Source organism: Anopheles coustani, chromosome 3 (genome assembly GCF_943734705.1).
Source record: "Anopheles coustani chromosome 3, idAnoCousDA_361_x.2, whole genome shotgun sequence".
Lineage (NCBI taxonomy): Eukaryota > Metazoa > Arthropoda > Insecta > Diptera > Culicidae > Anopheles > Anopheles coustani.
In genome coordinates this window covers 62,881,482-63,025,660 of record NC_071288.1, presented here as the reverse complement: position 1 = coordinate 63,025,660, position 144,179 = coordinate 62,881,482, and the positions used below count along the sequence as shown (strand labels likewise).

The following is a 144,179-nucleotide window of genomic DNA, read 5'->3' as shown; positions in this document are numbered from 1 at the left end:
TCCGACCTTACAATCCATTATTTGCAGATGATTCTACACTTTTAATGTTTCAGTCAGTAAGGTTCGTAACAAGCAGATCAGATGTAATATGTTGGATTCATGCACTTAAGGATTGCCCATCAGAATTCTGAAATAGATGTTTCATGTTTCAATATGATAAATATAATACCTTTAGCCATACTAACCTTATACAATTTCAGCAATTTCGGGCGGCCATTCATTTGCGGTCACCAATCCATACAAATTCTTACTTTCCGTTCGCTTGATACGTATGCGTAAACGTACGCGATTGATTACATACTTAACGCTTTTGTAGCACGTACAAAAACTAGAAAACTTTTTCACTGCCTACTGTACAAAACAAAAAAATTCACTGCCTACTGTACAAAAAAATAACTTTTTCACTGCCTACTGTACAAAAAAAAAATCGCCGAAACGAAGACGCTAGATTACGGTCAAACTGAATACCAAACCGTTTACGTGGCGAACTTCACGTGTTGCAACATTTTCCACATCACATTAGCACTTTTATCATTCTTTTTATATTAAATTAAGCCGGACAACTGTGTTGTTGTCTGTACCGAACAACGCTGCGCAATGATGTCCCGCCTTTCGTGTATGGAATGAGAAATGCCGGCTGGCGAACGTGATTTAGATGTGTTTCCACAAGACACAGTGTCACAATGACAAGTGGCAAGGTTAATATAGATATGGTGTGTGCAGCATTCAGTCGATTATCATTCGAAAAAAACTTTTCACTCTAAACCTATGCTTTGTTCTGCTCACCTTATACATTCAAACTGAGTCCAGGATTTTACGATGGTAACAGCACGCAAAAAAGCAATAAGATTTCTTCACTTTTGTTGGAACCGCTGTAACGTTTCGGTCCAATGAAGCTGGCCGAACAGAAAAGTCGCCGCAACGGCGATGTGTTTAGATAAGGGAGCGCGCTGTGAACAGCCAATCAAACCAGACAAACACGACACTGTTCGAAAGGTGCGCTCTTCCAATGTCGTGAAGAACTGTCAACCTGTGGTCACAGCTTTCCGCAACCGCATGCGGTTGCGTTTTTGATCTGTCAAACGAGCACAGCTTTTTGCCAAAAATAATACTTTAATGTTTGAATATACCACTTATATGAGCATACAAGCTCATTAAAGTCTACTAGGAACAATATTTACTGTTGACATATAAAAACGCAAGAGTCTGCGGCAAAAATCAAACTCGTTTGATTTTTTAGTACAGAAAGCGCAAGGTCTTGCGTCTGCGGTGACTGTTTTAAGTCTTGTTGACGAGCTTTATTATCAACCGTTCGGTATGACACCTGGAGTGGAACTGATGAGTGACGCTGTCTTTTCCCTAGCTGCTACCTAATTGCACTAGTATTAGTGACAACTTATTCTTACACGCTTTCTTCTTAAAAGTTCTTTTTTTTTTTTTTTTTTAATTATTGCTTATAACGTATAGGTATATTGATAGGACGACCACTACGTGTAATCCTTGACCTACTGTCTGGTGGTGCGACCACTTCTTGTTCTGACGGACAATTTGACTCTTCAGTTTGCATTTCTTCTTTCGTTTGCGAGGAATGACTACCTTCAACAGCTTCAGTAGAAGGTTGCTTTTCAATTTTCTTGTCTCTGCCTGGGTACAGCGGACCAATGTTTTGGTCTTGTTTATTTTTAGCTCCTGGTAATTCTTGATTTCTAAAATCATCATACTCTACGCCATCTTCCAGTTCATCTTCTTCAGTATCAGCATTAGAGTTTACAGTTCGTTTTATAAATCTTCTATTTCGTCGGAAGTAGTTACCAAAGTTATCACGAATCACATACGATCGTTTGTTAACATCTCTAACTATTACACCATATTCCCATTCTTTTGAATTCTTTTTAAATTGAACTTTGTCATTTACATCAAGACCAGGTAATTGTTTCGCGTGTTGATCGTAATAATCCTTCTGGATTTTCCGCTTTTTTAATATCTTTTGTTCTATGTCTTTTTCCTGTAACATATTTCTCCTTAATAAGGATGCTTCAATGGGCAACCGTGTTTTAACACTCCTACCAAAAAACAACTGGCTTGGCGATAGATTCATGCTAGCTATGGGTGTTGTGTTATATTCCAAAATTCGATACTGGAACTGATCTACTTCTCTCATTTCATAACACCTCTTCAGGATGTTTTTTGCAATTGCTACTCCTTTCTCTGCTAATCCATTACTTTGAGGGTATCGAGGACTGGAAAATTCAAACATAATGTTGTTTAAGTTCGCATAACGCTCGCATTCCCGAGAATTAAACGGCACGTTATCGCAACGAATTGTAGTAGGGTATCCATAAAAATTAAAATATCTGTCAAAAAGCTTACAAACACTGCGCAATGTCTTGTCCTCCAAACGATCAGAGCAGATGAACCCCGAATACGCATCAATCAGGACCAACCAGTAAGATCCTGCATACTCGTAAATATCTGTCGATACTTTGTGGAATGGATATTCGGGTGGTGAGTCTTGCACGAGTGGCTCTTTCTGATTATTACGCCGAAATTTTTCACATATGGCACATTTGCTAGTTATTTCTTTTATGTCGTTTGTCATGCCAGGCCAGTAAAATTGTGTACGACCCCTAGCTAATGTTTTTTCAATACCCAGATGTGGTGCATGTAACCATTTGCAAATTTTTGGTTGAAGTTCTGCAGGTATAACCAGTCTATGATCTTTGAAAAGAAGTCCATTCTCAAAATGGAGTTGATCACGGTGGTTGTAAAATAACTGGCTTAAGTGATCAAGCTTATTATATGGCGGCCATTTGTTTTCTACATACTCCACTATACGCATGTACTGTTCGTCGTTCTTTAATATGTTAATATAGGATTCATAATTGTCCTTCGACAAACATACTTTTTTAACCAGTGCATGGACTACTTGTTCAAGTTCTTCTTGTATCTCCCCAGTTTCAGACAGAGGCGCTCTCGAAAGACAGTCCGCCACAAGCATGCTTTTTCCTGGTGTGTATTGTAGGCAGAGCCCCGGATACTTTAGAAGCATTAGAAACATCCTTTGGAGTCTAGGTGTTACGTCATCGATGTTTCTTTTAATTAAAGACTCCAAAGGTTTATGGTCGGATTGAACCGAAAACTCTCGTCCATAGATAAAATAATGAAATTTTTGGCACGCGAAAACTACTGCTAGTAATTCTTTTTCTATTTGAGCCCATCTTTGCTCACTTTTAGTTAATGTCCTAGATGCATAGGCCACAGGACCATGATCCTGAAACAACACACAGCCTAAACCATCTTTCGAGCTGTCTGTTTGAATTGTACACAGTTTGCTTGGGTCAAAAATTGCTAGTCCAGGTGGACTAGAAATCGTCTCCAATAAACTCTTCATTTCCTTGTCGTGCAATTCCCCCCATTCCCATGGTACATTGTTATGCGTTAACTTTCGAAGGTTTGCTGTACGCTTGGATAGATTCGGAATGAATTTAGCAAGATATTTGCATAATCCCAAAAACCTTGATACATCGTGTAAATTTTTTGGTTTTTTCATTTCTGTAATGGCTTGTACATCTTTTTGCAATGGAAGCACTTCTCCATCACATATTATATTACCCATGAATTTAACGCGATTTGTCCGGAATTGTAACTTATCCCTGTTAAATTTGACATTATTCTTTCTAGCTCGCTCCATAACCTGCAACAATATGAGGTCATGTTCACTTTCATTAACCCCAGCAATAGCCATATCGTCAAAGTATATTTCTACACCCATAATATCTCCGAATATCTGAACCATTTTCCGCTGGAACATCTCGGGTGCGTTGTTTAGTCCGAAAGGGACACGGTTCCAGCGGAAACGTCCGAATGGGGTCATGAAGGTTGTTAAATCTGAGCTGCTTCGATCTAATTCCATTTGCCAAAATCCACTACTTAAATCCAAGACGGTGAAAACACGTTTTCCGGATAATCTACTAAATAAGTCCTGTTGTGTTGGTATAAGGTAGTGCTCACGTTTAATGCATTGATTCAACGCTTTAGGATCAAGACAGATACGCAATGCTCCGTTAGCCTTTTCAACTACTTGCATGTTGCTTACCCAATCCGTAGGATACTCCACATATTCAATAATACCCTCCTCTTCCATGCGCTTAAGCTCGTTTTTAATTCGATCATGCAAAGCCAGTGGGATACGCTTTCTGTAGAGGAGCGTCGGCATTGAATTTTCTTTGAGCACAATCGAGCACTTGCCTGGAAATTTTCCTAACCCTTCAAAGGTATCACTATATTGTGTTATAAATTCTGCTTTATGATTAGGTATTTCATTTGATGTTGCAATTCTATTGAGACGAGTTATTAAACCAAAATCAACACACGACTTCAATCCTAATATCGGTTCAAAGGTTGAATCGACTACCATAAACTCAGCGTTATGAACCTTTTCTTTTGATTGGTCAATACAGCTCAAATTAACCTTTCCATGAACGTTTACTTTGTTTGAGCTATAATCAATGATCCCGGCATTGGTTTCTCTCACAATCGGCACTCCCATTTCCTGCACTACATCCAACGGAATACAATTTACATCGGCTCCTGTGTCTAGTTTAAACCATATTTTGGTGTTACCTACATTATACATTTTCCGCCATGCATCCACACTGTATTCACCGTTTTCCGTCGTATTCACTCTGTACAATGTAAACTCTTCATTAGAATCATTCTCATACACATTGCTAACCTGCTCTACACTTAATTTCTTACCTGCGTCACTCCAGTTAATCATAGCTACCGTTTTTGAAGTTTTCTCCGTTTTCGCGTTTTTATTACTAGTCGACTCCCTCTGTTGTCTCTGGTTGTTGTAGTTTTCGGCATTATTCTTACGACGGCAACATTTGCTAAAGTGGCCGACACTACCACATCTGTAACAGGCCACGTTCGTTGCTGGACAGCTGCTACGGTGATTTTGGTTGAATGCTCCACCACACTTGAAGCACAGCCTTTTGTTAATAGCTGCTATTTGCCGCTCTCCCTCTGGCTGTTGTACTCCTTTCACCTCCAGTAGATTGGACTTCTGTTCCAGAATTTGCTTATTATCAGAGGTTGCTTCGAACGTTTTGCAGGTTTCAATAACTCTTTCCAGCGACCCCTCTTGTCGTTCGAGCAGTTTGTGCTGGAGCCGCTTGTTCAATACTCCGATAACGATCCGATCCCGTAGCATGCGATCAGTATATGGGGCATCACATTTGAGACACTGAAATTCGCAATACTGCGCTTGTGTTCGTAGCTCTGTCTCGAACTCAGCAAACGTTTGCCTCTCCTTCTGCGATACGTTGTGGAACTTGAATGCCTCCAAAGTTGCATTTCTTTTCGGGATGGAGTATTCGTCGAAGGCCGCTATTACGCCTATCAGCGTGTTAGTCCTTTCCTCAGTCACTGCATCACTAGCATCAGCGAACTCTTCGTCTGTCTCACTCACGCCAAAAAGATTTTGGGCATCGGATGCAGTAGGAAACAACGTATTATAAATTTCCACTCCACGTGGTCCTATGGTATAAAGGAAAGTGGCGATCTTATTCTCCTCGCTTTCCTTGATTTTTCCGGTTGCTCGAAGGTAGATGGCAAATGCCTGCTTCCATCTGGGCCATTCTTTGGCCAAGTTGGCACAGTCCAGTGGCTGCGGCAATCGATGATCGATCCCAGATGCCATGCTACTACTGTTGGTGCAATTTGTTCCCTTTTATCTTTCTTTTTGTTTCTTTTTTTTTTTTTTTTCAGAAGACCACTTCTGACACCATGTTTTAAGTCTTGTTGACGAGCTTTATTATCAACCGTTCGGTATGACACCTGGAGTGGAACTGATGAGTGACGCTGTCTTTTCCCTAGCTGCTACCTAATTGCACTAGTATTAGTGACAACTTATTCTTACAGTGACAGCCCATGACAGCTCCTATCTCTCCCATGGGAAAAAACGCAACCGCATGCGGTTGCGCAAAGCTGTGAACAGGGGTTCACACGCTTTCCAGACTGCACCGTCGCGTAACGCGACGTCGCCTGACAGGCGCAGAACTCCATGCAAAAAATACCTAGCGCGATTCACGCGAAATCGCGCAAGGTTTTTTTTATATGGATTTCAGCTCCTGTCAGGCGACGTCGCGCTGTAGTGTGGACCCCAAGTCAGGCAGCGCTCTGTGAACAGTCCAACAAACACGACAAACACGACATTGTTCGAAGGGTGCTCTGCGACTTGTCGTGAAGAACTGTCACTCTCCCAGCAGCAAGGTAGCAGAATAAACAAGGTATATACTGTTTCTCCGTGAGATACAGCCCTGCACGACAAAATCAAACAGTTTTGTTAAAAAGTTTTTATGCATTCACCTTCCCGGATGTCGCAAAATATTAATCGGACAGAGATAAACGATAGAAGATCAGTAATGAAAGAGTGTGCTAGCAATACCCGCACTTTTCGCTCCCAGATTATGACTGTGCGTTGGCGATCCCGTTCTGGCCCACTTGAACAGATAGCGCGCTGGTCTCCTTTAGCAGCTCTCCCGGGAGAGCGCTGTGTGACATTGAGAGATCGCATGTTGTGTTCTCTCGCAGCAGTGCTGTAGAACGAGATCACTTCTTCAGTACTCATAGCAAATGTTAAAACAGAATGCAGTCCTACTCTTACTCCTTGATGATTAGTACTCGGACATCGCGATCCTGTTCACAGCAAAGCAAAACGAGTTGCGCCAGATCCTGCAGTAACAGGCAGTGGATTTCTATTCGTTCCTTAAGTACACTCTGACTCAACTAACTTAATGACAATTTTCATATAAAAGAATAAATCCTGTTTTCTCTGTTCATGTAATACGTAAAAGTATAAAATAAATTAAATGAAAAAATAAATTTTCAAAACAAAAGTTTTTCCCTAAACGTACTAAAAAATAAAAAATAATGTAAGTTAAATGACATATGTATTTATGTATCAGTTTTTTGTTTTTGTCATTATTCGCATAGCATCGTAGATGGCGATCGAACTGAGAGCAATCTCGATGCAATGCGAATAACGATAATCACGAAAAACTGATACATAAATACATATGTCATTTAACTTACATTGTTTTTTATTTTTTAGTACGTTTAGGGAAAAACTTTTGTTTTGAAAATTTATTTTTTCATTTATTTTATTCTGTGTCGTGTTTGTCTGACATGTTCGATACAGGTTGACAGAGCACCTCCATATGATTGCATGGATTTGATCGTTTTTTTTTGTCGTGTTTGTCGTGTTTGTCTTGTTCGATAGCTCACAGAGCGCAGCCTCACTCTACCAAGCAGCAAGGTAGCAGAATAAGCAAGGTATATATAGTTTCACCGTGGGACACAGACATCAATTAAACGAAAAAACGACAAAATCAAACAGGTTTGTTCTATGACGTGTTTGTCTGGCATGTTCTATGCAGGGTGACAGAGCACCTCCATATGATTGCATGGGTGGTAAAAGAGTAAATGAGGCCCCGGCCGCCATGTTTTCGATCGCGGCTACATCTCCTTTTACGTTTAAACTGAATGTATGCAATTGGTGATACACTTATTCGTTAAATTCAACCTACGAGTATTGGAACGAGGTTGATTTTGTCGTTTTTTCGTTTAATTGATGTCTGTGTCCCACCGTGAAACTCTATATACCTTGTTCATTCTGCTACCTTGCTGCTTGGTAGAGTGACAGTTCTTCACGACACCCAACTAACAATTGACAAGCATCTTTGGAACATTCTGTCTGATCTTTAGAACGTTTTTCCACCTTCCAATAAACCGCTACATTAGGAACTGTAACCCAGCCGTTTGAGTTTTGACAACTCATGGAGGCGGCCATTTTTACCGACGGTCAAACCCGGTGAAAAAGTATAGCGATATGAAATAAAAAAAAACGGTGAATTTAAAATTGTTTGTAGTTCCACTTGACGATCTTGCATCTCCCACTCTTTGGGATCAGCCGCTGTATTTCCACCGGTCTCGCTTGTCATTTAGTTGCAACTACCCGCTAGGCAATTTCGAGCAAATCGTCCTCAAAAACGTCCTCCATGACACAAACATCGAGCAGTTTTGTATGGTGAGGAGGACAAGGAGGACGATTGCTCGAAAAACGTCCTCCTTTTGTTTCATCCCCATACAAAAATGGAGGACGTTTGTTCGCGCGGAGGACGTTTTGAGAACGATATTTCGAGCTGCCTAGCGGGTATTATTGTCCAACCTATTAGAGGGGAATATGGATCATTTGGTTCAAATCTTTTTATAACTAGTATTGCTACTTACTTGTGTTGGTGTTTGCTGCTTCTGAGGCTCGAACTGCTTGGGACAAGAAGAGGTATGTTGTTGTCGGCTCACCAAATCACATGAGCCACGCTCCGCTTCGACGATTGGTAGCTTAGTTGCCAATATCTATCAACAAACATTTTCAACAGGTGATGACCACAGTTATTCCTTGGCACAACGAAAAGCACCAGTCTGTAAAAGTAGCCGCAATATATCTGTATGTATCTGTATGCTGATGCACTGCTTTTGCTTTGGTTCACTATATACTGCCACCAAACGATTAAATCTTTCTTTTTGATCTTGGTTTTGCAGGTGCGTCTTGTGGATCATAATTTGGTTGCTTGCTTTGGGTAATTCCGTGGAGATGAATGTCGGCGCATCACTTGGTGGAGCATCATTTTCATTGTGTGTTTCATTGATTTGGCTACTTTTCCAACCGAACGGTGCTTTTCATAATTCCATGGAATGATTGTGAATTGAAAACTGAAAAGTGATTTGCTATTGGGTTTTTTTAACTACACTATTGTGTACACTACACTATTTCCATTTTGTTTATTGGTTTCTCTAGTGTTTATGTATACTAATTAACGATGTTTCTTTTATGTGTAGAATTATTTTAAAGTCAAACTCTAATTAAAATGAATCGATGTCGTTATGGAACGAAAAACCAATATTTTTTATTTATTGTGTATGTTGGATGCCCATATATGTTACATGTTTATATTATTCTTTCGATTGATTAGTCGTTTCTTAACTTACTCCACTAATGAATGAGATAAACGTATAAATAGATGTTGACCCTCCTCATCTACTTGAATGGCCGCAAGCTTGTATTTTATTTCCCTGGCATTGGTTCCACTCAGTGAGGTAAACAAACCTAGGCAAACATTTAGGCCAGTAGGTTCACATAGATTAACAAACGCACTTATATTCGCCTTCGGTAGTACACTTTAAACAACCATGTTTCTCATTGAAGTTTGTCACACCTGAAAACGGACGTAACAAAGATGAAAAAAGTAACAATTAGAGAGAAAGAAAGTCTTACCTTTAATAAATGCTTGTGCCGCTGCATCAGCTATAATTGCACGAACTTTTATCTCATGTTGCACTTCGTTGGTGATGGCTCCGTAATCAAAGTCGTTAAGCTCCTGCAGACATGTCTTAGGAACTCTTCGACCCTTAGCGGCTTTGACGAGCCGCTGAAGATTGCCACCGAGCCACTTCTGGTAGCTCATGGATGTTCATAAGAATCGACCAAAACGTGTTCAGGCCACGTCTGTGTAGTGGCAACCCATCGATACATAAATTTAGAGATATCGACATTTCACATTGCTAGAAATAAATAATAATTCAACATCACGATACGTGTTAGCGCATTCGACTAGTATTTCAATCATCTTACCTGAATCGTTTGGACAAACTACATAGGATGGCTTTGTGCCAATATCGACCACCATTCACTGCAATAATGTTCGCGACGGTCTTATTAGATTTCAAAAGAGTACAATCGTTCTTCGGCAGCTGATTCTCTCGTAAAATATCTAACATCTTGTTCACAATCGAATTAAACAAATTTTGAACAACTGCCAAAAACCTTATACATTCCTCCATCGTCGTGTTGTACTACTATCTAAGCTATCTACACTGCTCATGTTATCCGGTAAACCATCGATTCTTGAGATTTCGTCTTGACCGTGATCGTCTCCAGAACGCGTTTCTTCTTCCGAGGCCTTCTTCGACAACTAGATCGAAGACGATCAAAGAATCATCATTAATCTCTAGCTGACCCACACTGGTACTTGGAGCTTCTAAAATAAATAATCATTTATTTAAATTTCGCATTCAAATATTGAGCAGCACAAGCACAAACACTTACGATCCATTCCACAAGAATGTTGGCTCTCCTGATCAAATCTTTTCCCATTCACTTTGTACAAATTACCTGAACGCTTAAGCTGCCCTAGAAAGTTGTTTTTGTATGCCATTTTCACTAGTTATGGACACCACTTTTGATAAAATCAAAATTTCCGAAGTGCTGGAAGCTTGCAACGTTGCTTCCGACTTTGTTTACAAATTTGTGTGATGCGGTGGAAAGGGAGAGGCACAGTGGAATTGCTTCCTTAGTCGTGCGCTCTCGCTCTCGCACATGGTATAAACATTGAATGTTCCAAAGATGACAGCTCGTGGTTACCTGGGCATATTGGAGGAGCACCTTTCGAACAGTGTCGTGTTTGTCTGGTTTGATTGGCTGTTCACAGCGCGCTCCCTTATCTAAACACATCGCCGTTGCGGCGACTTTTCTGTTCGGCCAGCTTCATTGGACCGAAACGTTACAGCGGTTCCAACAAAAGTGAAGAAATCTTATTGCTTTTTTGCGTGCTGTTACCATCGTAAAATCCTGGACTCAGTTTGAATGTATAAGGTGAGCAGAACAAAGCATAGGTTTAGAGTGAAAAGTTCTTTTCGAATGAGAATCGACTAAATGCTGCACACACCATATCTATATTAACCTTGCCACTTGTCATTGTGACACTGTGTCTTGTGGAAACACATCTAAATCACGTTCGCCAGCCGGCATTTCTCATTCCATACACGAAAGGCGGGACATCATTGCGCAGCGTTGTTCGGTACAGACAACAACACAGTTGTCCGGCTTAATTTAATATAAAAAGAATGATAAAAGTGCTAATGTGATGCGGAAAATGTTGCAACACGTGAAGTTCGCCACGTAAACGGTTTGGTATTCAGTTTGACCGTAATCTAGCGTCTTCGTTTCGGCGATTTTTTTTTTGTACAGTAGGCAGTGAAAAAGTTATTTTTTTGTACAGTAGGCAGTGAATTTTTTTGTTTTGTACAGTAGGCAGTGAAAAAGTTTTCTAGTTTTTGTACGTGCTACAAAAGCGTTAAGTATGTAATCAATCGCGTACGTTTACGCATACACTGTGCCAATCGGTAAGTGGGACGGTCAAAAAAAGAACACTTGTCTGACTTCGCGATCAATTTTAGGGTACTTAGAATTGATAACAATGAATTTCGCTTATCACATCTTCTTTGTCTATCTTTCTACGAAGCATGTGCAAAAAAAGAGAGTAAAAATCGGTCACCAAGCGGCGCAATGATCGAAAAAGTGCAAAAAGTCATAATTTTGCTAGCCAAACGTAAAGTTGGACACTTGCTTTTCAGGTTTAATACGTGGTTTGTTGAACTATTTCCAGAAGTTTTTGGTATTTAATGTTATTTCTGTTATAGTCTATGACTGTTTGTTGATGCTTGACAACAGTTTTTTCTAACTTTATTGGGCATTTCTGCTTAAATTTCTTATCAATTGCTGTTTTGTTACCAATTTATACTATACAGTGTTTGTAACATAGTATACTGTACAATTTTACTCAAATTGGCTATTGGATTTCATGCTGAAGACTCAGAAAGATTCTTATGAACTTTGAGGCTGATTTAGAGTAGTAACTTTTTTGTTATTCGTAGCTTATAGTGAGTATAGTTAACCTGGCGGAACTCTTAATCTTGGAATAGTCAAACGTGGAATAGATAATTTTCTTCATCATATGAACGTTGTGATGTGTACCTATCGTACTTTTTTTACAACATTTTTTTTAAAACGCGTCAGCTCCGTTTTGCGTTCGAAAACTGCCTGCCTTTCTAACCAAAAGTGTATATGTTTGCTTCATATGTAAGTCATACATAGTTACTGTGACGACAATTACCACATTAAATTAATGCATTTGAACGAGATAGGAAGAGTACCTTTCAACATAATCTAAAATCGTCGTCTATATAAGGGTTTGAAAAGTAAAGGCGTTGTTTGCGGGTTTTGCGGGTAGGTTCTGGAAATAGTTTGGAACCTTCTAAATGCTTTCATTGTTTTATTAAATTCTTAAACATCTATAATAGAGGAAAAGTCTTCAATTCAGTTGGTTTTTTGATGAATCTCACATCATCGTTCTTTAAGTTTATTGTAAGATGACCCATTTCAAGTTATATTTTTGTCAATATGGGCTTTTTTATCGATTGTTAGTGTATCGCAAATCAGGAACTTGGGTAAAATTGATAAAACTCGATAACTTTTGCGATAACTCGAAGCATTTTTAATCGATTTATATGATAAAAAAGATAATATTTCATTCCTTTCAGTGGTGTAACATATTTCAACCACAAAGTGTAAATAATTTATCAAAACTCATTTTTTGTGTACATATAACAATGGTTAAGTATATCATAGATCATTAGAAAATGATTTTACGTACCTAAACTAGCTTGCACAACACTTAAGCAGCAGAAATTCTTGGTAATCCCAAGTGTCCAACTTTACGTTTGGCTGGCAAAATTATGACTTTTTGCACTTTTTCGATCATTGCGCCGCTTGGTGGCCGATTTTTACTCTCTCTTTTTGCACATGCTTTGTTGAAAGATAGACAAAGAAGATGTGATAAGCGAAATTCATTGTTATCAATTCTAAGTACCCTAAATTTGATCGCAAAGCCAGACAAGTGTTCTTTATTCGACCGTCCCACTTACCGATTGGCCGACTGTACGTATCAAGCGAACGGAAAGTAAGAATTTGTATGGATTGGTGACCGCAAATGAATGGCCGCCCGAAATTGCTGAAATTGTATAAGGTTAGTATGGCTAAAGGTATTATATTTATCATATTGAAACATGAAACATCTATTTCAGAATTCTGATGGGCAATCCTTAAGTGCATGAATCCAACATATTACATCTGATCTGCTTGTTACGAACCTTACTGACTGAAACATTAAAAGTGTAGAATCATCTGCAAATAATGGATTGTAAGGTCGGATTGTCTCATCGTGAGTTGTGTGTGATTTACCTGATATTTTCATGCGCAATCGCTGCTACACCATAAAAGTATTCAACGGAACATTAAGCGTCACAATTGGTGAGTGTATGGAATGACCTGTTAGCATGGATCAATTAACTTATAGGATGTATTCATTTCAGCTGGAATGTCATGTTAGCAAACCCATTTTAGACAAACTTTAAATTGCAAGAGCAGCTAGTACCCCGGTGGTAGAATCATCATGATTTCTCATTCTGTCTAATTGACAATTGTTACCAACAGAACGTAAAAGCGTGATGATTTTGCCGCCAGGGTAGTAACGGATCGAATTTAAATCGCCTTTTTGTTTGAGCTACAATGAATTGAATAAGTGACCAATTATCTTAATTATGAATCCTGATATTTGTTAAGGTTAGTATGATTGAATAGTTAATCCTCTCAATCTCCTATCTGTCCTCAATCTGTCATTTTCTAATTTTGAATCTTTTCTTGCAGTTTAAGATTTTGTCGCGGAATGTGCAGCTATAGTGTAACGCAAATATGACCGTACAATTTAGGGATATGAAGTAAGGTAAATTACTGTTGCTAACAACTGTCATGTGTTCAGAGGACTGATGTAAGTCTATATTATTTTTACAGTGTTACAGCGTGTATTACATAGGGTTTTCCCGTAAGAAATTGTCCGTTCGTATTCAAACGATAGAGATCTTTAATACTGATCAGAACGGATGTCTTCGAGTGCTGCGCGGTAAGCTAATATTTTACATTAATCATCTATCGTGATAGTAATGCATTATTTTTAAACGGGCAATGCTGTTTGGTTTTACTTCGATGAAATTTGTTACATTCGATGTTCGATCAAATTCGATGTAATTCTTAGTTACAATTTGCGTTTTGACTTCTAATCTATTATTTCACTCTCCGAGTACAACGACTTTCCTGTTACGGGTTTTCGCCGTATGCGCTTGTGTGGAATATTACATTCAACTTTTCTGTTACTCTGCTCTGTTACTTTTAGTTCAGTGTCCGCTCCCATCAGTCACTTGGAATGAGTTGAACAGTGCTTCATTTCCACAAACTTAACCGCGGGACTACATTACAGCGTACTCTACAAAAAAAAAAAAAAACACAGGTCAGGTCAGGTTTCAAAAACAGATGTTGGTATGGCACGCTGCATCCCAGAAGTGCTGGATTGCATTTGGTATGGTACGCTGTCACTGACCGTACCAGTTGTTTTTTGGTATGGTTCACTGTAATGTAAATCCGTATCGGTTTTCATCCGATCACATCATTTTGGGGTGCTGTCGATGCTGTTGCTTAGTTTACACGAGGCACAAAAGACTGAAAATACACGCGCGAATATCAGTTTTGCTGTCACTTTCATTCGCTTCGTGTAGAGGTTCCTAATCGTGAGCCGTTGCAAATGAACTCACATTCAGTGTTGATTTGAGTGTTTAACTGTAAAAAACAGCAGAGTGTTCACCTAAATTTTATCAACAACTGTACATCATCACAAACAACTATTTGTGATTCTATTTTATTATTGCAAATCCAGTGGCGATCAAGCTCTTTTGAGGCCCTGAGCGGAATTGTGGTAGAGGCTCTTCAAATAATACATATATGGGTCCACATACCCACTTCATCGATAACGATAGCAAATGAAGGATTAAGTTTTACGATAAGCATTTAATTTGTTAAGAAAACGTGTAAATTTATTTAATTCATGTTCTATTTTGCATTTAATGCATATAATGTGATCAATGACATTTTTTTTATAAATTTCAGTGAAAATGTTTAAAATTTTCTATCATCAGGGGACATATTCCAGCCATAATATTTTAAAAGGTTTTAAAACTGAATCGTACTCCTTAGCCCTTTGCAAAGTTAGATATTTTACATTATCACAAATAACATAGAATGTATTAACTACGAATACTTCTTTGATTGAAAATTTGTGTTAACTGTTTCTTCTGAAATAACTGAACTAAAAGATAACTCGTTAGCTGTTATTTCTACATTTGCAAAATCTGCGCGAAAACTCTCGATGAATGCTACTAACGATTGCAACAACACTGATCCTTGCAATAGTTCACATTCAACTGTTTGAAGCGACTTACGTGTAGCATTTATTTTCTGATGCAGCGTGTTCCAAATTACGGTCATTAAAACAATTTCATATTTACTCATTTGTCTGAGAAGCGCCGTTTGTTACATCTATTATTATAGCTATTTCATCTTTATCGTTATAAATGTCTTGCAATGTATTTTTGATTTCTCCAAACCAGGTATCTCAAGCTAAGACCGCGTCGACTCTAGCTGACCAACGAGTCAGAGAGCACCTTTTTTAAAAAATGTTATTGAATGATTGTTTTCCGATGGGTTGAAGAGAAAAAAATGCGTTTCTTAGCTGAAAAAATTGCATGCTGCCTTCCAATTTTTAGCTGTAAAATTAACAATTGCATTTTATGAGTCATTTGCACATGGGATCTCCCATTTACATAGCACCTGCACTATTCCTCTTAATTAATGCTTGCGTGTAGACTCAAGTATTTACCATACATATTTGATGCAACGTCAAATGATTGTCCTCTACAGTTTGAAATATCCATAACAATTGTTATTTTTATATAACACTTCTTGTTTTAAGTAAGACGAATTATGTTTATCGATCGGAATAAATCTAAATAAAATAACTTAATAATTTAATAGTGCTTAATAACATATTTGCTTTAGCACTTCTCTCCAATAATTGTGTTCCTTTTCCCTTATAAGATGATGAGATGATGATGATGAGTCCCACCTCTTACCCCAACACAGGTTTGAGAATGGCGGAGTTATCATAAGATATTTGTTTCAAACTTCAAAGCAAATCACGAAGTGGTGGGATCAAAGTGACCCTTCACGAAAAAGACCAATCAGCTCTATTTTACTTGCGTACAGCGATTAGCACAACTTACAAAAGATAGAAATTGTGGAACCTCTCTGCGGAGTGCGCGGCCAAAAAATGCTCTCTCCTATTCCTACAGCCGGTATCTCCCTTGTCCATATGGAGGGGAGTTACAACTTTCCAGGATTGGCAAATTAAGCAAACCTTATCCGTGAGACAATTGGTAGCGTCGAAAAAATCATCGATGGATGAATTTGAGACGCCTGTCACGTGATTGCACAAGAGCGACTGATGCAGTTCCTACAGAAAGATCAACTTCAAATTTGCACTTTTACGCGCGCGTGTCTCAAAGATATGTTGTTCCATTTTTGAAATTTACATTTGAATTTGCAAAACAAAAATCTCATCATCATCATCTGTGAGATCGTGATGGCAAGTGCGATGCTTACAAACATTAAATTTCACAAAATACAACTTTGAGACATTTCACATGCTACTGGGTTCTACTTTACAACCTGCTTAACGTACACGGCACACAAGCGCTCGAACTCGCGAACGTTTGCAGCCTCGGCAATCTCTCTTGGCATGCTGTTGTACCATTGTATACCTTTACAAAATAGTGAATTCCTGGCAAAATCTGAAGAAAAGTTCGACGTCCTGGAATCATGAGCCCTACGAGTGTTGTACCGGTGAACGTCAGAACCCCTAACTACTATTTTTCCAAGGTACCCCGGTAGCAAGCCCCTCAGGAGTTTGAATATTAGTATCATAGTCTGGTACACTATCCGCTGCTCTACCGACATCCATTACAGGACATCCAGCATAACAGCAGACGGCGTATACCGACTGCAACACAACACTAGCCTCATTACCCTATTTTGCACTGTTTGGAACCTTTTGAGCTGTGTCCGATTGCCGAGGAACAATATAGATGGACAAAAATCAAAATGCGGTGGGATAATTGATTTGTAGAGGTGAACTTTCCCAAAAATGTTTAGGTTGTTCCCCAGTCTACTTATCACACCACACTTCTTTGCCCCCATAGCGATGACCCCATCAATGTGTGCACTAAATGTAAGTCGTCCAGAGTGACTCCCAGATATTTAACCTGGGAGACTCGGTCAATTGGTTCCGTGTTGATGGCAATTGAAAGCCGGCCGACCCACTCCCTCCTCGACATTACCAAATAGTGTGTTTTACTAACGTTTAATGCTAGTTTCTTGTATTTCAACCAGCCATCCAGAGCCACCAAGTCTTCATTCAAAAGGGACTCTGCCTGTTTCATGTCCTTTCGCGATATAAATATTACTGTATCATCAGCAAAACGATTTATCTCGCAGGAACGTAAGACCTGCTTCATGTCATTTATATACATGATAAACAAAATTGGTCCAAGAACACTTCCTTGTGGAACCCCAAGGGTGTTTTCAATAGGATCTGAAACAGATTTTTTGAAAATTGTCCTCTGGGTTCTACCTGTCAGATAATCGCTGAACCAACTGAGTTCCCTCCCCTCAATACCGAATCGTCTAAGTGTTGTGAGCAACAAGGGTCTCGATATTGTTTCAAATGCCCGTTTTAGATCCAAGAAAACGGCAAGTACCGGTTGCCCACTGTCCATCAACCCCTTCCACTTCGCAAGCACCAGGTTCAGTGCAGTTTCACAGGAATGTCCTTCCCGATATCCCGACTGCTCCCGGGCAAGCAGGCCGTTCTGGTCCAGGTATTGCACCAATTGGTCTTTGATCACAACCTCCAGGACCTTCTCGACAGTGTGAAGCATGTTGATGGGGCGGAACTCTTCCGCCTTGATAGCTCCAGTCATCTTTGGAATAGGTACAACCAATGACTCCTTCCATGTATCCGGAAAAACACCCCTTTCCATCGATTGGTTAATCAAGTCCAGGAGCGTCTCCCCAGCCACATGAAAGCAATCCTGCAATGTTTTTGCATTTACATTTCCTATTCCTGCCGTTTTGGTCAGGTCAAAACATATCTGCCTAAGCTTGCTCATGTCTATTGGTTGAAAAGAAAATCTATGCCTGGGAGTATCAACTTGCCTCAGCTCGACTGGTTCGTCCACCGTCGGAATGTTGCTGTTAACAAGTGTGACACTATTCACAAAAAAGTTGTTGAACCTTGCTGCGACGACCGCCTCATCGGACTCGAAACAGTTATCGAATTTCACGCATGAAGCGGTATTCTCGACGGGCTTCAACATGCTTTTAAGAAGTTTCCAAAGTTCTCTATATATTACCCTGATGCTTGCTAATTTCTCTACTGAAGTATTCCTCACGAGTAGTTTTTAAAGACCTACTGTATTCGTTTCGTAGCTTAGTGTACTGACACCAATGTGAAGCCAGATTAGTCCGAACAAATTTTTTATACACTTTGTCTCTTTTACGCTTTAGACGTTCCAGAGCCAACGTATACCATCTGCCAGAGTATCTAGTCTCCACGGTCCTTTCATAAACTAAACTATTCATAGCACTCTCTAGTGTATCCTTCAACAGATCTGCAGCTTCATGGAAATTGGTAGTTTCCCTCTGTAGACCCAATGTGATCGCCTGACAAAGACCCTCTTTAGAGTACCTATTCCATCATTTAACTTGTTTTTGAACTGTCCTGAAACGTTCATCATTCAAGTTTAAAAGCAAAGTTTCATGATCAGATATTTTTGCACAAGCATCTGTTACCATGCTAATTGAGTCTGTGTTGCAGTACACATGGTCAATCAATGTCCTGCTATTATTCGTAATACGAGTAGCTGCACTAACCTTCTGCTTCAGGCACACCGAGTCCATAAGTTTCTTCAATTTTTCGGACCTCACATCATTGAACCAATCAATGTTGAAGTCCCCAACCAAGACATTACGCCTGCCAAAATCTAGAAATCTGTCTAACCAGTCCTCCAGAATTTCGACAAAGCGTGAGTCACTTGAACTAGGTGAGTGATACAGAACACCATAGTTTGCAGCCGCCATGCCTCGAGTCACAGTAAACCCCAAAAACCAGTTGCCCTCCAGTGACTCGTTTAGAATCACCTTCAAGGCAACCGAGTTCCCAGCATAAACCGCAACCCCTCCTGTGTGTCGTGAGTGGGACAAACAGGACACGGCCCTGTACCCCGGTATACTAAACTGATCAAATGCTTCGTACTCCGTTATATGCGTCTCAGATAGAAGGACCAACGCGGGTTGCATCCTTTCTACCGAGTCGCGTAACAGAACATAGCTTGACGATAGGCCAGCGACATTGCAATACATGATTTCATATCGCTGCCCTATCCCCAGCAATCTCTGCTATTGAGAATGCTTAGCAATCTTTGATGCCTGTTTCTTGTATACGGGACACTCGCTACTAAAAGCAGCATGTTCCGTGCTCCCCCTTGAACCCGCCAACACGCAGTTCACACATTTTAAGGCCGCCGACATACATTCCGACGTCCTGTGTGCACCACTGCACCTAGAGCAGGCTTCCTCCTTATTGCACTCGGTGCTCTTGTGCCTAAACTGCCCGCACCGGAAACACCGCAATACATGAACAGAAGTGCTTATCGCACAACTGTCAAAACCTATTTTGACCTTTTTGAGGTCCTCTAGACATTGTGCCGATTCCCTGTCCACATCGATCACGACATTGTACTTCTGGTACTTGTAGAACCTACTTTCGTACATTCCAACAAGCTCCAGTGTCGTGAACGGGATCCCTGCATTCTGTTCTTTCAGAAGTGCAATCACGTCCTCGTCAGAGTACTTCTCCGTCATCCCCACTATCCTTACTCTGGACAACGGCAAACGAACGGAATAAGCATCCCGGAGTTTGGACTGCACTTCCTTCCTAACCTTATCTAACGCGACTGCAGGACACTGCACAAAAATCAGACCTTTCCTACCATTGCGGAAGTCCGACACCTGCTGCCTCCTCGGATCCAACCGGGCGCGAAGATCGACTCTTGTCGATATTATTACAAATATTATTAGTCGCAATTTATAAAAATCTTTCCATTCTCCGGCTTTTCGTTAGGGAACGTTAAAGTTGTCTTTTCTTTAAACTTGCCATGAATAAAGACGAACAAAATATCTGATTACATCGTCAAGAATGGCTCAGCCGATTTTGAATTTTAGCTTTAAAAACAAACCAACACTCATTTTTTTTTCAAGTTTCAAGTTTCAAGTTTTTGGGAAAAAAACATTTTTCGAGTTTTCTGGGTTTCTGGCTTTTCCTAAGGATTTTCTAACTTGCATTGTTTTTATTAGGCCAAAAGAAACAAATCATCAGAAGACTTCGTTGGGATAAGTCCTACCGTTTTTGTTAAAGAAGATAATTTTTTTTATGGAAAAAAGCCGTTTTTACCGAATTTTCCCATTTTCCGTCTTTTCCTTGGGAATTTTCAAATTCTCTTTTTTCCTAAACCTTGCTTGAGTAAAAAGGAACAAATATAGAGATATTCGAACTTTCGATATTACCATAATCGGCAGGCTTTTTTCATTACGTGGTCAATGAAAACATCGGAAAGCAGCTTCGAAATCAAAATTTTAAGTTGAAACAATTATTTCGGTTTCTTGTTGGCTTTCAGGCATGTATTTGCGCATTCTGGTCATAGCAATCTCAGAGTGCAGGCGCAAGTGCATTGAGCAGCAAGTGTTATTGTTATTGAATCCGGAAAAAAGAGAATTCTTCACCAACGATCAGTTTAATCGATTAGTTCAAAATCGTTGTAGTTTAATCGATTAGTTCAAATCATTACAGCTTCTAACGGAAATTCAACGGTTCAAATATCCTAAATGAATTAATGTGCCTCCTATTGCATAATTTTCAAGCGCAAACGTGGAAAAACGGCTACGATGTGGTGAATAGGGGGTCTAATTTCATAGTGCAGCCCGTGTATCCGGGAAAATAAGTAAAAACACACGAACAAACCCATGCAATCATATGGAGGTGCTCTGTCACCCTGCATAGAACATGCCAGACAAACACGACATAGAACAAAACAGTTTGATTTTGTCGTTTTTTCGTTTAATTGATGTCTGTGTCCCACCGTGAAACTCTATATACCTTGTTCATTCTGCTACCTTGCTGCTTGGTAGAGTGACAGTTCTTCACGACATATTGGAGGAGCACCTTTCGAACAGTGTCGTGTTTGTCTGGTTTGATTGGCTGTTCACAGCGCGCTCCCTTATCTAAACACATCGCCGTTGCGGCGACTTTTCTGTTCGGCCAGCTTCATTGGACCGAAACGTTACAGCGGTTCCAACAAAAGTGAAGAAATCTTATTGCTTTTTTGCGTGCTGTTACCATCGTAAAATCCTGGACTCAGTTTGAATGTATAAGGTGAGCAGAACAAAGCATAGGTTTAGAGTGAAAAGTTTTTTTCGAATGAGAATCGACTGAATGCTGCACACACCATATCTATATTAACCTTGCAACTTGTCATTGTGACACTGTGTCATGTGGAAACACATCTAAATCACGTTCGCCAGCCGGCATTTCTCATTCCATACACGAAAGGCGGGACATCATTGCGCAGCGTTGTTCGGTACAGACAACAACACAGTTGTCCGGCTTAATTTAATATAAAAAGAATGATAAAAGTGCTAATGTGATGTGGAAAATGTTGCAACACGTGAAGTTCGCCACGTAAACGGTTTGGTATTCAGTTTGACCGTAATCTAGCGTCTTCGTTTCGGCGATTTTTTTTTTGTACAGTAGGCAGTGAAAAAGTTTTTTTTTGTACAGTAGGCAGTGAAATTTTTTTTTTGTAGAGTAGGCAGTGAAAAAGTTTTCTAGGTTTTGTACGTGCTAGAAAAGCGTTAAGTATGTAATCAATCGCGTACGTTTACGCATACGTATCAAGCGAACGGAAAGTAAGAATTTGTATGGATTGGTGACCGCAAATGAATGGCCACCCGAAATTGCTGAAATTGTATAAGGTTAGTATGGCTAAAGGTATTATATTTATCATATTGAAACATGAAACATCTATTTCAGAATTCTGATGGGCGATCCTTAAGTGCATGAATCCAACATATTACATCTGATCTGCTTGTTACGAACCTTACTGACTGAAGCATTAAAAGTGTAAAATCATCTGCACATAATGGATTGTAAGGTCGGATTGTCTCATCGTGAGTTGTGTGTGATTTACCTGATATTTTCATGCGCAATCATGCCGTAGACATAACAGTGGTAATGAATATCGCTGCTACACCATTAAAGTACACAACGGAACAATAAGCGTCACAATTGGTGAGTGTATGGAATGACCTGTTAGCATGGATCAAGGAGCTTATAAGATGTATTCATTTCAGCTGGAATGTCATGTTAGCAAACCCATTTAGACAAACTATAAATTGCAAGAGCAGCTAGTACCCCGGTGGTAGAATCATCATGATTTCTCATTCTGTCTAATTGACAATTGTTACCAACAGAACGTAAAAGCGTGATGATTTTGCCGCCAGGGTAGTAACGGATCGAATTTAAATCACCTTTTTGTTTGAGTTACAATGAATTAAATAAGTGACCAATTATCTTAATTATGAATCCTGATATTTGTTAAGGTTAGTATGATTGAATAGTTAATCCTCTGTCATTTTCTAATTTTGAATCTTTTCTTGCAGTTTAAGATTTTGTCGCGGAATGTGCAGCTATAGTGTAACGCAAATATGACCGTACAATTTAGGGATATGAAGTAAGGTAAATTACTGTTGCTAACAAATGTCATGTGTTCAGAGGACTGATGTAAGTCTATATTATTTTTACAGTGTTACAGCGTGTATTACATAGGGTTTTCCCGAAAGAAATTGTCCGTTCGTATTCAAACGATAGAGATCTTTAATACTGATCAGAACGGATGTCTTCGAGTGCTGCGCGGTAAGCTAATATTTTACATTAATCATCTATCGTGATAGTAATGCATTATTTTCAAACGGGCAATGCTGTTTGGTTTTACTTCGATGAAATTTGTTACATTCGATGTTCGATCAAATTCGATGTAAACTTTGTTGAAGATTAACTTAGTTACAATTTGCGTTTTGACTTCTAATCTATTATTTCACTCTCCGAGTACAACGACTTTCCTGTTACGGGTTTTCACCGTATGCGCTTGTGTGGAATATTACATTCAACTTTTCTGTTACTCTGCTCTGTTACTTTTAGTTCAGTGTCCGCTCCCATCAGTCACTTGGAATGAGTTGAACAGTGCTTCATTTCCACAAACTTAACCGCGGGACTACATTACAGCGTACTCTACAAAAAAAAAAAAACAGGTCAGGTCAGGTTTCAAAAACAGATGTTGGTATGGCACGCTGCATCCCAGAAGCGCTGGATTGCATTTGGTATGGTACGCTGTCACTGACCGTACCAGTTTTTTTTGATATGGTTCACTGTAATGTAAATCCGTATCGGTTTTCATCCGATCACATCATTTTGGGGTGCTGTCGATGCTGTTGCTTAGTTTACACGAGGCAAAAAAGACTGAAAATACACGCGCGAATATCAGTTTTGCTGTCACTTTCATTCGCTTCGTGTAGAGGTTCCTAATCGTGAGCCGTTGCAAATGAACTCACATTCAGTGTTGATTTGAGTGTTTAACTGTAAAAACAGCAGAGTGTTCACCTAAATTTTATCAACAACTGTACATCATCACAAACAACTATTTGTGATTCTATTTTATTATTGCAAATCCAGTGGCGATCAAGCTCTTTTGAGGCCCTGAGCGGAATTGTAGCAGAGGCTCTTCAAATAATACATATATGGGTCCACATACCCACTTCATCGATAACGATAGCAAATGAAGGATTAAGTTTTACGATAAGCATTTAATTTGTTAAGAAAACGTATAAATTTATTTAATTCATGTTCTATTTTGCATTTAATGCATATAATGTGATCAATGACATTTTTTTTATAAAGTTCAGTGAAAAGTTTTAGAATTTTTTATCATCAGGGGACATATTCCAGCCATAATATTTTAAAAGGTTTTAAAATTGACTCGTACTTCATAGCCCTTTGGAAAGTTAGATATTTTACATTATATATATACATAGAATGTATTAACTACGAATTCTTCTTTGATTGAAAATTTGTGTTAACTGTTTCGTGTCGCTTACGCACACGATTTTCTTCTGAAATAACTGAACTAAAAGATAACTCGTTAGCTGTTATTTCTACATTTGCAAAATCTGTGCGAAAACTCTCGATGAATGCTACTAACGATTGCAACAACACTGATCCTTGCAATAGTTCACATTCAACTGTTTGAAGCGACTTGCGTGTAGCATTTATTTTCTGATGCAGCGTGTTCCAAATTACGGTCATTAAATCAATTTCATATTTACTCATTTGTCGGAGAAGCGCCGTTTGCTAAATCTGTTATTATAGCTATTTCATCTTTATCGTTATAAATGTCTTGCAATGTATTTTTGATTTCTCCAAACCAGGTATTTAAAGCTAAGACCGCGTCGACTCTAGCTGACCAACGAGTCAGAGAGCACCTTTTTTAAAAACTGTTGTTGAATGATTGTTTTCCGATGGGTTGAAGCGAAAAAAATGCGTTTCTTAGCTGAAAAAATTGCATGCTGTCTTCCAATTTTTAGCTGTAAAATTAACAATTGCATTTTATGAGTAATTTGCACATGGGATCTTCCACTTACATAGCACCTGCACTATTCCGCTTAATTAATGCTTGCGTGTAGACTCAAGTATTTACTATACATATTTGATGCAACGTCAAATTATTGTCCTCTACAGTTTGCAATATCCATAACAATTGTTATTTTTATAAAACACTTCTTGTTTTAAGTAAGACGAATTATGTTTATCGATCGGAATAAATCTCCAAATAACTTAATTTAATAGTGCTTAATAACATATTTGCTTTAGCACTTCTCTCCAATAAGCCTCTTACCCCAACACAGGTTCGAGAATGGCGGAGTTATCATAAGATATTTGTTTCAAACTTCAGAGCAAATCACGAAGTGGTGGGATCAAAGTGACCCTTCACGAAAAAGACCAATCAGCTCTCTTTTCCTTGCGTACAGCGATTAGCACAACTTACAAAAGATAGAAATTGTGGAACCTCTCTCCCGAGTGCGCGGCCAAAAAATGCTCTCTCCTATTCGTATAGCCGGTATCTCCCTTGTCCAACATATGGAGGGGAGTTACCACTTTCTAGGATTGGCAAATTAAGCAAACCTTATCCGTGAGACAATTGGTAGCGTCGAAAAAATCATCAATGGATGAATTCGAGACGCCTGTCACGTGATTGCACAAGAGCGACTGATGCAGTTCCTACAGAAAGATCAACTTCAAATTTGCACTTTTACGCGCGCGTGTCTCAAAGATATGTTGTTCCATTTTTGAAATTTACATTTGAATTTGCAAAACAAAAATCTCATCATCATCATCTGTGAGATCGTGATGGCAAGTGCGATGCTTACAAACATTAAATTTCACAAAATACAACTTTGAGACATTTCACATGCTACTGGGTTCTACTTTACAACCTGCTTAACGTACACGGCACACAAGCGGTCGAACTCGCGAACGTTTGCAGCCTCGGCAATCTCTCTTGGCATGCTGTTGTACCATTGTATACCTTTACAAAATAGTGAATTCCTGGCAAAATCTGAAGAAAAGTTCGACGTAATGGAATCATGAGCCCTACGAGTGTTGTACCGGTGAACGTCAGAACCCCTAACTACTATTTTTCCAAGGTACCCCGGTAGCAAGCCCCTCAGGAGTTTGAATATTAGTATCATAGTCTGGTACACTATCCGCTGCTCTACCGACATCCATTGCAGGACATCCAGCATAACAGCAGACGGCGTATACCGACTGCAACACAACACTAGCCTCATTACCCTATTTTGCACTGTTTGGAACCTTTTGAGCTGTGTCCGATTGCCGAGGAACAATATAGATGGACAAAAATCAAAATGCGGTGAGATAATTGATTTGTAGAGGTGAACTTTCCCAAAAATGTTTAGGTTGTTCCCCATTCTACTTATCACACCACACTTCTTTGCCCCCATAGCGATGACCCCATCAATGTGTGCACTAAATGTAAGTCGTCCAGAGTGACTCCCAGATATTTAACCTGGGAGACTCGGTCAATTGGTTCCGTGTTGATGGCAATTGAAAGCCGGCCGACCCACTCCCTCCTCGACATTACCATATAGTGTGTTTTACTAACGTTTAATGCTAGTTTCTTGTATTTCAACCAGCCATCCAGAGCCACCAAGTCTTCATTCAAAAGGGACTCTGCCTGTTTCATGTCCTTTCGCGATATAAATATTACTGTATCATCAGCAAAACGATTTATCTCGCAGGAACGTAAGACCTGCTTCATGTCATTTATATACATGATAAACAAAATTGGTCCAAGAACACTTCCTTGTGGAACCCCAAGGGTGTTTTCAATAGGATCTGAAACAGATTTTTTGAAAATTGTCCTCTGGGTTCTACCTGTCAGATAATCGCTGAACCAACTGAGTTCCCTCCCCTCAATACCGAATCGTCTAAGTGTTGTGAGCAACAAGGGTCTCGATATTGTTTCAAATGCCCGTTTTAGATCCAAGAAAACGGCAAGTACCGGTTGCCCACTGTCCATCAACCCCTTCCACTTCGCAAGCACCAGGTTCAGTGCAGTTTCACAGGAATGTCCTTCCCGATATCCCGACTGCTCCCGGGCAAGCAGGCCGTTCTGGTCCAGGTATTGCACCAATTGGTCTTTGATCACAACCTCCAGGACCTTCTCGACAGTGTGAAGCATGTTGATGGGGCGGAACTCTTCCGCCTTGATAGCTCCAGTCATCTTTGGAATAGGTACAACCAATGACTCCTTCCATGTATCCGGAAAAACACCCCTTTCCATCGATTGGTTAATCAAGTCCAGGAGCGTCTCCCCAGCCACATGAAAGCAATCCTGCAATGTTTTTGCATTTACATTTCCTATTCCTGCCGTTTTGGTCAGGTCAAAACATATCTGCCTAAGCTTGCTCATGTCTATTGGTTGAAAAGAAAATCTATGCCTGGGAGTATCAACTTGCCTCAGCTCGACTGGTTCGTCCACCGTCGGAATGTTGCTGTTAACAAGTGTGACACTATTCACATAAAAGTTGTTGAACCTTGCTGCGACGACCGCCTCATCGGACTCGAAACAGTTATCGAATTTCACGCATGAAGCGGTATTCTCGTCGGGCTTCAACATGCTTTTAAGAAGTTTCCAAAGTTCCCTACTATTACCCTGATGCTTGCTAATTTCTCTACTGAAGTATTCCTCACGAGTAGTTTTTAAAGACCTACTGTATTCGTTTCGTAGCTTAGTGTACTGACACCAATGTGAAGCCAGATTAGTCCGAACAAATTTTTTATACACTTTGTCTCTTTTACGCTTTAGACGTTCCAGAGCCAACGTATACCATCTGCCAGAGTATCTAGTCTCCACGGTCCTTTCATAAACTAAACTATTCATAGCACTCTCTAGTGTATCCTTCAACAGATCTGCAGCTTCATGGAAATTGGTAGTTTCCCTCTGTAGACCCAATGTGATCGCCTGACAAAGACCCTCTTTAGAGTACCTATTCCATCATTTAACTTGTTTTTGAACTGTCCTGAAACGTTCATCATTCAAGTTTAAAAGCAAAGTTTCATGATCAGATATTTTTGCACAAGCATCTGTTACCACGCTAATTGAGTCTGTGTTGCAGTACACATGGTCAATCAATGTCCTGCTATTATTCGTAATACGAGTAGCTGCACTAACCTTCAGCTTCAGGCACACCGAGTCCATAAGTTTCTTCAATTTTTCGGAACCAATCAATGTTGAAGTCCCCAACCAAGACATTACGCCTGCCAAAATCTAGAAATCTGTCTAACCAGTCCTCCAGAATTTCGACAAAGCGTGAGTCACTTGAACTAGGTGAGTGATACAGAACACCATAGTTTGCAGCCGCCGTGCCTCGAGTCACAGTAAACCCCAAAAACCAGTTGCCCTCCAGTGACTCGTTTAGAATCACATTCAAGGCAACCGAGTTCCCAGCATAAACCGCAACCCCTCCTGTGTGTCGTGAGTGGTACAAACAGGACACGGCCCTGTACCCCGGTATACTAAACTGATCAAATGCTTCGCACTCCGTTATATGCGTCTCAGATAGAAGGACCAACGCGGGTTGCATCCTTTCTACCGAGTCGCGTAACAGAACATAGCTTGACGATAGGCCAGCGACATTGCAATACATGATTTCATATCGCTGCCCTATCCCCAGCAATCTCTGCTATTGAGAATGCTTAGCAATCGTTGATGCCTGTTTCTTGTATACGAGACACTCGCTACTAAAAGCAGCATGTTCCGTGCTCCCCCTTGAACCCGCCAACACGCAGTTCACACATTTTAAGGCCGCCGACTTACATTCCGACGTCCTGTGTGCACCACTGCACCTAGAGCAGGCTTCCTCCTTATTGCACTCGGTGCTCTTGTGCCCAAACTGCCCGCACCGGAAACACCGCAATACATGAACAGAAGTGCTTATCGCACAACTGTCAAAACCTATTTTGACCTTTTTGAGGTCCTCTAGACATTGTGCCGATTCCCTGTCCACATCGATCACGACATTGTACTTCTGGTACTTGTAGAACCTACTTTCGTACATTCCAACAAGCTCCAGTGTCGTGAACGGGATCCATGCATTCTGTTCTTTCAGAAGTGCAATCACGTCCTCGTCAGAGTACTTCTCCGTCATCCCCACTATCCTTACTCTGGACAACGGCAAACGAACGGAATAAGCATCCCCGAGTTTGGACTGCACTTCCTTCCTAACCTTATCTAACGCGACTGCAGGACACTGCACAAAAATCAGACCTTTCCTACCATTGCGGAAGTCCGACACCTGCTGCCTCCTCGGATCCAACCGGGCGCGAAGATCGACTCTTGTCGATATTATTACAAATATTATTAGTCGCAATTTATAAAAATCTTTCTATTCTCCGGCTTTTCGTTAGGGAACGTTAAAGTTGTCTTTTCTTTAAACTTGCCATGAATAAAGACGAACAAAATATCTGACTACATCGTCAAGAATGGCTCAGCCGATTTTGAATTTTAGCTTTAAAAACAAACCAACACTCATTTTTTTTTCAAGTTTCAAGTTTCAAGTTTTTGGGAAAAAAACATTTTTCGAGTTTTCTGGGTTTCTGGCTTTTCCTAAGGATTTTCTAACTTGCATTGTTTTTATTAGGCCAAAAGAAACAAATCATCAGAAGACTTCGTTGGGATAAGTCCTACCGTTTTTGTTAAAGAAGGTAATTTTTTTTTATGGAAAAAAGCCGTTTTTACCGAATTTTCCCATTTTCCGGCTTTTCCTTGGGAATTTTCAAATTCTCTTTTTTCTTAAACCTTGCTTGAGTAAATAGGAACAAATATAGAGATATTCGAACTTTCGATATTACCATAATCGGCAGGCTTTTTTCATTACGTGGTCAATGAAAACATCGGAAAGCAGCTTCGAAATCAAAATTTTAAGTTGAAACAATTATTTCGGTTTCTTGTTGGCTTTCAGGCATGTATTTGCGCATTCTGGTCATAGCAATCTCAGAGTGCAGGCGCAAGTGCATTGAGCAGCAAGTGTTATTGTTATTGAATCCGGAAAAAAGAGAATTCTTCACCAACGATCAGTTTAATCGATTAGTTCAAAATCGTTGTAGTTTAATCGATTAGTTCAAATCATTACAGCTTCTAACGGAAATTCAACGGTTCAAATATCCAAAATGAATTAATGTGCCTCCTATTGCATAATTTTCAAGCGCAAACGTGGAAAAACGGCTACGATGTGGTGAATAGGGGGTCTAATTTCATAGTGCAGCCCGTGTATCCGGGAAAATAAGTAAAAACACACGAACAAACCCATGCAATCATATGGAGGTGCTCTGTCACCCTGCATAGAACATGCCAGACAAACACGACATAGAACAAAACAGTTTGATTTTGTCGTTTTTTCGTTTAATTGATGTCTGTGTCCCACCGTGAAACTCTATATACCTTGTTCATTCTGCTACCTTGCTGCTTGGTAGAGTGACAGTTCTTCACGACATATTGGAGGAGCACCTTTCGAACAGTGTCGTGTTTGTCTGGTTTGATTGGCTGTTCACAGCGCGCTCCCTTATCTAAACACATCGCCGTTGCGGCGACTTTTCTGTTCGGCCAGCTTCATTGGACCGAAACGTTACAGCGGTTCCAACAAAAGTGAAGAAATCTTATTGCTTTTTTGCGTGCTGTTACCATCGTAAAATCCTGGACTCAGTTTGAATGTATAAGGTGAGCAGAACAAAGCATAGGTTTAGAGTGAAAAGTTTTTTTCGAATGAGAATCGACTGAATGCTGCACACACCATATCTATATTAACCTTGCAACTTGTCATTGTGACACTGTGTCATGTGGAAACACATCTAAATCACGTTCGCCAGCCGGCATTTCTCATTCCATACACGAAAGGCGGGACATCATTGCGCAGCGTTGTTCGGTACAGACAACAACACAGTTGTCCGGCTTAATTTAATATAAAAAGAATGATAAAAGTGCTAATGTGATGTGGAAAATGTTGCAACACGTGAAGTTCGCCACGTAAACGGTTTGGTATTCAGTTTGACCGTAATCTAGCGTCTTCGTTTCGGCGATTTTTTTTTTGTACAGTAGGCAGTGAAAAAGTTTTTTTTTGTACAGTAGGCAGTGAAATTTTTTTTTTGTAGAGTAGGCAGTGAAAAAGTTTTCTAGGTTTTGTACGTGCTAGAAAAGCGTTAAGTATGTAATCAATCGCGTACGTTTACGCATACGTATCAAGCGAACGGAAAGTAAGAATTTGTATGGATTGGTGACCGCAAATGAATGGCCACCCGAAATTGCTGAAATTGTATAAGGTTAGTATGGCTAAAGGTATTATATTTATCATATTGAAACATGAAACATCTATTTCAGAATTCTGATGGGCGATCCTTAAGTGCATGAATCCAACATATTACATCTGATCTGCTTGTTACGAACCTTACTGACTGAAGCATTAAAAGTGTAAAATCATCTGCACATAATGGATTGTAAGGTCGGATTGTCTCATCGTGAGTTGTGTGTGATTTACCTGATATTTTCATGCGCAATCATGCCGTAGACATAACAGTGGTAATGAATATCGCTGCTACACCATTAAAGTACACAACGGAACAATAAGCGTCACAATTGGTGAGTGTATGGAATGACCTGTTAGCATGGATCAAGGAGCTTATAAGATGTATTCATTTCAGCTGGAATGTCATGTTAGCAAACCCATTTAGACAAACTATAAATTGCAAGAGCAGCTAGTACCTCGGTGGTAGAATCATCATGATTTCTCATTCTGTCTAATTGACAATTGTTACCAACAGAACGTAAAAGCGTGATGATTTTGCCGCCAGGGTAGTAACGGATCGAATTTAAATCACCTTTTTGTTTGAGTTACAATGAATTAAATAAGTGACCAATTATCTTAATTATGAATCCTGATATTTGTTAAGGTTAGTATGATTGAATAGTTAATCCTCTGTCATTTTCTAATTTTGAATCTTTTCTTGCAGTTTAAGATTTTGTCGCGGAATGTGCAGCTATAGTGTAACGCAAATATGACCGTACAATTTAGGGATATGAAGTAAGGTAAATTACTGTTGCTAACAATTGTCATGTGTTCAGAGGACTGATGTAAGTCTATATTATTTTTACAGTGTTACAGCGTGTATTACATAGGGTTTTCCCGAAAGAAATTGTCCGTTCGTATTCAAACGATAGAGATCTTTAATACTGATCAGAACGGATGTCTTCGAGTGCTGCGCGGTAAGCTAATATTTTACATTAATCATCTATCGTGATAGTAATGCATTATTTTCAAACGGGCAATGCTGTTTGGTTTTACTTCGATGAAATTTGTTACATTCGATGTTCGATCAAATTCGATGTAAACTTTGTTGAAGATTAACTTAGTTACAATTTGCGTTTTGACTTCTAATCTATTATTTCACTCTCCGAGTACAACGACTTTCCTGTTACGGGTTTTCACCGTATGCGCTTGTGTGGAATATTACATTCAACTTTTCTGTTACTCTGCTCTGTTACTTTTAGTTCAGTGTCCGCTCCCATCAGTCACTTGGAATGAGTTGAACAGTGCTTCATTTCCACAAACTTAACCGCGGGACTACATTACAGCGTACTCTACAAAAAAAAAAAAACAGGTCAGGTCAGGTTTCAAAAACAGATGTTGGTATGGCACGCTGCATCCCAGAAGCGCTGGATTGCATTTGGTATGGTACGCTGTCACTGACCGTACCAGTTTTTTTTGATATGGTTCACTGTAATGTAAATCCGTATCGGTTTTCATCCGATCACATCATTTTGGGGTGCTGTCGATGCTGTTGCTTAGTTTACACGAGGCAAAAAAGACTGAAAATACACGCGCGAATATCAGTTTTGCTGTCACTTTCATTCGCTTCGTGTAGAGGTTCCTAATCGTGAGCCGTTGCAAATGAACTCACATTCAGTGTTGATTTGAGTGTTTAACTGTAAAAACAGCAGAGTGTTCACCTAAATTTTATCAACAACTGTACATCATCACAAACAACTATTTGTGATTCTATTTTATTATTGCAAATCCAGTGGCGATCAAGCTCTTTTGAGGCCCTGAGCGGAATTGTAGCAGAGGCTCTTCAAATAATACATATATGGGTCCACATACCCACTTCATCGATAACGATAGCAAATGAAGGATTAAGTTTTACGATAAGCATTTAATTTGTTAAGAAAACGTATAAATTTATTTAATTCATGTTCTATTTTGCATTTAATGCATATAATGTGATCAATGACATTTTTTTTATAAAGTTCAGTGAAAAGTTTTAGAATTTTTTATCATCAGGGGACATATTCCAGCCATAATATTTTAAAAGGTTTTAAAATTGACTCGTACTTCATAGCCCTTTGGAAAGTTAGATATTTTACATTATATATATACATAGAATGTATTAACTACGAATTCTTCTTTGATTGAAAATTTGTGTTAACTGTTTCGTGTCGCTTACGCACACGATTTTCTTCTGAAATAACTGAACTAAAAGATAACTCGTTAGCTGTTATTTCTACATTTGCAAAATCTGTGCGAAAACTCTCGATGAATGCTACTAACGATTGCAACAACGCTGATCCTTGCAATAGTTCACATTCAACTGTTTGAAGCGACTTGCGTGTAGCATTTATTTTCTGATGCAGCGTGTTCCAAATTACGGTCATTAAATCAATTTCATATTTACTCATTTGTCGGAGAAGCGCCGTTTGCTAAATCTGTTATTATAGCTATTTCATCTTTATCGTTATAAATGTCTTGCAATGTATTTTTGATTTCTCCAAACCAGGTATTTAAAGCTAAGACCGCGTCGACTCTAGCTGACCAACGAGTCAGAGAGCACCTTTTTTAAAAACTGTTGTTGAATGATTGTTTTCCGATGGGTTGAAGCGAAAAAAATGCGTTTCTTAGCTGAAAAAATTGCATGCTGTCTTCCAATTTTTAGCTGTAAAATTAACAATTGCATTTTATGAGTAATTTGCACATGGGATCTTCCACTTACATAGCACCTGCACTATTCCGCTTAATTAATGCTTGCGTGTAGACTCAAGTATTTACTATACATATTTGATGCAACGTCAAATTATTGTCCTCTACAGTTTGCAATATCCATAACAATTGTTATTTTTATAAAACACTTCTTGTTTTAAGTAAGACGAATTATGTTTATCGATCGGAATAAATCTCCAAATAACTTAATTTAATAGTGCTTAATAACATATTTGCTTTAGCACTTCTCTCCAATAAGCCTCTTACCCCAACACAGGTTCGAGAATGGCGGAGTTATCATAAGATATTTGTTTCAAACTTCAGAGCAAATCACGAAGTGGTGGGATCAAAGTGACCCTTCACGAAAAAGACCAATCAGCTCTCTTTTCCTTGCGTACAGCGATTAGCACAACTTACAAAAGATAGAAATTGTGGAACCTCTCTCCCGAGTGCGCGGCCAAAAAATGCTCTCTCCTATTCGTATAGCCGGTATCTCCCTTGTCCAACATATGGAGGGGAGTTACCACTTTCTAGGATTGGCAAATTAAGCAAACCTTATCCGTGAGACAATTGGTAGCGTCGAAAAAATCATCAATGGATGAATTCGAGACGCCTGTCACGTGATTGCACAAGAGCGACTGATGCAGTTCCTACAGAAAGATCAACTTCAAATTTGCACTTTTACGCGCGCGTGTCTCAAAGATATGTTGTTCCATTTTTGAAATTTACATTTGAATTTGCAAAACAAAAATCTCATCATCATCATCTGTGAGATCGTGATGGCAAGTGCGATGCTTACAAACATTAAATTTCACAAAATACAACTTTGAGACATTTCACATGCTACTGGGTTCTACTTTACAACCTGCTTAACGTACACGGCACACAAGCGGTCGAACTCGCGAACGTTTGCAGCCTCGGCAATCTCTCTTGGCATGCTGTTGTACCATTGTATACCTTTACAAAATAGTGAATTCCTGGCAAAATCTGAAGAAAAGTTCGACGTCCTGGAATCATGAGCCCTACGAGTGTTGTACCGGTGAACGTCAGAACCCCTAACTACTATTTTTCCAAGGTACCCCGGTAGCAAGCCCCTCAGGAGTTTGAATATTAGTATCATAGTCTGGTACACTATCCGCTGCTCTACCGACATCCATTGCAGGACATCCAGCATAACAGCAGACGGCGTATACCGACTGCAACACAACACTAGCCTCATTACCCTATTTTGCACTGTTTGGAACCTTTTGAGCTGTGTCCGATTGCCGAGGAACAATATAGATGGACAAAAATCAAAATGCGGTGAGATAATTGATTTGTAGAGGTGAACTTTCCCAAAAATGTTTAGGTTGTTCCCCATTCTACTTATCACACCACACTTCTTTGCCCCCATAGCGATGACCCCATCAATGTGTGCACTAAATGTAAGTCGTCCAGAGTGACTCCCAGATATTTAACCTGGGAGACTCGGTCAATTGGTTCCGTGTTGATGGCAATTGAAAGCCGGCCGACCCACTCCCTCCTCGACATTACCATATAGTGTGTTTTACTAACGTTTAATGCTAGTTTCTTGTATTTCAACCAGCCATCCAGAGCCACCAAGTCTTCATTCAAAAGGGACTCTGCCTGTTTCATGTCCTTTCGCGATATAAATATTACTGTATCATCAGCAAAACGATTTATCTCGCAGGAACGTAAGACCTGCTTCATGTCATTTATATACATGATAAACAAAATTGGTCCAAGAACACTTCCTTGTGGAACCCCAAGGGTGTTTTCAATAGGATCTGAAACAGATTTTTTGAAAATTGTCCTCTGGGTTCTACCTGTCAGATAATCGCTGAACCAACTGAGTTCCCTCCCCTCAATACCGAATCGTCTAAGTGTTGTGAGCAACAAGGGTCTCGATATTGTTTCAAATGCCCGTTTTAGATCCAAGAAAACGGCAAGTACCGGTTGCCCACTGTCCATCAACCCCTTCCACTTCGCAAGCACCAGGTTCAGTGCAGTTTCACAGGAATGTCCTTCCCGATATCCCGACTGCTCCCGGGCAAGCAGGCCGTTCTGGTCCAGGTATTGCACCAATTGGTCTTTGATCACAACCTCCAGGACCTTCTCGACAGTGTGAAGCATGTTGATGGGGCGGAACTCTTCCGCCTTGATAGCTCCAGTCATCTTTGGAATAGGTACAACCAATGACTCCTTCCATGTATCCGGAAAAACACCCCTTTCCATCGATTGGTTAATCAAGTCCAGGAGCGTCTCCCCAGCCACATGAAAGCAATCCTGCAATGTTTTTGCATTTACATTTCCTATTCCTGCCGTTTTGGTCAGGTCAAAACATATCTGCCTAAGCTTGCTCATGTCTATTGGTTGAAAAGAAAATCTATGCCTGGGAGTATCAACTTGCCTCAGCTCGACTGGTTCGTCCACCGTCGGAATGTTGCTGTTAACAAGTGTGACACTATTCACATAAAAGTTGTTGAACCTTGCTGCGACGACCGCCTCATCGGACTCGAAACAGTTATCGAATTTCACGCATGAAGCGGTATTCTCGTCGGGCTTCAACATGCTTTTAAGAAGTTTCCAAAGTTCCCTACTATTACCCTGATGCTTGCTAATTTCTCTACTGAAGTATTCCTCACGAGTAGTTTTTAAAGACCTACTGTATTCGTTTCGTAGCTTAGTGTACTGACACCAATGTGAAGCCAGATTAGTCCGAACAAATTTTTTATACACTTTGTCTCTTTTACGCTTTAGACGTTCCAGAGCCAACGTATACCATCTGCCAGAGTATCTAGTCTCCACGGTCCTTTCATAAACTAAACTATTCATAGCACTCTCTAGTGTATCCTTCAACAGATCTGCAGCTTCATGGAAATTGGTAGTTTCCCTCTGTAGACCCAATGTGATCGCCTGACAAAGACCCTCTTTAGAGTACCTATTCCATCATTTAACTTGTTTTTGAACTGTCCTGAAACGTTCATCATTCAAGTTTAAAAGCAAAGTTTCATGATCAGATATTTTTGCACAAGCATCTGTTACCACGCTAATTGAGTCTGTGTTGCAGTACACATGGTCAATCAATGTCCTGCTATTATTCGTAATACGAGTAGCTGCACTAACCTTCAGCTTCAGGCACACCGAGTCCATAAGTTTCTTCAATTTTTCGGAACCAATCAATGTTGAAGTCCCCAACCAAGACATTACGCCTGCCAAAATCTAGAAATCTGTCTAACCAGTCCTCCAGAATTTCGACAAAGCGTGAGTCACTTGAACTAGGTGAGTGATACAGAACACCATAGTTTGCAGCCGCCATGCCTCGAGTCACAGTAAACCCCAAAAACCAGTTGCCCTCCAGTGACTCGTTTAGAATCACATTCAAGGCAACCGAGTTCCCAGCATAAACCGCAACCCCTCCTGTGTGTCGTGAGTGGTACAAACAGGACACGGCCCTGTACCCCGGTATACTAAACTGATCAAATGCTTCGCACTCCGTTATATGCGTCTCAGATAGAAGGACCAACGCGGGTTGCATCCTTTCTACCGAGTCGCGTAACAGAACATAGCTTGACGATAGGCCAGCGACATTGCAATACATGATTTCATATCGCTGCCCTATCCCCAGCAATCTCTGCTATTGAGAATGCTTAGCAATCGTTGATGCCTGTTTCTTGTATACGGGACACTCGCTACTAAAAGCAGCATGTTCCGTGCTCCCCCTTGAACCCGCCAACACGCAGTTCACACATTTTAAGGCCGCCGACTTACATTCCGACGTCCTGTGTGCACCACTGCACCTAGAGCAGGCTTCCTCCTTATTGCACTCGGTGCTCTTGTGCCCAAACTGCCCGCACCGGAAACACCGCAATACATGAACAGAAGTGCTTATCGCACAACTGTCAAAACCTATTTTGACCTTTTTGAGGTCCTCTAGACATTGTGCCGATTCCCTGTCCACATCGATCACGACATTGTACTTCTGGTACTTGTAGAACCTACTTTCGTACATTCCAACAAGCTCCAGTGTCGTGAACGGGATCCATGCATTCTGTTCTTTCAGAAGTGCAATCACGTCCTCGTCAGAGTACTTCTCCGTCATCCCCACTATCCTTACTCTGGACAACGGCAAACGAACGGAATAAGCATCCCCGAGTTTGGACTGCACTTCCTTCCTAACCTTATCTAACGCGACTGCAGGACACTGCACAAAAATCAGACCTTTCCTACCATTGCGGAAGTCCGACACCTGCTGCCTCCTCGGATCCAACCGGGCGCGAAGATCGACTCTTGTCGATATTATTACAAATATTATTAGTCGCAATTTATAAAAATCTTTCTATTCTCCGGCTTTTCGTTAGGGAACGTTAAAGTTGTCTTTTCTTTAAACTTGCCATGAATAAAGACGAACAAAATATCTGACTACATCGTCAAGAATGGCTCAGCCGATTTTGAATTTTAGCTTTAAAAACAAACCAACACTCATTTTTTTTTTCAAGTTTCAAGTTTCAAGTTTTTGGGAAAAAAACATTTTTCGAGTTTTCTGGGTTTCTGGCTTTTCCTAAGGATTTTCTAACTTGCATTGTTTTTATTAGGCCAAAAGAAACAAATCATCAGAAGACTTCGTTGGGATAAGTCCTACCGTTTTTGTTAAAGAAGGTAATTTTTTTTTATGGAAAAAAGCCGTTTTTACCGAATTTTCCCATTTTCCGGCTTTTCCTTGGGAATTTTCAAATTCTCTTTTTTCTTAAACCTTGCTTGAGTAAATAGGAACAAATATAGAGATATTCGAACTTTCGATATTACCATAATCGGCAGGCTTTTTTCATTACGTGGTCAATGAAAACATCGGAAAGCAGCTTCGAAATCAAAATTTTAAGTTGAAACAATTATTTCGGTTTCTTGTTGGCTTTCAGGCATGTATTTGCGCATTCTGGTCATAGCAATCTCAGAGTGCAGGCGCAAGTGCATTGAGCAGCAAGTGTTATTGTTATTGAATCCGGAAAAAAGAGAATTCTTCACCAACGATCAGTTTAATCGATTAGTTCAAAATCGTTGTAGTTTAATCGATTAGTTCAAATCATTACAGCTTCTAACGGAAATTCAACGGTTCAAATATCCAAAATGAATTAATGTGCCTCCTATTGCATAATTTTCAAGCGCAAACGTGGAAAAACGGCTACGATGTGGTGAATAGGGGGTCTAATTTCATAGTGCAGCCCGTGTATCCGGGAAAATAAGTAAAAACACACGAACAAACCCATGCAATCATATGGAGGTGCTCTGTCACCCTGCATAGAACATGCCAGACAAACACGACATAGAACAAAACAGTTTGATTTTGTCGTTTTTTCGTTTAATTGATGTCTGTGTCCCACCGTGAAACTCTATATACCTTGTTCATTCTGCTACCTTGCTGCTTGGTAGAGTGACAGTTCTTCACGACATATTGGAGGAGCACCTTTCGAACAGTGTCGTGTTTGTCTGGTTTGATTGGCTGTTCACAGCGCGCTCCCTTATCTAAACACATCGCCGTTGCGGCGACGTTTCTGTTCGGCCAGCTTCATTGGACCGAAACGTTACAGCGGTTCCAACAAAAGTGAAGAAATCTTATTGCTTTTTTGCGTGCTGTTACCATCGTAAAATCCTGGACTCAGTTTGAATGTATAAGGTGAGCAGAACAAAGCATAGGTTTAGAGTGAAAAGTTTTTTTCGAATGAGAATCGACTGAATGCTGCACACACCATATCTATATTAACCTTGCAACTTGTCATTGTGACACTGTGTCATGTGGAAACACATCTAAATCACGTTCGCCAGCCGGCATTTCTCATTCCATACACGAAAGGCGGGACATCATTGCGCAGCGTTGTTCGGTACAGACAACAACACAGTTGTCCGGCTTAATTTAATATAAAAAGAATGATAAAAGTGCTAATGTGATGTGGAAAATGTTGCAACACGTGAAGTTCGCCACGTAAACGGTTTGGTATTCAGTTTGACCGTAATCTAGCGTCTTCGTTTCGGCGATTTTTTTTTTGTACAGTAGGCAGTGAAAAAGTTATTTTTTTGTACAGTAGGCAGTGAATTTTTTTTTTTGTAGAGTAGGCAGTGAAAAAGTTTTCTAGGTTTTGTACGTGCTAGAAAAGCGTTAAGTATGTAATCAATCGCGTACGTTTACGCATACGTATCAAGCGAACGGAAAGTAAGAATTTGTATGGATTGGTGACCGCAAATGAATGGCCGCCCGAAATTGCTGAAATTGTATAAGGTTAGTATGGCTAAAGGTATTATATTTATCATATTGCAACATGAAACATCTATTTCAGAATTCTGATGGGCGATCCTTAAGTGCATGAATCCAACATATTACATCTGATCTGCTTGTTACGAACCTTACTGACTGAAACATTAAAAGTGTAGAATCATCTGCACATAATGGATTGTAAGGTCGGATTGTCTCATCGTGAGTGTGTGATTTACCTGATATTTTCATGCGCAATCATGCCGTAGACATAACAGTGGTAATGAATATCGCTGCTACACCATAAAAGTACACAACGGAACAATAAGCGTCACAATTGGTGAGTGTATGGAATGACCTGTTAGCATGGATCAAGGAGCTTATAATATGTATTCATTTCAGCTGGAATGTCATGTTAGCAAACCCATTTAGACAAACTATAAATTGCAAGAGCAGCTAGTACCCCGGTGGTAGAATCATCATGATTTCTCATTCTGTCTAATTGACAATTGTTACCAACAGAACGTAAAAGCGTGATGATTTTGCCGCCAGGGTAGTAACGGATCGAATTTAAATCACCTTTTTGTTTGAGTTACAATGAATTGAATAAGTGACCAATTATCTTAATTATGAATCCTGATATTTGTTAAGGTTAGTATGATTGAATAGTTAATCCTCTGTCATTTTCTAATTTTGAATCTTTTCTTGCAGTTTAAGATTTTGTCGCGGAATGTGCAGCTATAGTGTAACGCAAATATGACCGTACAATTTAGGGATATGAAGTAAGGTAAATTACTGTTGCTAACAACTGTCATGTGTTCAGAGGACTGATGTAAGTCTATATTATTTTTACAGTGTTACAGCGTGTATTACATGCGTGCTGCGCGGTAAGCTAATGTTTTACATTAATAATCTTTCGTGATAGTGATGCATTATTTTTAAACGGGCAATGCTGTTTGGTTTTACTTCGATGAAATTTGTTACGTTCGATGTTCGATCAAATTCGACGTAAACTTTGTTGAAGATTAACTTAGTTACAATTTGCGTTTTGACTTCTAATCTATTATTTCACTCTCCGAGTACAACGACTTTCCTGTTACGGGTTTTCACCGTATGTGCTTGTGTGGAATATTACATCCAACTTTTCTGTTACTCTGCTCTGTTACTTTTAGTTCAGTGTCCGCTCCCATCAGTCACTTGGAATGAGTTGAACAGTGCTTCATTTCCACAAACTTAACCGCGGGACTACATTACAGCGTACTCTACAAAAAAAAAAAAAACAGGTCAGGTCAGGTTTCAAAAACAGATGTTGGTATGGCACGCTGCATCCCAGAAGTGCTGGATTGCATTTGGTATGGTACGCTGTCACTGACCGTACCAGTTTTTTTTGGTATGGTTCACTGTAATGTAAATCCGTATCGGTTTTCATCCGATCACATCATTTTGGGGTGCTGTCGATGCTGTTGCTTAGTTTACACGAGGCACAAAAGACTGAAAATACACGCGCGAATATCAGTTTTGCTGTCACTTTCATTCGCTTCGTGTAGAGGTTCCTAATCGTGAGCCGTTGCAAATGAACTCACATTCAGTGTTGATTTGAGTGTTTAACTGTAAAAAACAGCAGAGTGTTCACCTAAATTTTATCAACAACTGTACATCATCACAAACAACTATTTGTGATTCTATTTTATTATTGCAAATCCAGTGGCGATCAAGCTCTTTTGAGGCCCTGAGCGGAATTGTAGTAGAGGCTCTTCAAATAATACATATATGGGTCCACATACCCACTTCATCGATAACGATAGCAAATGAAGGATTAAGTTTTACGATAAGCATTTAATTTGTTAAGAAAACGTATAAATTTATTTAATTCATGTTCTATTTTGCACTTAATGCATATAATGTGATCAATGACATTTTCAGTTCAGTGAAAAGTTTTAGAATTTTTTATCATCAGGGGACATATTGCAGCCATAATATTTTAAAAGGTTTTAAAATTGACTCGTACTCCATAGCCCTTTGGAAAGTTAGATATTTTACATTATCACGAATAACATAGAATGTATTAACTACGAATTCTTCTTTGATTGAAAATTTGTGTTAACTGTTTCGTGTCGCTTACGCACACGATTTTCTTCTGAAATAACTGAACTAAAAGATAACTCGTTAGCTGTTATTTCTACATTTGCAAAATCTGTGCGAAAACTCTCGATGAATGCTACTAACGATTGCAACAACACTGATCCTTGCAATAGTTCACATTCAACTGTTTGAAGCGACTTGCGTGTAGCATTTATTTTCTGATGCAGCGTGTTCCAAATTACGGTCATTAAATCAATTTCATATTTACTCATTTGTCGGAGAAGCGCCGTTTGCTAAATCTGTTATTATAGCTATTTCATCTTTATCGTTATAAATGTCTTGCAATGTATTTTTGATTTCTCCAAACCAGGTATTTAAAGCTAAGACCGCGTCGACTCTAGCTGACCAACGAGTCAGAGAGCACCCTTTTTAAAAACTGTTATTGAATGATTGTTTTACGATGGGTTGAAGTGAAAAAAATGCGTTTCTTAGCTGAAAAAATTGCATGCTGTCTTCCAATTTTTAGCTGTAAAATTAACAATTGCATTTTATGAGTAATTTGCACATGGGATCTTCCACTTACATAGCACCTGCACTATTCCGCTTAATTAATGCTTGCGTGTAGACTCAAGTATTTACTATACATATTTGATGCAACGTCAAATTATTGTCCTCTACAGTTTGCAATATCCATAACAATTGTTATTTTTATAAAACACTTCTTGTTTTAAGTAAGACGAATTATGTTTATCGATCGGAATAAATCTCCAAATAACTTAATAATTTAATAGTGCTTAATAACATATTTGCTTTAGCACTTCTCTCCAATAAGCCTCTTACCCCAACACAGGTTCGAGAATGGCGGAGTTATCATAAGATATTTGTTTCAAACTTCAGAGCAAATCACGAAGTGGTGGGATCAAAGTGACCCTTCACGAAAAAGACCAATCAGCTCTCTTTTCCTTGCGTACAGCGATTAGCACAACTTACAAAAGATAGAAATTGTGGAACCTCTCTGCGGAGTGCGCGGCCAAAAAAAAGCTCTCTCCTATTCGTATAGCCGGTATCTCCCTTGTCCAACATATGGAGGGGAGTTACAACTTTCCAGGATTGGCAAATTAAGCAAACCTTATCCGTGAGACAATTGGTCGCGTCGAAAAAATCATCAATGGATGAATTTGAGACGCCTGTCACGTGATTGCACAAGAGCGACTGATGCAGTTCCTACAGAAAGATCAAAGATATGTTGTTCCATTTTTGAAATTTACATTTGAATTTGCAAAACAAAAATCTCATCATCATCATCTGTGAGATCGTGATGGCAAGTGCGATGCTTACAAACATTAAATTTCACAAAATACAACTTTGAGACATTTCACATGCTACTGGGTTCTACTTTACAACCTGCTTAACGTACACGGCACACAAGCGCTCGAACTCGCGAACGTTTGCAGCCTCGGCAATCTCTCTTGGCATGCTGTTGTACCATTGTATACCTTTACAAAATAGTGAATTCCTGGCAAAATCTGAAGAAAAGTTCGACGTCCTGGAATCATGAGCCCTACGAGTGTTGTACCGGTGAACGTCAGAACCCCTAACTACTATTTTTCCAAGGTACCCCGGTAGCAAGCCCCTCAGGAGTTTGAATATTAGTATCATAGTCTGGTACACTATCCGCTGCTCTACCGACATCCATTGCAGGACATCCAGCATAACAGCAGACGGCGTATACCGACTGTAACACAACACTAGCCTCATTACCCTATTTCGCACTTTTTGCAACCTTTTGAGCTGTGTCCGATTGCCGAGGAACAATATAGATGGACAAAAATCAAAATGCGGTGAGATAATTGATTTGTAGAGGTGAACTTTCCCAAAAAAGTTTAGGTTGTTCCCCAGTCTACTTATCATACCACACTTCTTTGCCCCCTTAGCGATGACCCTATCAATGTGTGCACTAAATGTAAGCCCGTCGTCCAGAGTGACTCCCAGATATTTAACCTGGGAGACTCGGTCAATTGGTTCCGTGTTGATGGCAATTGAAAGCCGGCCGACCCACTCCCTCCTCGACATTACCATATAGTGTGTTTTACTAACGTTTAATGCTAGTTTCTTGTATTTCAACCAGCCATCCAGAGCTACCAAGTCTTCATTCAAAAGGGACTCTGCCTGTTTCATGTCCTTTCGCGATATAAATATTACTGTATCATCAGCAAAACGATTTATCTCGCAGGAACGTAAGACCTGCTTCATGTCATTTATATACATGATAAACAAAATTGGTCCAAGAACACTTCCTTGTGGAACCCCAAGGGTGTTTTCAATAGGATCTGAAACAGATTTTTTGAAAATTGTCCTCTGGGTTCTACCTGTCAGATAATCGCTGAACCAACTGAGTTCCCTCCCCTCAATACCGAATCGTCTAAGTGTTGTGAGCAACAAGGGTCTCGATATTGTTTCAAATGCCCGTTTTAGATCCAAGAAAACGGCAAGTATCGGTTGCCTACTGTCCATCAACCCCTTCCACTTCGCAAGCACCAGGTTCAGTGCAGTTTCACAGGAATGTCCTTCCCGATATCCCGACTGCTCCCGGGCAAGCAGGCCGTTCTGGTCCAGGTATTGCACCAATTGGTCTTTGATCACAACCTCCAGGACCTTCTCGACAGTGTGAAGCATGTTGATGGGGCGGAACTCTTCCGCCTTGATAGCTCCAGTCATCTTTGGAATAGGTACAACCAATGACTCCTTCCATGTATCCGGAAAAACACCCCTTTCCATCGATTGGTTAATCAAGTCCAGGAGCGTCTCCCCAGCCACATGAAAGCAATCCTGTAATGTTTTTGCATTTACATTTCCTATTCCTGCCGTTTTGGTCAAGTCAAAACATATCTGCCTAAGCTTGCTCATGTCTATTGGTTGAAAAGAAAATCTATGCCTGGGAGTATCAACTTGCCTCAGCTCGACTGGTTCGTCCACCGTCGGAATGTTGCTGTTAACAAGTGTGACACTATTCACAAAAAAGTTGTTGAACCTTGCTGCGACGACCGCCTCATCGGACTCGAAACAGTTATCGAATTTCACGCATGAAGCGGTATTCTCGACGGGCTTCAACATGCTTTTAAGAAGTTTCCAAAGTTCTCTATATATTACCCTGATGCTTGCTAATTTCTCTACTGAAGTATTCCTCACGAGTAGTTTTTAAAGACCTACTGTATTCGTTTCGTAGCTTAGTGTACTGACACCAATGTGAAGCCAGATTAGTCCGAACAAATTTTTTATACACTTTGTCTCTTTTACGCTTTAGACGTTCCAGAGCCAACGTATACCATCTGCCAGAGTATCTAGTCTCCACGGTCCTTTCATAAACTAAACTATTCATAGCACCCTCTAGTGTATCCTTCAACAGATCTGCAGCTTCATGGAAATTTGTAGTTTCCCTCTGTAGACCCAATGTGATCGCCTGACAAAGACCCTCTTTAGAGTACCTATTCCATCATTTAACTTGTTTTTGAACTGTCCTGAAACGTTCATCATTCAAGTTTAAAAGCAAAGTTTCATGATCAGATATTTTTGCACAAGCATCTGTTACCACGCTAATTGAGTCTGTGTTGCAGTACACATGGTCAATCAATGTCCTGCTATTATTCGTAATACGAGTAGCTGCACTAACCTTCTGCTTCAGGCACACCGAGTCCATAAGTTTCTTCAATTTTTCGGATCTCACATCATTGAACCAATCAATGTTGAAGTCCCCAACCAAGACATTACGCCTGCCAAAATCTAGAAATCTGTCTAACCAGTCCTCCAGAATTTCGACAAAGCGTGAGTCACTTGAACTAGGTGAGTGATACAGAACACCATAGTTTGCAGCCGCCATGCTTCGAGTCACAGTAAACCCCAAAAACCAGTTGCCCTCCAGTGACTCGTTTAGAATCACCTTCAAGGCAACCGAGTTCCCAGCATAAACCGCAACCCCTCCTGTGTGTCGTGAGTGGGACAAACAGGACACGGCCCTGTACCCCGGTATACTAAACTGATCAAATGCTTCGCACTCCGTTATATGCGTCTCAGATAGAAGGACCAACGCGGGTTGCATCCTTTCTACCGAGTCGCGTAACAGAACATAGCTTGACGATAGGCCAGCGACATTGCAATACATGATTTCATATCGCTGCCCTATCCCCAGCAATCTCTGCTATTGAGAATGCTTAGCAATCTTTGATGCCTGTTTCTTGTATACGGGACACTCGCTACTAAAAGCAGCATGTTCCGTGCTCCCCCTTGAACCCGCCAACACGCAGTTCACACATTTTAAGGCCGCCGACATACATTCCGACGTCCTGTGTGCACCACTGCACCTAGAGCAGGCTTCCTCCTTATTGCACTCGGTGCTCTTGTGCCTAAACTGCCCGCACCGGAAACACCGCAATACATGAACAGAAGTGCTTATCGCACAACTGTCAAAACCTATTTTGACCTTTTTGAGGTCCTCTAGACATTGTGCCGATTCCCTGTCCACATCGATCACGACATTGTACTTCTGGTACTTGTAGAACCTACTTTCGTACATTCCAACAAGCTCCAGTGTCGTGAACGGGATCCCTGCATTCTGTTCTTTCAGAAGTGCAATCACGTCCTCGTCAGAGTACTTCTCCGTCATCCCCACTATCCTTACTCTGGACAACGGCAAACGAACGGAATAAGCATCCCCGAGTTTGGACTGCACTTCCTTCCTAACCTCATCTAACGCGACTGCAGGACACTGCACAAAAATCTGACCTTTCCTACCATTGCGGAAGTCCGACACCTGCTGCCTCCTCGGATCCAACCGGGCGCGAAGATCGACTCTTGTCGATATTATTACAAATATTATTAGTCGCAATTTATAAAAATCTTTCCATTCTCCGGCTTTTCGTTAGGGAACGTTAAAGTTGTCTTTTCTTTAAACTTGCCATGAATAAAGACGAACAAAATATCTGATTACATCGTCAAGAATGGCTCAGCCGATTTTGAATTTTAGCTTTAAAAACAAACCAACACTCTTTTTTTCAAGTTTCAAGTTTCAAGTTTTTGGGAAAAAAACATTTTTCGAGTTTTCTGGGTTTCTGGCTTTTCCTAAGGATTTTCTAACTTGCATTGTTTTTATTAGGCCAAAAGAAACAAATCATCAGAAGACTTCGTTGGGATAAGTCCTACCGTTTTTGTTAAAGAAGATAATTTTTTTTTATGGAAAAAAGCCGTTTTTACCGAATTTTCCCATTTTCCGTCTTTTCCTTGGGAATTTTCAAATTCTCTTTTTTCCTAAACCTTGCTTGAGTAAAAAGGAACAAATATAGAGATATTCGAACTTTCGATATTACCATAATCGGCAGGCTTTTTTCATTACGTGGTCAATGAAAACATCGGAAAGCAGCTACGAAATCAAAACTTTAAGTTGAAACAATTATTTCGGTTTCTTGTTGGTTTTCAGGCATGTATTTGCGCATTCTGGTCATAGCAATCTCAGAGTGCAGGCGCAAGTGCATTGAGCAGCAAGTGTTATTGTTATTGAATCCGGAAAAAAGAGAATTCTTCACCAACGATCAGTTTAATCGATTAGTTCAAAATCGTTGTAGTTTAATCGATTAGTTCAAATCATTACAGCTTCTAACGGAAATTCAACGGTTCAAATATCCAAAATGAATTAATGTGCCTCCTATTGCATAATTTTCAAGCGCAAACGTGGAAAAACGGCTACGATGTGGTGAATAGGGGGTCTAATTTCATAGTGCAGCCCGTGTATCCGGGAAAATAAGTAAAAACACACGAACAAACCCATGCAATCATATGGAGGTGCTCTGTCACCCTGCATAGAACATGCCAGACAAACACGACATAGAACAAAAGAGTTTGATTTTGTCGTTTTTTCGTTTAATTGATGTCTGTGTCCCACCGTGAAACTCTATATACCTTGTTCATTCTGCTACCTTGCTGCTTGGTAGAGTGACAGTTCTTCACGACATATTGGAGGAGCACCTTTCGAACAGTGTCGTGTTTGTCTGGTTTGATTGGCTGTTCACAGCGCGCTCCCTTATCTAAACACATCGCCGTTGCGGCGACGTTTCTGTTCGGCCAGCTTCATTGGACCGAAACGTTACAGCGGTTCCAACAAAAGTGAAGAAATCTTATTGCTTTTTTGCGTGCTGTTACCATCGTAAAATCCTGGACTCAGTTTGAATGTATAAGGTGAGCAGAACAAAGCATAGGTTTAGAGTGAAAAGTTTTTTTCGAATGAGAGTCGACTGAATGGTGCACACACCATATCTATATTATCCTTGCCACTTGTCATTGTGACACTGTGTCTTGTGGAAACACATCTAAATCACGTTCGCCAGCCGCCATTTCTCATTCCATACACGAAAGGCGGGACATCATTGCGCAGCGTTGTTCGGTACAGACAACATTACAGTTCTCCGGCTTAATTTAATATAAAAAGATTGATAAAAGTGCTAATGTGATGTGGAAAATGTTGCAACACGTGAAGTTCGCCACGTAAACGGTTTGGTATTCAGTTTGACCGTAATCTAGCGTCTTCGTTTCGGCGATTTTTTTTTTTGTACAGTAGGCAGTGAAAAAGTTATTTTTTTGTACAGTAGGCAGTGAATTTTTTTGTTTTGTACAGTAGGCAGTGAAAAAGTTTTCTAGGTTTTGTACGTGCTAGAAAAGCGTTAAGTATGTAATCAATCGCGTACGTTTACGCATACGTATCAAGCGAACGGAAAGTAAGAATTTGTATGGATTGGTGACCGCAAATGAATGGCCGCCCGAAATTGCTGAAATTGTATAAGGTTAGTATGGCTAAAGGTATTATATTTATCATATTGAAACATGAAACATCTATTTCAGAATTCTGATGGGCGATCCTTAAGTGCATGAATCCAACATATTACATCTGATCTGCTTGTTACGAACCTTACTGACTGAAACATTAAAAGTGTAAAATCATCTGCACATAATGGATTGTAAGGTCGGATTGTCTCATCGTGAGTTGTGTGTGATTTACCTGATATTTTCATGCGCAATCATGCCGTAGACATAACAGTGGTAATGAATATCGCTGCTACACCATAAAAGTACACAACGGAACAATAAGCGTCACAATTGGTGAGTGTATGGAATGACCTGTTAGCATGGATCAAGGAGCTTATAAGATGTATTCATTTCAGCTGGAATGTCATGTTAGCAAACCCATTTAGACAAACTATAAATTGCAAGAGCAGCTAGTACCCCGGTGGTAGAATCATCATGATTTCTCATTCTGTCTAATTGACAATTGTTACCAACAGAACGTAAAAGCGTGATGATTTTGCCGCCAGGGTAGTAACGGATCGAATTTAAATCACCTTTTTGTTTGAGTTACAATGAATTGAATAAGTGACCAATTATCTTAATTATGAATCCTGATATTTGTTAAGGTTAGTATGATTGAATAGTTAATCCTCTGTCATTTTCTAATTTTGAATCTTTTCTTGCAGTTTAAGATTTTGTCGCGGAATGTGCAGCTATAGTGTAACGCAAATATGACCGTACAATTTAGGGATATGAAGTAAGGTAAATTACTGTTGCTAACAACTGTCATGTGTTCAGAGGACTGATGTAAGTCTATATTATTTTTACAGTGTTACAGCGTGTATTACATGCGTGCTGCGCGGTAAGCTAATGTTTTACATTAATAATCTTTCGTGATAGTGATGCATAATTTTTAAACGGGCAATGCTGTTTGGTTTTACTTCGATGAAATTTGTTACGTTCGATGTTCGATCAAATTCGACGTAAACTTTGTTGAAGATTAACTTAGTTACAATTTGCGTTTTGACTTCTAATCTATTATTTCACTCTCCGAGTACAACGACTTTCCTGTTACGGGTTTTCACCGTATGTGCTTGTGTGGAATATTACATCCAACTTTTCTGTTACTCTGCTCTGTTACTTTTAGTTCAGTGTCCGCTCCCATCAGTCACTTGGAATGAGTTGAACAGTGCTTCATTTCCACAAACTTAACCGCGGGACTACATTACAGCGTACTCTACAAAAAAAAAAAAACAGGTCAGGTCAGGTTTCAAAAACAGATGTTGGTATGGCACGCTGCATCCCAGAAGTGCTGGATTGCATTTGGTATGGTACGCTGTCACTGACCGTACCAGTTTTTTTTGGTATGGTTCACTGTAATGTAAATCCGTATCGGTTTTCATCCGATCACATCATTTTGGGGTGCTGTCGATGCTGTTTTTTAGTTTACACGAGGCACAAAAGACTGAAAATACACGCGCGAATATCAGTTTTGCTGTCACTTTCATTCGCTTCGTGTAGAGGTTCCTAATCGTGAGCCGTTGCAAATGAACTCACATTCAGTGTTGATTTGAGTGTTTAACTGTAAAAAGCAGCAGAGTGTTCACCTAAATTTTATCAACAACTGTACATCATCACAAACAACTATTTGTGATTCTATTTTATTATTGCAAATCCAGTGGCGATCAAGCTCTTTTGAGGCCCTGAGCGGAATTGTAGTAGAGGCTCTTCAAATAATACATATATGGGTCCACATACCCACTTCATCGATAACGATAGCAAATGAAGGATTAAGTTTTACGATAAGCATTTAATTTGTTAAGAAAACGTATAAATTTATTTAATTCATGTTCTATTTTGCACTTAATGCATATAATGTGATCAATGACATTTTTTTTATAAAGTTCAGTGAAAAGTTTTAGAATTTTTTATCATCAGGGGACATATTGCAGCCATAATATTTTAAAAGGTTTTAAAATTGACTCGTACTTCATAGCCCTTTGGAAAGTTAGATATTTTACATTATCACGAATAACATAGAATGTATTAACTACGAATTCTTCTTTGATTGAAAATTTGTGTTAACTGTTTCGTGTCGCTTACGCACACGATTTTCTTCTGAAATAACTGAACTAAAAGATAACTCGTTAGCTGTTATTTCTACATTTGCAAAATCTGTGCGAAAACTCTCGATGAATGCTACTAACGATTGCAACAACACTGATCCTTGCAATAGTTCACATTCAACTGTTTGAAGCGACTTGCGTGTAGCATTTATTTTCTGATGCAGCGTGTTCCAAATTACGGTCATTAAATCAATTTCATATTTACTCATTTGTCGGAGAAGCGCCGTTTGCTAAATCTGTTATTATAGCTGTTTCATCTTTATCGTTATAAATGTCTTGCAATTAGTGTTGTGTCAAGTAGCTCTTTTCAGTGAGCAGAGCAGAGCCTGCTCGCTCAATAAGATGAGCAGAGTGAGCCACCTAGCTCAGCAAAGTGTTGCTACTGAGCATGCTCACCTACTGAGGTGGCTCACCTAATGAGGAGGCTCAGCAAACTCAGGTAGCTTTGCTGGTAGCTCATTAAACTCAGTAATGCTGGTGGCTCAGTAAACTCAGTTGTACTGGTGGCTCAGCAAACAATCTAAACTCATGTTACTCAACTATCGGTTCATGGAGATAAAACATACTGAGTTCACTGAGCCACCAATACAACTGAGTTTGATGAGCCACCTCAGTAGGAGAGCAAGTTCAGTAGGTGAGCCACCTCAGGTTTTGTTTCAGGGAGGTAGCTCTCTGCTCAGTGAGGTGAGCAGAGTGGATCAGATAGCTCATCTGCTCACTACACAACACTACTTGCAATGTATTTTTGATTTCTCCAAACCAGGTATTTAAAGCTAAGACCGCGTCGACTCTAGCTGACCAACGAGTCAGAGAGCACCCTTTTTAAAAACTGTTATTGAATGATTGTTTTACGATGGGTTGAAGTGAAAAAAATGCGTTTCTTAGCTGAAAAAATTGCATGCTGTCTTCCAATTTTTAGCTGTAAAATTAACAATTGCATTTTATGAGTAATTTGCACATGGGATCTTCCACTTACATAGCACCTGCACTATTCCGCTTAATTAATGCTTGCGTGTAGACTCAAGTATTTACTATACATATTTGATGCAACGTCAAATTATTGTCCTCTACAGTTTGCAATATCCATAACAATTGTTATTTTTATAAAACACTTCTTGTTTTAAGTAAGACGAATTATGTTTATCGATCGGAATAAATCTCCAAATAACTTAATAATTTAATAGTGCTTAATAACATATTTGCTTTAGCACTTCTCTCCAATAAGCCTCTTACCCCAACACAGGTTCGAGAATGGCGGAGTTATCATAAGATATTTGTTTCAAACTTCAGAGCAAATCACGAAGTGGTGGGATCAAAGTGACGCTTCACGAAAAAGACCAATCAGCTCTCTTTTCCTTGCGTACAGCGATTAGCACAACTTACAAAAGATAGAAATTGTGGAACCTCTCTGCGGAGTGCGCGGCCAAAAAATGCTCTCTCCTATTCGTATAGCCGGTATCTCCCTTGTCCAACATATGGAGGGGAGTTACAACTTTCCAGGATTGGCAAATTAAGCAAACCTTATCCGTGAGACAATTGGTCGCGTCGAAAAAATCATCAATGGATGAATTTGAGACGCCTGTCACGTGATTGCACAAGAGCGACTGATGCAGTTCCTACAGAAAGATCAAAGATATGTTGTTCCATTTTTGAAATTTACATTTGAATTTGCAAAACAAAAATCTCATCATCATCATCTGTGAGATCGTGATGGCAAGTGCGATGCTTACAAACATTAAATTTCACAAAATACAACTTTGAGACATTTCACATGCTACTGGGTTCTACTTTACAACCTGCTTAACGTACACGGCACACAAGCGCTCGAACTCGCGAACGTTTGCAGCCTCGGCAATCTCTCTTGGCATGCTGTTGTACCATTGTATACCTTTACAAAATAGTGAATTCCTGGCAAAATCTGAAGAAAAGTTCGACGTCCTGGAATCATGAGCCCTACGAGTGTTGTACCGGTGAACGTCAGAACCCCTAACTACTATTTTTCCAAGGTACCCCGGTAGCAAGCCCCTCAGGAGTTTGAATATTAGTATCATAGTCTGGTACACTATCCGCTGCTCTACCGACATCCATTGCAGGACATCCAGCATAACAGCAGACGGCGTATACCGACTGTAACACAACACTAGCCTCATTACCCTATTTCGCACTTTTTGCAACCTTTTGAGCTGTGTCCGATTGCCGAGGAACAATATAGATGGACAAAAATCAAAATGCGGTGAGATAATTGATTTGTAGAGGTGAACTTTCCCAAAAAAGTTTAGGTTGTTCCCCAGTCTACTTATCATACCACACTTCTTTGCCCCCTTAGCGATGACCCTATCAATGTGTGCACTAAATGTAAGCCCGTCGTCCAGAGTGACTCCCAGATATTTAACCTGGGAGACTCGGTCAATTGGTTCCGTGTTGATGGCAATTGAAAGCCGGCCGACCCACTACCTCCTCGACATTACCATATAGTGTGTTTTACTAACGTTTAATGCTAGTTTCTTGTATTTCAACCAGCCATCCAGAGCTCAGTCTTCATTCAAGTCTTCATTCAAAAGGGACTCTGCCTGTTTCATGTCCTTTCGCGATATAAATATTACTGTATCATCAGCAAAACGATTTATCTCGCAGGAACGTAAGACCTGCTTCATGTCATTTATATACATGATAAACAAAATTGGTCCAAGAACACTTCCTTGTGGAACCCCAAAGGTGTTTTCAATAGGATCTGAAACAGATTTTTTGAAAATTGTCCTCTGGGTTCTACCTGTCAGATAATCGCTGAACCAACTGAGTTCCCTCCCCTCAATACCGAATCGTCTAAGTGTTGTGAGCAACAAGGGTCTCGATATTGTTTCAAATGCCCGTTTTAGATCCAAGAAAACGGCAAGTATCGGTTGCCCACTGTCCATCAACCCCTTCCACTTCGCAAGCACCAGGTTCAGTGCAGTTTCACAGGAATGTCCTTCCCGATATCCCGACTGCTCCCGGGCAAGCAGGCCGTTCTGGTCCAGGTATTGCACCAATTGGTCTTTGATCACAACCTCCAGGACCTTCTCGACAGTGTGAAGCATGTTGATGGGGCGGAACTCTTCCGCCTTGATAGCTCCAGTCATCTTTGGAATAGGTACAACCAATGACTCCTTCCATGTATCCGGAAAAACACCCCTCTCCATCGATTGGTTAATCAAGTCCAGGAGCGTCTCCCCAGCCACATGAAAGCAATCCTGCAATGTTTTTGCATTTACATTTCCTATTCCTGCCGTTTTGGTCAGGTCAAAACATATCTGCCTAAGCTTGCTCATGTCTATTGGTTGAAAAGAAAATCTATGCCTGGGAGTATCAACTTGCCTCAGCTCGACTGGTTCGTCCACCGTCGGAATGTTGCTGTTAACATGTGTGACACTACAAAAAAGTTGTTGAACCTTGCTGCGACGACCGCCTCATCGGACTCGAAACAGTTATCGAATTTCACGCATGAAGCGGTATTCTCGACGGGCTTCAACATGCTTTTAAGAAGTTTCCAAAGTTCTCTACTATTACCCTGATGCTTGCTAATTTCTCTACTGAAGTATTCCTCACGAGTAGTTTTTAAAGACCTACTGTATTCGTTTCGTAGCTTAGTGTACTGACACCAATGTGAAGCCAGATTAGTCCGAACAAATTTTTTATACACTTTGTCTCTTTTACGCTTTAGACGTTCCAGAGCCAACGTATACTATCTGCCAGAGTATCTAGTCTCCACGGTCCTTTCATAAACTAAACTATTCATAGCACTCTCTAGTGTATCCTTCAACAGATCTGCAGCTTCATGGAAATTTGTAGTTTCCCTCTGTAGACCCAATGTGATCGCCTGACAAAGACCCTCTTTAGAGTACCTATTCCATCATTTAACTTGTTTTTGAACTGTCCTGAAACGTTCATCATTCAAGTTTAAAAGCAAAGTTTCATGATCAGATATTTTTGCACAAGCATCTGTTACCACGCTAATTGAGTCTGTGTTGCAGTACACATGGTCAATCAATGTCCTGCTATTATTCGTAATACGAGTAGCTGCACTAACCTTCTGCTTCAGGCACACCGAGTCCATAAGTTTCTTCAATTTTTCGGACCTCACATCATTGAACCAATCAATGTTGAAGTCCCCAACCAAGACATTACGCCTGCCAAAATCTAGAAATCTGTCTAACCAGTCCTCCAGAATTTCGACAAAGCGTGAGTCACTTGAACTAGGTGAGTGATACAGAACACCATAGTTTGCAGCCGCCATGCCTCGAGTCACAGTAAACCCCAAAAACCGGTTGCCCTCCAGTGACTCGTTTAGAATCACCTTCAAGGCAACCGAGTTCCCAGCATAAACCGCAACCCCTCCTGTGTGTCGTGAGTGGGACAAACAGGACACGGCCCTGTACCCCGGTATACTAAACTGATCAAATGCTTCGCACTCCGTTATATGCGTCTCAGATAGAAGGACCAACGCGGGTTGCATCCTTTCTACCGAGTCGCGTAACAGAACATAGCTTGACGATAGGCCAGCGACATTGCAATACATGATTTCATATCGCTGCCCTATCCCCAGCAATCTCTGCTATTGAGAATGCTTAGCAATCTTTGATGCCTGTTTCTTGTATACGGGACACTCGCTACTAAAAGCAGCATGTTCCGTGCTCCCCCTTGAACCCGCCAACACGCAGTTCACACATTTTAAGGCCGCCGACATACATTCCGACGTCCTGTGTGCACCACTGCACCTAGAGCAGGCTTCCTCCTTATTGCACTCGGTGCTCTTGTGCCTAAACTGCCCGCACCGGAAACACCGCAATACATGAACAGAAGTGCTTATCGCACAACTGTCAAAACCTATTTTGACCTTTTTGAGGTCCTCTAGACATTGTGCCGATTCCCTGTCCACATCGATCTCGACATTGTACTTCTGGTACTTGTAGAACCTACTTTCGTACATTCCAACAAGCTCCAGTGTCGTGAACGGGATCCCTGCATTCTGTTCTTTCAGAAGTGCAATCACGTCCTCGTCAGAGTACTTCTCCGTCATCCCCACTATCCTTACTCTGGACAACGGCAAACGAACGGAATAAGCATCCCCGAGTTTGGACTGCACTTCCTTCCTAACCTCATCTAACGCGACTGCAGGACACTGCACAAAAATCTGACCTTTCCTACCATTGCGGAAGTCCGACACCTGCTGCCTCCTCGGATCCAACCGGGCGCGAAGATCGACTCTTGTCGATATTATTACAAATATTATTAGTCGCAATTTATAAAAATCTTTCCATTCTCCGGCTTTTCGTTAGGGAACGTTAAAGTTGTCTTTTCTTTAAACTTGCCATGAATAAAGACGAACAAAATATCTGATTACATCGTCAAGAATGGCTCAGCCGATTTTGAATTTTAGCTTTAAAAACAAACCAACACTCATTTTTTTTTCAAGTTTCAAGTTTCAAGTTTTTGGGAAAATAACATTTTTCGAGTTTTCTGGGTTTCTGGCTTTTCCTAAGGATTTTCTAACTTGCATTGTTTTTATTAGGCCAAAAGAAACAAATCATCAGAAGACTTCGTTGGGATAAGTCCTACCGTTTTTGTTAAAGAAGGTAATTTTTTTTTATGGAAAAAAGCCGTTTTTACCGAATTTTCCCATTTTCCGTCTTTTCCTTGGGAATTTTCAAATTCTCTTTTTTCCTAAACCTTGCTTGAGTAAAAAGGAACAAATATAGAGATATTCGAACTTTCGATATTACCATAATCGGCAGGCTTTTTTCATTACGTGGTCAATGAAAACATCGGAAAGCAGCTTCGAAATCAAAATTTTAAGTTGAAACAATTATTTCGGTTTCTTGTTGGCTTTCAGGCATGTATTTGCGCATTCTGGTCATAGCAATCTCAGAGTGCAGGCGCAAGTGCATTGAGCAGCAAGTGTTATTGTTATTGAATCCGGAAAAAAGAGAATTCTTCACCAACGATCAGTTTAATCGATTAGTTCAAAATCGTTGTAGTTTAATCGATTAGTTCAAATCATTACAGCTTCTAACGGAAATTCAACGGTTCAAATATCCAAAATGAATTAATGTGCCTCCTATTGCATAATTTTCAAGCGCAAACGTGGAAAAACGCCCAGCGAACGGCGGTACACTGAAAATCGAGCAGTTTTTTGCCTTTTTCTTTCGGACCCCCCGATTTCCGCTTAACGGGGGGTCGGATGACACGCACACAACGTTGAGTCAGAGGTGGCACTCACACATCGTTAAGTGTAGGAGATGTCACGCACACCAACGCAAATGGCGTGAAAGCAAAAAAAAACATTGTATTAAGTTGACGTTCAACCTGTAGGTTATGTTGACGCGTTTTTGCTCAAGCCGAGGCTTCGCTTCAACACATCTTGCGGCATCCCTTTTTCACTAGTGTTAGTCTTTTAGATATCTGTGGAAGAGGAGAAGAACTTTTTATTTAGTGTGATTAGTTATATTTACCAGGTTTGAACTCATTTCTTTGAATTCGAAGATCCATCACCATACCACGCCGCTACGCCACTGCAGTGATTTGTGCAGTTTATTAGTGGGGTAAAAATCCGTCATAGTTACGATCCATGAACATAATATGTTCGATGCTAAAAATAGCATATACCGGATCGTATATATCATGGTGATGTTATTCATTGATTATTATATTATATTGCAGGATAATGGAAGAAAAACCAGCAAAAGCGACACCTTCATCTTTAAACCGTACCATTTTGTACTTCCCACCACTTCCTTCATCCAGCAATTCAAAACCATTCATCAACACAATCCACTACGTTCCACCGATACCGGCACGACCATCTCATTGTACCAGCCCCCATCCGCCACCCATTCCACCGAGAGCTAATGTATCTCCCAATCATCTCCATCCGCCACCCATTCCACCGAGAGCTAATGTATTTCCCAATGATCTCCATCCTCGTCCAATACCACAAAGATCAAATCCCAATCCCAATCAACTAAAGCCTCCAGCAATCCCACCTAGATCTCCAGCAACATCCATTGTCCATCAGATTCTACCCACACCTCCACCTACTCCTACTCCTCCTCCTTCTACTCCTACTCTTCTTCCTCCAACTCCTCCTCCGCCAACTCCTCCTCCTCCCCCGAAGGAAAAAGACGTTCAATTAGATCGATTGGAAAGGAATGTAGGAATTTTATCTAAACTAGTACGTAATATGGCTAGCGAAGTGAACATAATTTTAAATAACATTGGCTGCAATAAGGCAAACACGAATAACAGAAATATCAATGTGCAAAAATTGTGTAACATCGAGGAGCTGAAAATATTCAACCATAAGCTAGGCGACAGTATTTACATGGCAGATGTAATATGCCGCCTATTGCATTTATTAGGTTCAACCAATGATGTAGATGCAAGGTTGAGTATTTTATTAGATTTATTGTTTGATAGAGACTTTTTGTCTCTATGTAGTTGGACAGGCAGGGGCTTTCCCGACCCAAAAATTCCATTTGAGGAATACACTTACGTGTTAGCTTTATTTAAATTTGTTGGAGGAAACAGTTTTGTTGAATTATCCGATGAATATATAAAAAAATTCTTTCTCAATAAATTTTACCACAGCACAGGTCGCAGTATGGCACAAGGCTTGCGTACGACAGAGAAACGGAAACGGACGGAATAGCTTTTATCGTTAGAAGTATTTAAATCGTTTTATTATTAGAATTAGAATTATATTATATTAGAAAGGTAGCATTAGAATTTTTATGAACTAACTTAAAGTATGCAGCAGCGGTGTGAAATAAAATGTTGAGCCCTGGTCCACTGTAACAGCAGCGAGTTTACATTTTACATCTCCTAATAGAACTGTTGTAGTGCTAGTAGATAAGCTTCCTATATCAGCCTTAAAATTATAAAGAATCTCGCCAGAATCGCAAGGGGTCGAAAATGAAGATTGTTTTTCTAACATAACATTACCAACAATATATAAAGTTTTAGAGAGCTCAGTTGTACAACTAAACTTAATGATGGTATGATCTTTGGTTAAAAACCAACAATCTTTACTACATTGGTTTAATGTACAGCTTGATGTGATGTGCAATATCTCGTTGTTGTTTGTTTTTTCAACACAGGGATAATCTTTAACTTTACTGTTACTTGCAACATCTATTTCTCTCAGCTCAACTAACCTACAAACTACTTGCTCTAAATGCCGACTCCCTCCTCTAACTAATCTTTTCATTAACTGCAATTTATTCTCAAAAGGGTACGTAGAGAATGTTGAAAGCGGGCCAAATCGTTCTACTTCTGAAGCAATGTGTACAAGATTGTGCACATTGCTCGTTAAGTGTGATCGATCATAAATATGACTGAACTGTTCAACAAAAATATTCAGTAGCTCTCCTGCATATTTCCAATGTGCTTTGTATGCGTTTGAAGATAATATCGTCACTGCTGTGTAATATAGTTTAAAATGTTCGAAAGCCTCGTCACTTATTCTTTTTTCTAATACAGCTATGCTTACATAATGTAGAAAAGAACTCAACTCTGTACCTTTCCAAAAGGGCAAATATTTTAAGGATCTTAATCTACGGGTTATTTCCGAGGGTAATTGGGTGGTCCTAACTAAATGGGAAATTTCTTCCTGGGTATAAGACAGCCATTTAGGAAATGGTTGTAATGTTCCCAAAGAATACCCTTTCAGCAATTTTCGTGTAATTCCTAAATCTAAAGCGTGCAGCGGGTCGCCTACAGGTATGTCTAATACTAAATCTATATTATTTACATCTGATAAAGGCGATTCCCGTTTCTGGTGCGTATTAACGTATAAACCACCTCGGAATTCAGCATCGGTGCGGTCTTCCCCAACTCCCTCGAAAACTACCTTTCTTGCGCTGCGTACATGTGTAGCCATAATCTTACACTTCTTGCAGCCATGAATAGCATTGTGGTAAGCGACGCCTAAAAACATTCAGTAATGATTAAGTACGCATAGGTAGCTAACTGCGATTATCACTTACCCTTGATAAATGCTCGTGCTGGAGAATCTGCGATGAAGGCCCTTATTTTTATTTCAATCTGTTTCCCGTTTATTTGGACTCCTTGCTCCTGCACGTAGTTTAACTCCGTAGCTAAACTACGCAGATAACCTTCTGCGTTGGCAGGTTTTGAAGGACCACAATACACAGCCACCACCAAAACTGGTCGTTCAGCAATATTATCAAGCTGCATGAGAATTGGCCACAGCTGTGTTGGTCCACTATTGTGCAATGGAATGCCATCCATTGAAATGTTGATGTGGAAAATATTCACTGTTGGTGTCACATCCCTAATAAACAAAAACATGTATATTAATTGCAAATAAAATCATAAATAGCATGAATACAGCATTGCTACCGGACTAGTTTATAACTTACCGATAGTAGTATTGAAGGGATTTTTGTATACCCTGATACCACAATTTCCCTCCAGCTACACTTTCCAGCTCTTTTCCAACATCCACTGGAGTCTTAAGCAATGATCTTGAGTCTCTAGGAAGGATGAAATCCGTTGTGTCCAACACCAACTCTAACAGGTCATTAACGGCATGATGCGAGATTTTGTGATTTAGGGCCCAGTTTCGGAGTCCTTCTTTAAACAGCAGATTTTTGTTAAATCTTTCAGTCTCATAATCATTTTCGTCGTCAGAGTCGTCCTCATCGTCCTCCAGGATGTATTCGAACGGAAGATTCTCTAAAATCTCGTCTTCGCCATCATCAGCATCACGGTCTGCATCAGGAGTAGTTTCTAGAAACAGGAATAGTGTGAAGGTTACGTTAATCAATTCAGATAAACATTTTGAACGCTACATCACGTTCACTTCTTCACTTTTCCATCAAACATACCTTCTCCCATCCTTTTGCTCGGTCCAGGCTGGTTTTCCTCCTCCCATTCCTTTTCACACGCATCCCACAGTCTTTTGCCAAGTTTACTGGCTAAGGAACTTTTCTTCATTTGCTTCACTTTATACATGGTGCAAAGAAACACTGAACAACACTGTGAAAACCGTGAAAATTAACAAAATCTGGCTGTTACGAATTGAACTCAATGGCGCTTTGAACTGAAATAAGAATTTGTATACAGGTAAAGTGCCGGTAAACAAACCAGATGCCTTCAGCTTCACGCACACCATCAACCGATTTTTACCCCGCGTTAATCGTAAATGCATAACCCAATGAGCAAGAAAGAGTCAGGGCATAGCATCAATAGCAGCTATCTTGTTCTTGCCAATGGTAGAGGGTCGTGGAGATGGAATTCTCCCTACCCCTCGCCTGTAAAATGGACTGATTCGAGCAAAACCGTTCGCTGGGCGGCTACGATGTGGTGAATAGGGGGTCTAATTTCATAGTGCAGCCCGTGTATCCGGGAAAATAAGTAAAAACACACGAACAAACCCATGCAATCATATGGAGGTGCTCTGTCACCCTGCATAGAACATGCCAGACAAACACGACATAGAACAAAAGAGTTTGATTTTGTCGTTTTTTCGTTTAATTGATGTCTGTGTCCCACCGTGAAACTCTATATACCTTGTTCATTCTGCTACCTTGCTGCTTGGTAGAGTGACAGTTCTTCACGACATATTGGAGGAGCACCTTTCGAACAGTGTCGTGTTTGTCTGGTTTGATTGGCTGTTCACAGCGCGCTCCCTTATCTAAACACATCGCCGTTGCGGCGACGTTTCTGTTCGGCCAGCTTCATTGGACCGAAACGTTACAGCGGTTCCAACAAAAGTGAAGAAATCTTATTGCTTTTTTGCGTGCTGTTACCATCGTAAAATCCTGGACTCAGTTTGAATGTATAAGGTGAGCAGAACAAAGCATAGGTTTAGAGTGAAAAGTTTTTTTCGAATGAGAGTCGACTGAATGCTGCACACACCATATCTATATTAACCTTGCCACTTGTCATTGTGACACTGTGTCTTGTGGAAACACATCTAAATCACGTTCGCCAGCCGCCATTTCTCATTCCATACACGAAAGGCGGGACATCATTGCGCAGCGTTGTTCGGTACAGACAACATTACAGTTGTCCGGCTTAATTTAATATAAAAAGAATGATAAAAGTGCTAATGTGATGTGGAAAATGTTGCAACACGTGAAGTTCGCCACGTAAACGGTTTGGTATTCAGTTTGACCGTAATCTAGCGTCTTCGTTTCGGCGATTTTTTTTTTGTACAGTAGGCAGTGAAAAAGTTTTCTAGGTTTTGTACGTGCTAGAAAAGCGTTAAGTATGTAATCAATCGCGTACGTTTACGCATACGTATCAAGCGAACGGAAAGTAAGAATTTGTATGGATTGGTGACCGCAAATGAATGGCCGCCCGAAATTGCTGAAATTGTATAAGGTTAGTATGGCTAAAGGTATTATATTTATCATATTGAAACATGAAACATCTATTTCAGAATTCTGATGGGCGATCCTTAAGTGCATGAATCCAACATATTACATCTGATCTGCTTGTTACGAACCTTACTGACTGAAACATTAAAAGTGTAAAATCATCTGCACATAATGGATTGTAAGGTCGGATTGTCTCATCGTGAGTTGTGTGTGATTTACCTGATATTTTCATGCGCAATCATGCCGTAGACATAACAGTGGTAATGAATATCGCTGCTACACCATAAAAGTACACAACGGAACAATAAGCGTCACAATTGGTGAGTGTATGGAATGACCTGTTAGCATGGATCAAGGAGCTTATAAGATGTATTCATTTCAGCTGGAATGTCATGTTAGCAAACCCATTTAGACAAACTATAAATTGCAAGAGTAGCTAGTACCCCGGTGGTAGAATCATCATGATTTCTCATTCTGTCTAATTGACAATTGTTACCAACAGAACGTAAAAGCGTGATGATTTTGCCGCCAGGGTAGTAACGGATCGAATTTAAATCACCTTTTTGTTTGAGTTACAATGAATTGAATAAGTGACCAATTATCTTAATTATGAATCCTGATATTTGTTAAGGTTAGTATGATTGAATAGTTAATCCTCTGTCATTTTCTAATTTTGAATCTTTTCTTGCAGTTTAAGATTTTGTCGCGGAATGTGCAGCTATAGTGTAACGCAAATATGACCGTACAATTTAGGGATATGAAGTAAGGTAAATTACTGTTGTTAACAACTGTCATGTGTTCAGAGGACTGATGTAAGTCTATACTATTTTTACAGTGTTACAGCGTGTATTACATGCGTGCTGCGCGGTAAGCTAATGTTTTACATGAATAATCTTTCGTGATAGTGATGCATTATTTTTAAACGGGCAATGCTGTTTGGTTTTTTTTTTAAGTGGCACGACATCCCCTAGTGGGACAAGGCCTCTCTCCGAAGAGAGTTTGTGTGACCGAAAGACGGTATATTATAGATCGGTGGTCAGCCGTTCGTAATACCGGAGGGTGCCAGACTCGAGATTCGATCCCACACCTGTACTGTGGTGTTTCCTCGCGCTACCGCTGCGCCATGGGCACCCCCAAGCTGTTTGGTTTTACTTCGATGAAATTTGTTACGTTCGATGTTCGATCAAATTCGACGTAAACTTTGTTGAAGATTAACTTAGTTACAATTTGCGTTTTGACTTCTAATCTATTATTTCACTCTCCGAGTACAACGACTTTCCTGTTACGGGTTTTCACCGTATGCGCTTGTGTGGAATATTACATCCAACTTTTCTGTTACTCTGCTCTGTTACTTTTAGTTCAGTGTCCGCTCCCATCAGTCACTTGGAATGAGTTGAACAGTGCTTCATTTCCACAAACTTAACCGCGGGACTACATTACAGCGTACTCTACAAAAAAAAAAAATCAGGTCAGGTCAGGTTTCAAAAACAGATGTTGGTATGGCACGCTGCATCCCAGAAGTGCTGGATTGCATTTGGTATGGTACGCTGTCACTGACCGTACCAGTTTTTTTTGGTATGGTTCACTGTAATGTAAATCCGTATCGGTTTTCATCCGATCACATCATTTTGGGGTGCTGTCGATGCTGTTGCTTAGTTTACACAAGGCACAAAAGATTGAAAATACACGCGCGAATATCAGTTTTGCTGTCACTTTCATTCGCTTCGTGTAGAGGTTCCTAATCGTGAGCCGTTGCAAATGAACTCACATTCAGTGTTGATTTGAGTGTTTAACTGTAAAAAACAGCAGAGTGTTCACCTAAATTTTATCAACAACTGTACATCATCACAAACAACTATTTGTGATTCTATTTTATTATTGCAAATCCAGTGGCGATCAAGCTCTTTTGAGGCCCTGAGCGGAATTGTAGTAGAGGCTCTTCAAATAATACATATATGGGTCCACATACCCACTTCATCGATAACGATAGCAAATGAAGGATTAAGTTTTACGATAAGCATTTAATTTGTTAAGAAAACGTATAAATTTATTTAATTCATGTTCTATTTTGCATTTAATGCATATAATGTGATCAATGACATTTTTTTTATAAAGTTCAGTGAAAAGTTTTAGAATTTTTTATCATCAGGGGACATATTGCAGCCATAATATTTTAAAAGGTTTTAAAATTGACTCGTACTCCATAGCCCTTTGGAAAGTTAGATATTTTACATTATCACGAATAACATAGAATGTATTAACTACGAATTCTTCTTTGATTGAAAATTTGTGTTAACTGTTTCGTGTCGCTTACGCACACGATTTTCTTCTGAAATAACTGAACTAAAAGATAACTCGTTAGCTGTTATTTCTACATTTGCAAAATCTGCGCGAAAACTCTCGATGAATGCTACTAACGATTGCAACAACACTGATCCTTGCAATAGTTCACATTCAACTGTTTGAAGCGACTTGCGTGTAGCATTTATTTTCTGATGCAGCGTGTTCCAAATTATGGTCATTAAATCAATTTCATATTTACTCATTTGTCGGAGAAGCGCCGTTGGTTAAATCTGTTATTATAGCTATTTCATCTTTATCGTTATAAATGTCTTGCAATGTATTTTTGATTTCTCCAAACCAGGTATTTAAAGCTAAGACCGCGTTGACTCTAGCTGACCAACGAGTCAGAGAGCACCTTTTTTAAAAACTGTTATTGAATGATTGTTTTCCGATGGGTTGAAGTGAAAAAAAAAGCGTTTCTTAGCTGAAAAAATTGCATGCTGTCTTCCAATTTTTAGCTGTAAAATTAACAATTGCATTTTATGAGTAATTTGCACATGGGATCTTCCACTTACATAGCACCTGCACTATTCCGCTTAATTAATGCTTGCGTGTAGACTCAAGTATTTACTATACATATTTGATGCAACGTCAAATTATCGTCCTCTACAGTTTGCAATATCCATAACAATTGTTATTTTTATATAACACTTCTTGTTTTAAGTAAGACGAATTATGTTTATCGATCGGAATAAATCTAAATAAAATAACTTAATTATTTAATAGTGCTTAATAACATATTTGCTTTAGCACTTCTCTCCAATAAGCCTCTTACCCCAACACAGGTTCGAGAATGGCGGAGTTATCATAAGATATTTGTTTCAAACTTCAGAGCAAATCACGAAGTGGTGGGATCAAAGTGACCCTTCACGAAAAAGACCAATCAGCTCTTTTTTCCTTGTGTACAGCGATTAGCACAACTTACAAAAGATAGAAATTGTGGAACCTCTCTCCCGAGTGCGCGGCCAAAAAATGCTCTCTCCTATTCGTATAGCCGGTATCTCCCTTGTCCAACATATAGAGGGGAGTTACCACTTTCTAGGATTGGCAAATTAAGCAAACCTTATCCGTGAGACAATTGGTAGCGTCGAAAAAATCATCAATGGATGAATTCGAGACGCCTGTCACGTGATTGCACAAGAGCGACTGATGCAGTTCCTACAGAAAGATCAACTTCAAATTTGCACTTTTACGCGCGCGTGTCTCAAAGATATGTTGTTCCATTTTTGAAATTTACATTTGAATTTGCAAAACAAAAATCTCATCGCGAACGTTTGCAGCCTCGGCAATCTCTCTTGGCATGCTGTTGTACCATTGTATACCTTTACAAAATAGTGAATTCCTGGCAAAATCTGAAGAAAAGTTCGACGTCCTGGAATCATGAGCCCTACGAGTGTTGTACCGGTAAACGTCAGAACCCCTAACTACTCTTTCTCCAAGGTACCCCGGTAGCAAGCCCCTCAGGAGTTTGAATATTAGTATCATAGTCTGGTACACTATCCGCTGCTCTACCGACATCCATTGCAGGACATCCAGCATAACAGCAGACGGCGTATACCGACTACAACACAACACTAGCCTCATTACCCTATTTTGCACTGTTTGGAACCTTTTGAGCTGTGTCCGATTGCCGAGGAACAATATAGATGGACAAAAATCAAAATGCGGTGAGATAATTGATTTGTAGAGGTGAACTTTCCCAAAAAAGTTTAGGTTGTTCCCCAGTCTACTTATCACACCACACTTCTTTGCCACCTTAGCGATGACCCCATCAATGTGTGCACTAAATGTAAGCCCGTCGTCCAGAGTGACTCTCAGATATTTAACCTGGGAGACTCGGTCAATTGGTTCCGTGTTGATGGCAATTGAAAGCCGGCCGACCCACTCCCTCCTCGACATTACCATATAGTGTGTTTTACTAACGTTTAATGCTAGTTTCTTGTATTTCAACCAGCCATCCAGAGCCACCAAGTCTTCATTCAAAAGGGACTCTGCCTGTTTCATGTCCTTTCGCGATATAAATATTACTGTATCATCAGCAAAACGATTTATCTCGCAGGAACGTAAGACCTGCTTCATGTCATTTATATACATGATAAATTGGTCCAAGAACACTTCCTTGTGGAACCCCAAGGGTGTTTTCAATAGGATCTGAAACAGATTTTTTGAAAATTGTCCTCTGGGTTCTACCTGTCAGATAATCGCTGAACCAACTGAGTTCCCTCCCCTCAATACCGAATCGTCTAAGTGTTGTGAGCAACAAGGGTCTCGATATTGTTTCAAATACCCGTTTTAGATCCAAGAAAACGGCAAGTATCGGTTGCCCACTGTCCATCAACCCCTTCCACTTCGCAAGCACCAGGTTCAGTGCAGTTTCACAGGAATGTCCTTCCCGATATCCCGACTGCTCCCGGGCAAGCAGGCCGTTCTGGTCCAGGTATTGCACCAATTGGTCTTTGATCACAACCTCCAGGACCTTCTCGAAAGTGTGAAGCATGTTGATGGGGCGGAACTCTTCCGCCTTGATAGCTCCAGTCAGCTTTGGAATAGGTACAACAAATGATCCGGGAAAAGACCCCTCTCCATCGATTGGTTAATCAAGTACAGAAGCGTGTCCCCAGCCACACGAAAGCAATCCCGCAATGTTTTTGCATTTACATTTCCTATTCCTGCAGTTTTGGTCAGGTCAAAACATATCTGCCTAAGCTTGCTCATGTCTATTGGTTGAAAAGAAAAACTATGCCTGGGAGTATCAACTTGTCTCAGCTCGACTGGTTCGTTTACCGTCGGAATGTTGCTGTTAACATGTGTGACGCTACTCACAAAAAAGTTGTTGAACCTTGCTGCGATCACCGCCTCACCGCCTCGGAACAGTCATCGAATTTCACGCATGAAGCGGTATTCTCGTCGGGTTTCAACATGCTTTCCCCTTTCGTTTATCAACTTTGTGTCTTTGACAGACCCCTTTGACAGACCCCTTTGACCGACGAGGCCCCTGGCGGCCGTCAACTTCGCCAATAGGTTAATCCGCCACTGTGCTGTTCGGAATCCTTGCAGTTGAAATGACAATTGTTTACCTAAGAAGACTCGAAAATATGCTTGATCGAAGATCGAAGATCGTGGATTACTACACAACTGAAAATCCTCCACATCAAGCACCGACTTGTCGTATTCCGCGAATAATCTGGATAGCTTCGCAAAAAACATTTTTTGAAGTTTAACTTGTTGTAGAATCCCCTTTTTGTGATAAAAGTTTTGAAACATACGATTTGCATATTTGCCTTCGTTGTCACACCACAGCCTTCTGATTTTCATTGGAGATAAGCATTGGATTTTCATTGGAGATAAGCAAGTAACTTAGTGCCATCAGCACAAGTTTACAAGTGAACTAGACTTTCTCGTGACCAGATGTCTTTATTGCCACTGTTTAAATTTGTTTTTTTTTCTGTCACATACGAAAGTACATCAGTACGGCACGACCGCGTGGTGACGCCGAGCTGGAGCTCAGGTCAGACAAATCCTAGCTGCCGCACATCTCGTGCTGTTTGAGTCAATCAAGCGGACCACGAGTTTTTGTGTCATGACAACGGAAGGAATTATCCTTCCCGTGGACGGCGGGTGGCCATATGGCTATTATAGCCGGCCCTAAAGGACGAGCCCCTTCATAGGAGTTCGGACAGAGTCGGTACGCCTCTGATTACGAGTAAGGGAACAAATTGTTCGACTTAGCGTAGGAAGATATACCCCGACTCGCATACCTAAAGAAGAAGAAGAAAGTTTTACTATTTTGAATGAGTTTGGAAGTTGTTATTTTCATTAGTTCTCGATAGTTTTCGTGCCTAGGAAATGGAGTATGATCATCATCGGTAGCACTGGCGGTATTCTGGATGTTCGAAATAATACTACCTCCGTCAAACGGCAAAATCATTGCGGACCCTTTCAAGGTATATACAACACCCAGCTAATGTTGACAATATGGATGAATAGGTCTTTCAAATAGTAGGTGCATAGCTGTTTGATGGAGTCTTATTGGGTTGGTCATTGAGCCATTCATTCACCGGGTGCTTCGTTGCGGGAGGTTAATTGGGGAATGTTATTACGGTGCTGCCAATGGCCTTTCCACTAGCAAGTCGCTTCAATGCTGTGCCAGCATCGCTTGGCGAAAATACCAAGCACGAGAAGAAAAATAAAGATTCCCACGTTGTTGAATGTGTACATCAAGTTTGGTTGGAGCTGTCTCACCTGAAAGGGGAATGATGTGAGGATGACGCTATCGTCTACTTACGAGGCCATTGTCGCTAGAGTGCGGTGGCCTAGGTCTGGCCCATCCCAGCGAACCTGACCGCCGCACACCCACGCCACCGCCTTCCGCCATCCCGCGTATCCGGCAAGGAACAAGCGCTCAACCAGAGGCGGATTAAGGGTTCTGGAGGCCCCAAGCAGCTAATAGTTGCAGGCCCTTATACAAAATATTAGAAAAAAAACATAAACATGCTTCAAAGTTTAAATTCGTTTATATACAAATCAAAGCTTGATTAAACATTAACACTATACTTATATAAGGCAATAACTAAATAAGTTTAACTCCATAATTCATTCTCATTGTACCCTAATATTATTGTACTATAAATGTTTTTTACGTGCCTTATTACTAGCAAAACTATCAATAATTTTTGAAGTGCTTATCGAATCTATCATGTCATTTTCTATATACAAAATTGATAAATGGTTTAATTTTTTCTCTCCCATTGTAGTCCTTAAATAATTTTTTACGCGCTTTAAAACTGAAAAGGATCTTTCTCCTGTAGCGTTAGAAATGGGGATCGTCAATAAAATGTTAAGCATTATTTCAATATTTGGGAATGTGCAGCTTATATCTTTCGATAATTCATAAATGTCAGACATTTTAAAATTAGTCTTCAAATTTTCTTCTTTTATAAATTCTAAAAAATGATTAACTTCTTCATCTAAAGCGCACACATCGATGTCATTCGCGTACATCTCTTTAAAATACCTAACTGCTTCATTTTTCTTATCTTTTTCTATATTTACATAAAAAAAAATTCGAAAAGGTTCTAAAACTAACTCATATTTTTTGGCACGCTGTTGTAGTTGCATGATTATATTATCGCATATGACATAAAATGTTTCAATCTTAAAACTATCTCTTAAAGAATAATTATTTTAACTATTCCTTCTCGGTTTGATACTATTATGTTCCTCAAAACATGATTTGGATAACTCTGTTGCCTCATTCTCTACCTTATCAAATTCAGTTCTATAATTGTTTATGAAACTTATCAATGATTTCAACAGTGCGGAACCCTTCATCATTTCACATTCTACCGTTTGCAGATATTTGCTTGTTGCATTAATTCTTTGCAGGATTGTATTCCATATAATAGTCATGAGCGCTGTTTCATGTTTTTGCATTTTCTTCAATAAAGAAGATGCCTCCAATCTTGTAAGTTTTGCTTCTCTATCTGCTTTAGATAAATCGATTAAAGGATTTTTTATGTTCATGTAGCCAATTTTTAATGCTAATACAGCATCAGCTCTAGCCGACCACCTTGTCTCTGATTGCTTCTTTAGTGTCAAGGTTGGGATGGTTTTGTTAGATTTTAAATTATCTAATAAAAGTTTCCAACGTCGCGTCGATCCAGAAAAAAGGTGAATAATTTTTGTAAAAACATAAAATATTTAACAGCATTAGTGCAATGTTCTACGGCGAAGTTTCCTACCAGGTTAAGAGAATGATTTGCGCAAGGCACGAATACTGCGCTCAAACTGTGTTCTTGAATGCGCGCTTGCAGACCTGAATATTTTCCTGCCATATTTGATGCATTATCGTATGCCTGTCCATGACAATTCTTTATGTCTAAACCTATTTGCCGTAGCAGCTGCTTACTTTGCTTACCGTATGATCCGCCCCTGCGCTCAACCATGCCGTAATCGTCGGAAGCCAGGTCCGGCTCGACGGCATCCACTAGCACTCCGCCTTTTGTTAGGAGTTTCTCGAAGAATGTGGCCTTCGTGTCGCGGAGATGGGTCGCTTGGAAAATATGGTGAAACTTTCCCAATCCTTTCGATTTGTCGATGTCGCTGCAGCTGTCGACTGCAATCACTTCGGCAGCGCCTGCAGGAGGATACGATTAGAAACAGAATAGAATGATCTGATGACCTGATGACCTGACCCCGAACGGAGCAGAGCATACGTACCGAGCCGGCTGATAATGGCGACCGATTGGGAGGAGGGGTATGTGGCAGCAACTCGAGCGCCCCATTTGATGGCCAGCTGCATTAAGATGCATCCCACCGGAGTGGTTGCGCCGTGCACCAGGATCTCGCGTAGAGGCTCTGAGCCTGCATCAGCTTCAGCGCAACCGAGCCGCTGTACGGCAAGCTGGACGCGTGCGGAAAGTAGTCCCGCCGGCATCGACGAGAAGTGCGCGACAAGATGAACTAAGCATCAGCGAGAGCTCGGGCTCGTGCGACTTGTCGCACGCCTTTAGCCGCCGGATGGTCCGCCCGTACCCGAACGAAAGCCGGCGATCGATGCGCTGCAGCGAAGCCGCTCCAACGTGCACCAGAATATTAACGGGCGACCGGTACGACGGTGGCCTGGTTGGGCAGATGGCCAGATTGTCGGGATCGCAGAAGGAGGTACACATCTCTACGTAACATTGCGAAATTATGCGACCAAAATAAAAGGGGGTCTCATCAGCTTGGAGTCGGTACTTCGTAGTCGGCTCCGGAGTCTTTAGTTCGGAGCCGGTTCTGGGCTAATGCCCCGTTGGTGTGGTGTGGTGTAATGCCCCGTTGGTGTGTTGCCGGCTCCGGAGCCGTTAGTGCGCTCCGGAGTGCCCATCACTAGTGCACACGCCTTCATGCACGGAGCCGGCGCATACGGCCGTGCGATCCATAGGCCGAGCCCACAACCCCCGGCATCCCTTCCCACACAACACGGCCATTTCCCGCGTTTCGAGTACTTGGAGGAAAGCGGCAGATTACAGACCACGTTATGGTTTCAACCGTCTCTGCACCATTGCGCATAGACTCACCTTAATCCCGGAGAATTGTTATTACTATCGGAGAGGGTTTATCAAGTAAGAGTTTAACGTTGTTAATGTTAGAATTTTTGCTGCGTATGTTCTATTTTAGTGCTAATTTATTAGCCATTTTTTTTTATCAATCACTCAGGCGAACTCATTACGCTGCGCTTTTGCTCACAACCATTCGATATATAAGAGGCCTATGGCCAGCGATCTTATTTCTTATTTTTTTAAACTTTCCTATTAGCATCGGTTCTACTTCCTCCGCTGTTGTCAATGTTAGCTCTGGAGTTACAATCTCTGGTAATTTTAGAAATTCAAATTGGATACACGCTAGGGTGTAATGAACCCTTATCGGTTTTCATCCGATCACATCATTTTGGTGGGCTGTCATCTGACACAAGCCACATTCTACTGGATGTTAACAAACTTCAAACAAATTTCACAGGGTGCGTTGCTATTTGTATGTAAATTCAAATAAAAAATGGAAAAGAATGATTAAACAGGGCGGCTAGATACGTAGGAACTGCTGCAAACGCGCCGGTCGTAAAGGTGTTAATAGTTTCCTCTAACCTTGCTCCTAGCACTGCTGCTTGTGATTCCAAGAGAGGTATAGTAAGCGATTTGGCAGGAGCCTCTCTTGATTTAGCCACTACTATACTGATATTTTTGGCATCTTCATGAACAGTACGCAAGTAATCTACTGCTGCAAAGGCACCTTCCGAAGCCAAAACTGCCATTTGGTAAACCATAGGTTTGTCTCGTGGCGATTTTCTATACAAGAAACGTTGAGCACACAAATCATCCTCTCTGATCTTTCTTCTATGAAACATCTTTTGTATGTCTCCCGAAATGGCAAACGTATTTTCTCGGTATGTTAACAGCACGCAACATAATGACGCAACTGCATCAGGCCCTGTTCAAAGGTGCGCGTTCAATTAACCGTTATTATTTTGAGCGGTAACCCCAAATAAAAGCCGTGGCTTTGGATTGGACTTATTCGGGACAAAACTTTTTTCACATATTTTAGACGTTTTAACGCTTAAGATTTTTTTTTAAGTTCTTTTCTAACGGGTGTTCGTGCTATAGGCCTAACCCCGAAACCTTCAATACTGAAATATTCCTTCATTATTTTATCCACGGACCTTGCTTCTTCTTCTTGTTTAGTAACTAACTTCGTTACAGGTTGGAGTTCTATTCCAGTACTGCTACCTCCAAAAAATGTCCAAACAATTGGAGTTTTCAATGCTACCGGTTCGCTCGTCATTCTGGCTCGATACGTCCGCCCATATAGAAGATGGAAATGTGGTATACCCTTTAAAATTGTAGGAATTCCTTGAACATATGATGGTAGATCAATTGAATTTAAAAATTGATATTTGGACCTTAACACTTAAGCATCAACTGATTGAGTGGTAAGGTTTAATTTTCGTACCAATCTAAGTTCATTATTTTGATATGTACGGCCTTCAGAGATTTTAATCTCTATTTCGACATCTACACTTCCTACTTCTTCTTGCATGTTACCATTGCTCTACACCATTCTCATTAGTCTTGGTGTCCCCGGCACGTGTAGTATTCGTTGCACTTCTTTTATTAAATTCACTGCGGACCGCGTGTCAAAAAAAGCATAGGTATGTAGTTAACGATCTCCATGTTTCACTAATGTTGTGTAGCGTACATTCAAAAACATTCAAAAATTGTTTACGTGGATAGTCAGTCCTCTCGTATAGGGAAGGGTCCGGTCCCGGTTGGGATTCGAACCCACGCCGTGGAGGTGGTAATAAACCTCGGCGCTCATGGGCCGATTTTCTAACCGGCGCTACCGCTCGGCTGTCGCGGACCCCCGGTTTAAAGTTTTATTAACATAAAGCATTTTTGAAGTGGCAACTTTGTTGTAATAGTTATCTTGATAAACATGGTGCCAATGTCTAAAATATGATTCAGTTACAGATGATACCGTTTTGAGCATTTTTTTCCGGCGCCTGAGTATATTTCCATGTTTAGAATATACCCAGTGTCGCTCTCACTGGGCACTCTTATCAAAACTCCATACTTTTTTATTTTGGCGGGATTGTAGGTTCTGAAGCTAAGTCTTCCTCCCCAGGGAACAATTGCTACGTCTAGTGATAACTCCAGACGAGTCTAGTAATTGGTTTGGGGCATATATTGAGTGGAGCTTCGGTATGACATGCTACAACAACGGGCTTATTTTGCATAACTTGTCTTTTGATTCAACTGAAGCGACCCAGCTGCACTCCGACCTATCACAACCAACAGCGCGGCGAAAACAGCGCGTTAACAAAACATAGCCGCGCTCGGAATCTACGCTGCGCCAGTACCGAATCGCGATACAAAACACTGCCGAAAACCCATCGTCAACAGAGTGCAGTGTTGAACCTACGACACACAACTCCACAAGCTATCAAAAGCAACTTTGATATCTGTACAGATAGCATCGACCTGGGAGCCAGCATCAATCGCTTTATGGCACCTGCTAACAAACTAGAGGATGTTGGTGATCGTCGAGCGTTTTCGGGTGAACCCATGCTGAGCCGAGCTGACGTAGAACCTCGGCAACCTGGTCCGAGGTGATCTGTTATTTTGGTTCCTCCCGGGTATTCAAGGAAAAGTTGGACGAAGGAGCAAAGCCACGTGATGGAGTTTCAGGGGGAGGGAACAGGTTTTTTTTACCACGGTGCGCGTTTTGGTCTTTACGGGATGATGTTTAGCCCTAATGGCCATCCTTTGTACCTTTTATATGGTACTCTCGGGCTTCTGCTCAAGCTCTTGGCCGCCTGGGCCGGTGGAGTCGGACGGGGTCCGTCAGCCATCGGGTCTTGTGCCAGCACAGTTTAAACGTTTGCAGGACCAGGAGTCCCCAGCGCATCACGTAATGAACCGCGGGCTAGGTTCGCGACCGTCTTGGCCTGCTCCTTCTGCAATTCACGGTACACCGGGCACACCGCAACCTCATGCCACTCGTCCTTGCAATGCGAGCATTTTTGAGTCTGAGCTCTGCAATCCGTGGTCCGGTGCGCGTCTCTGCATTTCCCGTAAACGAGCTCGCGCGTGCAAAATGGCACAGCGCGTCCGATCCGACTGTACCTGGCGCAAGCGGCCACCCTTGGCACGTGTAGGCGAGGGACTCCGGGTACCCATTCGCCGACCACGCGGAGTAACGTTCCCTCAAACGTAACATGGAGCGACGATGTGGGAAGGAAGGTTTATTGGCCGGCCGTCCTCCGTTGCAGTCGCCTTGTACAGTTTTTTTGCCTCCAGGTGCTGTACTTTTTCAGTACTCTGTGGGCCATTTCTCTGTGAGAAAGCCTTTGCGGCTAGTTGTATGTCGTCGTTACACAAAATGGCGTCTCTACTCACCGAGTGGGTCCATTGTTTCTTTGCTGGGATCGCGCGTTTTCTTCTGCTGTGAACGCTGTGGAAATAGAACATTTGTTTGTACTTTTCACCATAAAATGTCACCACCACTCAACAGAGACAGTACCTGTATGATAGTTAGTCTGTTGCTTTTTCGTTTCTGAATCGTTAAATACAAATCTGCCCTACGCTGCGTCCAATTTCGACTCACTAACCTTAAAAGTTGAAAGCGTCCTGCACCAGGAACCGACACCGCAACACGTCACAGCTGAACTGACTGCAGACTCCCAGACGGATGTCAAGCTAATTCTTTCTTCCTCTTTTACCCCTTTACGTTCGCCTAGCGGTTCGGACTAGCAACGTGTACATGTGTGTGTGCCGGTACGCACGCTGCCAATTACATGGCTGGGGATCGCAAATCGCTGCGTGCGACACGGCTGTTACAAAGGGTTTCGCATCTGTATTTTGGCTCTGTCTAGTCTTTACTAAAAGACCACGAAGTTTTCCAAGTCAACTTCTACAGTTCCATTGCAGTATACTGGTCATATTTGTTTCAAGACACGATCATTTGCAAAGGTTGCGGGAGTCTTAGGGAGGCGAGGAGGGACTCAAGGAGCTCGGTGAGGGAACGGAGAGGTGCACTCGAGTCCCTTTGTGACTGCGACGGAAACGCAAGATGTTCGGCCGGCACCCTGGTCCGTGGTGATCTGTTATTTTGGCTCCTCCCGGGTATTCAAGGAAAAGTTGGACGAAGGAGCAAAGCCACGTGATGGAGCTTCAGAGGGAGGCAACAGGTTTTTTTTTTACCACGGTGCGCGTTTTGGTCTTTACGGGATGATGTTTAGCCCTAATGACCATCCTTTGTACCTTTTATATGATACTCTCGGCCTTCTGCTCGAGCTCTTGGCCGTCTGGGCCGGTGGAGCCGGACGGGGTCCGTCAGCCATCGGGTCTTCTGCCAGCACAGTATAAATGTTTGCAGGACCAGCAGTCCCCAGCGCATCACGTAATGAACCGCGGGCTAGGTTCGCGACCGTCTTGGCCTGCTCCTTCTGCAATTCACGGTACACCGGGCACACCGCAACCTCATGCCACTCGTCCTTGCAATGCGAGCATTTTTGAGTCTGAGCTCCGCAATCCGTGGTCCGGTGCGCATCTCTGCATTTCCCGCACACGAGCCCGCGCGTGCAAAATGGCTCAGCGCGTCCGATCCGACTGTACCTGGCGCAAGCAAATATTATTATAAGAAATAGGAGTAAAGAAAAATATGTAATATATCAGGGCGACCGTGATGCCGGAAGTTCACGTGTAGATATATTATTATAATACAGACGTTTCACCGAGGCAATTACATCATCAGTGGTAACGGCCGTGGAGATGTTCGAGAGACGAATCCAGATCCGGTCAGCTCGTGGCTCGGTAACAACGACACGCAGTGGAGAGAGAATTATGTCGGTTCCCGTAATTTCATCCTTCAACGGTGGTGGTGCTGGGCCGCTGACACAGACACGTCGACGCCATCATTGTTTACCATTATGACGCCGTCCGATAAGGCGGGCTCCATAATGACGCGCCTGCGTTTACCAGCCGGGACACTCAGTGAGCCAGAATTTCGTGCTCGCGGCATGGTGGTGGGATGCAAATGGGCAAGGCCACTGCGGATCTCAGCAACCTACGGTTCCATAAGCTTTCCCATTGCAGCCACGGTCGAACTGAGCGCGGCCTGGAAGCCAACTTGGATGCTCATCTCTTTCACTGCCCGGCTACGCGGATTCTTCAGGATGGTGGTGCAGCCGTTGCAGCTCCAATGAAGGTCGACATGAATCTTAACCGCGTCAATCAGTGAATTTGAGTGGGATACGCGGCGTAACGGCTCGACCTGGGAAATTAACGGTAATAACACGGTAACAGTGCGATGAAAAGGCGAAACTTCAGTGAATCTACTAAAAGAAAACGCTTGGCGATTGATAAAATTACAAATTATGTTGAAACACAGTGATTCAGCATCCAAGCGAGACAGACGTCAACTGTCAACTCAAGCTAAGATGATGAGAGCAAATGAGGTAGAGAAAATAAGACCTCATGATAATAAGATGCTCATATAGGGATAGTTGGGGACAGTTTGGACGCGAAATGAAAACGCAAAGGAGCCAAAGATGCTCAAGTAGGGATAGTTAGGGACCAAGATGCCAAAATCCTAGTGAATCGAACAGGCTCGAATCAACGATAGTCTTAGTGCTGGGTTCAACTCCCAGAGCCATTCGATACCCATAGTTGACTAGCATCTGGTAGAAAACTCGAATAAGTGTGGGGGGATGCAGCGACTCACAAGACCAAGACGACACGACACAACGCAGCTCTAGAATCTTTTCTAGACCGTTCTCGAGCTCGAATAAGAGAACCAGCTTTAGAATCAGCCGTGTCGCTAGGCACCGCCGCATTATGGAGCGGTAAGAGCCAATTGCCGGGATAAAATTCGGAATCAAATGTTTTGCAATTTTTTCATTGTAATATCGTTTCTACTACATATTTTAGCTTTTTTTTATGTATGGTGTTTTGTGTACACTAAAAACTCGACCAATACAGAACTGTCGCTTCTGAAGCTTTCTACACATATAGTTAAAGCACTGCAAATGTTGTTGAAGATTCGTTTGATCACTTTTTTGTGATAAAATCATCTACATTTTACAATTGAAACTCAGTTTTACTAACACAAACAAAACAAACACGTACGCATTCTACACTACACATAAAAACAAAACATAGCAAAAATGCACAAAATATGTACACTGTGCCAATCGGTAAGTGGGGCGGTCAAAAAAAGAACACTTGTCTGGCTTTGCGATCAATTTTAGGGTACTTAGAATTGATAACAACGAATTTCGCTTATCACATCTTCTTTGTCTATCTTTCTACGAAACATGTGCAAAAAAAGAGAGTAAAAATCGGTCACCAAGCGGCGCAATGATCGAAAAAGTGCAAAAAGTCATAATTTTGCCAGCCAAACGTAACGTCATATTTTGCCAGCTGTTTTAGCTGGCAGTTCTTCAGAGTGTTTTTTTATCCTTCTAGTAATTTGCTGCACTATGCCTGAACCTTTCATTAAGCTTCCGTCAGGATTCATTTTAAGAAATATTTTTTCCATCTTTTTTCCTCAATTTAAAAATTCGTCTGATGGTTCAAAAAACCCATCGCACGATAGGTGCTGCACAAATGTTGGGGGTTGACAATAGGTATGGTCTAATTTAGTTTTGAATGTATGTTCCCCCACATTAAAATTGGAAAACTTAGATTAGTGTTTTTTTTTGCAATATACCAAAGTATGTAAGCCAATCCGTCAGCTTCTTGTTCAGGCAATTCTATGCTAGTATCACTAAGTGAACTTATTTACATCTTCCATTGCTTCCACATTTGGCAAAATAGGAATAATTTCGGCTTCACAAAACATGGAGGCTGAGATAAAAAAATCGGTGCTTCCAACATCACATGCTGTGCTCTCTGTTGTTGTAATGAACTCATCTTGCTCAGTATTCATAGCCTCAACGGTTGTTGTCTGGTTTAACAAAATACTGGGTGATTTCCCTAAAACCATTATTCGTATTCTATACAAACAACTGAGAGGAGAAGGATGATCGTAAACCCCCAATTTGTCGCAATTGCGAGAAAAAAATCTCTAATACATCCTGATTTAGCTGAAAAAAAAAACAAAAACATGAGTTCAAATGTTACAAAACATTTCAAAATTAAAATATGAATTACCTTATGCGTAGAGATGAAAGTAATAGCGTGTTTAGTTTTCATATCTGCATAAACCATTTGGAGAGATTTTATCTGCATCATAATAGAACGTTGAAAAACTTGCATGGTATTTTTCCCTGGAATAGTCATTTTTGACACCGTTTCATACATATCTGTAAGAGCTCGCACTTGATTGTCGCTAGCAATGAACGATTTAAAAAAATCCAATTTCGCGTAGGGGGTATACGAATCGGATATACTAAACCATAAATCAACTTTTTCAACGAAATCCGCCAAAACTTTGGCGCCATCATCTTCTGGGAAATATCGTCGAAGAGTTATAGCGGTTGTCCGAGACAGCAATTCTGCTGCTCGACGAACATTTTGACGCTCTTGGGAGCAAAGGAGTCATTTCGGACTCGTTTCTCTTTGCTATTAGACGGAGAAGATTACTTGCTTCAATTTTTCTACCATTATACTCAAATCCGTGATCCAGAAGTAAATTTCTTAACAATTTTCAAAGATGCGGTGTATCTGGGATCACATTATCATTCTGTTTAGTTTTTGGATGGATAAAATATGGCCTTTCAATGTAATCGTGTGCTCCTAGCTCTTTCCAACATCCTAAGTTTGTTTGACAATTATCACTGACAATCGCCACTATATTAATCATTTTATCGCTAAGCCTAGAAATTATATCAAATAATATTGACTTAGTCATTTTTTGATCAAAAGCAATAAAGATGGGTTGCTTCCAATGCTTAAATAACCCTCGGATCATTACTACCTGCAGGTAGTTAAAAGGACCCACCACTTCACCTGCTGATGGATCGTACTCTAATATCTTAGAAACCTTCATTTCATCGAATGAGAAGACACACTCTCGTTCCCTATGCTCTAATTTCTGCGCAAAAAAATCCTATAAAAGTTAATATATCTTCCAAAATAGCTTGTTTCATGTCTAATTTGCTAGCATATTGTTGAAGAGTTCTAATGGATGGTAGAGGATAATTTAAATATGTTAGCATGTAACGGTAGGCCCTTTGACTGAAATATTTCAGTGTAAAAGCCGTAGAAAATTCTTGCTTAGTCCATTTGACTGTTTTCTTAATGTTTAAAATTAAATCTATTTGATTTGATGACAATGTCTCCTTAAGATTTTTCTTCATATTTTCTATAAAATGCGCTCGTGGCCATTCTTCCTTAATTTTTTTAGTTGTATTTTCTAGTTCTTCTAGCAGCTTAATGTGAGTTTTTTTTCCTTCTCGTGAAATTCTTTTAATCTTTCACTTAACTTATTATTAATATCGACCAGTTGCTTATTTCTCTGGTTAATTTCCTCAAATCCGCACAGGGCCGTCGGGATGTTTTAAAATTACGGAGCATAAAGTTGCAAACTTTACTCCTGCATCTGAAGCACCGAAAACGGATTTCGGAAAGAAGGTAGCCGTGGGTTCCTTTTTTTAGCGAGTATCGAATAAAATCTCGGGGCAGTAACGATGTGATTGCAGAGCGTCAGCGGAATGGGCCACAACGAGCGAGCGCACGAAGCACGCTTGCATTTGCAAAGATCAACTGAGTTTTTTTGCGTCTCAACTTTACAAACCCAAAAAAGCCACCCGAACAATTCTTATAGCATCGTGCGCACAAGGACTTTGGAGGTTCGTCGCTTATTTCCAGTTGGCATGCAGTTCTTTGTATTTTTGTTTATCAAAGCAGAACAAAATGAGCACCATCCATAACAACCTGTAATTATTTAGAGTGCTGAATATCACAGATTGGTTCTAACTCCACCGAAGACTTTATTACGAATGTCCTTCCTTCGCACGCAGCGCGCTTTTATCTTAATCTTTCACAAAAAGTCCAATGATACGACGTAATTGAAGTAAGGTGACCGCTTGCTTGTGATGCGCAATATTATCCTTTTCGGGATCTATCTATAAATTGATCATCTTACCCTATATAAATTATACTCCTTATTACCCTTATTTTAATGACCTATCTTGTGGAATTATTTCCTACCTATTTATAATTATATTTCGATTTAAATTTACAATTATTTGATATGCACGCTTGAAACATATATCGGTCTCTTTCTTGTTGTCTAGCTATCTATCTTATCTGACCGCCCGGTGCAAAGCATCTCTCAATCTTATCTTATCTTAACGAAAGTTTTGAAATGTTTCAACTAATTAGCTTACTATAATTATTTCAAACACCTATAACTTAAATCCGTTGGTTGTTATAATTAACATATATGTTTGAAGATTATTATGTTACAAACCGTTTGTTCCAAACAATGGAACCGAGCCACGTATGGCACATCTACGTACTGGAAGATGATGATGATGATCTCGATTCGTCCAAAAGACAAAAACTCAAAAATAGTGAATGTTTGGTAGACGTTTCGATTTCTGGCCAACATTGTTCGCGATGAATCAAAGGCCGGTAGGTGATAACTATGCCGTCTTGAGAAATCCGCTTGCATCGGTTTTTCCAGATGCAAAATTGCTCCAACAGGCATGAATGTCTGGTCTAAGCAGAACAAAGTGAACACCACCGTAACAACAATTTGTTCCAAACAATGGAACCGAGCCACGTGTGGCACATTACATTCTACTTGCTGCAAATAGCAGCAAATCGGCCTGAAACGACGACAGTTTATCGATAACACCACGAGCATCGAAATGGCCAGCATCCTGGCATATAATATATACTTTGGAAAAATTCCAAACAGTACACGCAATACCATACAGGCTGCGGCGATCGAACCTATCGATAGGATGGATTCACTGAAAGACTAGCACATCGTGCTTAAAGGTGGTTAGAGGTTGATTAGTGGGTGGATCCAAACTCATGCATCTTTCCTTCCTCTATCCAACGCTATGTTTTAAATTTTCCCTCCCTTGTGGCTACCGCTATAAGGGTTAAAATCCTAGGGAAAACGGTTCCACTCTCAACCCTGCGGAATAAAAACTCCGATATATACTCATCGGTATGTTTTGTCCGATTCGTCCCTTTGGTTTTAAAAACCGCTTCAAAATACCCCACAGCCCTTCGATCGTCTGCGTATGAACCGGAGGATCTGTGGGGTCCACAAAATTGAGGGAGTGATTTATCGTATTGTGGGTGAAGCCAGCACCGGTCAACCCACCATACGCTCTCCAGCAGTCTGTCACGACGGTAGACCCGGCTGCCACGTTGTCGACGATCATCGCCATCAACGTCTGCGCATTCCTGCGTTCCACCCTGCGCATGAATGCTTCTTTGGTTGACCGGCATATGCCGCCGGCCAACCATTGAATGTTTCCCTCACTCACTCTCCCTCGGTTATACTTTCGCTTGACGAGCACGGTTTCGTCCACTTCGACCGTCAAACCATGCCCGCCAATGCGAGGCTTGGGCTCGAAAGCCCAGCACTGTACCAAACCCCTCAGTCTTGAAATAAATTTCAAGACTGTGTTTTCGGAGACATTAGTCTCCTTCACAATTAATGTCGGGGATAACCCACGCGACCAATCATAAATAATGTAAATAAAATTTTCCAAACTTACCGCGGATCCCTGGAACATTGATCCAGTGCGGATGCTTGTGCGTCGCCCGCGACAGCGTCCGCACTGGAACTCTACTCCGTCCTGGGTGTGGGTTGAACGGACTAGTAGCTGCTCCTCGCCGCATCCTCTACAGCTGGACGAACGCTGCAGGATTCCTATATCCTGCAGCACACGAACCACCTCCAATTTATCACCCGCGAACAACAGCACGATATTTTTATACGAACTAAGCCGATCCATGATTAGCACTTGACTGATTTCGACAAACGCGCGATCCGATAAATGACACACGATGCAAATAAATGTGGTAGTACAAATAATGCGAAAAACATTTCAAAGACGGTATGTTTCACATACACGTGCCTACAATCGTGGTATGTAGTACTAGTAAATGAAACAAGGTGACAAACGGATACACGAAACAATCCATAAACGAAGAAGGGAATTCACCCACCTATATGATGAGTTTCCGCATATATAGAGATATTTTGAGGCCTACAAGGTTGTAAAGGTCAGCATGATCGATTTTCCACGATTTTTGGAGCCGATGTGGTCGCAAACATCAATCGATGGTTTACAGGTGCCGTGAGAGTGTGCGTGAGCCGCACAGTGCTCCACGGCATGGGTTGAAAACATTGCTAGCGGACCCGAAACACTGGTTTTACACATGAAATGACGGTTTTCTCCTTGGAAGGAGTTGGTGATCTTCGGAAAAATCATCCCGACGCATATTTGGGGCTGTTTTGACACATAGAAGCTTCAAAAAAGCGTTTGAGGTTTGGGTTTTGGAACAAAACCAAACGATGGGTTTTCGCATATTTAGGGATATTTTAAGGTCTAGAAGGATGTGAAGGGCATAATGAGGCAGTTTGTTGTGTTTTTCTAGCTTGTTGGGATCATTTTCGACTATTTGACAGTGTCCGAGTTAAAAAATGTCAGTTTGGTATGCCTCCTGTGGTCGCACTTGGTATTTTCTGGTCGCAGACTAGATCGCGTTCGATTTCATGTAGAGAACGATTATGCGGAATGTGACGAGTTAAACGCACTCAGAGAAAGTCAACGAAATCACATTCGAGCTTAGAATTAGACTTGGACAACGAAGCCTCGCCAATCGAGCGCATCATACTGGATGTGCCAAATTTGAAGTCTCTTTCGTTGAACCATTTTTTCATAGAAGAGCGTGAAATTGGTGATGGCTTTGGACAATTACCGGAGCTCAATCAACTTTCCGAATTGCAAATACAGTGTAATACCTTAACGCCGTTGACAGTGATTGATATTTGTACCATCGCTCCAAACCTACAGAGAATCGAGATGAACTGTGATACAGAAAGCGCTCTAAACGTATACAGACACTTTAGCGATCAACTTAAATCGGTGGTTGTATTTCTTAAGTACGATGAATTTATGTATTCGTATTGTGAAATAGTTTTTCCGAGGCTTCAAGCAATCAAAGTTTCTTTTGCTGACTTTATCTTGAGTGTGAATTGCGGTTTTATTGCTGGAACGAAACATCTCCAACGTGCAACACTGAAATGTCGGATAGCTCAACCGACCATACACAGTGTGGTGGAAATTTGCCGTGAAATAAAATTCCTTGCCATTTATATGGACGTAGTGTGACAGTAAAAGTATGTTTCGTTTTTCTCTTCCAGACCCTTGTATTGAATGGCACGATCAAACATGACGTATTTCAAGAATGTAAACCAATTCCTTCTTTGCAAGTACTTCATGTGCCTTTTTTACATATGATCGTCTTCGAAGGCGACCTCTCTGACCCTTTGTCCCCATCCCGCTTGTGCACCAATAAGGTAGGGCTAGGATGGGAGGGTCTCCCCTTTCTCCTCCTTTTCTCCTTTTACGGACGTTGTGGCACGCGACGATCCCCTGAAGGGAGAAAGCGAATGTCGCCGAGAGGCTTCTTAGACAACCTTTGGATCAACAGACCAAAGTTATCCTGCTCTCGACGATGGACTCAAACGGGATACAATTGATATGGTTGCCCACCAATTGGTTTACTCCCGTTTACTACCCCCTAAAAACCTTCCCGAAGGACTCGCTGAAAGCTCCCAGCATTTTCCCTCCCGACTTATCTCGGAGTTGGAGGAAGAACCGGTTAGACGTTTCGATTTCTGGCCAACATTGTTCGCGATGCATCAAAGGCCGGTAGGTGATAACTATGCCGTCTTGAGAAATCCGCTTGCATCGGTTTTTCCAGATGCAAAATTGCTCCAACAGGCATGAATGTCTGGTCTAAGCAGAACAAAGTGAACACTACCGTAACAACAATTTGTTCCAAACAATGGAACCGAGCCACGTGTGGCACATTACATTCTACTTGCTTCAAATAGCAGCAAATCGGCCTGAAACGACGACAGTTTATCGATAACACCACGAGCATCGAAATGGCCAGCATCCTGGCATATAATATATACTTTGGCAAAATTCCAAACAGTACACGCAATACCATACAGGCTGCGGCGATCGAACCTATCGATAGCATGGATTCACTGAAAGACTAGCACATCGTGCTTAAAGGTGGTTAGAGGTTGATGAGTGGGTGGATCCAAACTCATGCATCTTTCCTTCCTCTATCCAACGCTATGTTTTAAATTTTCCCTCCCTTGTGGCTACCGCTATAAGGGTTAAAATCCTAGGGAAAACGGTTCCACTCTCAACCCTGCGGAATAAAAACTCCGATATATACTCATCGGTATGTTTTGTCCGATTCGACCCTTTGGTTTTTAAAAACCGCTTCAAAATACCCCACAGCCCTTCGATCGTCTGCGTATGAACCGAAGGATCTGTGGGGTCCACAAAATTGAGGGAGTGATTTATCGTATTGTGGGTGAAGCCAGCACCGGTCAACCCACCATACGCTCTCCAGCAGTCTGTCACGACGGTAGACCCGGCTGCCACGTTGTAGACGATCAGCGCCATCAACGTCTGCGCATTCCTGCGTTCCACCCTGCGCATGAATGCTTCTTTGGTTGACCGGCATATGTCGCCGGCCAACCATTGAGTGTTTCCCTCACTCACTCTCTCTCGGTTATACTTTCGCTTGACGAGCACGGTTTCGTCCACTTCGACCGTCAAACCATGCCCGCCAATGCGAGGCTTGCGCTCGAAAGCTCAGCACTGTACCAAACCCCTCAGTCTTGAAATAAATTTCAATAATGTAAATAAAATTTTCCAAACTTACCGCGGATCCCTGGAACATTGATCCAGTGCGGATGCTTGTGCGTCGCCCGCGACAGCGTCCGCACTGGAACTCTACTCCGTCCTGGGTGTGGGTTGAACGGACTAGTAGCTGCTCCTCGCCGCATCCTCTACAGCTGGACGAACGCTGCAGGATTCCTATATCCTGCAGCACACGAACCACCTCCAATTTATCACCCGCGAACAACAGCACGATATTTTTATACGAACTAAGCCGATCCATGATTAGCACTTGACTGATTTCGACAAACGCGCGATCCGATAAATGACACACGATGCAAATAAATGTGGTAGTACAAATAATGCGAAAAACATTTCAAAGACGGTATGTTTCACATACACGTGCCTACAATCGTGGTATGTAGTACTAGTAAATGAAACAAGGTGACAAACGGATACACGAAACAATCCATAAACGAAGAAGGGAATTCACCCACCTATATGATGAGTTTCCGCATATATAGAGATATTTTGAGGCCTACAAGGTTGTAAAGGTCAGCATGATCGATTTTCCACGATTTTTGGAGCCGATGTGGTCGCAAACATCAATCGATGGTTTACAGGTGCCGTGAGAGTGTGCGTGAGCCGCACAGTGCTCCACGGCATGGGTTGAAAACATTGCTAGCGGACCCGAAACGCTGGTTTTACACATGAAATGACGGTTTTCTTCTTGGAAGGAGTTGGTGATCTTCGGAAAAATCATCCCGACGCATATTTGGGGCTGTTTTGACACATAGAAGCTTCAAAAAGCGTTTGAGGTTTGGGTTTTGGAACAAAACCAAACGATGGGTTTTCGCATATTTAGGGATATTTTAAGGTCTAGAAGGATGTGAAGGGGGCATAATGAGGCAGTTTGTTGTGTTTTTCTAGCTTGTTGGGATCATTTTCGACTACTTGACAGTGTCCGAGTTAAAAAATGTCAGTTTGGTATGCCTCCTGTGGTCGCACTTGGTATTTTCTGGTCGCAGACTAGATCGCGTTCGATTTCATGTAGAGAACGATTATGCGGAATGTGACGAGTTAAACGCACTCAGAGAAAGTCAACGACGTCACATTCGAGCTTAGAATTAGACTTGGACAACGAAGCCTCGCCAATCGAGCGCATCATACTGGATGTGCCAAATTTGAAGTCTCTTTCGTTGAACCATTTTTTCATAGAAGAGCGTGAAATTGGTGATGGCTTTGGACAATTACCGGAGCTCAATCAACTTTCCGAATTGCAAATACAGTGTAATACCTTAACGCCGTTGACAGTGATTGATATTTGTACCATCGCTCCAAACCTACAGAGAATCGAGATGAACTGTGATACAGAAAGCGCTCTAAACGTATACAGACACTTTAGCGATCAACTTAAATCGGTGGTTGTATTTCTTAAGTACGATGAATTTATGTATTCGTATTGTGAAATAGTTTTTCCGAGGCTTCAAGCAATCAAAGTTTCTTTTGCTGACTTTATCTTGAGTGTGAATTGCGGTTTTATTGCTGGAACGAAACATCTCCAACGTGCAACACTGAAATGTCGGATAGCTCAACCGACCATACACAGTGTGGTGGAAATTTGCCGTGAAATAAAATTCCTTGCCATTTATATGGACGTAGTGTGACAGTAAAAGTATGTTTCGTTTTTCTCTTCCAGACCCTTGTATTGAATGGCACGATCAAACATGACGTATTTCAAGAATGTAAACCAATTCCTTCTTTGCAAGTACTTCATGTGCCTTTTTTACATATGATCGTCTTCGAAGGCGACCTCTCTGACCCTTTGTCCCCATCCCGCTTGTGCACCAATAAGGTAGGGCTAGGATGGGAGGGTCTCCCCTTTCTCCTCCTTTTCTCCTTTTACGGACGTTGTGGCACGCGACGATCCCCTGAAGGGAGAAAGCGAATGTCGCCGAGAGGCTTCTTAGACAACCTTTGGATCAACAGACCAAAGTTATCCTGCTCTCGACGATGGACTCAAACGGGATACAATTGATATGGTTGCCCACCAATTGGTTTACTCCCGTTTACTACCCCCTAAAAACCTTCCCGAAGGACTCGCTGAAAGCTCCCAGCATTTTCCCTCCCGACTTATCTCGGAGTTGGAGGAAGAACCGGTTAGACGTTTCGATTTCTGGCCAACATTGTTCGCGATGCATCAAAGGCCGGTAGGTGATAACTATGCCGTCTTGAGAAATCCGCTTGCATCGGTTTTTCCAGATGCAAAATTGCTCCAACAGGCATGAATGTCTGGTCTAAGCAGAACAAAGTGAACACTACCGTAACAACAATTTGTTCCAAACAATGGAACCGAGCCACGTGTGGCACATTACATTCTACTTGCTTCAAATAGCAGCAAATCGGCCTGAAACGACGACAGTTTATCGATAACACCACGAGCATCGAAATGGCCAGCATCCTGGCATATTATATACAGTTACTCCCAAATATGAAGGTACAGTGTCAATTTGGTCGTTTAACCCCGATTCTCTTGGTCAATTCTCATCGTAGCCGTAAAATTCTAATAGTATATGATAGAGGAACTTGTAATGCTTCAAATAAGCCTCGAACGAGATTTTTATTGGCCAAGTTGGCTTAGTTTTAAGCCATTAACTGAAAAAACACCATATTGAGAACTCACAAAAGTCATGGTACACGATGTGAACTATGATTAAAAAGGATATATTGACCGCCTTTTAATACTTCGTTTGGCCTCCTTTGGCATCAATAACAGCATTCAAGCGACGAGGCGTCGAAGCAACTAATTTGGTGGGGAATTCAGGTTCGATATTTTCCAAAACTCTAGCTATTTTTCATTTAAGATCCCTCTTACCCGTCGGGTGACTTTTTTGGACCCAGATTTTTACTTCACGCCACAAATGTTCGATAGGATTTAGACCCGGTGACTGTGAGGGCGTTTTCAGCTGTTTGGGGACATTATACAGCAGCCATTCCCGCACCAAACCCGCAGTATGTTTGGGATCGTTATCCTGCTGATAAAAGTAAACTGCTGGAAGTCGCAGTTTTGCCGCACTTTCTTTGACATTGTTTTTCAAGATGTTCAAATACACCACTTTGTACATCGTGGTTTGGATGAATTCCATTTTTCCTACTCCGTTTGAGGACATAGAGCTCCATAACATAACGTTTACACCATTATGCTTGACGGTTGGTATTACATGCTTCGCATCTCGCTCCGTATTTTTCGTTCTCCACACAATTTTTCGCCCATCGCTACCAAAAAGATTTATTTTAGTTTCATCAGTAAACAATACGTCCGACCAAAATTCTATGGGCTGATTAACATATTTTTTTCAGCAAATTCCAATCTTTTTGTCTATTGGTAGCAGATATGAAAGGTTTCTATCGTGCTATCCTTCCATTTAAACCATGTTTTCTTAACACTTTTCGGATAGTTTCAGCAGAAATCGACCTAGAAATAGTGTCCTGCTAGTCTTCGGCTAATTTTGGAGTACTGGCGGTTGGTTCTTGCCGTACTTTTCGAACAATTATTCTTTCATCGTTTGCTGTTAATATTCTTTTTCTCCCAGTTCGAGGACCATTCTTCACTCTTCCTTCTTATCGCCATCTGTCGATGACATGCTGGCCTGTAGAATGTGTCCGTTCAACTATATTACCAACTTTTCGCATCGAATATCCTTTGCAATATAGGGAAAGAATTCGTTTCCTCAATTCAACGCCAGTTTCCTTTCTTGACTCGTCCATTTCGCAACAAAATTAAAAACTCCAAGGAAGTTACGTGTGAAACAAGTTTGCAAGCTGTCCTGAACCCTATATGACATAATTATCTATGCTTAATTGACAAGTTTCAAGAAACTCCCAGAAGAACTAAACGGTGTACCATGACTTTTGTGAGATCTCCATATGGTGTTTTTTTCAGTTAATGGCTTAAAACTAAGCCAATTTGGCCGATAAAAATCTCGTTCGAGGCTTAGTTGAAGCATTACAAGTTCCTCTATCATATGCTTTTAGAATTTTACGGCTACGATGAGAATTGACCAAGAGAATCGGAGTTAAACGAACAAATCGACACTGTACCTTCATATTTGGGAGTAACTGTATACTTTGAAAAAATTCCAAACAGTACACGCAATACCATACAGGCTGCGGCGATCGAACCTATCGATAGCAAGGATTCACTGAAAGACTAGCAAACTCATGCATCTTTCCTTCCTCTATCCAACGCTATGTTTTAAATTTTCCCTCCCTTGTGGCTACCGCTATAAGGGTTAAAATCCTAGGGAAAACGGTTCCACTCTCAACCCTGCGGAATAAAAACTCCGATATATACTCATCGGTATGTTTTGTCCGATTCGACCCTTTGGTTTTTAAAAACCGCTTCAAAATACCCCACAGCCCTTCGATCGTCTGCGTATGAACCGAAGGATCTGTGGGGTCCACAAAATTGAGGGAGTGATTTATCGTATTGTGGGTGAAGCCAGCACCGGTCAACCCACCATACGCTCTCCAGCAGTCTGTCACGACGGTAGACCCGGCTGCCACGTTGTAGACGATCAGCGCCATCAACGTCTGCGCATTCCTGCGTTCCACCCTGCGCATGAATGCTTCTTTGGTTGACCGGCATATGTCGCCGGCCAACCATTGAGTGTTTCCCTCACTCACTCTCTCTCGGTTATACTTTCGCTTGACGAGCACGGTTTCGTCCACTTCGACCGTCAAACCATGCCCGCCAATGCGAGGCTTGCGCTCGAAAGCTCAGCACTGTACCAAACCCCTCAGTCTTGAAATAAATTTCAATAATGTAAATAAAATTTTCCAAACTTACCGCGGATCCCTGGAACATTGATCCAGTGCGGATGCTTGTGCGTCGCCCGCGACAGCGTCCGCACTGGAACTCTACTCCGTCCTGGGTGTGGGTTGAACGGACTAGTAGCTGCTCCTCGCCGCATCCTCTACAGCTGGACGAACGCTGCAGGATTCCTATATCCTGCAGCACACGAACCACCTCCAATTTATCACCCGCGAACAACAGCACGATATTTTTATACGAACTAAGCCGATCCATGATTAGCACTTGACTGATTTCGACAAACGCGCGATCCGATAAATGACACACGATGCAAATAAATGTGGTAGTACAAATAATGCGAAAAACATTTCAAAGACGGTATGTTTCACATACACGTGCCTACAATCGTGGTATGTAGTACTAGTAAATGAAACAAGGTGACAAACGGATACACGAAACAATCCATAAACGAAGAAGGGAATTCACCCACCTATATGATGAGTTTCCGCATATATAGAGATATTTTGAGGCCTACAAGGTTGTAAAGGTCAGCATGATCGATTTTCCACGATTTTTGGAGCCGATGTGGTCGCAAACATCAATCGATGGTTTACAGGTGCCGTGAGAGTGTGCGTGAGCCGCACAGTGCTCCACGGCATGGGTTGAAAACATTGCTAGCGGACCCGAAACGCTGGTTTTACACATGAAATGACGGTTTTCTTCTTGGAAGGAGTTGGTGATCTTCGGAAAAATCATCCCGACGCATATTTGGGGCTGTTTTGACACATAGAAGCTTCAAAAAGCGTTTGAGGTTTGGGTTTTGGAACAAAACCAAACGATGGGTTTTCGCATATTTAGGGATATTTTAAGGTCTAGAAGGATGTGAAGGGGGCATAATGAGGCAGTTTGTTGTGTTTTTCTAGCTTGTTGGGATCATTTTCGACTACTTGACAGTGTCCGAGTTAAAAAATGTCAGTTTGGTATGCCTCCTGTGGTCGCACTTGGTATTTTCTGGTCGCAGACTAGATCGCGTTCGATTTCATGTAGAGAACGATTATGCGGAATGTGACGAGTTAAACGCACTCAGAGAAAGTCAACGACGTCACATTCGAGCTTAGAATTAGACTTGGACAACGAAGCCTCGCCAATCGAGCGCATCATACTGGATGTGCCAAATTTGAAGTCTCTTTCGTTGAACCATTTTTTCATAGAAGAGCGTGAAATTGGTGATGGCTTTGGACAATTACCGGAGCTCAATCAACTTTCCGAATTGCAAATACAGTGTAATACCTTAACGCCGTTGACAGTGATTGATATTTGTACCATCGCTCCAAACCTACAGAGAATCGAGATGAACTGTGATACAGAAAGCGCTCTAAACGTATACAGACACTTTAGCGATCAACTTAAATCGGTGGTTGTATTTCTTAAGTACGATGAATTTATGTATTCGTATTGTGAAATAGTTTTTCCGAGGCTTCAAGCAATCAAAGTTTCTTTTGCTGACTTTATCTTGAGTGTGAATTGCGGTTTTATTGCTGGAACGAAACATCTCCAACGTGCAACACTGAAATGTCGGATAGCTCAACCGACCATACACAGTGTGGTGGAAATTTGCCGTGAAATAAAATTCCTTGCCATTTATATGGACGTAGTGTGACAGTAAAAGTATGTTTCGTTTTTCTCTTCCAGACCCTTGTATTGAATGGCACGATCAAACATGACGTATTTCAAGAATGTAAACCAATTCCTTCTTTGCAAGTACTTCATGTGCCTTTTTTACATATGATCGTCTTCGAAGGCGACCTCTCTGACCCTTTGTCCCCATCCCGCTTGTGCACCAATAAGGTAGGGCTAGGATGGGAGGGTCTCCCCTTTCTCCTCCTTTTCTCCTTTTACGGACGTTGTGGCACGCGACGATCCCCTGAAGGGAGAAAGCGAATGTCGCCGAGAGGCTTCTTAGACAACCTTTGGATCAACAGACCAAAGTTATCCTGCTCTCGACGATGGACTCAAACGGGATACAATTGATATGGTTGCCCACCAATTGGTTTACTCCCGTTTACTACCCCCTAAAAACCTTCCCGAAGGACTCGCTGAAAGCTCCCAGCATTTTCCCTCCCGACTTATCTCGGAGTTGGAGGAAGAACCGGTTAGACGTTTCGATTTCTGGCCAACATTGTTCGCGATGCATCAAAGGCCGGTAGGTGATAACTATGCCGTCTTGAGAAATCCGCTTGCATCGGTTTTTCCAGATGCAAAATTGCTCCAACAGGCATGAATGTCTGGTCTAAGCAGAACAAAGTGAACACCACCGTAACAACAATTTGTTCCAAACAATGGAACCGAGCCACGTGTGGCACATTACATTCTACTTGCTGCAAATAGCAGCAAATCGGCCTGAAACGACGACAGTTTATCGATAACACCACGAGCATCGAAATGGCCAGCATCCTGGCATATTATATACAGTTACTCCCAAATATGAAGGTACAGTGTCAATTTGGTCGTTTAACCCCGATTCTCTTGGTCAATTCTCATCGTAGCCGTAAAATTCTAATAGTATATGATAGAGGAACTTGTAATGCTTCAAATAAGCCTCGAACGAGATTTTTATTGGTCAAGTTGGCTTAGTTTTAAGCCATTAACTGAAAAAACACCATATTGAGAACTCACAAAAGTCATGGTACACGATGTGAACTATGATTAAAAAGGATATATTGACCGCCTTTTAATACTTCGTTTGGCCTCCTTTGGCATCAATAACAGCATTCAAGCGACGAGGCGTCGAAGCAACTAATTTGGTGGGGAATTCAGGTTCGATATTTTCCAAAACTCTAGCTATTTTTCATTTAAGATCCCTCTTACCCGTCGGGTGACTTTTTTGGACCCAGATTTTTACTTCACGCCACAAATGTTCGATAGGATTTAGACCCGGTGACTGTGAGGGCGTTTTCAGCTGTTTGGGGACATTATACAGCAGCCATTCCCGCACCAAACCCGCAGTATGTTTGGGATCGTTATCCTGCTGATAAAAGTAAACTGCTGGAAGTCGCAGTTTTGCCGCACTTTCTTTGACGTTGTTTTTCAAGATGTTCAAATACACCACTTTGTACATCGTGGTTTGGATGAATTCCATTTTTCCTACTCCGTTTGAGGACATAGAGCTCCATAACATAACGTTTACACCATTATGCTTGACGGTTGGTATTACATGCTTCGCATCTCGCTCCGTATTTTTCGTTCTCCACACAATTTTTCGCCCATCGCTACCAAAAAGATTTATTTTAGTTTCATCAGTAAACAATACGTCCGACCAAAATTCTATGGGCTGATTAACATATTTTTTTCAGCAAATTCCAATCTTTTTGTCTATTGGTAGCAGATATGAAAGGTTTCTATCGTGCTATCCTTCCATTTAAACCATGTTTTCTTAACACTTTTCGGATAGTTTCAGCAGAAATCGACCTAGAAATAGTGTCCTGCTAGTCTTCGGCTAATTTTGGAGTACTGGCGGTTGGTTCTTGCCGTACTTTTCGAACAATTATTCTTTCATCGTTTGCTGTTAATATTCTTTTTCTCCCAGTTCGAGGACCATTCTTCACTCTTCCTTCTTATCGCCATCTGTCGATGACATGCTGGCCTGTAGAATGTGTCCGTTCAACTATATTACCAACTTTTCGCATCGAATATCCTTTGCAATATAGGGAAAGAATTCGTTTCCTCAATTCAACGCCAGTTTCCTTTCTTGACTCGTCCATTTCGCAACAAAATTAAAAACTCCAAGGAAGTTACGTGTGAAACAAGTTTGCAAGCTGTCCTGAACCCTATATGACATAATTATCTATGCTTAATTGACAAGTTTCGAGAAACTCCCAGAAGAACTAAACGGTGTACCATGACTTTTGTGAGATCTCCATATGGTGTTTTTTTCAGTTAATGGCTTAAAACTAAGCCAATTTGGCCGATAAAAATCTCGTTCGAGGCTTAGTTGAAGCATTACAAGTTCCGCTATCATATGCTTTTAGAATTTTACGGCTACGATGAGAATTGACCAAGAGAATCGGAGTTAAACGAACAAATCGACACTGTACCTTCATATTTGGGAGTAACTGTATACTTTGAAAAAATTCCAAACAGTACACGCAATACCATACAGGCTGCGGCGATCGAACCTATCGATAGCAAGGATTCACTGAAAGACTAGCAAACTCATGCATCTTTCCTTCCTCTATCCAACGCTATGTTTTAAATTTTCCCTCCCTTGTGGCTACCGCTATAAGGGTTAAAATCCTAGGGAAAACGGTTCCACTCTCAACCCTGCGGAATAAAAACTCCGATATATACTCATCGGTATGTTTTGTCCGATTCGACCCTTTGGTTTTTAAAAACCGCTTCAAAATACCCCACAGCCCTTCGATCGTCTGCGTATGAACCGAAGGATCTGTGGGGTCCACAAAATTGAGGGAGTGATTTATCGTATTGTGGGTGAAGCCAGCACCGGTCAACCCACCATACGCTCTCCAGCAGTCTGTCACGACGGTAGACCCGGCTGCCACGTTGTAGACGATCAGCGCCATCAACGTCTGCGCATTCCTGCGTTCCACCCTGCGCATGAATGCTTCTTTGGTTGACCGGCATATGTCGCCGGCCAACCATTGAGTGTTTCCCTCACTCACTCTCTCTCGGTTATACTTTCGCTTGACGAGCACGGTTTCGTCCACTTCGACCGTCAAACCATGCCCGCCAATGCGAGGCTTGCGCTCGAAAGCTCAGCACTGTACCAAACCCCTCAGTCTTGAAATAAATTTCAATAATGTAAATAAAATTTTCCAAACTTACCGCGGATCCCTGGAACATTGATCCAGTGCGGATGCTTGTGCGTCGCCCGCGACAGCGTCCGCACTGGAACTCTACTCCGTCCTGGGTGTGGGTTGAACGGACTAGTAGCTGCTCCTCGCCGCATCCTCTACAGCTGGACGAACGCTGCAGGATTCCTATATCCTGCAGCACACGAACCACCTCCAATTTATCACCCGCGAACAACAGCACGATATTTTTATACGAACTAAGCCGATCCATGATTAGCACTTGACTGATTTCGACAAACGCGCGATCCGATAAATGACACACGATGCAAATAAATGTGGTAGTACAAATAATGCGAAAAACATTTCAAAGACGGTATGTTTCACATACACGTGCCTACAATCGTGGTATGTAGTACTAGTAAATGAAACAAGGTGACAAACGGATACACGAAACAATCCATAAACGAAGAAGGGAATTCACCCACCTATATGATGAGTTTCCGCATATATAGAGATATTTTGAGGCCTACAAGGTTGTAAAGGTCAGCATGATCGATTTTCCACGATTTTTGGAGCCGATGTGGTCGCAAACATCAATCGATGGTTTACAGGTGCCGTGAGAGTGTGCGTGAGCCGCACAGTGCTCCACGGCATGGGTTGAAAACATTGCTAGCGGACCCGAAACGCTGGTTTTACACATGAAATGACGGTTTTCTTCTTGGAAGGAGTTGGTGATCTTCGGAAAAATCATCCCGACCCATATTTGGGGCTGTTTTGACACATAGAAGCTTCAAAAAGCGTTTGAGGTTTGGGTTTTGGAACAAAACCAAACGATGGGTTTTCGCATATTTAGGGATATTTTAAGGTCTAGAAGGATGTGAAGGGGGCATAATGAGGCAGTTTGTTGTGTTTTTCTAGCTTGTTGGGATCATTTTCGACTACTTGACAGTGTCCGAGTTAAAAAATGTCAGTTTGGTATGCCTCCTGTGGTCGCACTTGGTATTTTCTGGTCGCAGACTGGATCGCGTTCGATTTCATGTAGAGAAAGATTATGCGGAATGTGACGAGTTAAACGCACTCAGAGAAAGTCAACGACGTCACATTCGAGCTTAGAATTAGACTTGAACAACGAAGTCTCGCCAATCGAGCGCATCCTACTGGATGTGCCAAATTTGAAGTCTCTTTCGTTGAACCATTTTTGCATAGAAGAGCGTGAAATTGGTGATGGCTTTGGACAATTACCGGAGCTCAATCAACTTTCCGAATTGCAAATACAGTGTAATACCTTAACGCCGTTGACAGTGATTGATATTTGTACCATCGCTCCAAACCTACAGAGAATCGAGATGAACTGTGATACAGAAAGCGCTCTAAACGTATACAGACACTTTAGCGATCAACTTAAATCGGTGGTTGTATTTCTTAAGTACGATGAATTTATGTATTCGTATTGTGAAATAGTTTTTCCGAGGCTTCAAGCAATCAAAGTTTCTTTTGCTGACTTTGTCTTGAGTGTGAATTGCGGTTTTATTGCTGGAACGAAACATCTCCAACGTGCAACACTGAAATGTCGGATAGCTCAACCGACCATACACAGTGTGGTGGAAATTTGCCGTGAAATAAAATTCCTTGCCATTTATATGGACGTAGTGTGACAGTAAAAGTATGTTTCGTTTTTCTCTTCCAGACCCTTGTATTGAATGGCACGATCAAACATAACGTATTTCAAGAATGTAAACCAATTCCTTCTTTGCAAGTACTTCATGTGCCTTTTTTACATATGATCGTCCTCGAAGGCGACCTCTCTGACCCTTTGTCCCCATCCCGCTTGTGCACCAATAAGGTAGGGCTAGGATGGGAGGGTCTCCCCTTTCTCCTCCTTTTCTCCTTTTACGGACGTTGTGGCACGCGACGATCCCCTGAAGGGAGAAAGCGAATGTCGCCGAGAGGCTTCTTAGACAACCTTTGGATCAACAGACCAAAGTTATCCTGCTCTCGACGATGGACTCAAACGGGATACAATTGATATGGTTGCCCACCAATTGGTTTACTCCCGTTTACTACCCCCTAAAACCTTCCCGAAGGACTCGCTGAAAGCTCCCAGCATTTTCCCTCCCGACTTATCTCGGAGTTGGAGGAAGAACCGGTTAGACGTTTCGATTTCTGGCCAACATTGTTCGCGATGCATCAAAGGCCGGTAGGTGATAACTATGCCGTCTTGAGAAATCCGCTTGCATCGGTTTTTCCAGATGCAAAATTGCTCCAACAGGCATGAATGTCTGGTCTAAGCAGAATAAAGTGAACACTACCGTAACAACAATTTGTTCCAAACAATGGAACCGAGCCACGTGTGGCACATTACATTCTACTTGCTTCAAATAGCAGCAAATCGGCCTGAAACGACGACAGTTTATCGATAACACCACGAGCATCGAAATGGCCAGCATCCTGGCATATAATATATACTTTGGCAAAATTCCAAACAGTACACGCAATACCATACAGGCTGCGGCGATCGAACCTATCGATAGCATGGATTCACTGAAAGACTAGCACATCGTGCTTAAAGGTGGTTAGAGGTTGATGAGTGGGTGGATCCAAACTCATGCATCTTTCCTTCCTCTATCCAACGCTATGTTTTAAATTTTCCCTCCCTTGTGGCTACCGCTATAAGGGTTAAAATCCTAGGGAAAACGGTTCCACTCTCAACCCTGCGGAATAAAAACTCCGATATATACTCATCGGTATGTTTTGTCCGATTCGACCCTTTGGTTTTTAAAAACCGCTTCAAAATACCCCACAGCCCTTCGATCGTCTGCGTATGAACCGAAGGATCTGTGGGGTCCACAAAATTGAGGGAGTGATTTATCGTATTGTGGGTGAAGCCAGCACCGGTCAACCCACCATACGCTCTCCAGCAGTCTGTCACGACGGTAGACCCGGCTGCCACGTTGTAGACGATCAGCGCCATCAACGTCTGCGCATTCCTGCGTTCCACCCTGCGCATGAATGCTTCTTTGGTTGACCGGCATATGCCGCCGGCTAACCATTGAGTGTTTCCCTCACTCACTCTCCCTCGGTTATACTTTCGCTTGACGAGCACGGTTTCGTCCACTTCGACCGTCAAACCATGCCCGCCAATGTGAGGCTTGCGCTCGAAAGCTCAGCACTGTACCAAACCCCTCAGTCTTGAAATAAATTTCAAGACTGTGTTTTCGGAGACATTAGTCTCCTTCACAATTAATGTCGGGGATAACCCACGCGACCAATCATAAATAATGTAAATAAAATTTTCCAAACTTACCGCGGATCCCTGGAACATTGATCCAGTGCGGATGCTTGTGCGTCGCCCGCGACAGCGTCCGCACTGGAACTCTACTCCGTCCTGGGTGTGGGTTGAACGGACTAGTAGCTGCTCCTCGCCGCATCCTCTACAGCTGGACGAACGCTGCAGGATTCCTATATCCTGCAGCACACGCACCACCTCTAAATTTATCACCCGCGAACAACAGCACGATATTTTTATACGAACTAAGCCGATCCATGATTAGCACTTGACTGATTTCGACAAACGCGCGATCCGATAAATGACACACGATGCAAATAAATGTGGTAGTACAAATAATGCGAAAAACATTTCAAAGACGGTATGTTTCACATACACGTGCCTACAATCGTGGTATGTAGTACTAGTAAATGAAACAAGGTGACAAACGGATACACGAAACAATCCATAAACGAAGAAGGGAATTCACCCACCTATATGATGAGTTTCCGCATATATAGAGATATTTTGAGGCCTACAAGGTTGTAAAGGTCAGCATGATTGATTTTCCACGATTTTTGGAGCCGATGTGGTCGCAAACATCAATCGATGGTTTACAGGTGCCGTGAGAGTGTGCGTGAGCCGCACAGTGCTCCACGGCATGGGTTGAAAACATTGCTAGCGGACCCGAAACACTGGTTTTACACATGAAATGACGGTTTTCTTCTTGGAAGGAGTTGGTGATCTTCGGAAAAATCATCCCGACGCATATTTGGGGCTGTTTTGACACATAGAAGCTTCAAAAAAGCGTTTGAGGTTTGGGTTTTGGAACAAAACCAAACGATGGGTTTTCGCATATTTAGGGATATTTTAAGGTCTAGAAGGATGTGAAGGGCATAATGAGGCAGTTTGTTGTGTTTTTCTAGCTTGTTGGGATCAGTTTGGACTACTTGACAGTGTCCGAGTTAAAAAATGTCAGTTTGGTATGCCTCCTGTGGTCGCACTTGGTATTTTCTGGTCGCAGACTGGATCGCGTTCGATTTCATGTAGAGAACGGTTATGCGGAATGTGACGAGTTAAACGCACTCAGAGAAAGTCAACGACGTCACATTCGAGCTTAGAATTAGACTTGAACAACGAAGTCTCGCCAATCGAGCGCATCCTACTGGATGTGCCAAATTTGAAGTCTCTTTCGTTGAACCATTTTTTCATAGAAGAGCGTGAAATTGGTGATGGCTTTGGACAATTACCGGAGCTCAATCAACTTTCCGAATTGCAAATACAGTGTAATACCTTAACGCCGTTGACAGTGATTGATATTTGTACCATCGCTCCAAACCTACAGAGAATCGAGATGAACTGTGATACAGAAAGCGCTCTAAACGTATACAGACACTTTAGCGATCAACTTAAATCGGTGGTTGTATTTCTTAAGTACGATGAATTTATGTATTCGTATTGTGAAATAGTTTTTCCGATGCTTCAAGCAATCAAAGTTTCTTTTGCTGACTTTATCTTGAGTGTGAATTGCGGTTTTATTGCTGGAACGAAACATCTCCAACGTGCAACACTGAAATGTCGGATAGCTCAACCGACCATACACAGTGTGGTGGAAATTTGCCGTGAAATAAAATTCCTTGCCATTTATATGGACGTAGTGTGACAGTAAAAGTATGTTTCGTTTTTCTCTTCCAGACCCTTGTATTGAATGGCACGATCAAACATAACGTATTTCAAGAATGTAAACCAATTCCTTCTTTGCAAGTACTTCATGTGCCTTTTTTTATATATGATCGTCCTCGAAGGCGACCTCTCTGACCCTTTGTCCCCATCCCGCTTGTGCACCAATAAGGTAGGGCTAGGATGGGAGGGTCTCCCCTTTCTCCTCCTTTTCTCCTTTTACGGACGTTGTGGCACGCGACGATCCCCTGAAGGGAGAAAGCGAATGTCGCCGAGAGGCTTCTTAGACAACCTTTGGATCAACAGACCAAAGTTATCCTGCTCTCGACGATGGACTCAAACGGGATACAATTGATATGGTTGCCCACCAATTGGTTTACTCCCGTTTACTACCCCCTAAAAACCTTCCCGAAGGACTCGCTGAAAGCTCCCAGCATTTTCCCTCCCGACTTATCTCGGAGTTGGAGGAAGAACCGGCTAGACGTTTCGATTTCTGGCCAACATTGTTCGCGATGCATCAAAGGCCGGTAGGTGATAACTATGCCGTCTTGAGAAATCCGCTTGCATCGGTTTTTCCAGATGCAAAATTGCTCCAACAGGCGTGAATGTCTGGTCTAAGCAGAACAAAGTGAACACCACCGTAACAACAATTTGTTCCAAACAATGGAACCGAGCCACGTGTGGCACATTACATTCTACTTGCTGCAAATAGCAGCAAATCGGCCTGAAACGACGACAGTTTATCGATAACACCACGAGCATCGAAATGGCCAGCATCCTGGCATATAATATATACTTTGGAAAAATTCCAAACAGTACACGCAATACCATACAGCAGTGATGTCAAACTCGTTCGACCTCGCGGGCCGCATTTTTGCCAAAAACAGTTATGCGGGCCAGAATGGAGTATTGCAAACATATATCCAAGCATATGTATGTTTTATATAAATATTCCTTAACTTATTTTAATTCTATTCGTTAGATATGCCACCCTGAACAAATGATTACCCAAAATAATTGTATATTTAATTTTTTTAACTTTCTAATTAAAGTATTTTTCATAAAAAAATAGTTGAATGAAGTAAGAAATTTGATATGCCTGGTAATAAATTGTAAATGAGGCAGCGTGTTGGATTGGAAGCAAAGCAAAGCGAGAGGATTGACTATCCACGTTAACGGGCAGGCATGACCAATAGGTCGCTTTGAATTGTGTTAACTGTATTTATTTTATACCTGGAATAAAAGTGCAAATTAGTCAATCGTAAACAAATTTAAGCATGCAGTTAGCTGAAATAAAACAGACAGATTTTTTTTCCCGCAATTCATCGCCTAGAAGAAGAAGAACAATTCAAAACGATGGATAATCGAGTACATTTAAACAACCCCCACAGCTGCTTCCAGCATTACAAGTGGGCAGTCGATAGAGAAAAATAGAGAATACCAGAGAAAGGGTTGCGTTCTAGGGACAGCTTGTATCCACGTCAGCATGTGTCCGCAACTGTTACTTATGAGCGGGACGTACGTATCACACCATCCCAACTGATTTGTTTTTTCCTATTTGACTTTAGATTTATAAAATTCTTCGAATCAACATGGTGGAATATTTCTAAGGAAGACGGAGAAATTAAAACACGATCTTTCGATTTGAATTCATTTTCTTTATAGTTCTTCAAGCCTTGTTTGAGGTTTACAAAAATGTTGTTGATCCTGAAGATTGATGTCGTTTTTCTTGCGCCAGAGCATCAATGTTTGGTGTTATATTTTGAGCGCTACACACTTTCAATACATCACTCAAATGTTCATTAGTAATTCGTGATCTTAGCTTAGATTTATTAAGATTCATTTGAGAAAAAAGTTGCTCACATACGTATGTAGTCCCGAACATGGATAAAACTTTTGCTGCTAGTTTGGTTAAATTGGGATAATTTGGAAGGAGTTGTTTATAAAATTCATTTATTGCAGTTAATGTAAATTTTTCTTTGAGATTTGTATCATTTTGCAAATCAATTAGTTCAAGCTGATATTCGTTTGGGACATCTTTATATTTAACTTGAAATGGTGAGCTGAAAATGCTAAACTCCGTCGCAAGCTCTTCGAAAATTTGAAACCGTTTTTCGAATTCTGACGTTAGCATTTCCAGCTTTGTCTTATAAAGGGCGTTATTCTGCATTGTTGCGCGTTTTGGTAGCGAGTTCAGATTGGGAAAATGTGCATAATTGCCAACAGCTAACTGACTGCCCCATAGCTCTAATTTCATTTGAAAAGCTCTAATGCTGTCTCGATATTGAGTTACTATTTTATTACGACCTTGTAATCACACGTTAAGTCCATTCAAATGCTGAGTGATATCCGCCAAAAATGCAAGGTCTGCTACCCACAACTCATCTTCAAGTTCGATTAACTTTTGTTGTTTTTTTTCCATGAATAATCTTATTTCTTCACGCAATTCAAAAAATCTGGTCAACACTTTCGCTCTGCTCAACCACCGTATATCAGTATGATACGGAAGTCCATGTGGATTATCATTTTCTTGAAGAAACTGATCAAACTGACGGTGATTCAGTCCTTTTGCTCGAATGAAATTAACAGATTTCACAACAACATTCATGACGTGATCCATAGTAAGATTTTTTGAACACAATACCTCCTGATGTATAATGCAGTGGAAAACCCAAAACTCTGTTTCCTTCTTAGATTTAACGAGTTCTTTAAACTTGGCTACAACGCCTGCTTTTTTCCCAATCATGGCCGGAGCACCGTCTGTCGCCAAGCTTACTGCACATGTCCAATCAACTCCAATCTTGTTCAATGAATCATACACGGCACTGAATATGTTTTCAGCAGTTGTGGTGTCATGTAGTGGTATTAACTGCACAAATTCTTCAGTGATATCAAGTGAGGCATCGACACCTCGAATAAAAACTCCCAGTTGTGCGATATCGGTAACGTCGGTGCTCTCGTCAATTGCAACACAGAACGCAATAAATTGCTTCACTTTAACAATTAATTGTTGGTCAATATCATTAGCCAAATCTGAAATACGTTGCGCCACTGTATTTCTAGATAAGCTGATGGCGTTCAACGCTTGCTTCTTCTCTGGGCAAACAGCATCGGCAGCAATTAATATGCATTTTTTTATAAATTCACCTTCCATAAAAGCTTTTCCAGAACAAGCTATTTCCTTGGCAATACTATAACTCGCCCTAACAACAGCAACACGCCCAGCAACAGCGGCTTCGCGAAGCACGACTGCTGCTTCTTCAACTGTGCTTTCAGTTTCTTCACTTCCGCTTGCCGCAATTCTAGTGTGATATTTGCATATTTTGCCTCATGGTGAGTTTCGTAGTGGCGCCGGAGATTAAATTAAATAATAAAATTAAATTCTTTCAGCACGGCTATGCTTTGCTTGCACACTAAACACACAGGCTTTCCGTTTTCTTCGACAAATAAAAAATTGAGAGTCTATTCGTCTTTCAACCTTCTGCTTTCTTCTGCAATTTTTCTTTTTTTTGTTGCTGACATTTTAACAGACCTGAACAGGCTGAACTGTGTAGCAAGACTGACAAAGTCGGACAGTTGGGGTTAAAATTTTCGTCGTAGGTTCCGTGTTTGTAGGGTGTAATCGCTTCAATATACATGTAGTACACCAATTTCAAAGAAAATGAAGTGACAAGTATCCGTTGAAATCGGTGCAAAATATACTTTGTGAATTCTTCTTTCTACGTGTTCTGTGTGGACTCTCACCCAAGTAGAAATACAGACACATCTAAACCGAGCGATTTTTAGTTCGATTGATTGATTATTGAATACTAGGAACGATATCATTGGCTCTTCTTTGTGCACCTTGCTCCGAAGCATGTGCACAAAATACAGGTGAGAAATCCACCACGAAGTGGTGCAATGAAAAGACATAACTCTGCAATCCAAATGAAAACAAAAGCACAAGAATCAAAACTGCTCATGTATTGTTCCAAAGTGGTGACGAACCGCATGGAACGTACTCGCGGGCCGCATGCCGCATGCCGCACGTTTGACATCCCTGCCATACAGGCTGCGGCGATCGAACCTATCGATAGCATGGATTCACTGAAAGACTAGCACATCGTGCTTAAAGGTGGTTAGAGGTTGATGAGTGGGTGGATCCAAACTCATGCATCTTTCCTTCCTCTATCCAACGCTATGTTTTAAATTTTCCCTCCCTTGTGGCTACCGCTATAAGGGTTAAAATCCTAGGGAAAACGGTTCCACTCTTAACCCTGCGGAATAAAAACTCCGATATATACTCATCGGTATGTTTTGTCCGATTCGACCCTTTGGTTTTTAAAAACCGCTTCAAAATACCCCACAGCCCTTCGATCGTCTGCGTATGAACCGAACGATCTGTGGGGTCCACAAAATTGAGGGAGTGATTTATCGTATTGTGGGTGAAGCCAGCACCGGTCAACCCACCATACGCTCTCCAGCAGTCTGTCACGACGGTAGACCCGGCTGCCACGTTGTCGACGATCAGCGCCATCAACGTCTGCGCATTCCTGCGTTCCACCCTGCGCATGAATGCTTCTTTGGTTGACCGGCATATGCCGCTGGCTAACCATTGAGTGTTTCCCTCACTCACTCTCCCTCGGTTATACTTTCGCTTGACGAGCACGGTTTCGTCCACTTCGACCGTCAAACCATGCCCGCCAATGCGAGGCTTGGGCTCGAAAGCCCAGCACTGTACCAAACCCCCCAGTCTTGAAATAAATTTCAAGACTGTGTTTTCGGAGACATTAGTCTCCTTCACAATTAATGTCGGGGATAACCCACGCGACCAATCATAAATAATGTAAATAAAATTTTCCAAACTTACCGCGGATCCCTGGAGCATTGATCCAGTGCTTGGATGCTTGTGCGTCGCCCGCGACAGCGTCCGCACTGGAACTCTACTCCGTCCTGGGTGTGGGTTGAACGGACTAGTAGCTGCTCCTCGCCGCATCCTCTACAGCTGGACCCACCTCCAATTTATCACCCGCGAACAACAGCACGATATTTTTATACGAACTAAGCCGATCCATGATTAGCACTTGACTGATTTCGACAAACGCGCGATCCGATAAATGACACACGAAGCAAATAAATGTGGTAGTACAAATAATGCGAAAAACATTTCAAAGACGGTATGTTTCACATACACGTGCCTACAATCGTGGTATGTAGTACTAGTAAATGAAACAAGGTAACAAACGGATTCACGAAACAATCCATAAACGAAGAAGGGAATTCACCCACCTATATGATGAGTTTCCGCATATATAGAGATATTTTGAGGCCTACAAGGTTGTAAAGGTCAGCATGATCAATTTTCCACGATTTTTGGAGCCGATGTGGTCGCAAACATCAATCGATGGTTTACAGGTGCCGTGAGAGTGTGCGTGAGCCGCACAGTGCTCCACGGCATAGGTTGAAAACATTGCTAGCGGACCCGAAACGCTGGTTTTACACATGAAATGACGGTTTTCTTCTTGGAAGGAGTTGGTGATCTTCGGAAAAATCATCCCGACGCATATTTGGGGCTGTTTTGACACATAGAAGCTTCAAAAAAGCGTTTGAGGTTTGGGTTTTGGAACAAAACCAAACGATGGGTTTTCGCATATTTAGGGATATTTTAAGGTCTAGAAGGATGTGAAGGGCATAATGAGGCAGTTTGTTGTTTTTTTCTAGCTTGTTGGGATCATTTTCGACTACTTGACAGTGTCCGAGTTAAAAAATGTCAGTTTGGTATGCCTCCTGTGGTCGCACTTGGTATTTTCTGGTCGCAGACTGGATCGCGTTCGATTTCATGTAGAGAACGATTATGCGGAATGTGACGAGTTAAACGCACTCAGAGAAAGTCAACGACGTCACATTCGAGCTTAGAATTAGACTTGAACAACGAAGTCTCGCCAATCGAGCGCATCCTACTGGATGTGCCAAATTTGAAGTCTCTTTCGTTGAACCATTTTTTCATAGAAGAGCGTGAAATTGGTGATGGCTTTGGACAATTACCGGAGCTCAATCAACTTTCCGAATTGCAAATACAGTGTAATACCTTAACGCCGTTGACAGTGATTGATATTTGTACCATCGCTCCAAACCTACAGAGAATCGAGATGAACTGTGATACAGAAAGCGCTCTAAACGTATACAGACACTTTAGCGATCAACTTAAATCGGTGGTTGTATTTCTTAAGTACGACGAATTTATGTATTCGTATTGTGAAATAGTTTTTCCGAGGCTTTTAGCAATCAAAGTTTCTTTTGCTGACTTTATCTTGAGTGTGAATTGCGGTTTTATTGCTGGAACGAAACATCTCCAACGTGCAACACTGAAATGTCGGATAGCTTAACCGACCATACACAATGTGGTGGAAATTTGCCTTGAAATAAAATTCCTTGCCATTTATATGGACGTAGTGTGACAGTAAAAGTTTGTTTCGTTTTTCTCTTCCAGACCCTTGTCTGGATCGTTGAATGGCACGATCAAACATGACGTATTTGAAGAATGTAAACCAATTCCTTCTTTGCAAGTACTTCATGTGCCTTTAAGCGCTACGACGGTCCTGTGGGGCCCGGTAGAACCTACCAGTTGTATGCGAATTTCAAAGTTGTATTTATCGTTGTATAGACGATGTGGAGGTCGCGTTTTTTGACGGTATACAAAACATAGCAACCTCCACACTGCTGGAAAATACAATAGAAGATGATTGTAAGTTTAAACCTATCAAACAGCTGCACATTATGTTTGACAAATAAATACTTATCTTGTTCCGCGCTCCACAGCATTCCATACCTGCCAACCATTTCCACCACCAGAATGCGAATAGAATAGCATATGGTAGCCTCAGGCAAACACTTTCGGGCCAATGGATGTATCTTTTTGTAAGGCGACCTTGTAAATTGTATTTACTTACTTACATTACTTTACTTTACTTTACTTTACTAAATTGTATCATACTTACAGGCAGCGATGGCAGTTGAAAAACATAGTACAACCATTAGGAGCGTGTATGTCGGTCAGGCCGGGCTTTGCGAATAGCATGCAGCAGTAACACGCAAATTTTAACCGGCCAGAGGATGCATCTTTTTTGTGTTGAATTTAATTTCATAAATAGCAAAATAATGGTCATTATACAGCGACAGGGTAATTAGTTTAATTTCCCAAAACCCGAACTTCTTACAAAACTCGCTAGTGCGACTGTTGCGTTTATCTTTACTCTACGACAGCTAGTTTAATGTTTTTTTTTGTTAAAGCCAAGAAAAATGCATTTTACGCACTCCGTGGGCGCCCAAAGAAGCGGGCGGTTACTAAAAACAGACTCGAATGGGCCATACGAGCACCCCTCAATACTCCCTAAAAAACTCGACAAATGCTGTCCCTGACACCACCAACCTCGCATGAAACCTGTCCTAACTAAGATGTCAGCCACGCAACGGCTACTGTCATTTTGTTGAAGATTGAAGTATGGGCTGTCCTTATCGATCCTGACACTAACCCTGGTGAAAAAGCCCTTAATCATAATTGTGTTTCGCTTGTTACTAAGCATGAGATTATGATGGTGGTGCATGTTGCGTAAACTAATCTATGTATGTATAACCCACCCGACCAAGGAAAAATCAGGTGGTATACGAAAGTAACTGAGGAAAAAAGGACTGAATATGAAAATGCTCGCGTTATCTGTTCACACATGCGATCCCTATCTAAGCAAGTGACGTATATCCTACACTTCTTAATGAACCGCACCCCTAACTAACTTTGCACTATCTTTTTTTTTTTGGTATGGTTAACGAAATACGATCATGTCCTAACTAATCTAACCGTAACGCAATACATAGATAGCGATAGCATGTGCAAACTAAGTCAACATAAATGGCGTATCTCCTAGTATTCTACTTGAAACGCACCCCTAACTAACTATTTCCTATGGATTATTACATTCATAACGATAACGCTAAACTAACCTACCACGCAATGCAACACTTAACCAATCCCCCCTAACGAAATTCCTAGTTTACGCATACTATCCCTATCTAAGTCAGCTTAAACGACGCATCTCCTACTCTACTTTAATACGCATTCTTGACTAACTCTTCCCTATCAATAGCGTGTCCTAACTAACCTAACCCTAACGCAATACATAGTTGGCGCATACTATCCCTGCCTAAGTAAACATAAATGACGCATCTCCTACTCTGCATCTTAAACCGCACACCTAACAAACTATTCCCTATCGATTATTTCATTCGTGACGGTGTGATCAACGTAATACGCGCAAGCCCTAACTAACCTACCCGTAACGAATTTCATATTTTGCGCATACTATCCCTATCTAAGTAAGATTAATCGACGCATCTCATACTATGTTTTAATCCGCTTCCCTGACTAACTCTTCCCCATAATGGTACATTCGCTGTTACTTTAGAGGTTCCTGCGATGACATCTTATGTTGCTAGGCTGTAGCGCTGTTTTTATGAGTAGGCTGAAATAGAAACCAAATTAATGCAATTGTAAAGCGTGATTTAAGATAGCAGGAATAAGGTGTACCAACCGTGTCTGGCTGGCACGCTAACAGACTGGGGAGCTGGTTGGGTAGCTAGCTGGGTGGCTGGGTAGCTAGCTTGATGGTTGGCTGATTGAGTTAACGTTTCTGTAGTGCTCCCTGTTTGAGTAGAATGAAGGAAATACCAAGTTAATGCAATTGTAAATTAAGTCAAATAGAATAAAGGAGTACCAACCATGTGGTCTCGTGAGATGCAACATAACTACAGGTGGGCTTCGGGTAGGTTGTGGTGCTTTCACAGAAGACAATGCTCTCATTCAATAACAATGTCAGCATTCCTTTAAGCTTTGGTTAATGACGTAGCAAGAAACACAACTAATTAAATGTGCTACAGGGGTCAAATATATCAGATGATAATATAATTTTGAACCGTTTTAAACTTACTTGTAGCCCTTCGGAATCACTGATAAGTACGGACACATACAGCTTACCGTGGGTGAATGTAGTACTACCGGCTATATTGCTGGCCCCCTGTCCGCCTGATAGGATGACTAAATGACTGACTAGCTGGCAGGTTGACTGGGGGGCTGATTGGGTGGCTGATTGAGCAGAGGTTCCTGTAGTGCTCCTGCTGTTGGAGTAGATTGAAGTAAAAACTAAGTTCATGCAATTGTAAAAAAAGTATAATACAGTAAAGTAGAATAAAGGAGTACCAACCATGTGATCTCGTGAGATGCTACATAACTACAGGTGGGCATCGGGCAAGTTGTGTGTGCTTTCCCGAAAGACAATGTTCTCATTCTATGTCAATGTCAGTATTTCGTTAGGCGTTAGGTGGAAGAAACACAAATGCAATGTAATTTAAAAATATTTACCATTTTTTTATCGTTATAAACTTGCTTGTAGCTGTTCGGAACTATTAATCAGTACGGCCACATTCAGCTTATCGTGGGCGAATGTAGCACAACTGGCTATGTGGTTGGTTCCCTGACTGCCTGACTGGATGACTGAATAAGTGACTGGCTGACAGGCTGGCTGGGAGGCTGGTTGGTTGGCTGTAGGGCTGGCTAGGTGGCTGACTGCGTTCTGACTGGGTGGCTGACTGAGTGGCTGACTGTGTTGCTGGCTTGGTGGCAGGGGGGCTGACTGGGTGGCCGGACTGGTGACTGGGTGGTTGGACTGGTAGCTGGGTGGCGACTGTGTGGCTGGCATGGTGGCTGGCTTGGTGGCTGACTGGGCGGCTGACTGGGTGGCTGACTGGGTGGCTGGCTTGGTGGCTGGCTTGGTGGTTGGCTGATTGAGCAGAGGTCCCTGTAGTGCTCCCTCTGTTTGAGTAGTTTGAAGTGAATACCAAGTTAATGCAATTTTAAATAAAGTATAATATATACAGTTGAATAGAATAACGGAGTACCCACCATTTAATCTCGTGAGGTGTTACATAACTACAGGTTGACATCTGGCAGGTTTTAGGTGCTTTTTCAGAAGACAATGGTCTCTTTCAATAACGATGTCCGCATTCCTTTAGGCCTTGGTTAATGACGCTTGAGGAAAAACAAACAATCCTATGTGTTATAGAGGTCAATCATGCAAGGTTTTTTTTTGAAAATGTGATTTAAAAATACTTACCAATTTTCAAACGTCATAAACTTGTTAGTAGCCCTCGGGAATCACTGATTTGTACGGGCACATACAGCTTACCGTGGGCGAATTTAGCACAACTGGCTAGATGGTTGGCTCCCTGGCTGCCCGATAGGATGACTGAATGACTGGCTGGCTGGCAGGTTGGCTGGGGGGCTGACTGGGTGGCTGGACTGGTGGCTGGGTGGTTGGACTGGTAGCTGAGTAGCTGACTGTGTGGCTGGCTTGGTGGCTGGCTTGGTGGTTGGCTGATTGAGCAGAGGTCCCTGTAGTGCTCCTTCTGTTTGAGTAGTTTGTAGTGAATACCAAGTTAATGCAATTGTAAATAAAGTATAATATATACAGTTAAATGTAATAACGGAGTACCAACCATTTAATCTCGTGAGGTGTTACATAACTACAGGTTGACATCTGGCAGGTTGTAGGTGCTTTCACAGAGGACAATGGTCTCTTTCAATAACGATATCAGCTTTCCTTTAGGCCTTGGTCAATGACGCTGAAGGAAAAAAAAAAATCCTATGTGTTACAGAGGTCAATCATGCAAGGTTTTTTTTTGAAAATGTGATTTAAAAATACTTACCAATTTTTAAACGTCATAAACTTATTAGTAGCCCTCGGGAATGTGACTGGCTTGGTGGTTGGCTGATTGAGCAGAGGTCCCTGTAGTGCTCCCTCTGTTTCAGTAGTTTGAAGTGAATACCAAGTTAATGCAATTGTAAATAAAGTATTATATATACAGTTAAATAGAATAACGAAGTACCAACCATTTAATCTCGTGAGGTGCTACATAACTACAGGTTGACATCTGGCAGGTTTTAGGTGCTTTTACAGAAGACAGTGGTCTCTTTCAATAACGATGTCAGCATTCCTTTAGGCCTTGGTTAATGACGCTTGGTTAATGACGCTGGATGGGAAAAAAGTTCTAATGATGCGATGTAGGGATCAATTAAGCAATGTTTTGCAAACGTTGTTAAAAAATACTTACCAATTTTCAATCGTCAATAACTTGCTTATAGACGATGTTCCTAGTAGAAACTGCTTGATCGTCTTGCCCTTCGGAATTGCTGATCAGCATACTGATGGTTGCCCTTGTCGTGACGCGCGATAATGCCACGTACAACTGACCATGTGCGAAAACATTCCTCGGAAGGTACAATCCCAGACGGTTGAGTGATTGTCCTTGCGATTTGTTGATCGCCATTGCGAAGCAAGGCTGGAGAGGAAATTGCTTACGACGGATCTAGAATGGTAGACCCTTGTCGTTGGTATCGCAGTAGATCCGAGGAAGCAGCACGTCATCGCCTAGTCGCTTACCCGTAAGTATACGGGCATGGATGCAGTTCGCCTTCATATCAATTATCTGCAACCGTGTACCATTGCACAATCCCATTTCGGTGTTGAGGTTGCGCAGTAGGAGAACTGAAACGAATCGCTTCAATCGCAGCCGATGTACTGGTATGCCGCTGATATTTAGTGAGTTCAAGAACTCTGGAGGCAGCTGGAGATTTTCTTGCTCCTCTGGATTCACCAGCGTGTCAACAGAACGGTATTCCATGAGTGGTTCCGGAATTCTGTCCAACACGACGTTGTTGATGGTGGTGACATCAGCGTTTAATGGTGATAGAATTGAGCGATCCGTAAAATAATGCGAGTGCCGATAAAACCGCTCCAGTTCAGTGTACACTCTGGTGATCAATGCATGCAGATCATCCTGAAGCTGATCGGTTCGGGGCGATACGATGTCTACCGGTATTTTTGCCAATGATGGATTCAGTCCGGGGAAAGTTTCGTGACGACCTTCACCAATTTGGAGCAAAAAGTCGGCGAACTGCTGCAGATCGCTAGCACGGTTCGCGTCGGGGGCAGAGCGTACACGCAAGTTGATCTGTAATTGCAGCTTGTTGAAGTGCGGCCAAAGTACACTCCGCTTGATGCACTGATCAATGATATGGCTCTCCGTTCTCTTTGGTACTATGGGAAGGATCTGGCGAAAATCACCGGAGAGCAACACAACTTTGCCACCGAACGGTCGTTGCACACCGATAATGTCCTGCAGTGTGCGATCGACGGCTTCGAGAGCGTAACGACTGGCCATCGAAGCTTCGTCCCACACAATGAGGACAGTCTCGCTTATCAGCTCAGCCTACTTTGATTGCATGGGAATCGAGCAGGTACTCTGGTCATCCAAATCGAGTGGCAACTTAAACGTCGGTGGACGGTTTTGCCTCCGCTGAGCAATAGCGCAGCGATACCGCTCGATGCTGTCGCGAGTGCGATTTTTCCTTGACGGCGCGTGTATGCCAGAAGCTTCTCGAGCAGGTACGATTTCGCGGTTCCTCCTGGGCCGTCAAGAAAGAACAGGCGATCGCCCTCAATATCTACGGAGTCCACAGCCGCTTTTAGGGTGTCGTACACTGGGAGCTATCGGATACATTTTGCTCTATCGATCGATATGGTATATCCACCAACAAGTGTTCATTTTCAGGATACTTGGTTCACTAAGCAATCGCGAACGTTGAAAGTTATCTATCGATATAGCAGTGGATAAAACGACTGTCAAACGCGAACAAATTTGTCGAGTAGTTGCTATATCGATAGATATTGCTATCGCGAACGCTAAAAGATGAACCCTATCGATCGATATACTATCCACTGCTAGGGACCAGTCGATAGCGAGTTAAACGTTCATTTTTGATGGTGGTACACTAAAAAATCGACACGAATCCACAATAACTAACACCAGTGAGCCACACAATTCGTTATTTCCACCAAATTCACTGATTTTATTGATATTTCTTTTCAATTATTTTCATCTGTTTACCAAATGTATCACTTGAGCAGAAAAATAAGGATACTTGGATCCAGCTGGATGACGATTGTCGTCCAGGCGATTTTTACATCCATAGAAAAGTAGCTAATTAGCAGCCAGAAAACTGGTTGCCTTATCGACCGATAATTTTATATCGACCGATTCAGAAAAAGCGAACGCGATGCAAAATTCGAGTAGATAACTTTATCGACCGATAAAAATGCATCGATCGATTGGTGAAACCTACTTCGTTCGCGATAGGCATCACTGTTCGTTGATCCTCGTTCAGCTGGTGCACCTTACGGAGTGTACGGTCGAGATCGGTCACTGAATACTGACGCTCACTTCTGATCAATGGGTTACCACCGTCTCCATCGATCAGGTGCGGCTGAACGTGAACGTAGTCAGCAAGCTGCGGCATACCCGGAATGCACGTAAGATCTTTGGCCGGTGTAGCGCTGCGCAGAAAACGGTCGATCTCGCTAACGGCTCGGAAATGCTCGATGTCACGCAACAGCCTGTTGTGGTCATCAGTCGCATCCGCCGTGTAGTTATCGCGAAGTTGTCGATGGAAGTCCTCGCTGAAGTGATCTGCAAACGTGTCCCATAGAAGTCGTGGGTTTTTTGGTTGTCCAGCTGTCAGGATCATTGCGAAGCAATAACGAAGCTGCCAGGGCATTTGAAATGATGCTGCTTCGCGTAGTGTCCGATCCCACACGTTGTCATCCTGCTGTAGACCTTCCTGTACGGCGGCTTGCTGGTATGTTGGACACACAGTGCCACGAACTGTGGGCAAATCCAGGTAGGAGGTGGGCCCTTTGCGGTAGCATAACAAAAGTCGCAAGCAGTAGCGCTCCATGTCCGTCATGGGACAGTAGACCATTCGCCCGATAAGCAACTTGTCGTGACGGGTGCGCCGTATCCACTGACTGCCCGTACGACTGTGCCATGGCTGCCGTTGACCTGCTATTGGTTTTGCAAAGCGAAAATGCGTAGGGACCTCGTGGTACAGAAGTGTTTTTGCGAATTCATCATGCGTTGCCAGTTCGAAGAAGCACGTCAACTCAGTATTCCGCGCACGTGCCAGAATGGTTTCACCCGATCCATCTGGTCTAAAAAGGACACTCTGCTGATTTTGCAGATGGATCGGTAGTGTAACCACGACATGTGATTTCGCCTGTACCTCGAAACGCATAATTCTCCAGCAGCTTTCAGATGCCGAAATGTACCGCACGTCGAGAAACATCTGAATTTCGTCGACCTCCTGTCCGAGGGAAACCGCTGCCCGATCATTTCCCTTGAAGATATATTTGTACAGGTACTTAACTCCTGTGATCGACGTACACACTTCGACGTTGAAATGACAGTCGTACTTGTGCAAGAGCCACGGATTGTATGGTACGACGTGTCGATTATCAAGCGCCACCCTTTTCACAATAACGGTGCGTCCGTTGTCCCGACGGCGGTATCCTGGATAGCCATTCTCGGTAGCGTGCGTCTGATCACGGAAGGATTTCGGGTATCGTTTCGAGCATACTCCGTCCTTCATACACGGAGACTGCTGATTAAAACTCCCACACGGTCCTTGCATCATGCATCGCATTACGGTGTGGTAAAGCTGTTCGTTGGCCGGATCCGGAATTTCTGCCGAAACGAACTTATCGTAGTCATCCGGTGTTTGAGGTTTGTCGTCGTCCCCTAGGATAAGCAACAGATGCGCATGGAGTAGTCCACGCTTCTGGAATTCGATGACGTACACTTTTGCGACTTCCACACCAAGTGCACCCTTGTTTAGATCATCCAGTATCGCGTTTTTCTTTGCATGAAAAACTCTGGCCGTGAGATCTGGTCGTTCGGACGCGTGTTGACCGGGTAGTAGGAGCTGGGTTATTTCGGACCACTTGGGTTTGCAGGTGATGGTGATAAATAAGTCCGGTTTACCAAAGGCACGTACGATGGCCATTGCATCCTGGTACTGTGCCCGCATGTACCGGTCGCTGGATGTACCTACGTAGGATGGCGCCAAAATCACTCGTCGTCCCGTGCTGCTGGACTCCTGATTTTTCCGAACGATGGCCTGCTCGGGAGTTTGTTGTTGGCGCTGTGTGTCGACGTTGGGCAGGGGTTGGTCACCAGCAATAATATCCCAGACACCCTGATAAAGTTCTGCCCGAAGCTGTCGTTGGTTATTACGCTGGTACATCAGTCGTTGAGATTCGACTTTGCAGTACATATCGACACAATACTGCTGGAAAAGCCGACCTGCCCGATGGAACAGCGTATTATCTGTCGGACGCCAGCACATCCGGTATGCAGCATGCCCCCGTGGGGAGATTTGCCGGCAAGATACTTCAGAATCTGCCGGCTGACCGTTCCGTTGTTCTGTCCGCACCGTTGTTCCTCGACGCATTGGCAACTCAATTGTCCAACCCACTTCAGCGTATGGGTGCAATAGCGGACATTGCATTGCATCTCTTTCGGGGTGTTGCTCAAAAATTGGGATCAAAAATCCGGTATTTCGTGACAGCACCATCAGCTCTCGAGCTGGTGCAGTTTGACCCTCAACAAAAAGCTCTCCAATCTCTGCTACCGTAGGTCGATTGTACCGACGTTGGTCGACACCTGCGATTCGCGAGTGTAGGCATATTCGAATATTCTCGCCAGCACCTTCCGACATTCGCTCATAGGCATGTGTTAAAAACTCTTATTGTCTTATTGGTCTGATGCTTAGATATTTAACCGTTTATTTAAGACGTAAATATTCAATACAATTAAAAGGTTGTATTAAAGTTTATGTCGTCCTTCCTCGGCGGTGGCACAGTTCCAAAAGCAAGGCTTTCTCCGCGCTCCGCCGAGGAAGACTTCCTTTCTCTCATCTTCTATCTTTGTCTCATTTTCTATCTATTCGACTTGGCATCGGGTGGGTCAACGTTCCCCGATCGCTTATAAGCTTCGATCGAGAGCTATCAGCTGATCGATGAGTAATGGATAAACATCGATCAGCTGACCGCTCTCGTTCTCCTTCCCCTCATGATGGAACGTTGACCCGACCGTACTCCTCGTGCCTCATCTCACTTCTCTAACTCACACACTGCTGTTCGTTGATTTGGCAACAGCATGCTTAAACATCGCCGCCAACGTGTTGTGGTCCGTAAGCATACGCTGCAGCGTCGACATAATGGATCGATTCAATCCTGCACGAAAGGACAATCTTGCCTCCAGTATGGCGTTATATTGCTCGACATCGCTACTGTCGTAAAAATACAACTGAGCGAATATTGGCGGATGGTTGGGTAGATGCGTTAGGGAACCAATACGGTGGCAGAGCGCTCCCTGAATTCGATAATTATAAACGCCACCGCCGGCAACGGTCACGTCTCGTCTTACGGGATCGTTTGGTTTGACCGATGCACCCATTGAAGTGAATGCAAATGCATTGTTGTACTTTCTGATGTATTTCATAAATAATGGTAGTTCTGGTGGAGGTTGGTCAAATGGGGCTAGCTGTGTTTCTGTAGGTGCTTTTCCTGGCCACTTGGGCGCACTACAGAAAGCGCAGTTCCGTTAGGCTCCCAGCTGATGCCATGCTGTGTGGTTATAACCCTCATGGTAACCCAACCCAATGCGCAGAGTGTTGGTACTGTGTCTAGCAATGAGCCGTCGCTGGCGCGCAGCTTCCGTGTCCCGGCGGAGTCATAAATCCTCCGGATTGTATTGCACCATGATAGGCTGGTGTAGTCTGACCCGAGCCGATGTTGTGGTTAAGGTTGGAGCCAGATTTTGGGATTTGGTAGGAGACAGAGTTGGTTATAGGGTTTGGACCGGTATTGAAACCGGGGCTCGGACCTGAATTGGAGTAAAACCGGTCACCGAGGCCGAATTAGGAGTAAAACATTCGGCCGGGGCCCTGGTTGGGGTACTAACTGTGGGCAGAGCCGCACCCACCTGAGGAAGTGTAGAGATTCAACCACATAACTTAGAATGTCTAAAAGTGTAACATAAAAATACAACTACTACTGACCTGACGATTACGGCGGAAGTTGGCTACACGTTGTCTGGTAAGACGTCTCGGTCGACGGTAGAGCGCACTGTTCAACCGATTCATGCGTCGATTCCGGTCCGTTGCAGTCTCGTTGGAGGGAGCGGGATATCTGGCCCGAATCGCTTCTTCGGCGGCATTCCGAAGCGTTGTAGGGGTGTTATCCATACTTCCGGAAGAATTGAAAGTCATAAGTTGCAGTAAAAGGAGGAAGACAAACGAAAATCAAGACCGCTCAATCCCACACACACGCACGTGCGCACGCACTCACATACACACACACACACACACACACGCCTCTATTAGCCACTAAGCAACAAATTACTATTTAGTACACAGACGCGCTGCATTTTTTCGTTAAACGCATTTGCCAAAAATCTGGGCATGCCTTCTATTTACTTTTCTTCTAGCATGTTGCTCACGGGAGCCGGAGATATCCGGAGTCCTGGGTTGACTTTAAGTTCTTGTCAAAGGACGGACCTCTCAGCCATCAAGCTACGACCCACGAACGCCGTCCCAACCACCAACCACAAACACAGACATATTCACACGCACGCAAATAACTTAACAAAAGCAACAACTACGGCGTTACCATTAACCACTATGCATCACTATGCTTATTGCTATTGCACTTCAACTTCATACTTCCAAGAATAACCCACACATCCACTGTTAAAGACCCTGGTGCCAGCATCATCTTTCGGATACTTTGCGGCCCGCAACAAAGCGTGCACCGAACTTAATTTTTCCAACACTTCGTTTCCCAGAAGCCAATGCGATTTCATGTAATTTATTAACACGTTAAGCGCGAACGCTTTCCGTTCTGCCAGCGATTCGTAGAAACGCCAGCCTACCTAACGGGCTCTGTCAGTCCGAGCAGGCCGACGCCGGCTTACGGGAAAGAACACTGTCGGCTCCACGGGACCGACGTAGCGCTTAACGTATTAATCACTATGCATCACTAAGATTATTGCTATTGCACTTCATTTTAAAATTTCCAAAAATAACCCATCCATCCACTGTTCAAGTCCCTGGTCCCCAGCATCATGTTTCGAATACTTTGCAGGCCGCAACGAAGCGTGCACCGAACTGAATTTTTTTTTTTCTGTCTGTCCGACGCCGACATTCGGGAAAGAACATTGTCGGCCGCACGAGACCGGCGTAGCGTTTGACGTGTTAAACACTAAGAATCGGTGTGATTATTCTACTATTAAAACTATTGTTTTATCGCAATTGGAATCCCCCCCCCCCCTCCCCCCCAAAACACACACACACACGTATGACGGGCTGCTGGAACTCGACCTCCCTAAAGGCACAGAACTCATCGCCTTGACTGTGCTTGGGGAGAACGCAGCCGAAGTGGAGATCCTTGCGGCCGAGGCCTGTAGTAGGATAGAGTCGTGGATGAGGCAGCACAGGCTCGTGATTGCTCACCACAAAACCGAGTATCTACTGGTGAGCAGCCACAAGCAGAGGCAGGCTTCGTCCATCTGGATGGGTGATTCCCAGATTATCGCACAGCTTCAGCTGAAGTATCTGGGAGTGATGCTGGACGACCGGCTTTCCTTCAAGGCGCATATCGAATATGTGTGTGAGAGGGCAACGTGATCTGCAGCAGCTATCTCGCGCATCATGCTGAACACCGCAGGACCCAGAAGCAGTAAACGCCGCCTTCTAGACGGTGGCTACGTCAGCGTTCCGGTACGCGGCACCAGTGTGGGCAGATGCCCTGAGCGCCACAACGTACCAGGAGAGGATTTTAAGGGTGCATAGGCTACTTGCTATACGGGTAACCTGTGCATACCGGACGATATCCTTGGATGCAGTCGCGGTGATTGCAGGGATGGTGCCCACGTGCTTGTTGGTGGAGGAAGACGCTGAGTGCTATCGACGGAAGGCGGCAGGAGGTGGCAGCTCCAGGGCGGTGAGCCCAGCGGTTCAGCAGGAGTCGATGCGGAAATGGCAAAGCAGATGGGACAGTTCTAGCAGGGGACGATAGACACACACACCCTTATCCCAGACCTCGCGTCGTGGGTAGGGAGGAAACACGGAGAGATCCTTTCCATTTTTCCGACAGATGACCACTAGGCAAAAACTTGCATGCAAACTCCTAATTTGGTGTCATCTCGATTTCGGCCATACAAAATTTAGGAGAAGTTAGGAAAAGTCAGGAGTTTGATCCACGGGCTTATGAGCGTGTGTGAGTGAGAACGTACAGCCCAGATCTATGCATGTGTTGGTGCGAACCATGGAATTTATGTATGTAGTAGTGATAAATGATTTCTTTCGGTTGATGCCGCAAAAAAAATGTCAGACACAAATAGTTAAAATTATGAAACATTTATTTGACACTCAAAACATGTTGGAACAATTTTTACAAATACTCACGTATAATACTCTAGGAAGTAAATGAATCCACGGGAACTGCTTATCGCTTCGAGTGTATGAAACTTCCGGTCACAATAAACCATCGCGAATCAGCACTCTTCTATCCTGCGGTTCGATTTGGTTGTAATCGTCTAAAACGGGAGTGAGATTTCATTACGCTGCAACTGGTACGAAATGAACATTGGCATGCTTGTGCTTACCCTTTTTAACAAAGCCAGGATTGGCGACACCGATTGCGTCGGAACTTCCGACTCCGACTTTGCCTCCTCGGATGTAGTTTCCCCACTCGCTTTGTCGGCTTCCTGAGATGCTGGTCTCCTTACTTTTTACAGTTTATTTATTTATTTTATTTATTTACTTGTCCGCCATAAAGGCCCCACAAGCCATTTCGTATACATTTACTTAATTCTAACACACAAAATTCTTAATCTAGTTAACAAATCTCAGTCCTTCTCTCGTAATGTCAGTGTTCGTATGGAAGTCTATTGCGCAGTACACCTTGTTAAAGCTTTTCGTCATTGCCGTAATTGGTTCGTTGCTCCCATATGTTGTGTTATGCCGGGTAGTAGATAATAAATAATGGTGTCGTGTGGCGGTCCGAGGTACATGAAATTGTATTTTCTCTAAAATGCACGGTGCGTCAATTTCTCCTTTTAGTAATTTTAGTATAAATAATGCCTTAGCGTTTTCTCTTCTTTTTTCTAATGTCTCCATTCCTAACAGTAAGCAGCGCGTGTAGTATCTAATTGAGTCCTGGTTTGGCCATTTTAATTTGTTGACGGCATAGCGAGTCAGTCTTTTTTGTACACTTTCGAGTCTGTTGGTCCATTGTTGCGATTGCGGGCACCAAATAATAGATCCAAATTCTAGTATTGATCGGACTAGACTGCAATAAAGTGACTTTATGCAGTGAGGGTCGTCAAATTCGCTCGTCAATTTTTTTACCAGTCCTAACGCTTTGTTGGCTTTAGACAAACATTTTTCATAGTGGTTTTTAAAACTCATTTTTTCGTCAAGAATTATGCCTAGATCGTTGATCGTTGTAGCTTTTGTGAGTAACGTGCCATTGATAGCGTACATAAAATTGATTGGGTTTCTATTACGATAAAACGAGATACTGCAACATTTTTCCGCACAGACTGACAACTTATTACGATCACACCATTCAACAAATATGTTTACAATGTCTTGTAGTCTATCACAGTCATTATCACAGGATATTGGCAGATACAGTTTTACGTCATCGGCATACATTAGGTGACTAGTGTCCGGTAATACGAAGGAGACGTCATTAATATATATTAAAAATAAGAGTGGTCCTAAGTTACTTCCTTGCGGAACTCCTGACGAGTTTGTAAATTGACTAGAGTACCATTTTCCGTATTTCACAAAGTACACGCGACTAGTAAGGAACGACCGAAACCAGGTCAGGATTGGTTCTGATATGCCTAGCCTATCTAATTTTGCTAGCAGTATATCGATTGATATTCTGTCGAAGGCGGCTTTCAGGTCGGTGTAAATACAATCCATTTGCCCTCCTTTGTCCAAACAACTCAGACAATCCGAAACAAATTCTATCAAATTTGTGGAGGTTGAGCGCTTGGGCATGAACCCGTGTTGCTTGAACGATACGTAATTTTTTGTTCTGCCGATGATCGCGTTGTACACTACTATTTCTATTAATTTGGCACAAGCTGATAGGGAAGTAACTCCCCTGTAGTTAGTAGCCTCTTTGCTGCTTCCTTTTTTGTATATTGGGATCATGTTGGACGTTTTCCACAAGGACGGCACAGATTTTTGCACAAACGATAGACGAAAAAGACGCACTAGGTGAGTTAAAAGACTATTGCCGCAGTGTTTTAACACCACAGATGGAATGCCATCCGGGCCAGGGTTATAGGATGGTTTTAATTTATTTATGGCGGTCTTAACTGTGATTTCATCGACCACGATTGAGTTCATATTAATCATGTCATAGGGAACATTTTGCAGCGCATTTTCAATCGAGTGAGCGTCAACGGGCCGGTGGTCAAAAATGTCGCTAAATCTAGACGCGAATAGCTCAGCGATATCATTTCCATTGGATGCAGTTTTATCTTTATATGTGATGGACGAGGTGACACTTTTACATGAAGTTCTGCTTTTCATGAAGCTCCAAAAACGTTTTGGGTTTTGTTTTAGATCTTTCTGAATCCTCTTCATATAATTTTTGTATTGGTATCGGTTGACGGCCCTGTAGCTTCTACATGCCGTTTTTGCTCTCTCTCGTATTATTGGACCTCTGTTTATACGATATTGTCTGTCCATAGCTTTTTTCCATTTTTTCAGTGCCTGTAGTTCTGCTGTTGACCATGCCGGTTTTCTACATGGTCCACATCGTGGAACCATTTCAACCATCACAGAATTGATTTTCTTTGTGAATAGATTTACGGCTTCGTCAATGGTTATCTCGGTTGCGTAAAGATCGTCGAAATTTGTTTCTAAAAACGCATTATTCAATTCGTCGAAATTAACCTTACGAAAATTCAGATTACGCTCGGAGTCATTAACGATGCATGGAACATTTCTCGGAATTCTACTCATTTCGATCTCCAGTGGCGGATGATACGAGTCAATCGGTAACAATGCGTTGAGTGGGTGCACTACGTCGAACAGTAACGAGTTATTGTCTACGAGAACTAAATCTAGTTTTCTACCCGACGAGTTTGTGATGTTGTTTATCTGCGCAAGGTTAAACTGATCAATCAAGTCTTTGAAATCCGTATTACTAAATAATTGACCTGTCATTTTCTGATTGAAATCTCCTAATATTATAATAGCGTCGTGGCGTTTCATTTTACTATAGATCCATTCGATGCTTTTACATAGGTTGCTAACGGTAATTTCGTCGTTACTAAGATATGGTGGTATGTAAACGGTGCCTAAGTAGAGCACACCCTTGCCAAGATCTATCTTGACAAACACCATCTCAAGGGAGCTCACGGGCATTTCGCAGGCAGACGATACATATTTCGATGATACGGCCACAAGCACCCCACCACCTCTCGCGCGAGTGCTATTTGCCGTGGATCGGTCCGCTCGATAAACAAGAAAGTCATCCCCGAATATAAGACTGGACGGAATTGTATCATCCAACCAAGTTTCAGTAAACGATAGTATCTCATAGTCGGATTCTAACACAGCCATTCGGAGCTCATCCACCTTTGTTTTGACTCCTCTCACGTTTTGGTAGTACATGAGCATTGAGCTACCATCAGTTATGCAATCGGTTCGGCTGGTGATGGATGAGTCGCGCTTAGTTCCGTCTCGGGTGGTTGACCGGTTAGTGGTTGGAGTGTAGATACCATAAGAGTGTTGTCCGCCGGTCGCCAAAAATCCTGCGTTGGACGACGACGATCAATAAACTCACGATACACCAAACCACTCGGCCAAGTTTCCGGCAGCATTGCAGTTTTCTCGAAGGAGGCAGGCAAACCAACCTTATAGGAGACGTAGGTGGTGTCACTAGCCGCACGCAATCGAGAGGTCAGTGAGAAAACCATTATATCCTCCGTTCCAACGTGTTTTTTAACCATATTCTCCACCTGCTGCCTCGGGACGTCCGGTGCAATGCGGGTTAGAAAGAGCCAGAACCTGGGCTCCCTTGGTGGTACTATTCTAACGGCATTGTCCGGAGAAGAGCTTGGTGCTGTTCCCATTTGCAGAGGTTTCCTTGTTATCGGTGAGTCAACAAGCCTACGTTTAGGCGTATTCGTCGTGCGCCTGTCCGACCCGTTGGCTAGGTTGATAGCAGAAAGACTTCCAGGAATAACATCACGAAGAGGCCAAGAAGCAGGAGCAGTAGTGTCTGTAGTAGTGGTCGTCGATTTCTGAGGCACAAGTTTATTAACTAACTTCTCCATTTCAGCACTCAAACCATGAAACAGTTCATCTTTCAAAGCGTCCAACTTTCTATCAATTTCACTTCTCGAATCATGCTTGTTCTTCTCATGCAAGTCCTTGCAGCCCTTGCAAAACCATATCAGCTGTGCGTTGGGACGTTTTAGTTCTTTCAGTACATTTGCACTACATCCCAAACATTTATAGTGGAAAACGGCCATACACATGCCGCAAGCATATTCGCCAGCATCCACCAAATCGCTACACGCAGGACATTTGGCATCCATCATTCAAACTTCAGTCTTCGCTATACACACCAATACAACTTAACACACCAACGACGAATCTTCGACACCGAACAAACAGCGAGCAGAGAAGAAAAGTGGAATATCTCCTGCTATCCCGCGAACACGATCGGCACAAAAACAACAATGACACAACACAGCATTCACAATTGTAAAAAAGCGTGCATACAGTAGCTAAGACTGCATTAACATACAGAAATTTAGGAAATTGCACGGAGCAGAAGTAAAGTTGTGATAACACCTTGACAGCCTTGACAGCCTCTCAGTTGAGTGTCTCCATCGAACTGAAGAGAACAATGTTCTAGAATCACTCAAAGAAATTACAGATCCGCAGAAACTTAAACAATTACCACGATTAGCTTTGCTTCCGCGTGTGTTCAACTCACTTCTTGTTGTGATACTGATCCGGCTTCTCGAACTTGTCATTTTTTCACTGAATTTCAACGCACGGTTCCACTAACACAGACAAATTTTTGAATCGCTGTGTCCAGACACGGGAAGTTACGTTTATACCACCCGGGTTGGATCCGACAGAACGTTGATTTATACAGATGAGCGGGACAGGCAATGACGAGCTACACGATAAAAAGAGATGGCATACTTTACATCTTGTGTGCAAAGACCAAAGTATGGGCCAAGAGGGGTCAGGGGTGGGAAAACTTGTATGGTAACGGCTAAATTGACTAGTGGGTGGCAAAATTTTTCCGACAGATGGCGATACCATAGAATCTGCATATTGGCAGTGAAAGTTGGCGCCAACATTGGCAATGTGTGCAAGAACTTTGTGCCTCGTACGCCTACCACGGTGGGTCCCCACACGCACACCATTCGCCAATACTCCATTCATTCTACCTTCCACATACAGGTGTACACTAATTTTTCTTCCGAATTTCCGAAGCCTTCCGTAGAATCGGAAGCCAATGCAACTCCCACGGTAAAGCGTTCCCCGCTGTAGCGCGTGTGTTTTCCCCGATAACCGTCGTGTTTCTTTCCCCTTGGTTACCCGTTGGGCAGGGATTGCATTTATTGAATAACTACAACTACACATTGTATGACGAATTATTCCAACACAAATGGCAAGAGCATTGGATTTACTAAACTGATCTTGATTTTCTACCTACGTTGTCCTTGTTATTTTTAGGAGTAGCTAAAGTTAGGGCGACGCACACAATGACATGAAAATACAGGGATTTTTAGATGATATCATAACAGTAGCAGTAATAATTCCAACTGCAGCACATGATATTCCAACAGTACCAGTTGATTTTATAACGCAGTCATGTTTACTATAACTGTGACAGTTGAAACCAGAATCGTAGCAGTTGATATTACAGGGTATCGATTCATATAATGGAACATTTGAATCAGCTGGTGTAATGTTTCAAATCGGTACTGGAGAAGTCCACGCCAGCTCTGTAAGTTTGCAATCAAATAATGGAATGTTGCATACAGTTCCTGGAGGTATGCAATTCTTCTCTGGAACATAGCAGAGCGCGGTTTGAAATTCTGTACTTTTGTGGAACCCTAAAAATGTTGAATATGTTGAAAAATGTCACATTTAAAAATGCTACCGTGCTGTTTGTGTGTTCACGGTGTGTGTTTAAGTTTTTTACATGGCGATCAGTTGATTGTTTACGACGGAGTTCTGTTAGAGTCGCTGAATAAAAAAGTAATGAAAATGAAATTTTGTCCGAATTCCGTGTTTGATAGTGTGTTTTCGATAGTTTTCGTTCATAGGTTCTGAAGGCCAACAAGATGCCGGAACGTACGAGTGACTTGTGCAAAGGCGAATTCATGCTCCATCATTTTAGAGACGAGTGCGGTTGGTATTTCATTGGCTGTGGTCAACTAATTTGAAGTCGTGACCCTTCCTCATTTTAACATGAAGAAATGGACTTCTTCCTTACTCAGAAACACGTTGTCGACAAGGAAACCCTCGAGGGGACAGCAAACTGTTCCGTTTGCTTGGAACAACACGAACAACCCTTAACGTCCTCTTCATATGCCACCGTTTTTACCACACTTGTCATTTGATGTAGCGCTCCCTGTTTGCGCAGAAAATCTCATCCAGGAGATTTGAGCCATTCGAAAGGCCTGGGAGGTCGTTTGCCTTCCTGTTCGAAGCATCATGAAATGAAGATCGGCCAAAACCACCACCAAGCCGACGACGGATCGGACGAAGGACAACACCGTCCAACACTCTCTGGTATCGTTGCAGCCACTGATGGGGATACAGTGCGAACAGGAAGAGATGAAAAAAGCGGATGGTTGGGAGGAGGTGAGATCCCCAGACAACCACCTAGCACCCCCATCGAACAGCGAAGTAATCTGCAAATTGCCGAGGCCGGGCTCTGCGCTTTCGAAAAAGAAGAAGCACCATTACCCACCCTACCTTGGGGCGGCGTTTCCACGAAAGGTCCCAAGGGAGCCTATGAGTTTCTAAGTTTGACCAAATGGACCGGGGAATCAAGAATCAACGATGGGGACCAGCAATACGGCACTCCTACTCAGCTGACACGGTCGCTTAAGCCAGTTGTTGAGTGCACTTCAAGGTTCTGTCCGCATTCCGGTTAGAGATCGAACTTTACACCCTTTGGGGTCTGGTAATCAGCGTAAACGGCGAACGGAGCTTCATGCAATTTATTCTTAAATTTCATTGACCAGGCGACTGATCTTCTCCTCTTTCTTCAAGTGGAGATCTCAGGGGCTATCGTAAACATTTGCTACGTAATCAAAAATACGGCTACGTAATCCAAAATTGCGATTCATGGCCATTTAAGATAAGTAAGGAATACATTGTATTCCATTGTATGACATAGCGTTCCATTCTAACCATGACAAACGCTACAATTTTTTATGACAATATTTTACAAATTTACACTTACCCTGGACATATCACCTGTAAAGTTGTTTTGCAGAAAAACGGGAATCTTATGGGCAAGGAACGCAAATAGAACGTGCCATCACTATATAATGCATGTGTTTGGCAGTGCACCCTACATGGGAAGTATGAAATTGGCAATATGTAGCTGTAAATATTGAGTTTCTGTGCTGCTAACTAGGTAAGCAATAGAACGTACACCGCCACTACGATACAATATATCTGCAATAAGTTGGATAGCATATCACGTGTAAAGTTTTTTAAACACCGTATATTTTTTCCAAAAATGATCGATGGCAGAACACAGAAACACAGAAGTAACATCCCCCCACAGCTCGAATTCTTCTCGGACACCCAACAAAACGTTTTTTCCACAGTCCAGAGTGGAGTAGAGTGGATGCTGGAGGTCGAGCCCCTCAAGCAACACCAAGTGTGCCCAAAGTGTGCAGGGAGCACCAAACGTAAAACTACAAATACCGGCGATCAGACACAGTGGGCTGGAGGTTGGGCTCCTGAATCAACACCAAGTGTGCCCAAAGTGTGTAGGGAGCACCAAACGTAAAACTACAAATACCGGCGATCAGATACAGTGGGCTGGAGGTTGGGCTCCTCAATCAACACCAAGTGTGCCCAAAGTGTGCAGGGAGCACCAAACGTAAAACTGCAAATACTGGCGATCGGACACGGTGGGTTTTTTCGGGACAAACGATGTTCCGGCACCGTGTCCATCCGGTCCGGATAGCATTTTATCAATTCGAAGTGCTCCCTGCACGCTTTGGTGCGCATGTTGTACGAGTGGGCCCAACGCTCCAGCATTGCTCGCGCCGCGAAAAAAAGCGGCATGAGCACCGTAGCAGCTGACGAATGGTATACTACTCTAAGAGATTTTCGTTTTGATTTTTATTTTCAGCGAACCGGACGCTGAATTGGAGGATCTGGGATGGACGTCGAGATCGATGAGACGAAGGTGTGCCGGAGGAAATATAACGTCGGCCGCGTTGCACAAACGCGCGCACTGCGTTGCAGTGGCTCCGGTCGTACCCCGGGCGTACCGGGGAAGTGTTCCTTCAGCAGGTCGTGCGTAGAGACGCGGATACGTTGACCGATTTGATTACTCTGCACGTTGGCCCTGGCAGCCGTATCCTCTCCGACTGTTGTAGAGGATACAATCGGTTGTCGGGCTTTTCGTTCGAGCATGACACGGTCAACCATTCCCGTCACTTCGTCGACCCGCACACACTGCGTTGCAGTGGCTCCGGTCGTACCCCGGGCGTACCGGGGAAGTGTTCCTTCAGCAGGTCATGCGTAGAGACGCGGATACGTTGACCGATTTGATTACTCTGCACGTTGGCCCTGGCAGCCGTATCCTCTCCGACTGTTGAAGAGGATACAATCGGTTGTCGGGCTTTTCGTTCGAGCATGACACGGTCAACCATTCCCGTCACTTCGTCGACCCGAACGATGCCGAAATCAATACTCAGCGAGTAGAGAACGTCTGGAGATGGCTGAAACACTTCCTGCGAGGTACCGGTACGAACATACAGTCTGCTGCAAGTAAAATCGGACGCTCGAAAAATGAGACGGTCTGCTGTCTTTCCGCAAGCCTACAGCATTCCCGGAACCGAATATTGACCTTCAACGTATACAATTCTTTTCATTAACTCTTTCACTACGTAAGAAAAATGAAAACGAAATCAAAATCGATTGTTTTACTGAGATTCGGCACAAAATGTGCGCGAAGACCCGAAAAGCGGACACGCAAGTAAAATCGGACAGCTAGGTTTCTTTGCCGTTTGGCGCACTGCAAGTGACTTAAGGTCGTTCTAGTACCACATTTATGAGTTGGCCACTATTGTTCTTTTTAGTTGCAAGGTGGACAGCAAAATGAAGAAACAAAAATACTCAAATTTTACACAGAAGCAACAAAATTAAACTTGTTAGTATCAGATGGGCTTATGCCCAGATTATGATCAGTAAGATGGTCCAAACATGAAGGGAAACTACTTACGAGGAAACCAGAATAGGATTGGATAATGTTGTGAAATGAAAGTTTGTTAATTTCATTACTGAAGCCCTGAGTTTAACGAGATCAATGAAGCATAACCCAGTAACCCACTTGGAAACGTGGGAAGAAGGATCTTAAAGTAAGAAAACAATGATTAAATGAAGAAAATTCATCATATATATTAACATAGTCAAAGGTATTAACCATTAGCTTTCATATCAGTTAAAAAAATCTTGAAGTTTGGACATGATTGATCAATCATATGGTATCGTAACTCCGTCGAAGTTCCTGGGAAGCTGCATGTCATACACGCCATCATGAACAAGGTGTATTACATCAATATTTTCAAAATTAAATCAAAACCTAGCACCTAATAACTAATATTTGAAGCAATATTTTGTATTCTATCAAGTTTATAATCCAAAACACACATTGCTGGATACTAGATTATGGGTATTATTCAACTGCCCAAACTGCTCACTACCGCCATCCAATAACAATACACTTGTGGGTAACAAAGCACTTGTAGGAACTTATGGTGGTGGTTGTACGACTACAAACCAATTTAAAACTTCTTGTGATAATTGAAAGACGTAAAATAAAGAGTTTATGTAAAGAAAATTACAAAAAATAAGTTGGAAGCACGCCAAAACGGCTACAAGTTTTTTTTAGCTACAAGTGAAAACTTGAGAAAATACTGAATTTCAAACACCTGTTTTGATTATTTGCATTGCGTAAAGTGAATTGTGTAAGAAATTTATAATAAAAAATCATTTGTTGCTAAATTTTAATCAAAACATTATAAATAATCCAAACGCACACCGCAATAACACCATGCAAGGATCGGAACCAAGCTCAAACGAGCATACACAAACCATCAGAACCATCACTACTAGAAATACTACACCTTCTGAAAACACCAGCGTTTCTCACGTGGACTTAACTTCTACTTCATCCACATCGAAACCCCCGCAGCAAAGAAAGATTGATTGCTTTTTTCATCACCAACGTCTATAATGAAGCACCTGTCTGGCGATCAAGTAGCCCAAGCATCGATTGCCCTTCTAAACCACTCTCGATCTATTATCAGAACGTCCGCGGTTTGAAAACTAAAACGACAGAACTGAGGTTGACATCTACACTGCACTCCCATGATATTATTGCTCTGTCTGAAACTTGGCTGGACTCAACTATACCTTCGAGCTTGATTTTCGACAACAACTTCATTGTTTACCGCACTGACCGTTGCGACCGCAATAGTTTGCATGCACGCGGAGGTGGTGCATTTGTGCTCATTGCAATCCGAAACAAACTGGTATCAAGTGAATGCTGCTTGCCTGATAATAATCTAGAAAGCGTGTGGGTAAAACTTACCCTTTTATCTGGACACTTATACATCGGTAACATATACATACCTCCAAACAAGAGCAACGATTCTCTGACAATGCGCCACTTATCTGCAACTTTCGAAATGATCAATAGCCTGTTAAAACCGAACGATCTTCTCATTATCTTGGGCGACTTCAACCAAAGCCTGTTGAAATGGCATAATCAACGCCCATTAACTGCTCCCGCATCCAGCCATGTTCATCGATATAATCCAGCTTCATCTTCTTCGCCAGTTGAATGTAATCCAGAACATTAACGATAGAACGCTCGATCTTGTTCTCACGAACGTCGAAACAGCTCAGAAAACTGATGTTAGATCGCTTCTAGCCGAGGAATATCTATTACCGGCCGACACACATCATCCTCCACTCCTTGTAACAATTGATTGTAGGCGACAATCCGTCATCATTCGAGTCACTCGATGAAAGGGTTGAACTTTAGGCGGGCTAATTTTACGGCCATAAATCATGCTATCCTTAACGCCAACTGGGAAAATATGTACAATGCAGCTACTATCGATAATGCTGTCGACTCCTTTACATCTACATTGACCAGCATTATCAAAATACATGTCCCATCCAGCAAAGCTTCACGCAATCCACCCTGGGCAAACGCCGAGCTCAAGTCTCTGAAAAGGCGCAAGAAAACTGCATTAAAAAAAAGAAACCGCTATCCTTCCGCTAGTAATGAACTATCCGCTAAGCTGCTACTCAGAGCTTATAGCACATACAACAGGCTGCTTTACGACGCTTACATCTCAAGGACCCAAAGCAGCCTGCGTAACAACCCGAAGGCCTTCTGGAGTTATGCTAACGCCCGTCGCAAGAATCCAGTCAAGCCGTCGTCGATTGAATACAACGGCCTGGTGGGATCTTCGGAAAAAGAGATCTGCGAGGTTTTCGCCGCTAGATTTAGGGATGTGTTTTGTCCAAGTATTACCGACAATGCAGCCATCAATCGCGCGGCCAATAGTGTACGTCAAGACGTTGTCAACCTTCAACGCATTCATTTCGACGGCCATTCCATGAGCAAAGCACTCAACAACTTAAAGCCGAGCTATAATCCCGGTCCAGACGGCATACCATCGGTCGTCCTGAAAAAATGCGGTGAAGCGTTGACTCCGCTCCTGGTTAACCTGTTTGAGAGGTCGCTTTGTGAAGGTGCGGTACCACGAATATGGAAGACTTCCTGGATGGTCCCCGTTTACAAAAAAGGCGATAAAAATCTGGCTAAAAATTATCGAGGTGTCACTTCCTTATGTGGCGTCACTAAGGTATTGGAGCTCATTATCCACGATTCCCTTCTTAATTCGTCCCTGCACTACATCAGTCCGCAACAACACGGGTTTATGCCAAAACGCTCAACATCTACTAATTTAGTACGATTTTGTGCTGTACCAAGCATACACGCAGGCGCAATTACCAAAAGTGCAGATTAAGATAAGCTTAAAACAATTAACATTTCAAGCTCCATTGCAGAACTTAATCTTCCAAGCAAGTTCTAAGTAGAATACAATGTAGAATGCAATATGGCATGCAACACAATTGCAAGGCAAGATGCAACGTAATCACAATCAAAGCCAAACGGGCAGGTACGCATATTGTAACCTGATATTGTTTACCGATAACAAATTCAACCACGGAAACCCAAAATAACTTTGCACAGTAAACCATATGTTAAAGAAGCAATGCATGCGTAGTTGGGAATGCGTGTTCCCACGCTTTCAAGAGCATACGACTCGTCTCAAAATGACACCGCGAGATAATTCTCACGATTTCGGGTGCACATGCAATCGCGCCAATAAACAACATCTTTAGTTCAAGGGCAAAAGAACGTTTAGAAACGCATTCAAATACAATGTATGGATTCCCACACTTTCAGGTAAAATAATGAACCCCAAATTAGGCGAACGAACATGTTCGATCATGATAGGCACGTGTAGGATCATATTAACCAAACTAACCAATCATAATTAAGTAAACAGGAAGTTAGCCAGACAGTAAATCGATATCAAATCTATGAACGACCAATCAAAATTCAGACAAACAAATGTGTTAAATTCAATATTATTTTCTTTATCAAAATTCTTAGAAATTCAGACATGAACCGTGGGAACCCATTAGAAATAATCCAAAAAGAAATGTTAAACTTAAGGAAGAAATTGTACTATAAATAAAGGGCCAAAGACTGATCGAACAAGTCTCAGTTAAGAACAAGTCTCAGTTGAGCAGAAGTCTCAGTTCACGACACTCAGTTCCGCAGAAACCTCGATGTAGTGAAATCTCAGTTTAGAACTGAGCTCAGGCTCAGTTCCATCCCCATTCAAGGATGGAGTTACAGACAGTAAAGAAGTTATAGTGAAAAATAGACCAAGGCACAGTTCGATCAGTTTAGGCATCTATAAGAAACGAAACCACACTTGTGTTTTATTTCGGGACAAAGTCTCGAGAAGGAGGAAGGATGGGTTTCTTACAGGTGCATAGTGATTAGTGACTTCCACCACGAGTAAAGGGCATTCTACAGTCAGCAGTGAGGCTGCTAATTCGAAGTGTTAGAAGGAGATAGATAATATGCCAAGGCAACCGTGATGCCGGAAGTTCACGTGTAGACATATTATCATAAGAAAGTGATGTGAAGAAGAATATGAAATATATCAAGGCAACCGTGTTGCCGAAAGTTCACGTGTAGATATATTATCATATGAAATAGGAGAAGAAGAAAATATATAATATATCAGGGCAACCGTGATGCCGGAAGTTCACGCGTAGATATATTATAATATTACAATTTGTTTCAGATTGTATGAGCTTCATGGATCGGGGAATGCAGGTCGATTGCATTTATACGGATCTGAAGGCCGCCTTCGACAGCATATCCGTAGATATACTTCTGAAGAAGTTGTACATACTTGGCCTCTCGCATACGATACTGGAATGGCTCCGATCGTACCTTGTTGACCGGACGTATAAGGTGAAGTTTGGGCAGTGTGTATCCAGTCAGTTCTCCAGCAGCTCTGGTGTCCCACAGGGAAGCAATCTCGGACCGCTGTTATTTCTTTTATATATTAATGATCTTTGCGAAATACTTCCGGAAAACTGTTTTCTTTTGTATGCCGACGATGTAAAATTGTATATGCCTGTGAAGTCACTTGACGATTGCAGAAACCTTGGGGCAGCTGTTTTGCGATTCAGTTCAAGGTGTGATGCGAATTTCTTGCGTATTTGTGCGGATAAATGTTATGTGTTGTCCTTTTCGCGCTCGTCCTGCAGTCTAAAATTTGACTATACAATTCATCTTAACGTGATTGCGAGAACCGTTCTAATGCGTGACCTAGGCATATTATTAGATTCTAAACTGACTTTTAAAGCTCACCTTGAGGATATAACCGGACGTGCTAACAGGACCCTAATGCTTATATTTAAGATGACTAAAGACTTTGACGACCAAGACTAGAGGCAGTACAGCGGAAATGTTCACGTTATGCCGTAAGGAAACTAAATTGGCCTGATCAAACCGCCTTACCCCCATATAATGTTCGTTGCCAGCTATTAGGTTTAGAATCTTTAGAAGTACGTCGGCGCAATCATCAAGCAAGCTTCATTGCAGGACTATTGCTCGGGAGTATCGACGCTCCATCCCTACTCGACAGTCTTCAGCTCACAGTCCCCCGTTTGACAGCTAGGCATCACAGGCTACTCCATGAGACAAGAAGTAATACACAATACGCTGCAAATGCCCCGATGAACGCGATGATCCGAATATTCAATACTCTAGCAAGTCATTTTGACTTTTCAATCAATATTAGCACATTTAAGAATAGGATTCGACCTTAAAGTTAAGTTATAACGTTTTGTATGTACAATGTGTTTGAACATGAAGCTCTCGTTAAGCCTTCGCGGCGGACGGGGAATATTTTATAATAAACAACAATAAACAACGACGCTAGAGCTGATGTTCTTTATCGATGGGTTGCCTCTGCATCGCAGCACTCGCGCAGCATTTTGGCCAATACTGATGAGTGTGAATGGTTTTTCACACCTTTCACCAATGACGGTGGCGGTATTTTGTGGGAACAGTAAACCGGATTCTGCCGAGGAATATCTTCGGCCATTAGTGACGGAGCTGAACAAACTCGTCGAAGAAGGAGTCTTGCTTGGTGTACGATCCACGTTGGCAAAACTGACAGATTCACCAGCGCGAGCATTCATCAAAGGTTCGTTAGCATCTATGATACGCAAAAGCTTTAAAAGTACGGAATAATTATTTTTTCCATGTTTCTTAGGTGTGGTTGGTCACAATGCAAAACACGGGTGTATGAAATGCACGATTGTTGGAGTCCATCATCCAACGTCGCGCACTCTAACATTTTGCAGTGTTGATAACCCTCCCAGGACTGACACCGGCTTTCGCAGAGGGGCCTATGAAATGCACGTGACCAAGGATCGGTCACCACTGTTGGATCTTCAACGATTTGACATTGTGCAAGACGTCCCACACAACACATATGCATGTAAATCGAATACCAACTTGAAATAATCGTACTTCTATGCAATATGATTGAATCGTAAATGATGCAAAAATAATGCCTATACGTACAAAAGTGGAGGCGCTAACCGTACATTGTTCAAAATGTATATGTTTAGTCGTATATTTTCTAAGTCGGCATCATATACGACTTACGATAGACATTAGCCGTACATTGCTCGTTCATCTATACGTATGCATAAAGAAAATCGTATTACATTCTTAATCGGCATCATATGCAACAAAAAATATACATTGCTCGTACATTGTCTATGCATAATGCGATTCCGATTCGAAAGACACTAATATGAGATTCAATTTATTCAACTTAATACGACTTCGTGTTGTGTGGGGTGGTCGTTGCCGATCGCTTGCATTTAGTGGACCTTGCAGTAACGCGTAAAATGCTTTACGGTTGGGTGTATGGTAAATGGGGAGCCAAGGCATGGTCGGATCCTACCTTGGATGCCATATCAAATAGCTTAAGGCGTGTTATGTTGCCTTCTGAAATTCATCGCAAGTTTCGTGGCCTTGATGATTTAAAATATTTCAAAGGAACAGAATACAGCTCCTTTTTGCATTACGCAAGCATTGTCGTCTTGAAGGACACAATTAGTGTACAGGCGTACAATCATTTCATGTTGTACTTTTGTGCAATAACACTGTTTTTGTCATCCGCATACAAAAGGTATTGGGAAACAGCTGGAGAAATGTTGAAACAGTTCGTTTCCAACTACAGTTCTGTTGACGGGGAAGGATTTGTGAGCAGTAATGTTCACAATCTCATCCATGTAAAAGCAGAAGTGCAAAGGTTTGGTCCTCTTACATCGATCTCGTCGTATCCTTTTGAAAATGAGCTGCAGCACTTGAAGAACCTTATTCGTGGTGGCAGTTCGTTATTGGAACAAGCAATTAATAGACTTAATGAATTGGATTCTATTCGTGCTCCAAAGAGGATGCGGCAAAGAAGCGCTCTGCTCAAAATTGAGGCATCAAAGGTCTCCGTAAACATGGGAGATTTTCATTTAGAGAAGGGTAATCGAAACGGGTGGTTTCTATCAGAAAAAAACGAAATTGTACAATACTGCAACGCTGTCAATGGGTCCGGGATAAGCATATATGGGAAAAAAATAATGAACATGCAACCTCTTTTCGATGAGCCCTTCCCTGCAAAAAACATGTTCATGTTTAAAAGTAATGCCAACCAAATATCACGGCATATGTCGTTATTTAGACCATGCCAAATCAAGGCAATACTTGTATATACACTGCGTCCCAAAATGATAGCCTCACCCAGTTTTTTCGCTCATATGCTATTTTAAATGATCGCAAGGTAAAATAAACGACAGAAACATATTCCTTAATCTAAAAGAAATGTGTTTCACTTCTAATTTATCAGAAAAAAAAAAAATTATAACATTTTGGTCAAAAATTTAAAAAATGGAGTGTCCCATAATGATAGCCTCACTTCAAAAATCATTCAAATTAACAAAGCAACCCAGTTCCTAGCTACGTTATCAGTTGCCAAAAGTAATTTTTAAGTTCTCTTACTTTAATTTGTAATTTAATTTGAACATTGGAAGCAGAAAACAACTCTAGGAACGAGAAAAAAGTCAAATTGATGCTTATCGCTTTAATGGCAAGTCAAATCATGAGATTGGTGTGCAAATAAATAGATTCACAAACGTAATTAACGATTATGTAAAAGATTCCAGTTAATATAGGCTTCAGAAGTCTCCTGGTCGTCTTCAAAATCTTTCCTCGCGTGATAATCGGAGGATTTTTTAAGTTGCTTTCAATGCAGCCAAAGGTTGCCGTAGGACAAAAAACGATTTCTGGTTGAATGTGCACAAAAATGCTGTGTTGCGAGCTTTGAATTAATGTTCTGATATTGTAAGAGAGTCCATGAAGAAAGTTTCTGCCCTCAAACTTCACCAAAAAGTCGCTAGGTTGAAGTTTGCTACAGAACATATGACATGGAAGAATCAGTGGAGAAACGTAAGTTGTCCGTTTGCAGTATTGTTCGAATTTCAAATTAATAAGTCATGTTAGGTGGATTATAATGATGAAGAAATGTTCAATATTGATGGATCGGATGTTTACATCCATTACCGGCGAGATTTGAGACGAAAGCACGATTTTTCTACCGTCGCAATTTTGAAGGTGAATCAGTCATGATTTGGGCTGCGTTCAGCGGTCTTAGTAGAAGTGAATTGGCCATTATACCAGCACGTATGAACAGCGATATGTTTATCGACATCCTGGACAATCATTTAAAGCCTTATCTGGAAAATCACAACACTCAACAGCTCATTTTTCAGCAAGACAATGCTGCCGTGCACGCAAGCAAGACAACAAGAACTCACCATGCACGATCTAGTATCGAAACAATGTCTTAGCCAGCCGTTTCCCCAGACCTTAATCCTATAGAGAATGTTTGTGGAAGGCTAGTTCAAGAGATTTATGAAGATGGGGGACATTACGAGGCCCTAAAGGACCTTAAACTTGCTATCCGAAATGCTTGGCGTTCCTTGTCAGTAAATACGTTAGAAAAATTATCGGAGAGCATGCCATCACGAATTTTCCAAGCAATAAATCGTAATGGGGGGCCCACTGATTATTAAATCATGATATTTGAATCCATTTATGCTATTTTTGTTTATAATTTAATCAAAATCCTAAGTGAGGCTATCATTTTGGGACACCACTGATTTTAGTTTCTTGGTACTAAAGGGATTGTTCTCTCGTTTTCTTCAACAATATTTATGCAAAGTAGTCGTTTTATACTTACAAATATTTGTGAATTTTTTGGAAAAATTTATATGCTCGGTATTCGCCCTGCACAGAAAAAACTAGGTGAGGCTATCATTTTGGGACGCAGTGTATTCCGCTTGATACCCCAGAGTCGACTGCATTTGTGCCGCTTCTGCATACTCTGATTCATGAGGAAAACCAAGAGCAATAATATATAATTAGGGTAAGTGCACCCATAGTGGAGCTAGTACCAATAGTGGTTGTAGTGGAATAAAATCTTAGCTCTACGCAGATATATATGCAATGGAGTTATTTGTTCTTTCTTTGAAATGTTCTTTGATCTTCTGCGGAGTGTTAAAAAGATGAACCATCTCATTCCGTAATATATAAGCTCAAAAATTCATAGTTTCTAAACAGGTTGTACCAACATGCTGCATTCCTTAAGAATCTATAACGAATATCATGATTTCCTTAAGGCTATAAATCACTACAAAATTCTTAAAACCATATGATTTCGCTACTTACATACTCCAATATAATTGATTTATACGAACTTAGTGCATTTTAGCACAATTTTATTATATTTTCATAGTTTTTACCATAGTGCCACTATAGGCACAAAAACCAGAGTTGTTCCTATAGTAGCCATAGATTTTTTCACAAGTATATTTTAGTTTTATTCCGGTTTTTGACCAATATTATCAGGTAAATTTAGTGATTTTATTCTGTTTCTACAAAATAAACAAAGCGGAACTGGAGAGAAGGCTCAGCAGAAGAAACAGAGGACAGAAAAAAGAAAGCGGGCGAAGGATACGCTATAAAGCTTGTACTATAGTTTTAGCTGCAATATTCAGAGCATTGTTTATGAATTAAAATTGGACATATCTCGGTAAAACAATATAGTCTTTTCAATGACAACGCATTGGTCAAGGAGTATTTTACCGTTCTGTTTGAAATATGCTTCAAAAATAAGTTATAGTCAAAATATATTCAAGTTTTTGGTACTACCGCCACTATAGGAACACGATACCACAACTATAGGAACCATACCACCATAATAGGAGCAACCGACAAGGAACAAAAATACGCTTTTTTTCGTGTATTTTGTATGGTTTACGGTGAAAATAGATGTTTTTCGGAAGAAAAGTCATGTTTCGATCATAATTGATCGATCATTCAAATATGTAGAATATTGTGTTCTCAACACTCATAAATTAAACCTAGTTGGTATTTACAGTACTAAGTGCACCACTATTGGTACAGTTACCCTATACGTTTATTTGAATTAGAACTATCTGCTTCAGAAGACGGTAACTAACTAACTTTTAATTCTGATGCTGAAGATGCTGGAGCTGGTGATGGAGCTAGCATTGGGGCTGGTACTGCGGCTGGTACTGCGGCTGGTGCGGGAGGTGGCGCAACATGAAGGGAGATCATGTTGCGTTGACCGTGGGTGCGCTGCGTTGGTATGCTTCCAGGCGTCAGCATAATATTGGCATCATGAGGTCAGCATAACTATATAGATTGTAGTGTCTTGTAGCATAATTGTTTTATTTATGCCACATTAATTATAATGTAAAACATTTGCTACAGGTTTTAAAAATGCATTATTTTTATTTATTTACAGATATCACTATTCAAACTAAGCTTTTAGTTCGAGGAACTATAAGTGTTTTCCGGCGTAATCACGGAAACGCATCATCTACAACTGACTTCGTTTCGTTGTACTATTCTGATAAGTAATGAATGAATAATGGATGTAAAAAAAATTAACGCGGTTGTCTTCTAAACGCAGTTGCTAAATGATGTTTTCTTTTGCTTAATTATTGCCAGCTTCATCCGAAGTATCCTGTAAAGAAAAAAGAAAGATACGGTCATAATAATCCATAAAATAAACAAAAATATATCAATTAATTTATTTAATTTCAGTTATCAATTTTCTTACCTGTCGGCCCGCAAAAAATTTTGACTTGGCCCGGCTGAATGGCCTCCTCAAACCTTGAAGCTGTAGGCGCTGTTTTGCACGCTTCAGCTTAGCTTGAAAAAACTGAGTCACCAACCGATCTGGGAAGTGGCCAGCATCGGTAGCCCCCAGATCCCGAAATAGCGCCACCACATTTTCACGGGTACGAATCGCAATTTTCGGCCCTCCTCTACCCTCTCCCGTCCAGCTACACGACGCAAAGAGGTGCTTCGAAAACACCAAATCTATCGCATCGTGCATTAACATGTTGGGATGAATTGCGCCCGACGAGATTTTAATAAAATCTAAGACTTTTGCTCGGAACTCAACGTCGGTTGTTGAAATCGTCCAACTCCCCCTCTGTTGCCAACGGGGTGAGCTGGAACGAGACTCTGGGTACTCCGACGCCCAGACATGTCACTACCTCTTGCACCATTAGAGACATGTTGTGCTGCTCGAATAGAACCTCATCTACTCGCTGCAACACAGTCTCTAAATTGGCACTTGAAGAAGGCCCAGAAAAGGCGGGTGCTGTGGTGTGAATACCTGCTAGATTTTCCACATCGATGTTTTCAGGCGAATCGAAGTTTACAGGCGAATTAGGAGCAGAGGGGAGTAAAGAGATGTTCGTTTCGCTAGTAAATGATGTTGTTGCAGGTAGCTTCCGGGATACCCTGCTCAATGTCACTCCACTCTCAGCCAGCTTATTTTTTACAGCATCAAAATGATCGGCGGTCATTTCTACGAAACACACATTTTTTTTAAATTAATTTAATCTAATATATAAAAGTCACCGTTGTCTGTATATATATATATATATGTATGTGATCGCATCACGCAAAATCCACCGGGCCGATTTGCACCAAACTTGGCAGGAAGGTAGTTAATTTTCCAAGGTTGAATGATCTGATCTTCGTTTGTTGATATCCTCATTCCTCCCCACCCCTCCCCAACACCTACCCTCTAAAATTAATGAAAAACAATTATAGCTCAACCATTAGTGATTGGATTTTCATAAAAATTGATACACATGCTGCTTACGTAGGGAGATAGCATGGGTTAAAATTTTGTCTTTCTAGGAGAAGGGGAAAGGGGGGCTCCCATACTACCCCCTACCTTAAAAATGGTTAAAATGCAATATGGGTATCAATTTCGCAGTCTTTATGGTTTCTAAATCGAATGGCGTCACTCATAATGTTCAATCTTAACCCAGACTCCCTTTACCCTAATCCTCTTCCGTAAAATAAATTAAATGAAAAAATAAATTTTCAAAACAACAGTTTTTCCTTAAACGTACTAAAAAATAAAAAATAATGTAAGTTAAATGACATATGTATTTATGTATCAGTTTTTCGTTTTGATCATTATTCGCATTGCATCGAGATTGCTCTCAGTTCGATCGCCATCTACGATGCTATGCGAATAATGACAAAAACAAAAAACTGATACATAAATACATATGTCATTTAACTTACATTTTTTTTATTTTTTAGTACGTTTAAGGAAAAACTGTTGTTTTGAAAATTAATTTTTTATTTAATTTATTTTATACTTTTACGTATTACATGAACAGAGAAAACAGGATTTATTCTTTTATATGAAAATTGTCATTAAGTTAGTTGAGTCGGAGTGTACTTAAGGAAGGAGTAGAAATCCACTGCCTGTTACTGCAGGATCTGGCGCAACTCGTTTTGCTTTGCAGTGAACAAGATCGCGATGTCCGAGTACCAATTATCAAGGAGTAAGAGTGAGGCTGCAATCTGTTTTAACGTTTGCTATGAGTACTGAAGAAGTGCTCTCGTTCTACAGCACTGCTGCGAGAGAACACAACATGCGATCTCTCAATGTCACACAGCGCTCTCTCGGGAGAGCTGCTGAAGGAGACCAGCACGCTATCTGTTCAAGTGGGCCAGAACGAGATCGCCAACGCACAGTCATAATCTGGGAGCGAAATATGCTGGTGTTGCTGGCACACTCTTTCATTACTGATCTCCTGTCTTTTATCTCTGTCCGATTCAATTTTTGCGACATCCGGGAAGGTGAATGCAAGAAAACTGTTTAAAATAGCAATGCTCAAAACTAAAAACGTTAATTCTTATCACACGTATGCAGCGTAAAATCTACTAAGTGTATCTGTGCCGAACTTGGCTGGAGTGTAGCTATTTTTTTTTTCTAATGCCCTCCTTCCCTTTCCCCCTTCACAATAACTATATCTTAAAGAGATGAAAAATAATAATAATTCAACAATTATGGAATGGATTTTTACAACATTTGGTACAGATACTATTTCAACATGTAGCCATATTGTGATAATATTTTATCCATTTGGCGGAAGGGGTAAGGGGGACTACCATCGTACCCCCTGGCTCAACAATGGTTACAATGCAATATGGGTATTATTTTCGAACAATTTGGGGTCACTAAATCGAATGGTCACAGTTTGTGTGCTCAATCTCATCTCTCCTACGTAGGAAATAATCTCAATTACACAAAATCAATTCAATCAAACATAATTATAAGCTACAACTTTCTGTCACTTGAACTATAGAAAATATCTAAAAATTTATGATGACATCCACCATACGACAGATGCGACGGATTTAAAAAAAATACACTATTTGACACCGTAAATATCGCGGGTTGATGGTAGAATGGCTCTTATATAATCGTCAATTATCTGTTGTCCGGCTCCAACTGTGGTTTAGGAACAGTTTTTCTCATACTTGCTTAAAAAGATTAATTTTAAATGCTTGCACTAAGCTGGAAGCATAGTTAGGTAATGTATGCAAAATGTTTATTGCCATGGTTTCGTCGACTAAAGGTGGTACCAAAATTTTCAGCAAATAGCAAAATTTAAGATTGTTAAACTGAAAACTTATACTGAATGCAAACACTCTTCCGTTTGGAATTTATTTCTACCCGGATGGAATCGGGTTAATCAGCTAGTATTAATAATAACTACGTACTAACTTCTTACCTGCAAAATGAGATGGTTGCACAAACAAAACACAAATCAACCGATAACCGAAACAAAAACACAAATAATGAAACCACGGACCGTTCCAAAATTGCAACTTCCTCGCTAACTTGCACCAAATGATTGACATTTCTTTATAATTACCCTCATCGATTAACGGCCTCCTGAGGTTGATGGCCGCACTTCGGCCCTTCGGCTTAGGACGATTAATTTGTCATATGCTGTGCTCTTTCGTGTCCCTTTGGTTGATCGTCATGTTATCTTTTTTCAGCGTATTGAGTTTGGCGTTAGGCCACCATCAAGAACATTTTTTTTGTCAACCATAGGCAGCATCTCTTACTTTCATCGTTATCTCTTATAATTATTTGTTACTCTCTATTTGCATAAAGAGCTGTTACGCAATCGATAGATACTGCTGCTTGATCGGTCCCAAACGATCCTATGGCAATCGGCCAGTCGCATTTACCGGTAGATGAAACGAGTATGGTAAGGAAGAAGGAGCGAGAATCGTTCGCTCTCATTCCACCGCCTGGATAAGCACAGGTCGTTAATATCGGCAATAGCCGATACCAGCTGATACGGGTAAACGACCTGTCGTTAATCCAAAAAAGGTAGTGAGCGATCGTATTTTCCTCTCGTAACCATTCGTGTTGCGTCCTGCAACAGTTTTCGGTCGATTCCTACTTTCTTTCGCTCACACGTTTTTTAAACACTTCTCCTCTACTCTAATTTATTTTATTTCAAGCGAAAATGAGCGGTGTTAAAAAATTTACATGTGCTTGCTTTCTCCGTTCTGAACCGACAAAAAAGGCCATTGTCCCGGCTGGAGCCCGTTTATCATTTTTATCAGCCGCGTCCGTCAGCTGGTCGTCTCTTTCTTCCGGATAATAGACCCTACGGATCTGGACCAGCTAACGGACGCGGCCCTTCACCACGACTACTGCCATCTGTTGACGGCTCCAACCAGTTCAATTTGAACTGGCCCTATCGGACCGTTGTTTTCACAACAATTCGTTTAACCCTTAATAAACTGTTAAAAAAAATTGTTTGGAGTGCAGTGAACAATTGAGATTGTATTTTTAAAATAAATATAATTCTCAAATATAATATTCTTCTGCTTTTGGATTATTTTTTTCTGATGTCTTACCGCATCGAAAAAACCCATTTTATATTGGAAGTAGGAACGGTATTTGCTGGAGCTAGCAATGGCCTAACGTGTATAGTTTGTTATTTTCAGACGGAAGCATCGGTATCGAGACTCTGCAACGCCCTTTCGCGGTCTGGTGTGCCACCCAACAAGAAGAAAATAATCGCTGAGAGCAACGGCTGACATCATATCATATGACCTCGCTCCGCACGTACTGCGACTGCATTCTACCAGTGCTGTGCTAATACTGTGGGTAAAATACGCGCGATACAGCTAGATACTAGTGATCTTTCGAATCAAATCTGGTCTGGGATTCGAATCTTCGAATCCGAATCCCAATCCGTCATATGTCAACCTTCACCTGTCATCCGTCAGTCTGTGCCCACTAGGCAAAAACTTGCATGCTTACTCCTAATTTTGTGTCACCTCGATTTTGCCCATACAAAATTGAGGAGTTTTGAGCAGTTTTGAGGAGTTTGAGCCACGGGGTTATGAGCGTGTGCTAGTGAGAACGTGCAGCCCAGATCTATGCATGTGTTGGGGAGGACCATGGAATTTATGTATGTAGTAGTGATAGATATTTTTTTTCGGTTGGCGCCACAAAACACGAATGTCAAAATTAAAATTCCATCGATTTTTTATTTATTTATAACGCAATCGCAATTTGCTTACGTACAGTTTTTAGCTCATACTGAAGAAAGGTAAGATTTCCTCACTTTGCATAAGTTAACCATTAAAAATAATACAATGTAATGTTTACAATTATACATACCCAAATTTCAGATGGCTTCACTAAAAAAAGAGATCATTCCGAATAATCCGGTGCCAGACTTTGCAAAAGAATTTCTTTCGATACGCAGAAGCATGGCGCAGCTAACAGTACAATCGGACA

At 41.7% G+C, this 144,179-nt stretch overlaps 2 protein-coding genes and 7 long non-coding RNA genes across 11 annotated transcripts; 7 read left to right on the top strand and 2 right to left on the bottom strand.

The window, feature by feature from the left end:
• Positions 1-3,178: 3,178 nt before the first annotated feature.
• Positions 3,179-5,838, bottom strand: LOC131260224 (uncharacterized). The gene is made up of 2 exons (XM_058261915.1): positions 4,759-5,838; positions 3,179-4,685 (listed from the first exon to the last, which is right to left on the bottom strand). The coding sequence occupies exons 1-2, from the start codon at positions 5,702-5,704 to the stop codon at positions 4,681-4,683; spliced, it is 951 nt and encodes a 316-aa protein (XP_058117898.1). The 5' UTR covers positions 5,705-5,838; the 3' UTR covers positions 3,179-4,680.
• Positions 5,839-13,295: 7,457 nt separating this feature from the next.
• Positions 13,296-13,957, top strand: LOC131260245 (uncharacterized). Its single transcript, XR_009178141.1, has 3 exons — positions 13,296-13,525; positions 13,610-13,685; positions 13,754-13,957. It is a non-coding gene; the product is annotated as an uncharacterized LOC131260245 (long non-coding RNA).
• Positions 13,958-22,357: 8,400 nt separating this feature from the next.
• On the top strand, positions 22,358-23,182 carry LOC131260247 (uncharacterized). 2 transcript variants are annotated; one of them, XR_009178143.1, is made up of 3 exons: positions 22,358-22,561; positions 22,622-22,692; positions 22,766-23,182. It is a non-coding gene; the product is annotated as an uncharacterized LOC131260247 (long non-coding RNA). The 2 variants fall into 2 exon arrangements; XR_009178144.1 differs by having other exon boundaries at positions 22,622-22,697.
• Positions 23,183-31,423: 8,241 nt separating this feature from the next.
• LOC131260248 (uncharacterized) lies at positions 31,424-109,161 on the top strand. 2 transcript variants are annotated; one of them, XR_009178146.1, is made up of 4 exons: positions 31,424-31,538; positions 31,599-31,669; positions 31,743-31,851; positions 109,040-109,161. It is a non-coding gene; the product is annotated as an uncharacterized LOC131260248 (long non-coding RNA). The 2 variants fall into 2 exon arrangements; XR_009178145.1 differs by having other exon boundaries at positions 31,599-31,674.
• On the top strand, positions 40,090-40,650 carry LOC131260243 (uncharacterized). Its single transcript, XR_009178139.1, has 3 exons — positions 40,090-40,203; positions 40,266-40,514; positions 40,575-40,650. It is a non-coding gene; the product is annotated as an uncharacterized LOC131260243 (long non-coding RNA).
• LOC131260241 (uncharacterized) lies at positions 48,558-49,535 on the top strand. Its single transcript, XR_009178137.1, has 4 exons — positions 48,558-48,772; positions 48,831-49,088; positions 49,151-49,399; positions 49,460-49,535. It is a non-coding gene; the product is annotated as an uncharacterized LOC131260241 (long non-coding RNA).
• On the top strand, positions 62,233-62,690 carry LOC131260246 (uncharacterized). Its single transcript, XR_009178142.1, has 3 exons — positions 62,233-62,284; positions 62,343-62,600; positions 62,663-62,690. It is a non-coding gene; the product is annotated as an uncharacterized LOC131260246 (long non-coding RNA).
• On the top strand, positions 106,728-107,173 carry LOC131260250 (uncharacterized). Its single transcript, XR_009178148.1, has 3 exons — positions 106,728-106,797; positions 106,872-106,983; positions 107,053-107,173. It is a non-coding gene; the product is annotated as an uncharacterized LOC131260250 (long non-coding RNA).
• A 2,306-nt stretch (positions 109,162-111,467) lies between the features above and the next one.
• LOC131264873 (uncharacterized) lies at positions 111,468-115,269 on the bottom strand. The gene is made up of 2 exons (XM_058267143.1): positions 113,284-115,269; positions 111,468-112,370 (listed from the first exon to the last, which is right to left on the bottom strand). Exons 1-2 carry the CDS (start codon positions 115,267-115,269, stop codon positions 111,468-111,470), a joined length of 2,889 nt encoding a protein of 962 aa, XP_058123126.1.
• Positions 115,270-144,179: the final 28,910 nt, after the last annotated feature.

What these genes read in the sequence shown, in the direction of transcription:
- LOC131260224 (XM_058261915.1), bottom strand. Translation starts at nt 5,704, where the DNA reads ATGGCATCTGGGATCGATCATCGATTGCCGCAGCCACTGGACTGTGCC.
- LOC131264873 (XM_058267143.1), bottom strand. Translation starts at nt 115,269, where the DNA reads ATGTACTGCAAAGTCGAATCTCAACGACTGATGTACCAGCGTAATAAC. An exon ending in TGATGCCTATCGCGAACGAA is followed by an intron (nt 112,371 to 113,283) that starts GTAGGTTTCACC and finishes CAATCAAAGTAG; the next exon opens with GCTGAGCTGATAAGCGAGAC.